This window comes from Toxotes jaculatrix, chromosome 20 (genome assembly GCF_017976425.1).
Source record: "Toxotes jaculatrix isolate fToxJac2 chromosome 20, fToxJac2.pri, whole genome shotgun sequence".
In the NCBI taxonomy this organism is placed as follows: Eukaryota; Metazoa; Chordata; class Actinopteri; family Toxotidae; genus Toxotes; species Toxotes jaculatrix.
The window spans coordinates 14,811,497-14,916,147 of record NC_054413.1 but is presented as its reverse complement, the minus strand read 5'-3'; the positions used below and the strand labels follow the sequence as shown (position 1 = coordinate 14,916,147).

General features: G+C 39.1%; 1 protein-coding gene across 1 annotated transcript; it reads right to left on the bottom strand.

The window, feature by feature from the left end:
• Nucleotides 1-27,450: 27,450 nt before the first annotated feature.
• Nucleotides 27,451-94,612, bottom strand: LOC121200313 (phospholipid phosphatase-related protein type 5-like). Its single transcript, XM_041065533.1, has 6 exons — nt 94,409-94,612; nt 70,276-70,408; nt 55,762-56,012; nt 44,687-44,863; nt 35,806-35,940; nt 27,451-27,480 (listed from the first exon to the last, which is right to left on the bottom strand). The coding sequence occupies exons 1-6, from the start codon at nt 94,610-94,612 to the stop codon at nt 27,451-27,453; spliced, it is 930 nt and encodes a 309-aa protein (XP_040921467.1).
• Nucleotides 94,613-104,651: the final 10,039 nt, after the last annotated feature.

The following is a 104,651-nucleotide window of genomic DNA, read 5'->3' as shown; positions in this document are numbered from 1 at the left end:
GAGCATACAACAGAGATCATAATGTTCCTGCTGTGTTTTAAACATGACATGACATGGAGATTGAAGTTTTCTGGTGGGCCCACCCATTCATTCATTCATTCAAATACGGGATATGCATTCAAATGTAGGCGGTGAACCTGGAGGTTTAATTTTTGTGAACTGTTAAAATGTCTGGTTTGGCCAGTATATTGAGAGAGCTGACAGAGGGGAAAAAACTTCCAAAAACACCACAAAGGCTGCAAAAGAAAAATATACTACAAAGGAAGGTTAAATGCAATTCATGTCGGCATAAAAGCAAGCTGACGCTACAGAGAGATTGTGTGGACCGATTTGATTAAGATTTAATGAATACTTGACAAATCATCTGTTAAACATGAATAAACAAATGGTGGCACATTAACAGATGTGTAAATAATGAATAGTCTTCACTTTAGATTAAGGGACATAACATCTGCAAATCATTTATATATTTTTTATGAATGCCTAACAAATCATCTGTTAAACATAAATAAACAAATAGTACAGTGGGTTTTTTAACACACTATACACTATTTCACCAATAATTTACTAATAAGGTTGATCATATTGAAAATTAGTTGATGATGAATAAATTATGTACAAACAATGTCGACACAGCATTTTTAATAATGTCTAAATCATATATATATTTTGTACAACTTTAGTTATAAATGGTTTTATAATAATTTACAAATGTATAAAAGTGTTTTGTTCATGATTAGTTAACTATCTACAGTTTCTCTATCCTACAGTTTCTCCCACGGGTGGTGGGCCCATGGGAGGTGGTGCTGCCCAGAGCGGGGCTCAAACCCACGACCTCGAGAGATTCGTGTCTCCTACTCTACCAACTGCGCTAACCGGGTGGCTCTAATAATACATGTGAAAGTTAAATCCTTTCAGAGAAAGTCATATTCTGTCTTTTGAGCCAGTGTGCATTTTAAGGAGTGCATTTAAAGGCTAAACATTTTGGAAAATAGGAGAGCAATATCATCCACATCTGTGTGTTAACTTTGCAGAAAGACTGGTAGCAGGGGAAAACAGCTAGCCTGGTTCTATTTCAGGTGAACACACCTATGACAGTTTAAGATTTTAGGAGGTGTCATGTGCTGGAATGTTTCTTGTTGAACTTGTGCAGTGAGTTGAGATCCCTAGAGACCCACTGTCACAGTGAGGAAACAGATGTACTGTAGTTCCATCGTATATGTTCAGAGACCAAAACCAAACCCTGTGCTCCCAACAATATTCTTGGAACTCACACCGTTGACATCACAGCAGCTGACATCACAGCCTCTAACAGTCACCTCCACCAACCCCTAAGTTAATTTTATCATATTCCTTTCATTAAACATCAACCAGTGGGAGACAAAATCAGAGAAGAAGAGAGTGTTGCTGCAGAGTTTTGCAGTTATTATGATGACCTCCATCATTCTAAAAGTTAACTTTAGACATTGTTTGAAAAAATGCATTTGAATTTGTTAAAAAAAAAAAAAAAAAAACATACCATCATCACTGTAGCTCATGGATTAAATAAATGGAACGTGTTAAGGCAAAACAGAGCTCAAGATGTGGAATGAACCTGAAATCATATGTTGAGGAAAAAAGACATTAAATCAGCTTCCCCATATGTTTATGATTTATTTTTTGCGTATTTGCTTCAAAACCTCAGGAGTGGAAGGGGGCGATTCACCTGCTGTCATCACAGTTGAGCTGAGGTTTCATGTGGATAGAAGCTACTATTTTTAGGCATGGAAACACCTGAGCAGGGGCAATATGGTGTCACATGTGTTTTGCTTATTTCAACCCATGTGTGTAAGTCAGGTGTTTAAAGGACTGAAACTGTCCCTATGTGATAAGCAAGTCACATAAAATCAATGAATTAGCTGTTGTGGTCATGGCCCCTGTGTGATCTCAAACAGGAAACAGAGGCGCCCAGGAACAGCGCTGGACTGTAAGGTGATTTTGGCATAGAAACAGCTACAAAATAAAGAACAAAATTTTCCAAGTGTCACTGTTACACTACCTTCGTATGTTTTTCTGCCTCACTTCAGTTGCTCCTGATCTTAGTGGATGGCCCCTCCATATTTAAGGGAGGCTGGAGGAGATGAAGGTCTCCCTCCAGATGAAGCAGTCCTCTAATTTCTTTAGGGAGTTGGAGTTTTTTTACTCCTTATTTTTGGTGTATTTATTTCTTTTGAGAATGGAGGTCTAGCAGTCCAGTTTGGCTTTGTTTGCTAATTTACTGTAGGCCTATTCAGTGTTTTGGTTAGCTTAGGGTGGTAACCTCATGCCATCCGTGACATGGCTGGCTCAGACTCCCTCCATCCTTTTGTTCTATTTGGCCAGGCCTCCAGACTCCCATAGTTTTGGTTAGATTTTGATTAGATTTTAAGCTAAAAGTTTCTTTTGTTGTGGCCATAACAGTCACAAACATCCTGAAATGACTTTCATCTCTCTCTCTCATTATCACAGTTTGATCCATTCTGTCCAGTAAAATGTGGAGATTGTAGGAGAGCTGATTCAGTAAATTATTTAATGCCACTGATGTATGCAGGGAGTAGGGATGTATCTGAATATGAATACATTACATTGAGATATGCCGGGAAAATGTGCTTTGATCAAATACTCCTCCAACTCGTCTCCTGATTGACACAATTACTACAAACATATCCCTGCTTGTTCACAGAGTCATAATTCAGACAATTACAGTCAGCGGCAATTGCTCCTTACTGGTGGTGTCAAGGACAGACGTCACATAAAAAGGTTACTGGAGCTTTGAAGCAGTTTTCTCTTGCTACCACCTGATAGTAAGCTAGGCTAACTGACCCCATCTTGGTACATAACAAACAAACATGAAAATGACTAATGTCTATCTGGACATCTCTCTCTCTCTGAAAAACAGCAAATAATTGTATTTCTCAAAATGCTGATGCTGATCCTTTGTTCATTTCTTGGGTTTAGATGAGGGCTAAACCATAATCATACAGTAACAAAGCTGGGTGCATCATTCTTTAAATAAAAAGGGCACCATATTGTCAAGACTTGAACTATCATAACCCATGTTTGACAATCGGATCCTCACAGAGAAAATCCTATTTTTTACTACATTCCCCTTGCACATGACTGTGTACTAGAATGGTGTTCATTGAAGTCACCACTAGACAATGAACGATTTAAAAAGGATTTAGTGGGCTGTGTAAGTGTCTTCAGATAACAACTGAGTGTATTGTCAACAAATGTCTGTGTCCTCTGAGAACAGGGGCTTTTGATAAGAATACTTGATTCTTTATGTATCACAATACAATTTTCACTGTCCTCTGACAAGAGCAACACAACATTTGCCTCATTAAAAGTGATTCCATAGAGCTGATTGTCAGTCATCTCCACCTGTTACGTTCAGCCTAACCCCCAGCAGATGCTGCTTTCAGTGTAATTGACAGTGCAGGGGATTTAGCTTATGGTAATGGGAATACACACTTCTAAACCCTAATTCCCTATCTCCATGCCTACCTGCCAATCCACCCACATCTCTGTGTTTCTCTGTCTCATACACCCTCTCTCTCTGCATTCTCTGGAAAGAAAAAAGGGATGAAAGCGGCAAACCTGGTAGGAGCCTGGAAGTCTCAGGAGGTATATTACTGACACAGCAGTAAGTAATCAACCTCCCATTCAGCCTGGCAGCCTTTCATTCATGCACACTGTACCAGGAATGTGAGAAAGCTCTGTAGAAGAGAAAGAACACCGGGCTGCTGGATGGAAGGATGGTGAAAAAAAGATACATAAGGAAAGAATGTAAATATGATTACACCCCTTACCTTGATGTGGGACACAACATTTCACCGTCTGGATTCTTTTGTCATAACCAGACATCTAAAATATGCTGTAGAATAGAAGTTAGTGGAACAGAGCTAACAAGTAGTTCTTAATTCTGTTTCCTTCATTAGAATTACCAAAATCTAAATAGGTTGTTTCCTGATGATAGATTGTCAGCCTCTTGAGTTACAAGACAGAGTGCAGTCTGGCCAGAAAATAACAATTGAATATATCTACCCTGGCCACAACTACAACAAAAATTAAACATAAACATCTTGAACTAATATGAGGCCACGATCATTTTCAATTTAGTGCCTTAGCTCATCCATCTCTAACTGAATACTCTAACATGACAATTTCAATCAGAAATTTTATTTTGAATTTTCAAAGATTTTTGGCATTAGCCAAATTTATTGAATTCATTTTACTGGCTTAAAATCTATACACTACATTTGCATGTTCTCTTTCCTCCTACGGTAGCTCTCAGTCTGGTGTATGATGAGAGCAAACATGGTGTAGAGTGAGACTCAGAGTTAGGTCAGTGGTGAAAGGCAGGACAGGTGGTGTTTGTGTAAGACAGGTAGGACAGGTGAAACAAGTAATGAGGTGTTTCCCACTTTTCCATTCTACAAAAGTGGTCTCAGACTATTTGCGGCAAACAGGTTGAAATGGCGGAGGAGGAGGCAGCATGGAAACCTACTCCATTTAAATAAGAGTGAAGCTAAAAATGTGTGTAGAGAGACAAAAACAAGCAGAGTTAGTGCAGACAGACAGGTAAGAAACAGGTGCAATCAGACAGCAGTGATAGTGAAGAGTGTGTGTCTTACAGCAGTGATGTATCCCTTGCTAAACTGACTAGTAGCCAGGAAAGAAAGGGCTTATATCTGTTTTGTTTCTTTTTTTCCAAGAAACAAAACAGATCAAAGCTAAACTGATAGAAGTTTTTGATTTTTTTTTTTCACTCCTCAGCCAGATTCCCCATGAGAGATAAAGTGGAATCAGCCACTACACTCAGTGGTAGACTGGGCTTCCTTTTCTTCAGAACTTTCCCCCCAGTGTCTCTGGAGGTGAAGTATGTCATAAGTAGCAGGTTTCTTTTAGCCTAAGCTTGTTTTGATCATTTCACTTTTCTTTCTTTTCCCCATTTTTGTATTTATTTATATTTTAAATCAATATCTATGCTCCAACCAACAAAGCAGAGGGAAGTTGGTCTTAGAAAAAAATTGTGACAAATTTAACTGTGGCTCAGAGGATTTTTTATTCTTGGATATGGATTTGATCTGTACTAAGAACAAGTTTTTACATCATGTCCTAAAGAGCCTCATCCGGCTTCAGACTGTACCCTGGGCCCCATCTAAGAGAAGACTTAGACTTAGATTTTCCTCCCAGCTTGCCCGCTGACTGATACCTGGGGTTTGCATGAGCCCTGTGTCTGGGGAGCTGAGCAGACCTCTGCTGACCATATGTTACCCCCCTGTCATGGTCTGTAAATAATGACTTATGTTTTGTCTCGTGTCTATGTTGTCTTGTGGTTTCCTGTTTTATTTTGAAATTTTTGCCTTTGTGTGTCTTGTCTCATTTTACTTCCTGCCTTTGTCTGGTTTCCCGCCATTGTGATTGTCTTCCCCGCCCTAATTGTTTCCACCTGTTTCCCCTTACCTGTTGTGTATATATAGTCTGCGTCTCCCCTTGTTCTGGGCCAGTTCGTCTTGTCCTCTGTCAAGAGAACCAGTGTCATACCTTGTCCACGTATCCCTCGTCAGGTTTTGTTGTTCCTTTGCCTTTCGATATTCCTTGTTTTGACTAGTTGCCTTGCCTTTGCTTTTGTTCCTCGTAAGAGTGATTTTCTGTTTGTTTTGACTTTAGTTTTTTGTACCTTTTTCCCCAATCGGGTGATCATTATTTTGTCACTTTGTTTAATAAAAGACTTTGCTTTTCTGAAGTTTTGCCTTGGAGTCATGCATTTGGGTTCAGTCCACATTCAGTCCTGACACCCCCAACAAACAAAACAAAAAAACAATTCTTCTCAAAAAAAGAACAATTGACATCCAGTGGAGGGGTTCCATCACCCAGTTCTACTTGTGGCTTCTGTCAGGAAGGGAGTAGTGGAGTGGACACAGGCGCAGAGTCAGAGTTAGAGGTGATAATAAACGGGAAGTCAGTCCAATAAGGCAGAAGTACCACAGGGAGAAGGCAAGCTCACAATCCAAGATACCAGGCAGAGATCATATACGATAACTTGGAGAAACTCGCTATTATAAACCACAAGGGAAACGCTGGAAAGCTTGGTATGATCGCAATGAAACACACAAGACAATCTGGCGACAAGTGCAGGGAGGACGAGGACTAAATACATCAGGAGGAGGGGAGACAATTACACACAGGTGAACCACATGAAGGGAGGAAGGGTAATCAGGAGGTGGAAGGGCACCCGAAGAGGGGAAGGTCAAGACATCTGGAATGAGAGGAAAAGCAGTGAACAACATAACCAAAATAAAACAGGAAATGCCATATTTTCAAAATAAAACCACCCTGGCTCACAGGGCAGAACCTGACAGTTTCTTCCACTTTTTGAGGAGTTTTGCCACTGTCACCAAGTGCATGCTCATCTAAACCTGCTCTAAATGAAAAATCCACTGAAATAACTCTGTAATGATTTGGCTCTATATAAATAAAACTCATCACATCTCAAGGATAGTTAAACAAAAGAGGATGTACCTGACCACAATTTGGAGTGTCATGGCAAAGGGTCTGAAGGGTTGGACATTTGGGGAAAATTAGGACATTTTGGCTGGTCCTCACTTTTTGACACACTCTCAAGGGCTGTGCAAAGGCTATGACTAGGTTTTAGGGTTCCGGTTAAAATTGAGGTTAGGCATTTAGTTGTGAATTTTAAGTTTAAGGGAAGGAGCAAGTGTCCTCACAAAGATAGAAGTACAAGTGCGTGTGCGCTTTAAAACATTGTCACACAATCCTTGTAAAGCTTTCACTGTGAATTATTCATATTTGTACAACTGATATTTAATAGACTTTAAGCAGATAAAAGAAAATCCATAAAGAGTCCATGTTGTGTGAATGTTTGTGTGTGTCCACGCGTGTTGGTCCATGTCCAGCCCCAGCAGGACAGGGTGTAATTGTACAGCAAGTGTGAGCGCTGCCACAGGGTGAAATGATGATAATGGATCCAGAGACCTGCCATTATGTGAGCTGGGAGGACAGACGAGACACTGGAGCCCTTTACTGGCTGAGAAGCATACTGTTCAACACAGTTGCTGCTACATCTAGACTTATATTGTTAATGAGGAAAGAATCCAAAGTACAACAGTTTTTAAATAAATTCTATGAATGTATGAGGTCACTTCATGGCCTTATTACCTCTTACAACTAGTAGCCAGATTGCCATAATATTCATGGTGAATATTCATTGTCCCCAGAGCATGGTTGCTAATGGATGTGCTGACCTAACCTCTGGCTTTTTGCTTAACTTTAGGTCCAAATTCACATGATCTATGACAAGTTTCCTTACAAAACTCTTGGGCAGACTTCTATTAAATTTTATGTGGCCCCAGAGATTACTCCCCATGTGTTGATGGCCACTTTCCTCCAATAGCATTTTCAATTTCTGCTCAAGAAGTATTTAATAAGCACAATTTTTTATATAATTTTCTGAGTGTTCCCCTCTGGTCCAGGAACAGGGTATGTTGTGTTCAAGATATCCACTCAATATCTTGTAAGCAAATAGATATCAAAGTAAATATCCAAGTAGATATGTCATGCACAAGATATCTGCACAAGATATCTACTGGCTGGACTGATGTCCATTTCTTGTACATTACTGTACATCTTGTATATACTGAATTTACAATATAAGCTATTAGAATACAGGTAATTCCACACCTTTAATGTTTTTCACCTGACCTTTATTAGCAACCAGCTGTTCTGTGTCTTTGCTTGCCACAGCTGTTATTTCAATACTAATGTTATTTGGTAACTGATTTTTGGCATAAAATCCAAGAAGACAAAGATGAGTGAATTGTTAAACAGAATTGAGTTCTACAACTGACTGGCATTTTTTAAATTAAATTAGCAATTCTGCAGTCATGGTTATTGTAATGCCAATTTATCATATAGCCATATATTCTCTTATCATAAACTCGTATATTCAATTCTGTGTGAAGTACATATAACTTGACCTGAAGTGACCTAATCTGCTGAGTATGCTGTTCATTGTGCCTTGTGAGGACACCTGCTTATGTCTTGGACAAAGACTGTCTATTCTTTATCTTTAAGAATAGATTGTTGTTGTCCGGTGTCTCTGAGCATAACTTACACTTTATCTCAGTTGCTCATTAATTTTATCACTTGACCTCGAGCTTGTATTCTTTCCCTGCCATCCCTGCAATCCTGGTATGTGAGAAAGAGACATTAAAAGCCCTGGGAACATGGAGCTCGGGGTCAGACCTCTGTAGCATGGTGTTGCTGCGTGAGCTCTGTCCTTTCTGCAGAAATTGATTACTCTGTAAACTTTATTTTGTAATAAAACCTCAAAAGACAAAGATTGTCTAAGGAATTTTATTTAACTTCTCATCAGGTGGAAAGTGTTTTTCCACCACAGTTATTATACTCTGTTGTGGTTTTTACATATTCACCTTTTTAGTTGTAAGGGGATGGTCAGTTTCAGTACAGTCTGTAATATTTACTATCATGAGTCAAGATGTTCATTGTGATAGATTACAGAGGTCAACAGCTAGTCTTCATGGGCTGTATTAAAATACTGTAATTGTGAGCACAGACAGTAGGAGAGAAGAAAACATAAAAATAAAAAAAAATTCTAAACACAAAATAAATACTCAAATACTGTACAGTGCGACCAAATTAATGACCTACAATTGATAGCTGGATTATTTTGTAATTAATATGTGACTTTAAGAAACAAAAATGATAGTTCTTATTGTTGGCAGTGAACATATTTTCCCTAGTATCACACCTCAGCCAGCAAGTCTGAGCAGCCCACAGTTTGAGACAGGAGGCAGAGTACAGTCATCCATCAGGTTCTGGGTCAAGGTAGACTTTGTGCTGATGTTTATAGACCCGGCTCAGATGGAGAGCTCTGGCTCTCAGCAGCCCTTCCTCATAGACAAGCATATCTAACTGAGAAATATGGTGAGACAGATCACTGCTCTGAGTGCAGGGGAGAAAGGTGAGAGCTGGATGGAAAACCCAGAAAGACCACCTCCTACGGATGGGAACAGTTAACTGAACAGTCATTTTAATTTGACTGACCTGATCCCTATCGATTCCCCCATTATATAGTTTGAATTAATTTCATCCTTTGGCAAAGATCATTTAAACTGAAGATGTTATGTCATCCTGAAATACTATATAATAATATTCATTTTCTGAATATGTTGCTTGAACTCTGAAAACGGAATGCTGGGATGGAACAGAACAAACATTATGAATTTTTTAACCAACAGGAAATATTTAAAGCTGGAATCAAAATGTTTTTCTTTTGTTGTCTTTTAAATCATGTGTAGTGTGAAAGGTGTTGTTTGTAGCCATGTGGCTTTAAAATGGCTGAAAGTTCATAACTGGGAACAGCAGCCCAGAAAATGGAAATTTTAACATGTACAAATTTGGGACAATTAATAAAGATCCTGTGACATAACTGAAAGCTTGGTAGAGAAGGAAAGCTAGTAATGGACCTTGTGGTGAGGTTGTTTCACAATCTGAAAGTTGACACTTTGTTTTTTTCAGTTGAGCAGACAAATCAAACATATTTCAGTAGAAAATCCAGTGATGTCCTTTTATTTACATAAATAATTGTTGCAGTTGGTGATTACTGATGATTATTTAATGAACTTAAAGCTACAATATGCAAGTTCTGGAAATCAAGCAAGTGGTAGCGCGAGATTCGGCTCCTCCCACAGCTGCCTCTGCCTGCTCTGATATGCTCCGCCCAGCCTTTCACCTACACTCTCAATGTGTACCATGTCTCAGCTAATGCAACAGCTTGCAAGCCTGTGAATCAGCTATGGTGATGTGTTCCAGCAGCCAATATTAGCATGAAGCCTCAGTGCGAGAGGAGTAGAAGACCAGAAATGCATTCATGTAGGCTACTGATTGGCAGCTGTGAGCGCCCGCCTGTGACTTTGGCCTTCTCTGATTGGTTAGAAGGTCGAGCCTCACTCAAAAATTTTAAAAGCGACAGGCACACAGAGGCACACAGGCTCATTCTTCACCTTATGAGTAAGTCATTTACTATTCATTTACATTATGAAAGGCAACCACCCACAGGTGATTAAGGGCTAGACTGATTTACACTGGTACACTGCACTACTTGAAATATGGGCCAGTGTGTGCAGATACACTTGCGGAGCTTATACTGTGACTGATTACACAGAGGAACAGTGCATCCCCGTACTATAGTTATGGGTTTCACAGGGTACTCGCCAAATAATTAACTTGATAATGACAGCATTTTCTCTGGGTAAATGATCCACTTCATCTTCTGTACTGTTGGCTATGCAATGAAGCGATTCCATCTGCAGTGATCCAGCTCTCACACCCACAGATAAGTAGCAAGGCCAGATTAAAGTCATTCATTTCACACTGCATTCTTGCATTATTTCTCTTTCTCCCTGGCTCTCTTGCTCTCCTCTGAATTCCTCACACATGGTGATAATGAATTTCACACACCACTGGCTGAGACAGGATCTCAAATCTAAAATGTGAATATTTCAAATCAAGGATTTTGGTGGTGGGGTGGCCACACTACAGCTGCTAAACTGGAAAGGTGTGGGAGTTGCATTTCAGTTTCATCTGTACTGCCTGTCAGTCCACTCCTGAAGACACAGCCTGCCAGGCCTCCATCAGCCCCTGCTGAGAGCGATTTAACATGTCCACCCCCCAGCTGAGGCGAGGTACATCCTCAAGCACACCCCTCCTTTTCTTTGCTTCAGAGACTTTACAGAGCTGAAGTCCACAGTCTCTGCCAGCAAGCAGCATCCAACATCAACCCCTGCCAGCCAGTCACTCTGTAAAGTCTCCTGATATCAGTGTGCATGCAGATGAGGATGATAATGAAGAGGTGGCCTAGTGGCACTTTACAGCACTCCAAGGATCAACTCCAAAACCATGGCACTCAGCGGCAGGAAAAAAAAGACTTTGTCACCACTTGACCACAATAGATCTCTCTATCTCTCATTCTTTCATTCCCTGCTCATACCTGTACCTGCTTCTGGTTCTCAGCAGGCTATGAACATCCTTCTCCAGTGAATAGAGATGGCTCAGTTGGTTCAGTTATCAACATGTGACATGACAACAGGTGGTTGTAAATGGGTGGAGATGGTAACCTGGAGTCAGATGTGAATATCCTCCTTGATCTTTCACTTTCTCTGTCTCTGTTATCCACTGACTCCAGGTGGATGATGTTTGACCTCTATGGGGCCATTACTGTATCAAAACTGCACATCAGTGTGAGCAGAGAGTTCTCAATGCGCTTGTAAATCTGAATACAGAATTGGAAATTTTTTAAATACATTTTCAAATCTGATTACGCACACACATTCAATTGTCTCATGCTTACAGAATAGGACTTCCTGGAAGTGTTTTAAGCATGGTAGGTAGGTAGGTAGACTTTGAACTGGATGATGGACAAATTTAAATCAGGTTTTTTTTGCTTGTTACAGGCACAGTTGCAGAACGTTTTGATCGCATCTTGTACTGCTTGCACTGCTAATTCCAGGAACATCTCAGTAGGACTCCTTTATGTCAGACTATTGTGTAATATACTGGATTGTCAGAACATCTAACTAGAGTCTTCACATGAAGGAATCAGCACTTACCACAATCCATATAACACCTTAGGATCTCTGCAGGTAGTGTACACCATAAAGACAGAACCCCATCTAAAAGGAAGACTGGAATGGTGAATGACATCAAGGACCCATCTCAAGAGAATGATTGAATACTTATTATTGTGCAGTCTCTGAACTTTTTGATCACACTTCCTATGAGTCCTGGTTGTTGTTGGGATGACATTCTTATCATCAACTCTTTTCACCCATTGGCCCTAAATGCCTCCGGATTTGATGGTGTGTTGTCAGCGTTAATGTGGAGATATTTGTCTGTGTGAATGGGTTACCTCTACACTGTAGTCTTTATGCTCCCATTAGTCTTCACATGAACACAGGTGACAGCCTGCCACCTTCTTCCTCTTCACTAAAGAACTTGATGTGACATCTATACTAAAGCTGTGCAGATTAGTAAATGTGGCCATGTACTGCTGCCCAACGTCAGGGCGGGTAACCCTGCTGTCACAGTAATCGGTTCAAAATATTCAATGTACAAGGGAGATGGCTAGTTTAGAAATTCCCTTCCCTATATGAAATTGTTTTGTCCTGGCACAACTCTTGACACTGTTGCTTTGTCATCATGTTTGTCACTGTGTTTTAGAATGCTACATTCAAAGAATTCATTTTTTACGAATTTAAGCTTCAATACTTTAAAAAAAAAGGAAAGAAAAGTTTGCTTGCATATGGTGTGGATTTTAGGGCAAAACGCTTCACTTTGAACATTTTTATCGTTAACTACTAGCTTTTATTTTATTTTCAATTATATTTTATTATTACATATATTTTATTTTATATAGTGTATCTTTTTAGGTCAGTCTATCTCCTTTAATGTGTTTTTGAACTTCTCGTATTGACTTCATTTTTGACTTCGTATTCACCACATTCAGATTTTTTCTTGAGTAGGCTCTACTCAGGCAATCTCATATAGTTTCAGGGCAGAGATGAATAGTAGCCTCTCTCTTAAAATAAATAAATAAATATATATATACATATACATATATACATATATGCTACATAAAAGAAAAAGAAAAACCGAGCTCCTATAGTAGAATAACAGTAACATAAACAAATCAATTATCCCCGCCATGACAGTGAATTTCTGTAGCTGTAAAAATTAGACAAAGGTAAAAACATGCCATTTTTTTTATTTTTTTTATATTCATACAAATGGATCTCTCTTGTCAGGAAAATGTCAATGCATGTTTTTTGAAATATTTCACCATATGTGACTATTGCTGTTGTGTTTTTCTGGAAAGGAGAAAGTCTGGATTACCATCCTGGCAAAGCAGGCAGCGGACCCCTCAAGGGAAGTTACCTGGGTTTCCCTGGGTAGTCTTTGTGCCGATTACTTTTAACTCAAATTAGTGTTGGTGGAAATACTGTTCACATATTAATGACACTAAAAGAGAATGAATAAAATGTCAAAGGTAAGCTATACTACCATGCTCCTGTGGACAGGTTAGGGTTAGGGTTAGGGTTAGGGGTTAGGGTTAGTATACAAGTATTCTGCCCTCGCAGTACGTTTCCAACTTTGTATAGCTAGACAGATAGCTAACATTTAAGAAGAAAAAAGGAGCTGAAGAAAGTTGTTTTGAGGATCTCTCTGTTCTTTTCCTCAGTTTATTCTTCTGTATTTCCTTCATCAACTTAGCTTTTGTAAGACTGCAAAAATAATAAACACAACAATAAATGTTACCAACACATTAACCTTATGCTGCACATGTTTACAAATGAAATAAACAGATACATATAAAGAAAACCGACTCAACAGCCTGAGACATATAATGACGCCCTCTGGCGTACAGTCTAAACATCGCATCCCCTGTACAAACATTAACTACGTCAATGCAACAAACTAACGGGCATAACTCGGCCCAAAAACAAGATATAAAGGTGATAAAATATATCGACTAAGTTGCCCCGATGTAGAAGAAGATACGCAATTTCTCAAACTTACAGACAAAGATTTAATCGGGGTCCGTAGTGGAGTCAGTTCGCAGCCGTACCTACGCTACTTCCTGAAACTGGTGCGTCGCCGTAACAGGTCCGACAATAAACAACGACCGAACCCCACAGGGCGGAACACTCCTCGCCTGGTATATTATTATACCACTAGCATTACTGAACTATTCAAACATTATTACAACAAATAACACATCAATACCATCACTTTAAGAGTTCTTAGACAGAAGAAAAACAAGTTCTGAGATGGGTCTTAAGTAAGTTTTTGGTGTTCCTTGTCTCACAACTTTTACTTCAACCTTGCGAACTTTGTTATCGTCGCTAGGCAAAGTCTTCACCACAAGTCCAATAGGCCACTCATTGCGTTTAGCTTGACCGTCTTTCATGAGAACTATATCATCCACTTGAATGCTCGGCTTGTCATCCATCCACTTGTGACGTTTCTGGAGAGTCACTAAATACTCCTGTTGATCGAATGGCTCCCTCTGTAAAGTGACGTCCCTGATGAACGACTTCCTTATGATAATGTCTCACTATGAGAGTTGCAATGTTATGTGTCCTTGACAATATCACAGGATGTCTCTCGTCTCTAGGTAAGTCAGCATTGGTAAGGCGACCTCCGACTCTGAGAAGTCCGTCTTCATCAATGAAAGGATTCAGCTTTCTCAAGGGACTCTGTTTTGGGAGCGACATTCCTCTTTTCAAACAAGTGAACTCTTCACCATAAGATTCTTGCTGGACACAACGAATGACAGCAGTTTTAGCTTGCCATCGAGCATCGATGCCATCATTTTTGTGTGTTTTGGAGAATGTTCTTGCAACTTGAATAAGTCTTGCTATCGCTCGCAATAGTCTCTTCCAGCTAGAAAACCGTTCAAAACGTGTTGAGCTGAACTGACCTTCTTTAGCTTTGGTGTAGTTGACAGCAACTTGAGGCCGAACTTCAACATCAAGGTCTGGATCAGTGAGATCAAAGCTGTCGCTTTGAGGAAGCTCGGTGGTGAGTTTCAAAAACCCAGGACCTGAGAACCAGTTAGTGGTCCTAAGGATGCCTACAGGTACAGGTCTTGTGGCATGGTCTGCTGGATTTTGTCCGGTAGTGACATAATTCCATTGTTGCGGATGGCTTGATTTCCTGATGCAATTGACACGGTTGGCGACATACACATGGAATCTTCTGGAGGTGTTGTGGATGTACCCTAGTACGATCTTGCTATCTGTGAAAAAACTTACTCCATGTATGACGATGTCCATCTCACCGAGGATCGTATCTGCCAACTCGACTGCCAAAACTGCAGCACATAATTCCAAACGTGGAACTGTATGGGCAGGGTAGGGTGCCAACTTTGCTTTGCTCATGACAAATCCCACATGGCGTTGGTTGTCATCATCAGTGACACACAGGTAGGCTACTGCAGCAATAGCTTGAGTGGAGGCGTCGGAGAAGATGCAGAGTTCTCGTCTATGTGATGAGGTGAGAGAGACAGGCACATACTTTCTTTCGATGTATAGCTTCTCTAATTCCAGGAGAGATTCCTTCCACAATTTCCATGAGGTTTCTTTAACTGATGGGAGAGGATCATCCCAGTCATATTCTTTTGAAGACAGCTCTCTGACTAGAGCTTTTCCTTGAACTGTGATGGGAGCCACGAAGCCAAGTGGATCATAGAGGCTCTGAACTGTCGATAAGATGCCCCTTTTTGTGAAAGGTTTCTCTTCGCGGGATACTTGGAAACCGAAACTATCATTCTCCAGATTCCACATCAGCCCAAGGCTCCTTTGAAGTGGGAGGGGTTCTGCCCCAAGGTTGAGATCTTTTAGTTCTTTGGCAAGGTCATCTGAGGAAAACGCTTCCATGACTTTACTGCTATTGGAAGCAATCTTGTGGAGTTTTATGTTGGATGCTGCCAGCATTTTTTGAGTCCTGTCCAGAAGGTCAATGGCTTCCTTTTCTGTTGGAACTGACATCAGTCCATCATCCACGTAGAAGTTTCGCATGATGAGCTTCTTGCTGTCTGTGCCGTATTCATCCTGATGTTCTTGAGCAGCTCTTCTCAAACCATAAATGGCAACTGAGGGTGAGGGGCTGTTGCCAAATATGTGCACCTTCATTCTGAATTCTGTGATCTCATTGTTTAAGTTGTTATCCTTGTACCAAAGGAACCGCAAATAATCACGATGATCTTCACGGACAACGAATGCATAGAACATCTGCTGAATATCTGCGGTGACTGCAATTCTCTCTTTCCTAAAACGCAATAGGACACCCAATAGAGTATTGTTCAAGTCTGGCCCGCTGAGCAGAACGTCATTCAAAGAGACACCGTCATGTTTAGCGCTTGAGTCAAAAACCACTCTAATCTGGTTTGGTTTTTGGGGATGGTAAACTCCAAATAGAGGTAGGTACCACCTCTCCGCACGTTCCTACAATTCTGGTGCTAGTTCTGCTTGGTCATTCTCAAATACCTTTCCCATGAACTCCAAGAAATGTTCTTTCATGCCTGGGTGTCTGTCCAGTGTTCGTCGGAGAGATAGGAGTCGTCGCAGGGCCAGCTCTCGGTTATTAGGGAGACAGCGGCGGGGTTTGCGGAACGGTAGCGGCGCTACCCAGCTATTTTCATCATTCATGAAAACCTCTCAGTCCATAATGTCCAGGAAGGTTCGATCATCGACTGACAGGGCTGTTTTATCATCATCGGGCGTCCTGTCGAATACTGTAGCTCCCAGTCTTTCAGTCTCCTCGTCTTGGAACTTACTCTCCATGATACTTGGTTGGTGAGTGCTCTTTGTATTAAGTGTCTCTTTCACTTGAATTTTGTTAGGACAGGGACTTAACATGGATGTCCGTCCATTCTGCAGTGTGTGTGTCTTGTACACTCTGACACTAGATGGTTTATGAGCTCTGTCTAGACATACATCACCCACAATGACCCACCCGAGGTCAAGCTGTTGAGCATAGGGGTCGTCGTGGTCACCGTTATACTGTTGCCTTACTTTGTGTACTCGTAAAATGTCTCTACCCAGCAGGATGAGAATTTGAGCATCTTCATTGAGTGGTGGTATCTTATCTGCTACAGCTTTCAGATGAGGGAAATAGTGAGTTATTTCAGGTGTGGGAATTTCGGCTCTATCGTCCGGAATCATTTCACACTCAATAAGAGTCGGCAGTTTGAGCTTAGTCTTCCCATCATAGGATTCAACAACAAAATTTGTTGCTCTCCTTCCTGAAGTTTCCATGACACCAGAACATGTCTTTAATGTATAAGGAGGTGCATTTTCATAGATGTTGAACTGGTTGAAGAATTCAGAGCGTGCTAGTGAACGATTGCTCTGGTCATCTAACACTGCATATGTCTGAATTGCCTTTTCTGGCTGATCTGCCGGATAAACTTTAACCAAACATATTTTACAGCAGGATTTGGCCTTGGCGTTCCCCCCACAAACCTCTGTACACTTTGATGTTATTGCAGGAGGAGTCTCAGGAGGAGTCTCATGTAGCTCTTCCTCCTCGCTGTGGTTTGCTGACATTCCTGTGGCCCAAGGTGCTGGACCAGGATGTAGAGCCGATGTGTGAGTTTTGCTGCCACATTCTTGACAAACAATTTCCTTGTCACAGTCTTTAGCTCTATGTTTAGTTGATCCACAACACCTGAAACAGATGTTCTTTTCTTTAAGTTATGTTTTGCGTTCTTCCATAGGCTTACTGCGGAAGGTGCGACATTTTCTCAGTGCATGAGGTTTGTTATGCAGGGGGCACTGTCGGTCTGGATTAATAACCCCTTTTCCGACAGAGCCTGTAGGAGCTACCATCGTTTCAGACACTCCAGTCTTTTTCACAGACACTGGTGCTCTGTTGCTGTATTTTGTGGGTCTTCCTGATTTGGCTGGGTCCAAGTAGTTTGCTTGGGATATCATGAAGCTAGGATCATTCCTGGCTTTGGCTTGGCAACGAACAAACTGTGAGAAGAAAGCAAAAGGTGGGAAAGACACATGGTTTTGTTCTTTGTACTTTGACCCTTGTGTAATCCACTTTTCCTGAAGACTGAATGGGAGTTTTTCTACAATAGGATTTACTCCGCGTGATGTATCAAGGTACGCTAATCCAGGCAGGTATCCTCCTGATTTTGCATATTCTAGTTCAAGTAAGAGATCGCCAAGCTCTCTTAATTTCACATTGTCTCTATTTGAGATTTTGGGGAATTCTTCAATCTTCTTCAGAAGTGAATGTTCTACCGCCTCTGGGGATCCATAAGTCTCTTCTAGCCTTTGCCAGATCATGTTTAGCCCTACATGTGAGTTGTGGCTGTGTATGGCTCTGATTCTTTTAGCCTGTTCTCTTGACTCTGGTCCGAGCCATTTAATCAGGAGGTCTAACTCCTCTCTTGGAGCTAAAGCGAGTTCATCTGTGACGCCTCTTAAGGAAGATTTCCATGCCCAGTAATTCTCTGGATGATCGTCGAACTCCATCAAACCAGATGTGACCACCTCTCGCCGCATCAAGTATTTTGCAACATCTGGCATGGTTGTTGTCTGTTTTGGAGAGTTGTCAGGTTCCCACCTTTGGAACTGTGTAGGCTGACTCAGATAACTTGACTTTACATGTGAATCTAAATGTCTTTTTTTTTGTGTTTCTCCAGGAGTGTATTCCAGAGTATGTTGCATAGTACTCACTGTTGGGCGGACGTTCACATCCTTGGGAGTTGTTTGTAGGTAAGTATCTTCTTATCAACTCTGGGATTACCTACTTCTTGTTTGCATTTTTCTGCTGCAGGCTGTGCACATGTGAACACAGACATCCGCTCTGATACATCATGACTGTGTCGCAATACATACTCATTCGTTCGTTGTGCAGCGTCGAGTGGCGTGAGTGGTAGATCGATGTCATGACGAGAGTCCATTTCTAGATTTTCCACAGCAGACACAAACACAGCTTCTTCTGCTGCGGCCGTAGCTGCATCTTTTTCCTTCTTTAGAATGTGCATTTTTGCTTTCAGCGTTGCTTCTTCAACCATCATTTCAGCTTCTTTCTTAGCAAATGAAGCCTGTGTGCGAGCAGCTTCAGCCCTTGCTCGAGCTTTGAGTGCCGCGGAGCTTGTTGATGATTTGTTACTTGCGTGTCCTGATGTTTTAGAAGTTAAAACTTTAGATCTAGTCTCTAGAGACTGATGTGTTTCTTCTGTGTTATGACGTTCGTCCATCGTGGTTGTTGAGAAGTCGATGGATAGGCAGCGAGGAGTTCAGTGTGCAAATTGAACTGCTCCGTATTGGACTTGATGTAAATCTTTGTCTTCTTACTATTCTGCCCTCGCAGTACGTTTCCAACTTTGTATAGCTAGACAGATAGTTAACATTTAAGAAGAAAAAAGGAGCTGAAGAAAGTTGTTTTGAGGATCTCTCTGTTCTTTTCCTCAGTTTATTCTTCTGTATTTCCTTCATCAACTTAGCTTTTGTAAGACTGCAAAAATAATAAACACAACAATAAACGTTACCAACACATTAACCTTATGCTGCACATGTTTACAAATGAAATAAACAGATACATATAAAGAAAACCGACTCAACAGCCTGAGACATATAATGACGCCCTCTGGCGTACAGTCTAAACATCGCATCCCCTGTACAAACATTAACTACGTCAATGCAACAAACTAACGGGCATAACTCGGCCCAAAAACAAGATATAAAGGTGATAAAATATATCGACTAAGTTGCCCCGATGTAGAAGAAGATACGCAATTTCTCATAACTTACAAAGATTTAATCAGGGTCCGCAGTGGAGTCAGTTCGCAGCCGTACCTACGCTACTTCCTGAAACTGGTGCGTCGCTGTAACAGGTCCGACAATAAACAACGACCGAACCCCGCAGGGCGGAACAACAAGTGCATTTTTACATTTTCTTCCCAGTGTTATTATCACTGCCTTATTTTGTTACAGTTTTCATCATCATTGTGTTTTTCTTCCATTATCAGTGTAGCTTTGCTTTGATTTTATTAACACTGCTGCAAGATGGAGCTCTGGTGATATTTGAGATCATGGCTTTGTTGATCAGGGTGTGGGAAGCCAGCCTCTGAGTTCATGTGGAGAGTGTAGTCCTTATATCCCTAGCTGTTTTATGTTCTATATTTAATGTCAGTGTCTCTGCCTTTCCATTGACATTTTGACAAGAATACTGAAGTCAGACTGTGCTCTCCCTTGGAAACAGTCAAGTACAGTATAGGAAAGATGAAGTTTAGCGACTAAAAGGCTTCAAGTAGTCTTTGATGTCAAAGATACATGAAAGGCATAAAGCAAACACTGAGCCTGAAAACATTTCAAGCATGTTGTTAGGAGAAATGCTATGAAATCATTGCTTTTTACTGCTATAAAGAAAAATACTGAGTGCCTTCAACACGTTACTTGACATTTGTTTGATCCAAAAAGCAAACTATGTCTTCATTTTGACAGGCACCTGTTTGACATTCACACTACAGAGACTTCTGTACCACTCATCAGCGTTTCAAGACAATGTGTCATTTTTCCCAATGTTGTCAGTACAATGTCACACTAACACGGGCACAACACTTGGATGTGAAAGTACCATAATTATGTTTCATTTCAGGACCTCAATTACATCATGAATCACCTCTACTTTTCTGATGCAGGAAAATATGAACAAAAAACAATTCATCCCCTCCCTCTTGAGGGAGTAGCCCTACTACTAGCTAATCTGCAAGCACGTCCAGTGCACAGACTGTCACTGATTAAGTGATTATTAGTGTTTTATAAATCATGTTGGTTGTAGGTTTGACAGTTACACTTGTTACAGTGCGTGTGCAGTGTGAGTGTGAACTCTGAGTTAAGATGTTTTTTTTTTTGGTCAAATTTAATAATTTTTTGATTACTACTTTTAAATGCAAATTGCTCTTTTAAAATCACTATTGTATTAACTGATAAACACTACAAAAGTATATAGAGTTGTTAGCCTCATGGTCTTTTGCTTGATGCAACATTCTGGCCCACTGCATAAAACGTTACGTTACATCATGGTATGGAAATGTATTCAAAATTTCCTACACAACTCAAATGTTTTCTTCTGGGGAATAAATAACTCAACCCCAGTATTGCACCAGAAACATGGAAATTATGTGTACTTGATAGGGCTGTTGTTTTTACCTCCCTGCAGATGTGCTCCATCATCTGCAGAGGTGGATGCCTATAATGCTGTTGATCTAGACTGTAGCTTTGAACAGGAGTTGTCTATGTGCTGTCTCCAAGCTCATTTAAAAGTTCTCACGACACCTGAACTCCGCCTAGAGGTCTGAAGGTTTATCAGGACAGAGTTTCTGTCATCTGGAGTCAGTCTTGCTAGCCATGAGACCCTGCTTCATTTCACTTCCACTGATTCATTAGAAAAGGTCACTTACTAATGTGTCTTCATCCTCTGGTTGAGTCATCGCTCTCTCCCTGGGAGCATCTATGAGATTAAGGGCCCTACACTCCTGCAGTGTGCCCACAAAGGTGTTTTTTTGCTTATTTTGTCTGATTATGTTGCTTCCCAGGACTGTGTGCACTGCTGATTGACATTTTCCACTGTGTCCATGAAGTAAGGTCACTCATAATTATAGCACATACAACATTCTAACCAGTGCTAACCATGCTAATCAGTAGTTGCTGGTGTATACGTTATGCTGACATCATTTACATTTGACATATAAGCTGCAGTTTGCTCAGAGCAGCAAATGTTTCTCATGTCAGTCAAAGAAATTTGTTGATTTTTTTAGGAGTTCTTGTCTACTTACAAAATCTTGAACAGATGAATCCATTTCATATTTCTGGCACAGAAGATGATGGCCTACAAAGCTTATATTGGTTTGACTGTTCTTCCAACTGAAGAAACAGCTGTCAGTGAGCAGAAATCCAGGAGTATCCCTGATATCTCTACAACAATAGCCATGTCCCTGAGGTTGTAAAATGAACAGTAAATGCACAATCATGGGATTTTCTTTAAATGGTTTTAACCTCACAGTTTTATGCCAAGTCCTTGGTTGGGGTCTTAGATATTGCAGCCCATTCCACAACCCACCACCAACTGACCAACTGCACAGTTTTAAGTTTACAGTATTCTCTTTTGTTCAAAAGAATGAAACGTATCATACTCAGTAGCACTGGCATGTACTACAACTGCACAAAAGAGTTATCCCCACACAGCACTCAAAAGCACTCAACCTTATGGAGTCTTTAGTGCATACAAGACAAACCACCTTTTGTGAAACTACTACACTTCGAGTATATATTTGCTCTCACTGTAAAATGGGGCACCACCTTCTATTGTCAGGACTTTAAGCTCCCTATTCAGGGATCTCAATCTCTGCTTTGAAGGAATACACAGCACATTCCCACATCAACTCTTATAACAGAAAGCAGAAGTTAAGTTTAGCCTGTTTTTGCAGTGTCATCTTGGAGCTGGTCCCCCTTCAGCTGAATCCAAAGTAGTTTCGAACTAATTCCACTTTCAGCTCCCTAGTGAGGCGGTGCTCCCTGGGACACCATGGTTGACAAGCAAGGAGAGTCTAGTAAAGGGACTAATCAGTTGATGAGGATCTGTTGGATGATGCAGTCTCTGCTGGTTTCGTGGTTCATTGTGGCTGTTGTCAGATTGGTTCTGCTACACTCACTTCCTTAACTAAACTTGCTGAAAGTAATCTCATTGGATGACAAAACTTCCAAAATACTATTGAAGCAAGACTAACCTGAAGTAAACCAAACCAGGTTATTTCTTTCCCTAAACCTAACCAAATCTTAACCATCATGCTGTCACATCATAAAACTGATTAACTGTTAAACAGTGATTTGCAACATTTTTCAAAGATAATTTTATTGAACAAGGACAATAAAGGTCTGGGGGACTTGACCTCATCACACCCACAAGTACAGAAGGTGATCTTGGTGGTGCAGATTAAATTTTCTTACCTTTTTGCATTTTTTACTGTTTAGAATTATCACTGACTTGCACAGGAAACAATTTCTTTGGGTTTGAAGGACTTGTTGGATGATCCACGGTGACTCTTTTTTAGTTCAGTGTTTTATATCACCATTCTCAAGATTTGGGACTCATACATTGTAAGAAACAAAACATTGAAGAAGTAGTTTTTCAATACTGAACCTGTGGATGTGGATCAAACATCTTGTAATGTTTAAAATTAGCATAAAACTTAAAGGTATAGAAAAGTACTTTGCTTTCAAAGCAAAAGGAGACAGTTTTTAGAGACAAATGTTTGAGATCTTTCAGTGTTTTTTATTCAAAGGTTGTAAATTTATTTTTTCTACTGTGTAAAAGGTCACGCAAGTTGAAGAGAAATTTTGAAAAGAAATATGTATAATATAAAAAGAAAACTGGGATAGAATAAGAGCAAAAACATCTGTACAAAATGATCCACTAGAGGAAACAAAAATCACATGACAGAATGGGAAAAAATGATGAAAACCACCAGTTTAGAAAAGTCTGTGGCTCACTTCAGGAAAGATGTGGAATACATAGCAGGGTTAGGAACATAATATTAACACATAATATCAACATAACAAATGTAAATGTCACTATTCACAAAACACAGTATAAAAATGTAATTGTAACTTTTAACAATAACATGAAATATACCTCATTTCAGTAAAATAACGAAGATAAGAAGCAATAACAGTTATCTGAGGGATAAAAGACATTGTGAACACTCACACAGGGCATACAGTGCACAGTCATATGAAAATAGACAGAATGTAGAATATGATCAAATATATACACACACATATATGTGTATTTTTACAGTTCTCTTTTTTATATACTAGGATAGTATTGTTGCAATGCACATTAGAGCAGACTATTTTTTTTATTAGAGTCCTGAATATTGTGTGATGTCTGTTTTCAAGCAGCAGAGACATTGGTGGCCATTTCGTTAGCGATGTGAGGAGTTACAGCTCGATTTAAAGTGCTGCTTTTTGCATGTTCCTGCCTAGAGTCCTTATTCATAAGTGCTTTAGTGATTATTATAAAAATAGAGATTTGAAGGGGCAACAGAACCAGACCTTCACTGTATTCTTCTCCTCTCTCCTGATGGGAAAGAAAGCCTGAGAAGTTATTGCTACAAAGGAGAATGACTTAATACAAATGAGGGATGGCACTTTGACTTACGGGTACAATGCAAATATACAATATATGTTATGTGTCTAATTTTAACTTTTATTACTGACTTGATCAAGGGACAGTAAATTAAGAAAATAAAAATAAAAATGATGAACCAGTTAAAGAGCATTTATCAATTTTTGGCCATTTGGGGGCAGAAAAAAAAAACCCATCAAAACAATCTAAAAGAGAAACAACAAAGAAATTACACGAAAAATTACATTTCACTGGTTGTGGATGGCTAACCTTTTGGTGGTTAAACTACTTTCATATTTTGAACACATATCAGTGTCAGTGTGGGAAACTTTCAAAGGAAAGTAAATAAAGTCTGCTTGAAAATTTCTAAAATACTGCTAGATGGTGCAGAAATTAGCCTATTCATCATGTCATTGAGTCGTAGTTGCTGGTTTCAGACCCTTCTCTCCTACTCTTTGTGTACCTTTCTATACAGTAAATTCCCCACAAGACTACTTGTTCATCAGCATGCACTTCTAAGCTTGCGTCTGACTGACTGATTCCTTCAAGTCTGACTCTCATTAGAGAGACAAAGTGAAGCAATTACTGGAATCGAGGAGAGAGAGTGATTGGAAATGTTGTGTAATAAGGGTCCCCGGGCGTATTTCGAGAATCTTCAGTTTGAATACTCTGTTAAACTGTCAAAAATCCACTCTGAGTTTCAGAAGAGTAACTTTTTTGGTTCTAACTTTAACGTATTGAAGAACCCTGTTGAGATATTTTGTCTGATTACAAACTTGAGCTCACAAGTAACAGGCTGAGTGTCCTCTTTGTGTTATCTCTTTGGAAGAATATTTCCTTCAATAATGGAGCTGAAATTACCCTAACTAAACTGGACGAAGCTTGACTTATATTAAAGGGTCTATCCAATGAATGATCTGTCTTCATTTTCTTTGCGCACTGTGTTGAAGGCAGCAGCCCTGGAGCCCATACTGAGTCTTCAAGAATTGTGAAAATACGTTCAGAGCAGTGGTAAGTTTTAAGTACCTTACTGGATTTTTCAAAAACAGATGGTTAGCTCTGTGATGATAATGTAATGGTAGTACACAACAGTCACAAACTGATGCTACTAGCCAAGTAGCCTCCTAAAGTTTAGAAACAGCTTTCCACAGGTGTTGATGACAGAGACTCTAAAACTATACAGTAAAAGAAAAAAGAAAAAAAATGAGCTGAAAGAGGCTAATAGGCTGAACAAAGCCTGTTAGTTTGGTGATAACTCTCTAAGGAAACCTTTCACTTTATATAGACTTAATATACATTAATTATTTGCAGGTTTAAGTTATTTATCAAATTGAAAAGCCAAAAATTTCACATATTTGTAATGTGCTATTTGTAATGTGTCCTTTTGGGAAATAGGTGTGTTTGCTGTGTTACCAAGAGTAACATGGGAATATGGGTATCACTGATGTATTCACTAATGAGATGGTCTAGCTATATCAAGAGAGAAAAATCTTTATATCTTGTACTGAACAAAATCTTCTTATGTGACTCTGAGGAAGCACACAAGATTTTCTAAAATGATGGAATGTCCCATTAAATGTGGCCATTTCATGCCCAGCAAACTGTTTTGTGTGAAAATGAAATGTTGGTTCAAGCCAAGCCTTCAAAGGAACAACTAGTATAATAATAATAATAATAATAATAATAATAATAATAATAATAATAATAATAAAATATGACTGACTTTTCAATTATGCAAAACATTCACACATTAAAAGAAACACTATTATGTTCATTATGAGTGATAGTAATTCATGTGTAAATCCAACCAGATTCCAGTAAACACTTATAGTTACACTTACAGTTACACTGAGCTACATGAAAGAAATTTTAGAGAAAAAATTGTGCAACAAAAACACTTGCAGCCTTGCCGATGATCAAAGGTGTTCATATCCTGATTGGCTGTGAGATGGAACTATAGTGGCTGTCTTATCCCAGTGAGAAGGCAGCCTAGCATGTCTCCATGTCTTTTGTTTGACACAGCCCATGAATAATCAACTATTAGAAAAGAGGAAAAATCTCAACTGTAGATTTTCTGAGAGAGAAAGACAAAGACAAAAGACAAAGAGAAGAATAGATAAAAAGAAAGAGTGCAGGAGGTGGTGATTGTCTGGTGTGACTAAAAAACCCTAGACAGTTTTGCCTGAATAGAGTGTATAGTGTTTTCAGTGGTTGGAGATGACTGCATATATACTATACACAGACACATATATACTCTTGGATACAAACCCATCGTAGAGATGTCAGGTGAACAATTAGGAGTTTTCCTAATTTGCTACCTTGATTTGAGCCCATATTTATCAAAGTTTCAAGAATTATTCTTTGAGGAGAGCACAGATGATAAAGTACTGCACTTCCAAAAAGTCGGGAGACTTGTAAGACACACTGTTAGAGACCTTCCCTGCTTGGTAAACTCATGGCAACATGCTAACATTGGCCAGCCACAATAACCCACCAAGCTGTCAGTTAGCAGGCCACCTTGCTCAGTCACCAAAAAATAAAAATGGTAATATATTCAAGATACATTAGGGTCATACATTTTTAGACAACTGACTGCATGCCATGCTTCTTTTGTGGAACAGTTTAAATGGATGAGGTTTATATAAAATTAGATGGTGAGACAGTTAACATGACAACTGCATGTTCCTTCAAAGCTCAGCATAGTCACACACTTTGGTCAACAATGTGATTTTTTTAAATCACAAAACTTCTTTACATGAAAACCCTGCTCAGATTTATTTTATTTAAACATAAATTATGTCTTAACCAGGCCCTTATCAAACTCCTCAAAAACACAAAAAAGTACACCTGGTCTTAACTCACATTGCTTGAATTAAGAATTTTTTTTCCCCCTTATGGCAAATGATAACTTGAACAGTTCTCTCCATTTCTGTACAACAATATAGGACCTTAAGATGCTACTCCTATACGACTTAAGAGACCTCTTGAGCTCCCTTAAATTTAGGAGCACTTCAAGTAAAAAGAAATGAAGTTTGTAAATTTTAGTTTGATCTTTTATTTCTATTAGACTAGTCTGATAAATATGGGCCCAGCAGTCAGTGTCACATTCTGATATTCACAGCGGTCCTCTGAACATTATAAAGTGACGTGACAACAACAGTAACAAAAATGAAGAAATCCAATCGTATCAAATATCACAAGACAGGCTTTTTCATCTTTCTCTCTGTTCAGACACTCTCAGTCAACTTACTGACAGTTTTGTTTTCAATGCTGTTTCACACAAAAAAATAAATACACCATGAGAAAATATTTGACCTAGGCAGAGTTGAGATGGTGAATTTAGCTCTTCACTTGTTCTTCTAGTGTCCCACAGTGTACAACAAGTCCACTCCGGGCTTAGCCTCACAACAAGCTGGATTCTGTCAAGGGTTCAGAGTAAGTGCATAGATGAAGAACGCAGAAGCAACCTGTCCTGCTGAGTTACTGACTCTTCTTTTTTTTCCTTAAATACAAGAAGCTGCAAATGACAACAGGGGCCTGATAAAGACAACATAGAACAACATACCGCAGACCAGACACACATAAAAAATGGGTTTAGCGCTGCGCTCCAGTTAATTGGATTGGACGGTGAAGAGCGTGGACGTCCAGTGGGTCTGCCACACGGCCGACTCCACGTCATGTGACCTCAGCGAAGGCGATGTGATTCTAAATGGGGAGAACATGAAAGCAAAATCAGAATAATGGAAGAAATTCAGTTTGGTCTATCAGGACACTTTTATTGGGAAAAATCCCTCAAAAATTCCAGCCATTATCAGCCACAAGAGATCTTGAAAGCCGAAAAAATCTTCTGGAGTCTACAAATGTATCATGAGGGAAGAGTCCAAATAAAAGAATCACTTAAGCTGGTATTCACAGCAGAAAAAAGTAAGCCATTAAGAGGTTTCGAATCAGGGAATGTTTCAATGAAAATTCTAATATATTTCATACTGGTCTATGTCCCATAAATGTGGCCATTATGACTCTGTGGTTCATACTAACTTTGAACAGCACTTCTGTTGTAAAACAACTTACACAAGTAGACTTGGATATAGTCATCATTTCCCGAAATCTTTATAATAGGAGCGGTGAGTGCAAAATTAGCTTGGGTCACAGGGGCACCATTTATGGAAAACACACCAGGCTAAAAAATATAGCATTTTCCTTAAAGCTATGCACATCCATAACTCCAAAACACACCATCTTAGCAATCATTCTCATGAAGTCACATGCTTTGAACATATATCAAAGCATTTAAAACATAAAAATAGACTCAGGTCTGATTAGCAACCACCACTGCATTTAAAACAATGCCAGTAAGAAACAGAAGCAGGGGATGGTTGTTAATGGAGACTAGAAGCTTTGATTTTCAAATCCAACCTCAAAGTGTGTGTGGCTGTGATGCAAGAGAAGTGGGGGGAGGGTGAAGATGGAAGCCTAGAGAGTGCTTTCCTCTTTGACTCCTCAAGTAGCTACACTGCTGAGAAGAGGATGTCCTGTTCAGGCTGTCCTTGTCAGAAAAATGACAGCACTGGTTATTTATTCAAATGCTAAAATAACAACTATTTATGTTTTAATGACAAGTTTTTAGTGACAAGTCATGGATGGCTGGGTCAACAGCACATATGCTTCAACTCTAAAGACCATGGTTTACACTCTTTTGGTTTTTTGTCATTTAAGTATGAAGACTTGATTGTCCTATAGGGAGAATTGTATTTCAGTTTTTTACACAGTATATGAAATAAACAAATATACCAGGGGGTTTACAAAGTCAGTGACAGCATGTCCTTTGGTGTGTCAGTCATGTCAGTCAGTGTTATCCTTATTCTTTAGTTGCTGATGAAGCTTCATGTCATACCAGTATCACCCCTTTAACATTTTGCCTTGTGCACACCATATAGGGGCCATATAATTGAAAAGAGAAGCCATACTGTGTGACCTTTGCATGGGTGTGTCCCTGGATGACGGGGAGATAATTCTGTTAGTTTTTCAGTCTAATTTCCTCATTTAAGGCTGCATGAAATGAGCCACTGCCATTCCCAGCTAGTGTGCCAAATTCCAGTGGATGTGCAAGCAGAACGTTTCACACTCTGGCTCACACATGGCTGTTTTTTTTTTTTTTTTTGCTGCTCTACTATTTGTAAGCAGTAGGTCTATTTTTGGAGTGATACAGAGATCAAAGAGTGGCTGATTGTGTGGCTCATTCTTAACGGCATATGCCAGTTCAGAGTGGGGGTGTCACATTGACCATTGGTATGATGCTGCCACTCCATAAACGGATACCACTTCCCACCAGCATACACTGTGCCATTTGTGTTTTAGTGTCAAATGCTAATTCTTAATGATTCCCTATGATGACTATATTTCTATGTTCACTGGAATATGACAGATCAAAATATGTCACTGGTGTTTACAATACTCGTGGGAATTGGTAAAATAATCATATGCAGCAGTCTGCTGAGGTTGCTAGGTCAAGCCAATGATTCGTCTCTCTGGGTGTTTGAATAGCCTTCTACTTGATATTGTCCCCTGTAATGAGGATTAATGAACTGACAACATGCTAATAGCATATCCAATATCAGGCTGCTACCACACTACAGCTGGTTATGGAGACTGAAAGATGACCCAGTTTTATAATACCATATCATAAGTCCAATGTTACTGTACAGAACATGTCAACATTTTATGTAAACTAATTCTGTATTTCACTTTCGCTCTGTACTTGTTATCAGCAAGGACATCTTCACTTCTCTGGGTTAAATACATGTTTTTTATGAACTATGAATTATGACATTCTAACCCAGTCATACATACAAATGCACTGATATGGATTTCTTCATCTTTTAGACTTTTCATTTGACTAAGGAGAGATATTAGCATTTATATTGGAGGCAATATCTCCCACGTGCTAGTTTTCTCATGTTGTGTTTCTAATAAAGCAAGCAATAATTCACCCTTCTAAACAAGAGACTGTGATTTTCTCCTGGTGTTTCATTAAAGCCAATGAGTAATCTGTTATATTCTCTACAAAGCAGAATTTGTGTGACAATCGTATCAAATCATTTCAAATTTGCTTGTTTCACGCATTTATATTTCAGGGAAATTATACTTAGTCAGTGATAAATATATCTAGTATGGTGTTTTCCAGCTGGGTTCAGTATGTGGTAGAGACATAATATGTTATCATTCTCCTCCGCTAAAGAAGAAAAAAACAACAAAATAAGAGCATGGGATTCATTTTTTGCTGCTCAAAGGTTCCTTCCTGCCATGGCATTTTGCTCACTGTGGCTTGTTTAGCTTCCAGGCATCTTTAGGCTGAGCTATTTTTAGAGCGGGCAATTTTCCACCGAGCCCATCGTTGCAGAGGTGAGCGTGTGAGATTTTCTGCTCTTTGTCAGACAGCCAAGTGTAGGCTCTTTCAGCAGGAGGCTGTGAATTGAATCATCATATAGGAACTGTGTATTTTCTACATTTCACTGCTGAATGTGTATCTTATTAGAGGATGAGACAAGAGAACACAGCAGGCTAGAGTAAACAGAAACACACTGCTCTGGTATTATAAAATTGGAAGCAGAGAGATTTCAATCAGATGCAAAGAGAAACTAGAAAGAGCACTTCAACCAAACATGCCAAAATACTCTGGACAGTGTTGATTTTTGGCTGACTCTGACTCTCATCTTCTTTTTCTGCTTCACAGGATACAAACCGATTTGGTGAATGTAGAACAAGAGGGATACCAGCCCAACAGATGGACAACTAGTGGGCCAAGGGATCAGGGTTTGACCAATATACACAGATATGTAGATACTCTCAAACTGTTTAGAAATTATTAGTTCAGTCTACATTCTTGTCTGTCCTAGACTACAGTGATTTATTTATATGCATACTCTGCTGTCTACACTTACAGCGTATGAACCTTAGATCGCTTCTGCAGTATTGCAAGGTCAGTGACTAAGATCTTAAGACTGTTCTGTTCTGGAGGTTCCCAAACTCAAAGCTGAATGACTTGATTTCTGCCACCACTGGCTATTTTTCTACCAGCAGTGCTTAGATCTGAATATAGATCTCAAACCAGGGTTTTTTTCCCCCCACATTGATATTTAAGTATATTTTGGGGAATTCTTACACCTTTAGTAGAGATGTAGACAGTAAAAAAATGATAGAAAATGAAGTCTTTTCACCTTTTTACATTCTTATTCTTATCTTTCTTATCTTTAATTTATATGTCAGTGCGTCTGTCTGAAACCCCATTTGGACTGGATGTATATCTCTAAGGAAGATGGTGTGATTTCAACATTACCTGGTCTGGTGACCTCAGTAATAATTACAGCTGAACTAGCCTACTGTTTCATTGTGAACATGTTGGTCATCCTGTAATTTAAAACCCGTCTGAAGTGACTCTTTTTTTCAGCTTGGTGTAAAGTTTGTCCTTGTGTGAAAATTGACAGAAAAACTTTCCATCCGGAGAGCAAAACCCTGAAAAAGCTTGTCAAATGTGCGGTTTTAATGTATGCTACAGGTAGGTACTGGTGCTCTCTTTTGAGCCCTTTTTTTAAGCTTACATTCTTTACATTTTGGCAAATTGTCGCCATTAAAAGTAAAGTACTTTAAAGTTAGCAATTAGCAGTTCCTGTTTAGTTGTCTGCACCCACTGGATTGCTTTGATACTGAATAAAACTTCAAAACCCCTGATGTTTCTAAGGCAAGTTCAGAAGTGTCTTTTCTAAAAGGATTTAAGGATGTTTACTTGCGATGGACATCACAGATAATATCCTTGGGAGGTGTACGTCACACTGAATTATATCAATATCTGTTTCATGTCTGTGTGTTGATATCTGACTGAATCATGAAAAAAAAAAAAAAAAAAAAAGTATGATTTGCCTCCCCTTCAAGTCTCCGGCAGCTCTCCTGGGAAGGCCTTAGGCTTTCTTTCTCGGCTCTGTTCTGCTGAATGTCAGTGTCTATTACAGACCATATCCTGTAATTTCCCGATGGTTAAAAGGCTGTCTGGAACAATGAGTTAAATTACAGGGGAGCACAGTGAATATTTCATTCCCCACCTTCCCCTGTAACGTTAATCCTGTCCAAATGGGGCTTTAATATTCATACTCTGTTCAAAAAAAAAAAAAAAAGGTTGAAAGAAAACTAGTGAATGAGAACTTTGTGAGCACAACTACAGAAGGTCAAAATGAAAGCAGACAGGGGGTCTGTAAATTGTGATGGATGTTTATAACATGGCATGTTTATGATATGTAATATAGGTAAATGCTCAAGTTTGTTTTCGCTTCCAAATAAGTATGTCTAACCTCGAGGTTTGTTTTCAACCTGTCTGATCATCTACCTCTTTGTGCGGTCAACTTTTCACCTTAGCTGATAAAGAGATGAATCATATAGGTATGAGACCCATGTTGTAATAAACCAGAATTATCATTAAATGCCAAGAATAATATTTTTAGATAAAACCGCTGACTGATATTGTGTGCTGTTATTAGTATTAAATGTCGGTATCTGTCACTAAAAGCCAGTATGCAATATTAATGACAGTATATTCATACACACATGTGGAACCTGACCAAAATGACTGATGATGATCTTTACAGACAGCTATTGGGTTTGTGAGTATTGTATTAAAAAAACAAAACAAAACAAAAAAACAAAACAACTATGCTTTATGCGTTGCCAGCCTGGGTACTGTTCCAATTGTATCTTAGACCCAAAACACAGCAGACACTCGTGGAATGTGTCCAGCTTTAGTTTGGCATTAACCAACACAAGTTAACATGGCAGGTCACAGAGGTTCGGTGCAAAATACATGAGGAAGACACACATGGCTGTTTTTGAATCATATCACTTCAGAGTCACTTACATATTCAACAGTAGAACTGCCGATGTTCTTAGCACTTTGTGTGGTATGCTAAGTTGTTGTTCATTAATTCATGTTAATTGCTGTGAATTTTGAAATTTTAAACAGTTTCTGTGGGATGATGATTTCAGTCGGCTTTGGGAAGTTTGAACACTGGTGTAAGCCTGATATTATTTCTTGCAGAATAAATCTGCACAGAGCGAACACTTCCTGTATGTGTATTATCTTCTGCCATGTGGGACTTAATCGTGTGTTTGTGTCCCCACATGGTTCTAGTGCTGTAAGACAATAACACCATCCCCTCTAATGACAGCAAGTGTCTCAGAAGGATGGAGTCAAGAAGAAGAATGGATATATACATGGCATTTCTGTACTGAACTGTTTAGTATGTAAGTAAGTAAGTAAGTAAGTAAGTAAACAGCTAGTTTCACAATATTCTAAAACACAAGTGTTCCCACTGTGGGTCCCTGATGTAGACATCAAACATAAACTAAGTCAGATGAATGGGAATGGCTATAATTAAAAACAGATATGCAACAAAAAGAAGCACAAAAATGACATCAGGCATTTTTTCAAATGCCTACATATGATCTTTGTTAACATTCAGCTCCTTAAACACTTCTAGTGACCATTCTGACTGTTGGTCAGAATCAAAAGTGGAAGTAGTGTGGCATTATTGTAGGATTGTAAAATCAGAGGTCAGGGAGGGCGGGTGTGTTACAAATTTTATCCTGTCCACAGAGGCACAAAATCAGAAGATGTGAAAATGGGTTGTAAGGCAATGGAAAATATCAGGAGAACTTTTTGGTCTAGCTTAGTAGTTCCACAATTGGGGCACAGGGCCTTCATTTGGGAAAACATTGGTCTAATCAAATACATCAAGAAGCCTATCTTGCTCTTGCTCAGTGTCTGTAAAAGAAGAGGGCTGTGTGTCCTTGTGTCTAAAATCTGCTGTGGATCATGGTGCATTTGATTTCATTCATCAGTCTTGGCAGAGGCATGGCAGAACACAAGCCTTATAAAGGTTATTCTAACTGCATTCTCTAGTTCCCTCAAAGGAGTATCTGGCAGAGCTAACATAAGACAGAGGCTGGACCAGACCTACAGAACAATATCAGCCAGTTGTACCAGTCAGAGAGTTTGAGTAGAATTGTGTCCAGAGGTATTTGGAAGAAAACAGGAGTCAAACCACTTCACAGTTCCTTGCCCTTTTTTTCTGAGACACTGGAACCAATCAAGACCACGCAGCCAGCGCAAGAAGGCTAAGAGACGCTCCTTAATGTAGCAAGACTCTTCATCTTCATCATCCGTCTCCTACAGCAGCGTGTGTGCGTATGCATCGTGCACAAATTAGTAACATCCAACATTAACATTTTGGCACTGCTACCTGTACCCATAATTGTGACTAACGAGTTTATATTTACTGAATGATTGCTGAAGAATGAGAATATAAATAAAAGCTCTAAATCAGGGTTAGACCAATGTAAACATATCTCTGGGTGAGAATACAGCTGCAAATAACAGCTGTTTCTGATTTTGATAAATTATAAATGATAAATTAAGTAAATAGCATTTATAACTTGAAGATATTTCATTTTCAGTTAGTATATGAAACTGAGTAGCATTAAAGTCTCACATTGGCAGAACTGAAAGAATTCGTTTCAGTTTATTTACTTGATTCAAGACTTGAAATGATCAAACAAGGAATCAAATTTTTCACCTGTCAATCAGCTGAATGATTAATCAAACTAATTATTTTAACATGAGGTAGAAGTACATGTATAATTTTACTCAACAAGTGAAACCACCTGCCTTATTCTAGAGTACTGTGCTGAGACTGACACCAGCATCATGTGTCATACTCTGAGTGATTGCAGGTGACACCTGTCAGGTCACATTTAACTTGACTTAACCTCTGATGCCACAATAAATGTCAGTAGTTTGGGTTTCAGTGAAGATCATAATGTCCTATGTAACCCTGTTGTCATATAAAATGCATTTATTTACTACTTATTTGACTTGCCGAGTACATTTTGGAGGAAATGTAATTACTGCCTGGACATTTCTTTCTGTCAGATAAGTGTGACGTCTTATTTATGACTCTGTAATAATCATCAGAATATGTCAAGGCAGATGATAAGTTTATAAAGTTAAAATGTTTTTTAAAAAAAATCTTCATCGTGTAACAGAATTATCTTAACATGGTTGACTTACAGGCTGTTTGGCTGTCAACCACATGTTGTGGTTCTCATCAGTGAATGGATAGTCCAGGTGTCATCAACTGACCCAAGAGACCCATGCTATCTGCTATCTGCCACCTGCTATCACCTAATGTGAGTCACCCTTCTGCTAATGAAGTACGCAGCATGTGGTCGAAAGCTCCACAGCAAGCAGAAAAAGCTTGAAAGATGACCTCTGATTTGAGATTGTTCTGCCACGCAACATTAACCATGCTTTAGTTGCCTCAAGTATAGACAGGATGACAAAACATGGTGATGTATATACTGAGTAGTTTGCAGGTACGTTCAGTATGAACGTTCAAAATTAACATTTTGTTTTGGCAGTGAACAGACTGCATATACATAATCTGGGCACAATTACATTTTTATGAAACTTATTTGCTAGTGGATATAATGGTGTATTTGTTTACATCATTTTCAGTCTGCACAGCAGTTGACATTTTGGATGAGAAGAATTGTATCAAAAGTTGCGTCAATCTCATATAAACTTGTTGCCATTTTTGTTTCAAATTGATTTTTTTCTCTGACAGAAGAAGAGGATTCTCTCCTTCTCCATCTACAAAACTCCAATTATGTCTTTTCAATAGGTGGCTTCTACAGGGCAAACAGATGTGCACAAAAAGGCAACAATGAATTTAAAGGTTTTGAACCAGGTTAATAAAATTTAGAAGAAATCAGTGAATATTTATAAGTTTTTCATGTTTATCAGCTACCATCATTTTCAAACCATTAATAGCTTTGTGGGAGTTAACATTAGTCTAACACTGATGTACAGTATGCTATTACTTCATACAGACATACATTACTTCAACATGGAAAAGTGACTAATTAACCAGGGCATAAAAAATATATATATTCCGAGTGTGTTGTATTGTGTTATGCTGTACCGACCTGTGAGGCGATGTACTTCTCCAGAGGACTCTCCACTCGGCCCATGTTCAGCATTGCTGTATTGGGCCGCTGTTCCATCGGTGACTCCTCGCTCAGCAGTAACTTGCCTTTGAAGTTATGGACCACACAAACCACCTTCAACACATTCAGAAAATATGATACACAAATGAAAATGGACCTATTTTAGATAAAACCACTGACAGGCCATGCACACACACACACACACACCTATGTCTTACTATCTTTGTGAGGACACTCCTTGAAATAATGCATTCCCCAGCCACGTACCTTTACACTATCCTGAACCATCACAACCGAATGCTAAACCACAGCACTTACTCTAACCCTAAACTAAACCCAGTTCTAACCCTAAAACTAAAACCTTAACCCTCAAAAGGCCCTTTAAAATTGTGAGGACCAGCCAAAATGTCCTCACAATGATGGTTTTAAATTTGTGCACACAACCATAGAAAGACATACACATACACATACACACACACACGTGACACCAACATAGCAGAGGAAAGAAATGTGCGTATGTAACTGAATCTTACGGACTGACAGAGATTCCTGAGAGGTTCAGCTGGATTAACAGAGTAACCCAAGTATGTAGGTCACATATATGTGTATTGACTTTTTCCTGGGGGAACTACTGTAGCTATGATGGATGTGGGTGTTGCATGGGCTCCTCTAATAAGAACCAAAACCTAGCTTTGAGGTTTACAATGAAATAAGCAATTTCAAGTTGGGTGAGCAGAGAAGAGATATAGAGAAACTCCGAGGGCTGGAACGCTGTGGAGTCTTCTGCGGTCCATTATTTGCTACAGAGCTGTGCGACCTGGGAACTTTGTTTGTGTGTGTGTGTGTGTGTGTGTGTGTGTGTGTGTGCGTGGGGGGGGGGGGGGGGGGGGGGGGTATAAAGCTCACTGGCAAACTTGAGAAAAGTTGTTAAACAGAAACAGCCAAACTGGGAGTCATACACCAACTCAGTGGAGGCTTATTTCTTTATTTTTATTCCTTTCAGTGCAGTATTTGCAACAAATTGTATGCATTTTACTTAAGAGTACTTGTATATATATATATTTAAACAAGCAGGAAGTGAATACAAAATATACATCTGGTAACTTAGGATCATTTAGGATCTCTCTCCCCAGTCATACATAATGCTGTCCGGATGTACCCACCCAACCCTATCTTCTACAAAATAGGTTTACATCTCACTAATTAGCTTTTCCAAAGATGTTTTGGACGAGATGTAATTACTACCTAGATTATGTTTTAGGTACTGGAAACTTTTTTTTCTAGGATGTGTGACATCCTTATACGGCACAGAATTATTAAGGGAGAACTGTTTTCAATGTCAGAATTGGGGACCTGCATTTGACAACTTTTGTTGTAATCTAACACATACATGTCCATTTTAGGGACAAACTCCTTACTGCCAGAACTAAAAGTACTTCACAGCAGCTCTGCTACATTCAACCCAACCAGAAACCAAATGCAAAGTTTGTTTTGACTCAGCACTGACAAAATTATCAACAGCTTATGCTCTGTAACATTGCAGCAATAAGAGACAGTGGGAAAGGGGAAGGAGTTATACAGTGGTGGAAAAAAGTTTTCGGACACCTCATGCATTTGTGATATATTGCATTAACAATCACTCTTAAGTTTCCAAGTGCAATTTGTTTTTGTACAGTCACAGCTACAATACTAAACCAATCCTAAAATCAACCATTAAAAACTTAAAATTGATTAACTCCATAAAAACACTTAAGAAATCTTGACTGTTGTGGTACCACTGACTCACTAATGAAGATCATCCTTTTTATTGAAGACAATTTTTGTTAGGGTGCTTTGTGTCTACATAAAGCCTGCACATTTGAAAGTTCTTCAGATCAAAAATGGCTAAAACAAGGAACTTAACTCAAGAAACATGCCTAAAGATAAACATTCTCAGCCAGGAAGGGTACAGCTGCCGCCAGATAGCCAGAAAGTGCAGATGCAGTCCTTCAGCAGTTGGATACACACTGCAGAAATATAGACAAACAAACAGCTTGGAAGACAAACCAAGATCTGGACGTCCAAGAGTGTATTCAGCGAGAAATGACTGCATCCTGATCCGCATGTGCAGGGAAAACCGCCGAATGACATCACATGAGCTTCAGCAACAGTGGTCAAACTAAACAGGTGTGCAGTGTTCCACCCGCACTGTGCGTGGTCGACTCCTACATCATGGCTTAAGGTCCTGCAAGGCTGTTAAGAAGCTCCTCATCAACAAGAGGCAGAGGTTAGCTCGGCGCCGCTGGGCCCAAGCATACAAGGACTGGACAGCCAGGAACTGGAAGAAGATTATGTGGTCGGATGAGTCCAGTTTCCAGCTTAATGCTCCTCGTGCTAATATGAGGGTACGCAAAAGGCCAGGTGAGGCATTATCTCCAGCATGTACAGTACCTACTGTCAAGCATGGTGGAGGCAGTATCATGGTTTGGGGATGTATGAGTGCTGCTGGCGTCACCTCACTGTCTGTGATGGCACATTGAACTCTGCTAAGTATTGTGCCATTCTCAAAACCCACATGCTCCCTTCTGCACATGCACTGTTCCATTGAGGTTGAAACCGGATGTTTCAACAAGATAATGTGCCTTGCCACACATCCAGATCAAATAGAAGTAGGAGTACAGGAGTACTGCAGGAGTACAATATCCAGGTCTTAAAGTGGCCAGCTCAATCCCTGGTCATGAGCCCCATTGAAAATCTTCGGTGGATTATCAAAACGTCTGTTTCAGTGCAGAAACCAAAGAATTTGGAAGAATTAAAAACAGTAATTCAAGAAGAACGGGAGAAGATTACCCCTCAACAGTGTGAAAGGCTCGTGGAGAACATGCCAGCCAGGATTAAAGCGCTACTGTGTGCTAATGGCAGGAGTACTAAATATTAATTTTGTTATGTGATGGTTTAGTTATTTTTGTTCAGTTTTGTACACATTCTTTGCTATTTGTTAACTTTGATACCGACAATGTTGAGAACTGACATGTTGACACCATCAAGAATTTAGTTTAGCTATTTTCTTTCTTGATAACAATAAACAAAAGCAAAAACAAGTCATTTGTTTTGTTTGTGTCTGTCTGATGCAGCCACACCTTGTGAAAAACAAAATAGATTTTTCTTCAACTATTTCATGATAATATTTGAGATTGTGTAAAACTGCTCCAGTGTGAGCTATTTACACCAGCTAATGATGTTTCAAAGAGGTGATGGCAAGACATATGTAATTACATACATATATTTAACTATCAATTTACCATTTTCATTGTCCTGTACTGTACCTTTAAAGGCTCATAATGGTTAAAACAAGCATGTTTTTATTGTGTCATTTGACCACATCTGACGGTAAAAGTTTTTGTAACTATGATGAAAAGCCTGCAGTCACAGAAAGGGGAAAAAATGCAATAAATAACGGTGCACTCTTTCAGACTCTCTCCTTGAAGACATTTATAAAACTGCACTCAGGTGTTCACCTGAAAAATGACAGAAGTACTTATGTGAGGATTGAAAGGGAGCTCAAGAAAAAAGCTCAAATCCTGTTAATTTTCATACCTCCACTCAGCTGACCCACCAGCCACATGAATTGTGTGAAATGGACAACACTGTCATATTGTGCTTTTTAAAACTCTACAAAAATTGCTGGAAGCAGCCTCCCCCATTTCCTAATGTTGGACAAATTTGAGGAGATGGCATTTCAGATGCTGTTATACACATATGACTTTAGTAATGTTTTAAGATCATCTTGAAAAAAAAAGCCAAGACTATCCTTCAAAATAAAAGTGGGTTCTGAAGATATTTTTTTTCTTTTCTTTTCTTTTCTAAAAACCTCACTTTCTCAAAAGTCCATTTTGCACATGCTCACTATAAGAACTTAAATTTCAATTCAAAACAGCAAAAACTTACTGCAAATTACACCTAATATTGCTACATTCTGCTACATCTACATCTCTAAAAAACAAGGGAGCAGATTGTGTTTTTTCGTGCCATGTATATATTGTAAAAAGGCATTTCTTTGGACTGAATTTTGCTCAGTAAACATGTACCCAGCCAGATACTGAAAAACTCCATAAACAATCCTCAACCTCAAACAGGAAGTCCTTTCCTCATGAAGGAGGAAAACCTATGATGACCATCCACATGAACATGGATGGTCATGGACGCTATGAACGCTGGATGCTTGGCCATATCTTCAGAAAACTGTCAGGGAGGGATTAGACTTCAACTGGTCCACCATCCACCATTATTCTGGTGAACCCAAATGCAAAACACAGACTCAATGCAAAGAAGATTCAAATAATGATTTACTGAAGAGTGCTTTGGTAATGGATGAGGAATGGTGAAGCGAGGGTTCCAACAGGTGAAGTTGAGGGCAAAGGGGAAATGGTGGGTGACAGGGATGAGCACAACAGGAAATGAAGGCAGAGGAGCAGGCAAGAGAGGCAGGGGATTGAAAGAAGCTGGTAACCAGCGGGGATGAGAAGGGTTTGGGAATATGAGCTGGGCAGGCAAAGACAAAGCAGACAAACATGTAAGCAGTGGATGATCCTGAGGCACAGGGAAACACACAAGGAGAAAAACACAGAGTACACAGTTCTAAGTGGTTGAGGGCACTTGGTACCAAAATGGCAGAAGCAACAATCTGATGAAGAATGAACGTAAATCCAAGGTATATATGCTGTGGGGATGGTGATCTGATGGATGGCATGTGTGCAGACAGATTGGCAATCAGGAGAGAGTGGGGAGTGCCATGTCCACAGCACAGACACACATATACAGAGAGGGAGAGAGACTGCTTCTGAAGCGTAATACAGCACTGCCGATTCACCTCTGTAACACTATAAGACAGCACATTCCATGCCATAAAGAGAGGTGTCATTCTTTTATTTTAGTTGTAATGGAATCTTGGTTTATGCAAAGATCAAAGCATATCAAATCAAATCTACTTCAAAGACATCAGTGATACATATCGGAGACAAATGTCAGTCTTCCACCACGAGAGTTGATCCTGAGATGTGTACGAAGTGTTGCAGTTGTATTAATGCATTTCTGATGTTAGATTAACTTGAGGTGAGCTGCACTTAAGTAAAGAGGGTACACAGTTCTGAAAAAGTGAACTACAATAGAGTTGTGTGTTACCAATTGTTTTATACAATTGTATATATATATGGGATGTCACGAGCGCCCAGAAGGGGGCTGACTGTATTCGTGATAACACAACGCTAACTCTCAGAACAGGAAAAGCAGAAGAAGAGACGATCTGCTGTACACAGCATGCACACACCAATCTCAAATAAAAATGGCAAGTTCCGACAGCACACAAGAGCTTGAACGGGTGTTTGCTTGCTATATATATATATATATATATATATATATATATATATATATATATATATATATATATATATACACATACATACAGACATACATACATACACATATACATATATATATATGAGTGCAGGGAACGTCCCCGGTCAGGCTGTTCCCGTCCCTTCAACCTCACAGGTACCCCCCACAGCTCCTATCTACAATCTGCGCCCGTCCAGGACACAGGAGGTAATAACAGAGCAGAATTCATTTCAATTTAAAGAGTAATATCCCTTCCAGCAGTAGCCATAATCTTACTCTCTTCAAAGCCACCAGACTCCATTAACAAAAACGGCAATTTTAACGTTACCGCGCTAGGCTATTATGCGACTTTGATGTCTTAAAGATTGTTGCGTGACTTTTGTCTGAACTAATCTAAATTTCTAGCTGATTCGCTCATGGTGTGTCACCTTCATCCGTAGCCTGCAATCCCATCGAAAACACAACATGGCAGTAGTGACGTCAAACTTTCATTCCATATATATATATATATATATAATTTCCTAAATGGAAAGCCATACTATGTATATATATATATATGTGTGTGTGTATGTGTGTGTGTGTGTGTGTGTGTGAGTGTGTATGTATGTATGTAGATAATAATGCTTATAAGCCAGATTGTACTGATAAAGATAACAGACTAATGACTTAAGTAAATAAAGACTCAGGTAGCTCCAAAATGTATAGTGACGTGAGGTGTGTTTATAATTTTAGGATCCTATGAGAGACTGAATGTTGGTGTGTTTCTTCATATTAATCTGAACATCATAGTCTGAACATCTATCTCCTAGTTTTTAGAATCTGAAGGCCCCATTTATGAGTTTAATTCTCAAAACCTGAAACCAGATTGTTATGCACCACATCCCATCTGCAGGCCCTGTAAAGGCTTTAATGTTCACAGTATATCAGCTGTCTCTTGTAGAGATAATTTGTACATATATAAAAGCATCCCTGCAAAGCCAAGACTGGGCCAATCTGCTCTTTGATTCACTGTTTTCTGTGATAATTAGAGTGTTCTTTTTCTGTGATGAAGAGAATTTGTGTCAGGCAGCCATGTTAAAATGAGGGCAGAGATAGAGTTTCTCTGTTACTAAAAGAAGTGTGTTGTCTTTGTATTTTCCTGTCTCTGTCCATCACTAATGGCACTGTAGTGTTTTTAACCAGAGCCAACATTAAGAGGTCTGTGGAGAGAGGTTCTGCAAGGTGTTATCACAGACCCCCTCTCTTTCTAAACCCTCTAATCACTGCAAAGAAAGAAGTGGCCTTTCTCTATCAAACGCAAAAGGAAGAAAGAGGGCGAGAAAGGAAAAAAAAGAGGGAGAGATTATCTTCTTCTGCTGCCGCTTTCAGCTGCTGCTAGGAAACATGCTGTATCTGGGGCCCACTCATCATCACTGTGTGTATTTCATGATAGCGTGCAGCACAGCTGTGAGGGGAAGACAAGCCTTGATATATAGTTTTTTCATGAAGGAACACAGGCTATATAAAAAGCATGTGCAGCCATACAAACCAAGGTAGACCCACAGCAATTAGGTGTAAATCTAACTCCATCATATTGCTGTGTAGAGTGCAGCTGAACTCTGTGACCCTGCTGGATGCTGTACAGTTAAAACTTTCTGATTTCACTGGAACTTCATCTTTGGTCAAAACAATAAAACAATATATAAAGTTGTGTAAAAAGTGAAAAAGTCCACATTTACCATGTGGTATAAGTGTTCAGTATATTACTGAACTAATTGGTGTCCATCAGTACAAAAACAGAGCCACATCATGCAAACCACTGTACTGAGAAACGTTACTCTTCTCTTAGTTTAAGTTAGTTAAGTAGTAGTTAGTAGTTAAGCAGTAAATAGAAAAGGTGTTATTTTATTTCACTATTATCATCAAACATAACTAGCAATTAAACTATAAAGCCTTGATGAAGGTCACCGACCAAACAGGTAAAGCTGAGAAAAGATGGAATATGCCATTTTTTAGCCATACTAATGGCCAATGGATGTATGGATATATCTTATGCCATCAGCAAGTCTTCCTCATCTTATCTCATCTTTGCTCCTCCCGTTAGGGATTGCCACAGTGGAACACCATCTGCATGTTTGACTCGGTATAGGTGTTTACACCAGATGCCCTTCCTAACACAGCCTGGGTTTGGGGAAGCCAGGGATCAGCAGCCATACTGCTCTACCACCTGAGAACCCAATTGTGTTTCTGCTGGTTTATTTTTTTATTAGGGTTCTTGCCCTGAAGGATGAGGAAGAAAATAATATTTTATTCATCCTAACTTGTGACTGATGCATATCTGAACAAGGGTAAAGAACCACTATCTTCAAAATGCTCTCCAGTCCCCTGCTAAGTAGACCTTTGTTCTCAACCTATGCCATTCAGAGGTCACACTTTACATGTTGGTGTCACACCTCATTTCCTGGGGTCACACCTCACCTCTGTAAAGCAGGCCCCCCTTCATTCCCGTACTCTCCTTTATATTATATCTCTATATCTCTATATTATATTATATCTCCCTTTATATTCATTTGGTATTACACCCTATCTGGTCACTGTATTTTGTTACTTCCTTTAACTTTCTGTGTTGGTCAGTTCACCAACTTGCCGGCATGGTTGAATAAACTCACATCACCACAGCAAACCTTTGAGTTGGACTTAATGAATTTCTTCAACAAGGGGTAGAAATTTTGGAAAAGCCATTCCCCTTATATCATAAGTCTGGTTGACAATTTGACACAAGTCCAGCTCAAGCTTTAAAAAGCCTCCTGGGCCATAAAAGTCCACCTTGAAGGATTTTTTGATCGTTTTGATAATGTGAAAAACAGTAAAGTGACATTTACCTTTTGGAATTTGACTGAACTTGAATGAGCTATACAATTCTTAAATCTTAAATGAATATAAATGGCCAAGATGGGTCTGAAAACATGGCTGCCATCAATCAATTGCTTCCCAATATTAAATGCAAAGAACTGTTAGTAGTGTTTATGCAGAGGTCCCAGACAGCTTTTTCTTTACTGAGATGAAAACATCATTTGTGAAAAAATGAAGAATAATCAGCTGTTCAGTCACAACTTGGGGGCACAAGCGTTGGCAGAGATTGTGACTGATAAGGTGTGCACATAAAAAGGAACTGTGTTTTAATTTTGGCATTTCAAGTCTTTCGTAGCAGATTCAGTTCGACCAACAACATGTTATTAACAACTCGTTCACTCCTATCAAAAGTCTACCAGGAAAGGGAGGAATACTGAGTAAAGTAAGTCCCCAGCTACCACATGAGAATTTGCACTAAGTGTATTTGTATGTATGCATAGAACATGTACTGCATACAACTGAAATACCATCATCCTAACACCTGAACATGTTTGACTGTCTCATATCACGCACTCCACACCCCTCAATCCTTCAGTTCTACCCATATAACATACAGAACAGAAACATATAAAACCAATGTGAATGTAAGTCTCACCAAAAAAGTGGCAATGGCGGTGCCGATGATAAAGCCAGCAATGACGTCTGACCAGTGGTTGCGGTATTCAGCCACGCGGTTCAGACCAGTGAGGAAGGCCAGACACATGAGCCCAAGAGATAGCACCGGTTTGGCCAGACGAGTTCCCTTTGCCTGCACAGTGCAGGTCACATACATCTGCAGGGAAGAGAGAAGCAAGGATTAGAATTTTTAACATCTTGTAAAATCGCTGGTTCTATGCTGTTCTGCCTTCATTGGCCCCATTTTCACTTGACTGGTAGCAATTAAATACATGCAGAGGTCAAATCATTTAACCAAAATTTTATGTATATTTTTTCCACTATTAGAACACATTTTACCCATGAATCCAAAAACCAAACCCGTAACATATGCTGACAATCAATCATGATCGAGATGGATGGATGGGTCAACAAAGCATGCAACTTTGACACTGGAAAACAGTTTTCAATTTTCTATGGACAGTTAGCGTTACTTTCTTCTAGTTTTTGAACCTAAATATAACCAAACCTTAACCAGTGGCAGATTAGCAAATAGTGATATGAATCATTTTTGTAACAGTCATTGGAAGGTGCTGACAAATAATGTTTAATAGAGAACTCTGCAGAGCTTTTCAGCCTCTTTAAACTCACTGTTTTGTTTTTTTATGGCCTGCAAACTCAGTACTGTATTCATTCATCAGGTGGACAGAAACACAATCCAAAATAATAAAAGCAATATAATGTGCAATATATATATTACTATATAATATGTGAAATGGCAACTGTTCGCTAACATTAACTTTAATGTAATATGTTGTGTTTTCAGCTTGTTCTGCTGGACCCAAATTGCCAGAAAGTCTAATAAAGCAGCTCGAAGTCATTCCTGCAGTAAAAGTCACATCCTATAACTCATCATAAAAGCAACTTTGAAGATTGTGTTAATTCACTTCAGGTGTAATTTCTAATGTTTTTCATATCAAATATTACCTACTTCATACAGTGTCTGAGACATAATGTTCCCTGTGCTGTATGAGGAGACTGGTGTATAAGATTTTGCGCATGAAGGTAAAATGCAGAAAGTAAATAGTGTCATGTGGTGTCAGGAAGGTTGATTCAACTCATACTGCATCTCTCAAAGCTGTTTTTAAAGATAAAAACTTTTTCGACACTCAAAATGTTCTCCCGACAGGAGAATGCTGAAAATCTACATTATTTTAGTTTGACTTTTAGAAATATTCTGAATTTCCTGCCTCTGCTCCTAATGTTTTATTAAAAACTTTGCGGCGAAATGCCACCAGACAGCTGTGACTGCGTGTAAATATGAGCTGATATGTTAAGTCTCTCCTTAGGGCATCTTTCTATTTTCTCCCCTGTATTTGCAGAAGTGCTGGCAGATCTGCCACTGAAAGTACAGAATGAAAAAAAAATATATGAGGGTGAGAAAAAAAATAACAAGAAAGAAGCAGATGGAGAGTAATAGATAGAATACAGACGAAGAACGGCAGTAAAGAAAGAAACAAAATAGAGGCAGAAGATGGTACCCAGAGGGAGAGAGACACAGCAAATAAGTGCAGTGAGGTAAAGAGAGGAGGAGAGAAGGTGACAAGCACAGAGAAGGGAGGAAGGAGAGAGGAGAGGAGGTAAAAGTGGGGAGAAGATAAGAGAGGGGGAGGAAAACTAGAGAGTGGAAGAGGAAGAAAAATAAGAAGAGAGGAGATAATAGGACATGATAGCAAAGGAGAGGAGAAGAAGAAAAAGATGAAGAGAGATGGATACATAAAAGAAATACACAGATTCACCAGCTATAATGACCAACTTTGTGTTCACAAAGTCACATTGGTTGTCAATAGTTAACACTGATTCAGTAAGTAACTTAATGACAGAACAAAATGGTTTGTGTGTCTGTACATAGTCAAAGAGCATTTGTGAGGGAACAAGCTCCACTCTTTAACACCACTGTCTTATCATAGTGGAGCGAGTGTTTCTGTAGATCCAACAAATCCAACAGAGTGAGGAGGCTTCGGGACCTTCAGGTATTTGGATCAAGTAACTTGTTAGTGTCAGATTTAGCAGGTTGCACCTATAACACCATGAAGCTTCATTAGGATAATCCCTAGACCACATCAAACCACACTCATCAGTGATGCTGGTGGTGGTCACAGGTCTGACTTGAAACACTACAGCCTGTTAAGTCAGGTTTTAGAGTCGAGCTATTCTGTTAAACATATTCAAACTCCTATAGACATTTTAATGCACATTGTCGTAGTTTGAGTCTGCACTGTGCAGCTTTCTCATCTAGGAAAAAAAAACAAATATAAGTTTGTTAAATCAAATCCATCAGGGTATCCATCAGGCATATACTTAATAGTGAAGGATCAAAGTAGAAGCAAAAATGTTATTAGGACATCCCTGTTCACCGACTTTCAAAAGAGAAATGATAATAACAGTTTTTAAATTCTTGGTCTTTACAATTTCTTTCCCTGGTAACCATGGTTAATATTAGAAACACTGTGGTCATAACAAATAAACTGCTCATAGTATGAAATTAGCGTTGCCTTTGGAACGCTGAATGTTGCCACTGGATGTAACATGGGGGTGATTTCTAGGGATACTGGGCTGAAATAGAAGAGAAAAGATGGCAGAGTCAACACTGGATAGAGGAAAAGAAAAAAAATGAACACATGAGAGAAGACAGAGAGGAAGGGGTGATGATTGTAGGATAAAGAAAGAACAACAAGAGATTGATTAAGAAAGTCCACATCTGGCTTTATCTAGTTACTGTTGAAGAGCGAGAGAGAGAGAGAGAGAGAGAGAGAGAGAGAGAGAGAGAGAGAGAGAGAGAGAGAGAGAGAGAGAGAGAGAGGGAGAGAGTAAGAGAGAGAGAGTAAGAGTAAGAGTAAGAGAGCAGAGAGAGAGTGTGTCAAGTGCGGAGATAGGGCCTGCAGCATACTCCTCCTCCTCTTATTTCCTCCTCCTTTCCTGACCATCTGGGCCTCAGATGAGATGCTGTAAATAATACATCACTATCATAAGGACTGCACACTAATCTCTAGAGATACAGCACAACCAGAGAGAGACAATTTTCAAGTCATCAGCTTAAGATTAATCACAGTTGAAACCATTTCACAAATGAATGATCAGGACATACCTAACAACATGCCTTGTGTTTGGTTTAGTTTCATGTTGAGACCTGTGATGTGTCTTTTCATGCAAAGTTCTTTGATATGTTCTTTGATAAATACTGAAAACATTGATCACAATGATTAAAATCAGTATTTTTTCAACCCTCACCCTCATTAGTTAGTCAACAGACATAAAACAAAAAAGCAATGTCTCAAGACTAATGCTGATCTGAACACAGCTCTTAACATGGCAGCTAATGTTCTAATGATTAGATTGAACATGAACAATTAGACCTGAACCTCTGTCGCTACTGAAAACAATAAATCTATTTTGGCCGATCTAACATCTGATGATATTATGTATTTTTCTTATTAACAAATCCCCTATGCAGAGCCAAACAAAAAACAAACTAATCCTACTAACAGCTGTTGTGTGTGTTTCTAAAGCCTGATGTATCTTATTCCTCTGTGTCATAGAGCTCTAAGGTTGTCCAAAAACTATTAAAACACATGCCAGAAATACATGTGAAACACTATGTGGATGAATCCTCCACTGAAAATAGTCTCCAACAGATGTACTGTATTCTCCTTTTTGAGTAAGATTTGGTAAAAACTATGGCAACCAGGGCTTACATCTTCAGTAGGACCGAGTAGGCTTTGGTGCGATAGTAAGGGTACAGAAGTCAGAAAGTTTTTAGAGATTAACAAACATATTTTTGGTTTTGGTCTTTTCATGGTCTTTGATGACAATAAGAAAAAAATATAGAATAACAGTAGAGCTATTTGATAACTGTATCTGACTTATTTTTTCATGCTCACAGTAACTCAGTGAATCTCAGATTTGAACAATTAATGAGCAGACTTCTATCATGCAGCACAATATTTATCATGAGGAAACGGCTCAGCATCCGTATGTGTTAATAATGAGATAATGTGATGAAGCAAGGGAGTGTTAAAATCACTCATGTAACAACCTTTAAAGACCTTTGGCCAATTATGTGACATTTGTGGAGGATGGAGAAGAGGAGCCTTTGGTACTCTCTCTGGCTGCTGAAATGCCATGAAACAACCTACAGAGCTGCAGGTGGAACCACATCACATCATACCACATCATAATATATAGATTTTTTTTCTTTACAGTGCAAGTAATTTTCATTTGAATAAGTGTATTTTGTCAGCATGACTGGGCTGATTTATCAGTTACAAAGTGCAGTCAGTGTAATATTTCTCACACTTCAAAAATCTGAACGCCTTCTAGTTAAAAGGTCTTATAAACGTGAATTCAACACAAGTTGACGTGTTTTACAGAGCATTTACCCTCCACAGTGGAGCTGTTTCTTGAACTACAACCATTTGAAACATGCATGTTAATATCCAATCTGGCCTTGTTTTGGTGCCATCAAATCAACCTTGGAAAGATGGAGGAGGATGGAGGCAGGGCAGAGGGAGAAAAAGAGACAAATATAGAGAGAAAATGTCTATGTTCAGCTCTAATCATTAATCTGTTGTGTTGAGGCAGCAGACAGCCTCTAAAAGCCTTATTGTATTTTTCATTAGTGCACAATCTCCTCCAAGGCCATATCAAATGTTTCCATTTCTCTCTCTGCTCTTAATTTATTCTTCATTTCTTTTGATTATTCAGGACTTAAAAATATCATGTTGCTCCACTTGCACTGCAAAATGGCTGCAGAGCAGAATGACTTTAGAGAGCATTCTGCAAGGTTCTCTTTATATCTCTTCTCCATTAACAAGAGTATGAATGTGCTGTGAGACCCACAGAGCCTCACATATGAATATATACTCAGTTGGTGGTTTATTAGGTATATTCTTTTATTATACACCCAGCTAAAACACATGTAGTCTAATACAACAGTCCTGCAATAAATTCTACCTCCATGAAGGTTATAATCTTCAAGTTTTATTGAAATTGTTTAAGAGAGGTATTGATTCAACTGCATGATAATTTTGGAGGATGTGGTGTGTGGTACTGTTGAAGTGCACTGCATTATACAAAGTGATATTTCTGCTATTTGGCCTATAAATAGGGTGCAAAAAAACAAGAAAAACACCTGTCCACTTAATGCAGTACAGTTCAACAGCACCACAAACTGCAGCCTCCAAAATTATCATAAAGTTGAACACCTCTTGGACAGTTTCAATATAAACTCAACATTATAACTGTCAGGAAGGAGGATTTATTATAAGAATACTTTGTTAGACTGCATTAGCTTTCGCTGGGTGTATAATAAACTGCCATCTGAGTGTATGTGACTATACAGTAGCTCAAATATACTGCCAAGAGCAGATGCTGATCCTTTGTTTTTTTAATCATTTATAAATAGTACTTGTAGTACCATAAATATAATAAAAGCAAAATAAGAGATGCACCTTATTTACTTTGCTTGTTGTATTTCATTTTATTTATTTCTGAGATTATTTTTAATTTAGTTACAGTTTGACTGTTTTACATTCAAGAACTTCAGGAATGTTTTTTTTTTTATTTCTGTTTTATTTTTATTTCTAGGAATACTACAAAAATTGATCCTGAACAATTTCTGTCACATCACTGGTTCTCACCACAGCCACACGCCTGTCTTCAATAAAACTGAAAAAGCAGATAGTAGGTAGTACTTTGGCCAGACTTCATAAAAATAAGATGATGCACACTGTCATTGCCCTGGTTACTGTGTTTTGGAAAGGATTGGTGGGAATGAATGGTCTTGAGGGAGTTATAAGCAAGACCTATGCCTTTTCAAGGAACTGTGAGAATTCTTTTCTGTATACCAGTCTCCAACATGGTTGTTGATTTGAAGGAGAAGCTGTGCAGAATAATTAATTATAATGAACTACATTTGATGTGCACATAAACATGGGTGCTTTCTGTGGCTATTTTGCAGTAGTTTAATTATGGTCACACAAAATTTGAAATTTGTGTGTGATTGTGGCTTCACATTGACGTCATTACTCCATTTAGAGACTGCAGATGGAAGAGATACCTGCTGCCTTCAGGTGGCTGAGACTCACCAGAGTAAAGGAAAAGCCATCAGCATAGGCTGCTAACTGCTGTGGATTAAAGATGTTGTCTTGCCATACCATATTGGCAATTAAACTTTAGATTTTCTATGTGATGACATATCAGCTAGAAGAAGAATTTATGATGAAAAAGAAAATTAATAACATTAATAAAGGTTTGTGTGATTTCATGAGTATTTTTTCATGTATGGCTTCATCAAATAATGTGATCAACATACTATGGGAAAAAAGTTTGCTGAATAATTGCAGGTAACAGACTGCGCCAGACGCAACTCATTCTTGGCACCAAGATTCCACTGCACCACTGGATAGGTATCGCCACACCCCCTACTGTGCCACTCCTCCCACGGGGGTGCATGGTGAATCATGAAGACACCAAACCGACAGTCAAGCAAAAAGACTGATGAAGACATCAGTTCACACTTGCCTGCACATAACAGAGCTAAATACTTTATTCTAAATATATTAATAATATGGCCCCCCAAAAACCCCAATTATCCCTGCACCATTAGTGGAATTATCATTGCTGATGCAACTGCTATAATTGATATTCTGATAAAATTATTATGAAAAAGTCTGCACGGCTCTAGTTCAGGAAGAGGTGATGTCATCAGTGACAGTATTTTTTTTCAGTGAGTGAGCTGAGGGAGAGCTCTGCACTAGGCTGCTCTTGATGTCTCTGAACTTGTGTGTATGCACACATATGCACACGTTTTACGTTAACCTTGGTGACTCTGTAGGTGATTTTCTCAGTAGCAACTGGTTTGCATGTATGGCTATCCTGCACAGTGCATGGTTTGTGAGTACCCTAATGGAGTTTCTATTTGTATTTGGTAATGTGGTCAGTGTGTATCTGTGGCCTTTGGACCCAAGTTTGAACAGCCACTGTCCCTTAACATATCTGTGCATGTCCCTGTTCTGCAGTCATGATTCACGTTACTCACACAACTGTCAGGTCGGACTGGTGACACTGTGGTGTTTGTGTGTAAGTGTGTGTGTGTGTGTGTGTGTGTGTATGACTGTCCTTCATTGGGTCAAGGTAATTTCTCCCTGTGAGGCTGGCGGCTCGTATGAGCTGTCACATACTATCAATGTTATACTTAGAACAACCTGCTAGTTGACCTCTGTAAGAACACCCAGGACCCACACACATGCACACACATACACACACAACAAATGTAAAGTATATTTTTAATGTTTCTTGTTTGAACCTCAATTGACCCGAGACTCCTCTGGTCAACTTGATTTGTCTTAACAGCCTCTGAGAGCATTTCATATGGTACACGCTCTAACCTATATTTCCCATTTAATGTCAGACATTAGCAGCTGTTGGCATGCTCACTATATCAGAGGCTTGTCAGCTAAATGGAGAGTGTGACATGAAAAATTCAATCTGTGGAGATGAGGGTGAGCAGCTCGTCCTCCACTCAGTGACGTGTCAGACATCAATCTCTCTGTCTTGCCAAGTTCAAATGGTGTCCTGTGGTATTACTGAGGGGGACCTGCTCAGACAGATACACCCAACCACTGTGCTGTGGAACAAGCGCTGGCTGCTGTGTTAATATATTTATGCTAATTTAAAGCGAAATTCCAAAGAGATATTTTACTGTAGGCTTTGCTCAGTTTCTCAGCCAGATATTAACCTTTTATTTCAGACTGCATCACATCCAATCAAAATGATCCAAATCTGACATGATGGGTGCAATGTATTTTTTATGATAACATATCAGTAACGTCAGTAACTTATTTTTATACCATTTTTTTGTGTGCAGGGAGTCAACAGGAGTCAACAGGAAGGTATGTGTATTATTGTGTGTGAGGTGCGTCATTATGAACATGGTGTTATTAATTCTTAAAAAATCCTATGTGAAGGTATTGTCAAGGGTACAGGATAACATTTCTGGACTTATATATTGTACTTTTCCAATGTTCTTTAAAGTGTTACAAATATACTTTTGTGTAAGTAAATATATTTCCAAGCAAAATTTGCATGCCTTCCAACAAAAGGAGTTTTAACAAGACCTACATTTAGTTGTTTTATTTTTACAAACTGCAAGTGCTTTTTTTCTGGGAGCATTACCTCCTCTTTTTGCCCTGGACTTCAGGGGATGTTAAGTTACTTCAGAGTAAATTGAATGTAATAACATTTGTACTTTTTGGCATTAAAGTTTAATATGTTTTTATGCAAAGTTTGCAAATTAGGTGAGAACACTGAGCAAGGCAGGACTGCTGCTTAGCTTGTGATGCAGAAGTGTACTGTAGAGATCATGATGGCTAACTTTGCCTACAATATTACACAGGCACAGAGAGCATTTACTGTATGCACGACGGACCCTGTGAATGTTTGTTTTTTCTATAACTGCAAATGTTTATAAATGGCATGGTGTTACATGCATTCACGACTGTCTCATCTTTCCTAAGGTGCACAGGAGGGCATGTTTCTGGAATCTTTCATTTGAATAAGCAGAGGAAGAGCTGAGAAGTGATAGCCAACATAGCTGAACAGACAAGCCTTAAAAAAAATTAAACTTAAAAGGAAAATGTAAAGAAATTATGTCACAGTACAGCACAGCACCACCCACACTAAGTAGAAATACCATGGCAACGAACAAACAGAAGCTGGGGGACTACAAAACAAGCTGAGACTCACACAGCTGGATAGAATGCCTAAATATAAACACAGTCCCATCATGCAGTCATCACACAGTCTGCCTCTGTCAGTCTATAGAAGCCACACTGTATAATCAATACCCGACAACAAGAATTGACATGCACACCCTCTCTCCATGGTTGTACCACTAGTATCCACACTCACAACATACAACTGTTTAAAAGAGGTTTTGGTGGAAGCCAACATGCTTCCACACCTATGCTTCACGTGGTAAATCCAACAGTGTTTAAAGGAGCAGAGCAACATTTTGGGAAATACATTTATTCATTGTCTTTTTGAGAATGAGAAACAAAATATATATATATATATATATATATATATATATATATATATATATATCAGTCTCATATCAGTGTGTTTCAAACGTGTAGTAACATATGATGTGATCTCATGCTTGCTTCAGGACAGTAAAATATTTTTATAACCAGTGGGAATGATTCACAAAGATAAAATAACAAGAGTTAGGTTGTTCATAAAATATGACTGTTGTACAGGGACATTTTTGGGGCCAAATCCTTCATAATTGCTTTTGGTTGCAGCTAAAAAGTGACACAGTCTACATTCAGGCCAAAACATTACGATAGGTAGTTGTAGTCTCTTACTGTTACATTACCATTTGAATAATGTAACAGTAATAAGTAATTACAGCCTCATTTTGATAAATCCTTGGGTTCAGCAGATGTTGCATGGCTGTGTTTGGCCCTGTCATTGGTGTAATGACCGAGACAATGAGAGTATGAAGAGGGGTAATCACCATCTCCTCAAAGCTGTAGGGTTGTGTGTGTGTGTGTGGGTATGTGCCCTTGCTCTGTGTGTACAGACTGCATGTATGCCCTAAACGCAGAGCTGTACACACACAATGGTCTTTGCTAAATGACCTAGATAAAAGAGGCAATCTGCTCTTCCCATCGTGCAGGGAGTCACTGATGGTCCAACTCTATGCATCTATCGCTCATGGGCACGCAGGCAGACGGTGACTCTCTGACACAGAAAATCAAAGCAATCAGACCATCAGCTAGAATCAGAACCCTTCTGGAAATGTTTGATTTGTGTGCTGTGTTTAAAGGATAAATCCACAGTAAATGACAGGGCCGGAATCGTCTGCTGCTCTGGTCTCTGTGGGTTAAACATATTGGACTTCTGGCCACTAAAGAGGATGATTTGTTTATTTATTTATTTTTAGCTTTTCAATAATTTGCAACTCACTGTGCAAAAAGAACGAAAGAATGCAACGACACTGAAAGTCAGATACTTAAATTAAAGAGCTGAGATATAATGTTGGATTGACAAAATAAGCTTTGCTCCTTGATGGAGCTCTTATAGAATCTGAGAAGGAACAAGGATTCTGCTGGGAAAACTGGAAATGAGACTGGTTTCTTTCTATTTTTTATATGTATACATTCATTTGCTCTAGTTGGTGCTGCAAAGCAGCGATCTGTCTTGTTGTTTTCTCCATATCATGGTATTTTATGTTATATAGCCACAAAGCTTAAAAAACAGAAGTTTTCTAGCACAGTGGGATTATTTGGATTGATGAGTAATTCTATATGCAAGGTAAAGCCCTGCTCCGTCAGCCTCCAGCTTCTCTCAACACCCTGCCCCTCTCTGCCTGCTTCCCAGCTTGCCACCTTGCCCACCAGTCTGCCATTCAGCCACCATCTTCTCCCAGCTCCCTGCCTCCTTCTGCCAGGACAGTCAACGCTCATCCTTTCCCTTCTAACCATCCATAAATCTTCTCACTGCTTTTGGGTTTGCTTGTGTAATTGTAACAGTATATTTATATTTTAATGGAAATACTGTCCTCCCAATTTACCGATACATACAAGTGGGTATAAGCAAAAATGATAGGAATAGGAAAAGAAAATAGAATTAGAAATGGGTAATAATCCGTGGGTATTTTTCAACTAACAGGTACATATTCTAATAATAAGCAGTATGACCTGCTGAGTAACAAGCTGCCATTTGGGAGGAATTCAAAGGACTTATATTTTATGTATTTATTTATTTTTTCCTGGTACATTTGATGAGAACAGGTACTCCTTAGCAGTAGACAGTAGATTTTTACCCCCTTATTCCCTAATTACTTGTTCCCTTATACCTATAAGTACAGCATATATAAGAGATATTCAAACTTTAAAAATGTGAACTCATAATGTTTTAGTTTTCAATAAACCATAATGAATATGAATTCTATTAGTCTGACCCACAGTATCGATAAAAAGAGCAGTAAATGTAGGAAAAGTAACTCACAGCCAGGTAGAGAGCAGCGTAGACACTGAGTGCAGCCTCCTTGGATGGGAAGGTTTTACGGGCCCGCATGATGTCATCCTGGTTTCCTGTGCAGGCCTCCTGGTGGCTGATGTAGCGCAGAGCCTGCTGGCACCCCAGTGCCGTGTAGTTTGGCTTACAGACTGTCAGGAAGTAGGGAGCAAGGTTTCCTGTCACTACCTGGCCTGCGTTGACAAAGATGTCAACGGTGAAGAGGCCAAAGGTGTAGACTCCTGGGAACAAAGGAGAAGACAATGAAGATGATGGGAAGAAGTGGAGAAGTGGACATATGGTAGGCAGAGCCATCAACAGCAAAGTTGGTGGTATTAAGACTGAAAAGATGGAGATAATTAAAAATAGTGATGACAACAACAACATGCTAATAACCTGAGCACAACATTATGAATGCCTTCAAGGACAGACTGTCTGAAAATGTGCACTGTTACCCCAATATTAAAAAAAAAAAAAAAAACATTACATGGTCTGTGGCTATTCAGAACAACTGCACCGACGTCAGTGCTTGTGCATTGTGCTTTGCTGGCACGGAGGAAATAAATTCAAAACTAAAAACAACCCAAAGGCAAGTACTTTACAAAGAAAGCAAATAATAAAAGCAAGAATAAAAATAAGAACCAGAACTTAAGATATAAACAAGATAAAATGATTTAAATAATTGCAACAATGACATAAGTTAAGGAAAACCCATACAATGTCTTAGTGTCTTATTTTAGCAAGTGGTTTATGCAATCAAATCCAATTCTATGTGAATAAAAACAACAAATGTCTCAAATTCTCATTGATTATGCCACACAAATTTCAAAAAGGCAGCAAGAGATGTGTTTTATTTTTCTATTTTATAATTTATATTATAATGTAAGCCAATCCAGAAATGCAAATTTTCCAATAATATCTCTGGTGTGTTGTGTACTTTGAATGAATGGCAGCAGGGAGCAACTTACAGTTGCAACAGTTAGTAAAGTAATGAATTAGTTGATTACATACAAATGAGAAAACAATCAACAGGTAAATCAATACTGAAAATAATTGTTAGATGCAGCCTGCATACAACTCGACTGCCCTGGTTACTTGCTGCATTCAACTTGTATTATTCATTCATTCAGTGGTTTCTGTAGTTGCCTTTGTCAAACGGCAAGTCATTATAAACAGACAAAGGTGTGAAATAGCTGTGCGAGTCTATGAGAGTCATCCTTGTTCTCCTTGCTTGCTGCCACTGACCTCAACACCTCACCTGCTGTCATGTTTACATTGGGAACATGGAAGGCGAATGCAGCAAACTCTCACTGCTTGACATAACTCTATATAGATTACATGTCTGTGCATCCCAAAGCCTCGACATACTACAGAGAAGAGAATACTCACAACACACCCACATCAGGATTATCACACCCAGCACAGTGGTGAACACATATCACAGTGGTGTTATCGGCCATTACCACCAGTTAACTCCCATGCTATTTTGTTTTATTCAGCCTCATTTTCTTTTTCTTATTAACTTTTCTAAAGTTCTACATGCATATTAACAATAATGCAGATGAGGCACTTATTTTCTTATCCCACAAAATGATGGATTGGGTTTTACATGATCCATTTTGTGCAGAAACAAAGATTCAGTGTAACCCCTCTCTGCAGCTCTGCTGCCTCCCCTCTCCTTAATCTCCTAAAAAAGACACATTGTGCTGAGATATTGGCAAAGTGCTTCATAAAGCAACAAGGGTGGGACATAATTCATTCAACCTACTTGTATCTTCAGTGTGAATAATTCCCTCTAACTCTAGAAGAAGCCTATCTATCCCACAGCAGAGACCCGTTGTTCCTCACACTGTGTGACGCTGCTTAAGACAGGCCCGCTGTCTACATGGACACTTCAGTACCATGAAAACAATCCCTTGCTGCTCACTAATACCAAACACACACACACACATTGTTTAACAGTCACCTGGGTGTCACCATCCATGAATTCATACTGCTCTTAACCAAACCAGCCAGGCTTTACGTCTCAGTGATTGAAGGGCTTTAATAGAAATAATTGCTTCCCTCCTACGAGAGCCCGGCCCTCTGTCACACTAAATTACCAAACAGGTGCTTAGTCAGACAACTCTCTCTCTCTCTCACACACACACACACACACACACACACACACACACACACACACACACACACACACACATACACACACACACACACACACACACACACACACACACACACACACAGAGAGGAGTTCACCATGCCACAAAAACACACACACTTCCAAGATGCATTATTTGCTTGGGCAACAATAGTAGCTTTTCCAGGTACTGTCAAGTGTTTGTGCTGCTGCAAACTAATTCAGCCCAGGCTTTGAAGCTGGAAGCTCATGAAAGCAGGCAGCAAGGCGTCACGGCCATTGAGCAAGGCATGTCTTTCTTCTTCTTTCACACAAGTTCTTGTTTTAAATGTCACTGTCTAAGCCTTTGCTTTTCCTTTCTCATTCCTCATCAGCCAGACAGAGGAGCAGTACGTGGCTCCAGATGCTGACAGGTCCATTTCTTAACAAGCATCAAATAGATTTTGTCAAGCGTCGTGTGACTCACTCGCCGAGCATAGCTCAGCGTTCCGACACTGTCCCACTTTCACCGATACGAACATGTAAGTGTGGGCACTCCGTGTTTTCTGGATGACTTACACTCACTAGTTAACCCCCTAACACCCATCCCATTCAGCTTTGGGAACACAGAACAGGACAACCAAAAATTGCTTATTAGGGCATAAATCTAATTCAGTTTGCCTGCTTCAAACAATGCCATAATCTGCTGCAGAGCTACTGTTTTGCCATGCATGTGTATGTGCTCTGTAGTCTACACATGCTTATAGGGTGTGTGTGATCCTTCTGTTCCTCCTGTCTTATAAAGTATATCTTTGCAGGTCTGTGTGCGTGTGTGTGTGTGTGTTGGAGGATGAGCAGGGTTGAAGCACTGCACCTCTTCTTTGATCTGTTGCCAGTCTCTCTACAGTGCTGCAGCATGATGCACAACCTAGTCAGTCTCAAAGTTATCACAGTTTTCCAGGCTCCCCCTCTGCTCACAAACACTTTAACATGCACAAGTCACAGGAAGAGACCTCTGAACACTGGTCAGTGTCGAATATGAAGATGATACTAAGCTCAATGTCACAGGACAAGACAGTGTTTAAGCATGGATTTCTATGGCAGTTAAATGTATTCATCTGAAAAAGACTGAATTTGGATTGTTTTCCTTGTGACCACGAAGATAGATCAGTTAGTATTCACTACACAAAACCGGCAGTGAAATCGGTTAATATTTGCAAAGTAGGATTTTAATCAAGATAGAGAGAACTGATCAGGTGTGTTGATTTAATAATTGATTTTCAGTCTGTAATAGGGCTGAATACCAACAACAGAGATCCTCGTATTTCCTCTGACTTCTTGCCAAAGCCTTCCCTTTTTCTTCCCTTTGTTTTGGGAAGAATTCCAGGATTGTTTGTGTGTCTGTTCACCTGTGTGTTGGTTTCCACTGCTCATTAACAGAAGTGAAAGCCCTGGATGTTTTGGTGCCCTAGACAAACTGTTCTCTCTCTTTGATCTCCAAATCATAGAGCAGAGCATCGTTCAATAGATGTGGAGAAGATTCCACAGAGAGATGTTGCTCTTAAGAGTTATGGGAAATAGCTGATGGTTCTTTAGCTTCCCCCACCCCCGGGTGGCTGAGGTGTGTCACAGGTAGGCTGATTTTTTTTTTGTGTGTGTGTGTTATTCCCCATTGTTCTCTGCCACCTCTCACCAATTACATATTTTGTTTGAAGTATCACAAGTTAGAATGTTTCCTATAATATTTTCTATAGTGATTAAAATAAAATTAATGCTGAGTGGGTATATTTGTCATTTGAACTGTTGAGGCAGGAATGAGGAAGGTTTGGATTGGATTCAGACAGCCTCTCTAGCATGAACAAAATACATGATCATCATCATGCTCTTTTATCAACATTGACTACAGACAAATCCAGGTTGTAGACTGGCATATAATATTGTATTGTATGAAGTAAAAATGTGAATTGCAGGACACATTGAACACACCTTCTCTATTGTTGGCATTCAACCCTACTCCAGACTGAAGCACCTTTACCAGGAAACGGGCCCAGGAGTTCCTGTACAATTGCTCATTTATCGAAAATACAGTCATCAAATTATCATTAAAATCATTAAAATAAAGGTTACAAAGAACAAACAGACAAGCTGGGAAAAAACAGAAGGTACAAGTGTCTCTTCCATGAAATCTGTCTTACCTATTTTTTTTCCTTATGCTTATATTTAAACTCTGAGCAACTTGTCAACAAAGGATGGACCAGCCATTGATACAGACTGAGTGATACGGTTACATGAGGCAGATGGTGAGCTGTCACCCCACATATCTTTTGCTAGCTTGGTCCTTTGTTTTACTTTTTATTTACTTTTACTTTTTTTTATTTCATACTTTAACAGTATCATGTGTCCTGTATCATTTGGTAAGTGACAAAAGTGATCCAAGACAAACCAGACCCCAATGGATCATTTTTGTTCCTGGCCTAGACCAACTAAACCAAACGTGTGAGAGATATAAGTATACTTTCAGTGCTTGGATTGTGTTTGTTTTGTGCTTGCATGTGCCATATTACAAACACAATGCACAATGAGTGGAAAGATCTGCCATAATGTTCATGAAATATAAATTAACAGTCCTAACAGTGTTTTTTCTAATTTATGTTCATTTTACTGTCTTCACTGCTCTCTTTTGTAGTGTGCCAGTATGTGTTCTTACAGCTGCACCATTGTGAGAACAGCCCTTTTCCTGTTTACAGTATAAACTGCTGATAAGCTTCGCCAATGGGCATCATTATAGCACTTCGCCTTGCAGTACTGATATGAACGAATCAGCGCACAATTCTTTTGCACTGGCAACAGTTAGGAAAGTGCAGAGAGGAACACCACCCACTAAATGTGCAAAACAGCTGTTCTGCTTCAGTGGGAGGAAATGCCTCAGTCACCAGGTAAATATAAAGTGGTCAGTGTAGAAATGAATAATACCACTTCAGTTTTGGAAAGCAAGCTAGTACTAGCATGAGCCTGCCCCTGGTTCCCTGCAAGGGTTATCTCAGAGGGTAAGGAGTAGTGACCTATGAGGTTGTTTAAGTTTGGAGGACTTGTTTTGTACATCATGCCCACTGCTAATGACGCAACACTTTATCAAGACCGGAAAATGTAATCTATTAGTCAACAATTCTTTAAGGATCTACTGAATGTGATTCTAAAGAAAGAGAAGGAAAGTGACTAACTGCTTAATGTACCTGGGGGTGTGTTTGTTCATGATCATGATTGATTCCTGATACATGTGAAAAGAACAGGTCCCAGATTAGACTTTAGATGCCTAATCATTTGACAAGAATATTTTTCTATTAACTGATTAATTCCTGCTAAAGTTCAAATTTAATGTGAAGTTCTTGCTCAGGAAGAGATGTGATTAAAGTTTTGTTTGTGTGGAATTAACTGAAGCACGATATGGATTAACACATAATGGGGAAAAATGACCACAATCACAAATTCAAACTATTAATAGCAGCAGGAATGAGAGTGCAATATGGAGGATGGAGAAAAACACTGTGGAGGCTGAGGATTATGATTTTGAAAGACACAGAACATTTTCAAAAAGTGCTTATGATGCAGAGCAACCTTGGGAGGGAGGTCGAACCCAACCAGAGGAACAGGGAGGGATGTCTCTGTGCTGAGTGGAATCAGACGGTCAAAGAAGAGCTGCACTGCATTCAGCAGCTGCAAACATTTGAACATCAGCAAAACTGCAGTCTCTGGAGATGCTGTTCTTGACAGAGGAGTTTGACATAGATTATAAAACGCTAATGCTGAGAGGTGGGAACAAGAGAGGAAGGCTGGGCAGCTCCCTGGGACTGTTGAGGGTTGATTATAGAGGACAGCTCTTGGTGAAATGAGATCCTGTGAGTTGTCCTGCGGGTCCAGTGGTTGCACAAACTGTGGTGTGTGTGCAACATGGGCCTCCGGTGAATCATGTAAACATTAAGAATTCAAATGGCTGTGACATGCTTTGGCGTAAAACCCAAAAATCCATGGACAGCCTCCAAACTTTTAGGTGCCCTGCAATGGTTCACCACAGCTGCACTTTAAAATCCACTTATACATTAACTCCAGTGGCCTTAACTCACAGTGAACAAAATTTATGCCAGATTTACATTACATAATGACAAGGGCCAAACCAGACAGATGTGAGGTGTCAGGAACAAAGCTGAGCATTAGGCATGACCATTGCTATTTAAATACCATGTTGAATGTCATGGTGACAGTCAACGATGCTGTGTGGGTATGTGTGATTTTTCTTTTTTCTTTTTTCTTTTTGCCTTCTCTCACCTTGACATCACCGGTGCACCAACTGAAGTTTCATGTCCAAGAGTAATGTTTTTATAATTCTCACTTTCTACAAAATCTCCTCATGGGAGTAATGGCATGGTTAAGGTCAGGGAAAGATTGTGGAATATTAATTTCAGGTTTGTAACAAGAAGCAAACTTCATCCAAAACCCAACCTCCACACTTTTACTTTACATCTCTCTGCATAAAGGACATATTACTTCTTGCACTTGTTGCCACTGGGTGTAAATTGTGAGGTAGAGACGTAATTTCTAGGGATACTGGCTTGGAGTGTGAAATCACCCTCCGCACACATATATCTCCGGTTCACATCCACACTCAACCTCTTTCTACTGACTAGGAAAGAAACACAAAGAGCCCCTGACACCTCCCTAACACCAACTTCATGCAAAATGTGAAAAACAGCAACCTGTGATTGGTTGGGGTCCAAAGTGTAGCCTAGCATATCTTTTGGCAAAGTCATAGAAAGAATTTAGGATCCTATGATCACCTAATCCATCTATCTCAACAGAGAAAAACATCCAGTGGTGTGAATATTAATATTATACAAATTCTTTCCTCAGTCATGTTATTATCCAAATGTCTAGTTTCTAAATGCCTGAGAATGTTTTTCGTGAGGACATATACAGAGGAACTGCTGCTGAAAAGAAAAGGTCTTTACCAATAGTGTTGGTGCACTTTAAAACTGTAAACTAGCAGCGCTGTGTGTGCCTCAGGGGCTAGCCTCACAGCTTTTAAAACATTTATATTACATAAACTCTTTTACATAATGTCACTGACGAAGGGGCTGTGCATGAACTTCCTAAATCTAAAGTTCAACAAGCAAAGCCTTAAAATGCATGAAGGTAAAAACACACTGCCGAAGTTGAGTGTGTGAGAGCACCACGACCCTCGACTGTGCTCTAAATTTATTCTTTCACACACAGCATGACCCTGTGAATCATTATTCAAAGCAACAGCAGGCCTGAGCGAAAGGGGACTACATCTGCGATACGTCCAAGCCCACATGATCCTGAGCTGCTCTCCAGATGTAAATGCTGACAACAAGCATGTGCAAGCACACATTATGCATGAGTACACACACTCACAAACACACAAAGAAATACATACGCATGGACAATGTGTCACATGTGGACAATAGTACACTTGACATTACCAAAGATAGGGAGAGAGGCCAGAAAAAAGCAAAAAAACAAAAGCAAAACACAAAGGGAGGATCTGGGAGCAACTGTGTTTGAAACAGTTCAGCTTGTGCATGACAGCTGTAGAACACAGCAGGACATTCTGGGTGAAAGAGTGGCAGCTTCTCCCTGACGCAAGGCAACATTCTATACGCTGAGACATGCAGTCAGAATTGCCAAGCGGACTCCATTATTATCAAATAATAAAATATCAAAATAGAGTAGAAATAAATTAGTATAAATAGTACTAGTAGTATAAATAAACAATCAAATCCTCTTGTGTGTGCCGCCCATGCATTTCATTGCATATATTGATAAATATGATCATGTGACAAATAAATCCTTGAATCTTGAATCAAGAAAAATAATTTGTCCACATGAGCTCTAAGGATAAGTATCACATCTGTAGTTCATGGGTAGGATAGGTCTCATGAGAAAAATGAATGAACATCTCATGGAAGCAAACGCAGAAATGGCTTGAGATGGGCGGCGATGTCACGTACAACACACAGCTGTTCATTTTCCCATCTGCTCCCCCATCTGTATGGATGTGATGTGTCATCCTCACTATGATTTTGTCACTCAGCTCACCATATAATGCATCCTTGGCAAGTACAGATCTCTATCCATTCTACATCACTGTGTTCCTTTGTGTGGGAAACACCCACTGGCTATCAGATATCATGTCAAATGTGTACTTGAGGACAGAAGGATCCAAGCTGAAAAAGACTTGGGACCTAGTCCCATTTGGGACTGTCTCATTCTCTGCATGGAAGTCCCAGGTGCATCCCATTGAGAAGTGTAATGAAGTGATTGTGTGCTGTTCTTTTTGTGAATTGGGGAAGTTAGTGGTTTATTAATTTGTGTGCAGATATATAGACATAAGTATTGGCTAAATCAAAATTTTGACCTGAAGATGGCGCTAGAGGAAAAGTCAGGAGATAAACAAAATTCATACATTTCATTTTGCAAGGGAACACGATTGGCTATACCCACTTTCATGGCAATCAATCCAATAGTTATTGAAACATTTCTCTCTGAACACAAAATGTTAATATGCTGGTGACATGAGCGGAAAAATCAGGGGATCACAGAAGTAGTTTTGATTTATCTTTTGGACACCATGTAAATCTGTACAAAATTTAATGTTGCTATACGTTAGTCCAAACTAAAGTGGTGGACTGACCAACCATGGATCAATATAGTGACAATGCCAGACTGTGGCTAAAAACAAAGCTAGTGAGCTGTGAATACAATTCTTGAGTAGTTTTGGCTGAGTCAGTAAAATTAATCAACTGCCCCATATAACTTGAAAACTATAGACAGTAGAGTTGGGCGTTAGCGAAATTTTCATACCATCAAACCTCCTCCACATTTTACCCCGGTCAGGTGATGTCAGGCGAAAATATTCCCTACAAGTACAATTTGAATTTTGAATCAAAGACATTACACGTGAGGACAAGTCGGCTGCAGCTACAGCCCCGCTCATAGATGCCACAAGTGCGCAACAAGATGCCATTGCTTCTCCATGATTATGGAGGCTTGAACTTCTCATTAGAGATTTCAGCAAAATCTACCCTGAGTGGGCTAAACTGGCCAAGATAGCTTGCGTGATCCCTGTCTCCAGTGTGCCAGCAGAGAGAGATTTCTCTATGCAGAACCGCATCAAGACGGCGTCTATGGGATAATGCGCATTGCAAGTTGCGGAGAGATACTGCACACTTTTGATTTCAGCTGCTGTAGCCTATAATTCACTGCAGCAAAATGCATTTTAAAAAAGCCTGAAACATGTCAAGGGATCTTTTTCAATTTGTTAATATATATATCATATATAATTTTTATTGCATATATAGGCTATTTGAAAACGCATATAGTGAACTGACTTTTCTTTATTTCAAGTTGCCAGCACGCCGCATTATTAAAATGGTACGAGCCAGTGCAGATGTGTTTTTTGTTTGCAAATTGTTTTATTTGAGAATACTTTCTTTATATTCATGTTAAAAGAGCGCACCTTTGTGCAATGTCTATTTTAGAAGTTACGCATGGGAGTCAATTGACGGCACGTATTTTATTTGATACAGCCTATACTTTTCAATAAAAAGATTCTAAATTGACATGCTTTGATATCATTCTTATATATCCTGCATATCATTTATAATTTTAAGCTCAGTAAATTCAGATAATACAAACATTTAATAAAAACATTTGTCCGGTAAATTGAAAACCTGCCGGTCACGTTGTATGGTGCCAAGTTTTTCTAGTGGAAACCCTGAATTAAAAATTATGAATGCAAGGTTTAGACGGTGTCACCAAACTGTTGGCTTGTGCCTACACCATTCAGAAATTGAATACCAAACACTAATACTGAAACAATAACAACACGTCACGTTCATAAACTTTATCAAACGTCTCCAAAAGTAAAACATATTAAACTACTGAAGTAAAACTGAAAATTCAACCACACAAGGCACTAAGTAAATTATGTTTAATACTTAATCCTTATCTCCTCTATAAGTGCTTTGCACTTTTTTTTTTACTGACAGTATTGAAACTGATACCGTTGCTATTTTTAAGACCCCGCGGTATACCTTATTACCTTATTACCGCCCAACCCTAATAGACAGGTGACAAATTTAAGTAAAAACCTGATAAAATGAATAATTTAATGTAACATCAGATGCATCCATACAGGGCACAGGGCTTTTTTCAATTTAATATAAAATGATGTGAAATATATGCTTTTGACTTCACTGTCACGAGATCTCAACCCATCTGAGAACCTATGGGAGATTTTGGAACAACATGTTAGCTAACACTTTCCACCACCATTATCAAATAACAAATCGTATGTGGTTGTCTGTCTTTGTGTGTCAGCCCTGGGATTGACTGGCGACCAGTCCAGGGTGTACCCCGCCTCTCGCCAATAGTCAGCTGGGATAGGCTCCAGCTCCCCCGTGACCCTGACGGATTAAGCGGTAGAAAATGAATAAATGAAAGAATGCTGTTCATCCCTCCAGTTGAGTTCCACACAGTTTATTACAAGGAGCACTGAAGCTGGTGAGGTATAGTGAGCAAAACAACTTACTAATGTAAAAATCTTTAGACTGCCCAATATTTTTTTGATGGTCACCGTCACATTAGGTGATTGTACATGAAAATCTAGCTGTGACTTGGCCTGGCGGAGCAGACAGATCATGACCGATCATTACTTGGTGTGGTACCAACAATTCTTTCACGTCAGTGTGTTTACTACTCTGTGGCCGTACTGGTCAGCAACGTAGAACAGCTTGAAGAAGTTGTCAAACTAGGTGACAGAACAGTTCTGATACACAAATGATTTCGGTTCAACATCATGTGGCATTGTCGCCTCACTGATGCTGTATTACTTATCTTCAACTCACTATACAAGATGAAACCAGCAAATGGTTCAACTTTTGCTCATTTATATTGCTTATACCCCACCTCTGTAATGTTAGGCATCAGTTTGATATTGTGCAAAATACCCCAGTATACAACATTTTGAGTTAAACTTCCTTTCATTTGTCATCCATCCATATTCAGTGTTGTGATCATTTTGTTCTATATGTACCATATGTTTTTAAAATCCTTACTCACTGTACCTTGTTTCATCTACTTTCTCTGCTTTATCAGTCATGAAGAAACAAACATCATATTCCCCATGAATTACTGAGACTGCCAGCCTCAATTTAACAGTCCTCTGCTGTACTGGGGAAGCAGGCAGCTCCAGTGTTGCTTTATCAGCAGATGCAGTTGGAGCCCTGCAAAGCAGGCCCATTACTACATTTTGTACCATCCTCTTGCCCTGAAACTTTTGAAATTATGCCCTCTGATCCCACACAAACAAAAATCCCTCCATATATAAGTCAAATCAACTCAGGACTCCTGGCTCCAAAGCTCAGAGAGAGGCAGGCAAGCAACAACCCACAGCCTCACAGGAGAGCTCTGCAGCGCAAGGAGTCGCCCAACAGTGCACAGCAGAGTCTCCACTGGATTCATTCATCTGCTGTTCACTGTGCCAGCAAGCCTGCCAGAAGTATTTATCAATAGCCATGGATCAAATGCACCATAAAACACACAGGCGGACACACTGTATGTAATTGGATTTCCAGATTGTGTATGTTAAATAGTGTTTTGTAATTTGGGATAACTGCTGTTGCTAATGCTGCTGTAAAGAGGCACTGACAGCTCACCACAGACCCATTAGCTGATGTTGGTAAAGAGAAGCAAATGCTGCACCTCTTATGCAGTTTGCTTCAGTGAGCCGTAAGCATTTAGTTAAAGGGCAAAGGCACTTTTCTCCATTCCCCCTGCTAAAATTAAAAAGACAACTGCCTGCATTTCTCAAACACTGCATGCAGAACAAACAGAGTTGAAATAAGTGCCCCAGATGGGAATGGTATTGTACAATGGCGCCTTTTCTAAAAATACTTTCAGAATACTAAAATACTTTTGTCCGGGGGTATACTTCTAAACAGATTCACTTGGAAAATTTTTTGGATTGAGGCATTCAGGAGACAAATCCAAATCAGCTGCCCTAACCAGATGGGTATTCTATTCCAAGCTTCTGATACTGTCTCTAAAAGTCAGATTCAAGTGTGATTCAACCAAAGTGTTTGTCAGAGGATCTGAAGTTCCCGCCTCCTTATCCCTTCCTGATGTCACAACAAGGGCCATCCAAGGCTTATGCTGTGAATTCCCTGGCAATTTTCTCTTTCTGTGAAGACATGATTTGTGCCCTGCCTTGAAATGTGGCCATTCTGAACAGACAAGAACATTTTAGCTTTTAGACGTGGTCAGAACACCGGCTTGAAGGATGAACCCAGCCACCCTTTAAAATAAACAAATTTTCGTTGGTTATGTCTTAAATTTTTCAGTCAAGAACAAACAAACAGTCCTGTTTCTTTTGATGTAGCAAGACTAGATTACCACATATTTCTTCAATGAATGTTTCATCTAGCAGGGAACACAGGATTCTTACTGTGATGCTCTATCACTACTGAAGAAACACAAAGATACAAAGGAAACTCTGCAGTTGAAGCTGTCTATTCTCCTTCCTCTGCTTTGCAGGGTAAATATGACTTTAACTAAAAGTCACGCTCTTTAAAACTGACATCAATTAACACTAAGACATAAGCCTAATTCAGATATAACACTGTACCCATGTATAATACATGATAACCAATTCCAGTCTCTTATGGATGAAAGGAGCTTTAGCCTGGAATGAGAGGCCTGTTAACATTAATGAGCAGCATGAATGGCATGTGGGATGTATAAATGTGAGGGTAAACCCAGGCCACCAAGTAGATTCCCCCTCAGGGATCTAGGTAATAATCTTCTTCTGCAGCTTTTTCTGTTGCTTCCACTTAAGGACAAGAGAGGATGAGAAGAAGCCAGTGTTGTGCTTCAGTGTGTGTGTTTGACAGACTGACACTCTGCGTGTGTGTCTTTTGCTGTTTTACCTGCTCCAATGTTTGCATGTTTGCATATTTGTATGCACCTATACTGTCCGTGCTACTGCATAGACTTACAGGAAGGTGTGTATACAGGTGCATATGAGAAAATGTGTGTTTTTGGAAAGTGTCATGGTTTATCGACATCTTCTGACATTCATGGCTGTATCCACAGGCATCTTCACGTAGGATTTGTGTGGAATGGGTAGATCTGTGTGTAGCTAGCATGCTTGCCAAGTCAGATAACACACAAACTCACAGGACTGTATGTGTTTGACATTAACATTACTGCCATGAATGAGAATATACAGTATATGAGAAAATAAAATTTAAAAGACAGGCAGGAAAATTCAGGTATGAAACTGGCAAACATACCATTGTGAGCCTGATATATATTCTTATTTTATTTCAAGTTTTATTCAGTAGAGCCTCTTAACTCCATACACGTCATTAATTGATGATTTAATCACTGGCACTGTCGCTTGATGCCACTGAATTGCTTTATATGGTTATCTGTTTCGCTCCATTTGTGGGCAGGCTTCATTCACAAAAATGTAACCCTAAAGTAAAAAAACAGAGCTTAAAGTCCTGCTGTTAGAAATCATCAGATGTCATCAGATGACCACATCACAAAATTAATCAGTGTCAGAGACCCAAAAAAAAGCTGTGACAGCTGTGACAGCACTGAGTTGAACTGTGACAGAGATGAAGAGGGAATAGTCTGATATGAAATTATATGACAAAAATGCAAAAAAAATCAAAACAGTCCATGACTGAAATGGGAGGCGATCAAGAAAATGTGGCAGAAAATTCTAAATACGGGACAACTGATGGATTTGACAAGCTGTCTGAAATCCCACACATGTACCACTTAAGAACAGATATAAATAAGAATTGAAGCCAATTGTGTTGCAAGTGCCAGTGAAGCAATAAATTAATAAAATAAATAAAGTAAATGATCTTCCACTTGGGGGAAATCTTTGTTTATCACTGAATACAGGTTTGTGCTGCTGCAAAATATTCATTCCTGAGCTAATCAGAAACAGGGTTCATAGTCTCCATGATATCTAAGCCACCTATATTCAGTGAGATCATGAAATGCAGTTAAAAGATCCAGAAAAGGCAAGTAAGATCACGAGTAAACCCGAACGTAGCCTGCATGTCTTAGGACTGTGAGAGGAAACCAGTCTGAAAAACACTGAAAAATATTCCACATATCTGCATATAGTTTTTAAGAGGTGAATGGGTGGTTGTGTCTGCGAGAGCAGCCATCCACAAAAATACAGCAATTGTGTGTCTAAAAGCACAGAGCAGTAAAAAAAGCACCAATCTAGAGTAACTACTAGACATAACAACTTAGACATAGTAACAACTAGACATAAGCCTCAGACTTACCAAGGAAGCGGAAGGTCCTGCGGACCAGTGGGTTGAGGTAACAGCAGTCCCCAGTGGCCACTGTCTTCTCTGACCGGTCGAACTCTTTGGATGTGTACTGGACCAGGAACAGTACAGTCTCTGTTATGGTAATCTAGACCAGAAAAACAGAGAGAGGAAAAAGTATTTTCATGGGCTAATCAATGGTTTATTTGTGAGTATGAGTTGTCACTGTTGGCAACACACAAACACACGCGCATGCACACACACACACACACACCCCACACACACACACATCAAGTTTAATAGAAGCCAGCTACTGACTGTTGGTAGAAAGGAACACTGATCTCCTGCTTTGCTGACCCATCCAGCTCATGGAAAGACAGTGTCACATGCCTGTAAATCTGAGCTCAAATGTAGTCAGGATTTGTACTGTTGCAGGGCATGTCTGCATTTTTCAACCTACACAGCAAGTTAAATTTTATGAATTTTAAAATTGAATTTGATTTTATGTAATAAATACATAAAATTAAAATAAATGTGCAAAATAAATGTCCACTGGACACTTCAGTTGTGAAGAATTTGCATCCATATGAGCTTTTAAACCTTCTGGCATGTATTTGTCTGTAACCAAAATCAGTGCAATGTCAATATGTGACAGCTGCTGCACTTTGCTGCCAAGAGCTCCACAGCTTGCCAGCCACATTACACCAGCTACTGTTCTCCATCAGACTGCAGCCACCAGTGACCTCACACATAATGACATCCACCGGTACAACATTTACTGTAACACCAGCAGCTCAAAGATCAAAATTGCTCAGTATTACCAGAGCCAGTGTCTTGACAGCAATCCAACTATGGTAGACCAGAGACAGCTACTGCTGCTGGGAGTCCAGACCAGCTACCAACATTCACACATCTTAACCTGATCAAAGAAAGTACTTCTTATATTTATGTCCAGCAGCCCCGGGATTCCCCAATCAGTCAGTTAGCTGAGTAGAAAGTGGGTCCCACTCGTGCGAAACAGTGCTGCTTTGTCAAAAGAGAGATCTCTTTATAGAATTCAATCAAGGGAGAAGGGCTTTGTTAAGAGAGGTGACCAAAAAATGAGTGGTCACTCTGGCTGAGCTCCAGAGATTCTGTGTGGAGATGGGAGAAGCTTCTAGAAGGACAGCCATCACTGCATTACTCCACTGATCTGGGCTTCATGGCAGAGTGGCCAGATGGAAGCTTCTCCTCAGTGAAAGACAGACTGGACTGAAGGTTTACCTCCAACTGGACAATGACCCCAAACACACAGCCAAGACAATGCAGGGGTGGCTTAGAGATAACTCTGTGAATGTACTTCAGTGGCCCAGCCAAAACCTAAACTTGAACCCAACTGAACATTTCTGGAAAGATGTGAAAATGGCTGTTCACAGACAGTCCCCATCCAGTCTGACAGAGCTTGAGAGGATCTGCAGAGAAGAATGGCAGAAAATCTGCAAATCCAGGTGTCAGCACCTTTCTAGGTTTACTGAGTAAAGGGTGTGAATACTTATGTCAATGTAATATTTCAGTTTTTCCTTTTTAATAAATTTGCTTTTCATGTATTTATTGTATATGCAAAGTGATCTGTTTAGATTACCTGATATTCACTGACCTCTAGAAAGACAGTATCAAACTGTGTAACTATACCTAGATAGAACACAACTCCATCCAGGAATCCCACAATCTCAGGGAACCCTGATCAGAGGGAAAGGAAAAATGCATTAGCTGTAGAAAAAAACAAAAACTTAAACAGACGCTGAGAGAGCACCATACTGTTTAAAAAAAACAAAAAAACAAAACCCTATAAACTGACAGGTAACTGTGAGAGTGAAAGTCTGTTTATTTTTCTATCTTTATTCTCCATCGAGCCAAGACAGGACAGGACAGAGTTAGTGGGGCAAAAAAGCAATGCAGCTCTGAATCAACAAATAATAATGAAAAAGGAGCTGATCTCATTCTGTGGACAGGCATAGCACAGCCTGAGGAGACTGCATCCACTGCCTGTCTGCTGAGCTTCTGCTGCTCCAAAACTGCCAAAATTACATAACTTAATAACATCTTCATTTTATGTAACACTTTGCTGTGTCTAAGATAAATTAGAACACCGTTACATAAGAGGAAAACAAAATAAAGGCCAAATAACAGGTATAAAAGGGGGGAAAAACATATTACACTAGACACTTAAACATTTCAAGCTGTTTTAGTATCTTAAAAAGTCTTTGGAGATTTTGAAACAATGCAAAAAAGTTAAAATATTTTCACATGTACTTTTTTTGCACTCAAGCACCCATAAAAGATAAAAACTCACCAAGTGTGTTCTTATAATTGCAAGCTTCAGCAGGTAGGTACTGGTATTATCCTTTGAGTCCTGTATTTTACCCTACTTTTTCACAAAGCACTGTTTGTCTGTTTGCAGTGTATCCATGGATGTACAGACAACTATTAATGGATTACTCTGATACTGAAGAAATCTAAGAAAGATCTAAGTTAATAATATCCTCTGGAAGTGTTAAGTCTCACTAAATTATATCAATGTGTTTCTGTATTCCAGGATTTGACTTAGCTATGGTTCAGAAAAGCACAATTTTTGACTCAAATTTGCCTCAGTTAGTATTGTGCCCTCACATATATCCCTCTGCACCTCCCCTTCAACTCTCCAGCACCCCACCGGGGAGGTGTTTGTCTTTCTCTTTTGTCTTTGCCCTAATGAATGCCCATCTCTACAACAGGTAGTCTGTAACTTACTTGATAGTTAGGGTTATTGTGGACTAATGACTCAAATTACAGAAGTGCACAGTGAATATTATATTGCCCACCTCACTGCCCACCTCCCTCTATAATGTTAATACTGTTGAAATGGTGCTTAAATTTCAGTTGGCATGGCAGATGAACTGTTGAGTAAAAGAAAAAAGTCACTGACATCTAAGAGGTGGAAGACATGGCTGCAGTTGAAATGTCAGTTGAAATGAAGGCACCATCAATTTCTTCACTTTATCAGTTAAAAATTTTGTACAAATGTCAGTTGACATATAATAGGTGGAAGCAACTGAAGCGTCAGTTAAAGTGTACATGAGGAAAACAATGGTTAATGACACAGCTGAAAGGCTCTCATTGCTTTGAAGAAGAAAACTTTAAGTCCTAACACTTCAGATCAGACGTTCTGTGAGGGAGGATGTGCTTGTCAACATTTTGATGAATAATAAATTAATTGTGCATAAAGTGTGGAAACTGTGAAAAAAAACAAAAAACAAAACAAAGAACAACAACAAAAAAAACAAAACAAAAAAAAACGCCCCAAAGCATAGAACAACCCTGATCACCGATCAACCACAACATTTTATATAAACATACACACTGTATATACACACACCACCCAGCTCTTGTAGGCATGAAAATTGAGTCATTTTACCTTATGGAGTTCAGCAGTATTCAAGAAAGCACACAACCCTGACCAATAAAAGAATACAGAAAAAAGCTTACCAAGAATAAATAATATGATATTTCATTCACAATTACAACATCCTGAAAAAAAGCACTCTGATATGGTAATACAATAGCACCCATTGCACTCTCCAGAAAATGTGTCCAAAAACAAGCCATCTCATTCCTAAAATCTAAAGTCCTATGTTATTGTTATTAGTATAATTATTATTGGCATAATGTAATTATTTGAATATATACTTCATAAATATGTCTTAGCGACCAGGTGTGCTCCCAATCCCCAAGATCATTCCAAGAATAGATAATGATATAGTAATCTTTAATACAGTAGTACTACATCAATCTACTGATAATTTCAGTGTTTCAATACAGATTGATTTCTGAAGGAAACAGTGAATTTTGAGTTTGAGTTTCAGTTTAAATTGAGAACTTGGGCCTGTTTGAAAGCTAAAGTATGTTGTACAAAGGCATATTCATTCAACAGCACTATAGAAATAGAACCATCACAGTTTACTCAGTAAGATGTGACGTGCTAATTGGCTGAGTCTAAAAAGGAAAGGCTTGTTAAATGCCATAACTAGAATCTAATTTCAAGTTGCCAGCGGAAATCTGCATGTAGTATATGCATGAGCGTGATGAGTTCAGAGGTGCAGCAACAACAGTGCTTTTACTCATCGTATTGTAGGTGTGGTAGATTATAGATTGATAATAACCCCGGTGCAGTTTTGTCAGCAGGCCATTTCCAAAAACTTGCAACAGGAACAGAGCCACATGGGCCATTTTTCAACAGCAATCCAGGCTGCAGGCCTGGATTGGCACTGCTGGCTAAAGCTTATTGTGTTCTCAGTAGGACATGATAAACACTATTGTGGCTGCTTGTCTCCAGGATATGCCCCATGCCCTGGTGTCTTCTAAGCCCAGAGTTGGGCTTCCAGCACTTGGCTGATTTCATACTCAGTGTACTGAGGGATTAATCTTTAATTTACAGGTTGCCCTCACTGGGAGTTGTACCAACAACCTCCTGACCTTGCCTGGTCTGAATGTTTCCACCTGGGTGAACACCCAGATGCATCAAGTCTTGTAGGAGAATACAGCTCGATGCGTCGAAGCATGTATATGACTGTGCTCATGCGCCCTTCGGTGCGTATGGTCACAATGGGTACTGAGGCCCAGAGCTGAAACCCACAGAGCTGCCACACATTCAAATAGTGCCACAGTGATTTATTCAGGTTGACTGGTGAAGAGGGCAGATGAGGTAGAGGAGGAGAGGAGAAATTAAATCAAAATACTTCAACTCAACTTACAAAGATACATATCTATATATACCCACACATATAAACATTCAAATAGTGCCACAGTGATTTATTCAGGTTGACTGGTGAAGAGGGCAGATGAGGTAGAGGAGGAGAGGAGAAATTAAATCAAAATACTTCAACTCAACTTACAAAGATACATATCTATATATACCCACACATATAAAAACATTTTCATGTCAAGGAAATGTTTTGACTTGGGAGGTTCATTCAGAAAGGGTTTTTTTTTTTCAGAAAGTGAAAGTCTCTGCATAGCATTGTTACCATCATGTGACACTGAAATTGTCTACTGAAACATTAAAGCCCTAATTAAGATTGTCTTCTTTGTTTTTGGCTTGCATTCAGCCTTTATAAATCCTGGGATCCCTGGCCAGATTAACCCACTAGGTGAAATGAGGTGGGACCCTACCAAAATTACTGTTTCTAACACGCACTGTTAGTAATCAGTAATTAGCTTGTTATAACTTGATAAAGCACTTCTACAAGATGGGTCCTCAAAATTAGGTGATAAACAATATAATAAAGGTATATCATGTTTCTGTGGTGCATACAATATTAACAAACAAATTTGGTCAACATTAAATTATCCTAGCCTCTAGTCTTGTCCAAGTACAGACGCATGACAAAGAAGAAACCTGAAAAACAAGCATCCTGAGAAATGAACATCCATAGGATATGAGTGGTCACTGAATGATTTTATGTCCTATGGCTTTCACAATTATCAGATCTCAACGCAATTGTACATTGTACACTATGGGAGATTTTGGACCGGTAGATTAGACAGCGCTCTCCACCACAGTCAAAATAACAAATCAGGGAATTTTTTTTTTTAGAATGCTGTCCGTCCCTCCAGCTGAGTTCCACACACAGTTTATGACAAGGAGCACTGAAATTGGTGAAGCAGGTACCCCTTAAAGACAGGATCTGCCCCCAGGAGTGGTGTATGACATCATCAAGACATCACATGTGACAGCTGTGGGGAACTCTACATCAGTGAAACAGCAAGGACCCTGGACAAGTGATTGAATGAACAGAAGGAGCAGAAGATGGGCTGTCTGTGAACACCCAGGGGTTAAAGGTGGCTGGAATGATTTTGAACAGCGTTCTGGCACTTAGTAAATAAATCTGATCGGCAGCTTCACACACAGTGATGTCAAGAGAGCTCATTTTTCGTGTGCTGCAGCCTGGTATACCTTCAAGCTGATGCCATCGAGATACTCAACAAATGAGAAGGTAATGTTACCCCAGTCTGACACCCTTACACTTAAAACACATCCTTTTTCTGTTCTCATCCTGGCTTGATGCCATTACACTCATACAAGGACAAACCCAGCCCCAGCCCAGCATGTGGGAGATTTCAGGTTCCTCCACAGGTCAAATCCCACCTTGTGAACACCAGACCAAAACCACACCACTCTGCCACTGGGAAATGGTCAATGACCAGGAGTCAGGGGACACATCTTTGAAAAGGGGCACTGGTTACTTGATGTGCCTAATTTTCATACTATGTGATGACAAATTAGCTATCTCCATGACAGCTGAGCAACTCCATCCACTGAGGAAGAAATTTATTTGAAAGCTCTGGAAAAAGTGAGTAAGTGGCTAGTAAGTGGACAGTGATGTGGGTTATTTTGGAAGAGACTGACAAATGACCTACACCTTGTAAACACAATGCAGACCATTTCAGGAAACCAAAGTGTTCAGTATTACTATGCATTTCACATCAGAACCAATAGCAGCTTATCTGTGACAGTCAAAATTTCCTCTTGACTAGTATTGCATTCTATTGAGGCCACAGAGGCACAGTTTCCTCTACCTTCCAAGGCAGGGGTCAATAAAAGCCCCTAGGCTGCTATGGAACAGCCACAGTCCTCAGAATCTAGGTTACAGTCACTCTAGATCAGGGGTCGGCAACCTTAAATACTCAAAGAGCCATTTGGACCGCCTCCCACAGAAAAGAAAACACCCGGAGCCACAAAACCCTTTTGACATGAGGACAAAAAATTAAAAACGTTTTATTTTGATGTTACAAGATCACCGTAATCCTCAAATTTAGAATTACATTTTAAAAAATGAACAAACTAAAATAAAAATACACTTAAATTAAATACTCATTATTTAAGTCCTAGGGAGCCAGAGCAGGGGGATGAAAGAGCCACATGCGGCTCTGGAGCTGCGGGTTGCCGACCCCTGCTCTAGATAGATGGTCAAGCCACGTAAGCCTCATCAGTCATGCTTCTGAAGAACTCCCTGGCTAAAAGAAAGACTATGACTGATAAATATACACAAGAGACAGATAAAACTGAGTGTGCTGAAGTTGTTCCTGCTAAAATATGATGTAAATGGCTGAATCTCAGATAATTTCCTTGTGTTCTTGTTTGAACTTTTCCAGGAATGGTAAGTTACAATAATGATGCTTAACCCTCTTCTGCAACTGTTTCAAATTAAAAGCCAGACCAGAGCAAAGGCAGCAAGCATCTAGTTTAATTGCTTAAAAACAATAATAATTTCTATCGTCTGAATAAAAGCCAGTGTGATTCCACTTTGGTTTATACTTAGCCAAATACATGCATGTTTGTTATTCGGATCACAAATCTGACTGCTGTCCATCTTAGACCCCATTTACACCGAGTCAGTTCTTGCATCTTGGGTGATGTGATTGCTCCATCCCATCTACCTTGTTTAAGACACAAATGTTGAAAAGATGTAAATGCATTTGACTCTGCAATGTGCATATGTAATCTTTAGTCCTTTCATAGTATAACAAATCCATTTTTATGCAGGTGACACAATCTTGTATGCATTTAGTTTGTCTTCTATTGTCAGTCACATCATAGTATTTTAAAGTTATATAAGAAAGCAGCTGGACTTGCTTGACGTTCTTGAAGATGTTTCATCTCTCATCTGAAACACTTCTTCAGGTCTCACTGACTGGTAGGGAGTCCCAGGCATTCAGCCTCCTGAGGGTCTATTAACTCCTATTCAACTCAAGCAATACATTTTTTACAATCTGCCATAAATGTCCTTAGACGATATTGCTGCATAATTGCAAGCATGTACTGAATGCTGACAAGACAAAATGTGTTTTATTCTCGGACAGAATCCAACAAATGAACAAATTTTGCCTGCTGAAGTTCATTTTTAAAGTAAGTCCAAGTGATGGGTGGTGTGCAAGATTTTCTGTAGCTAGGATTTTTTGATCTACAGCACCATAATTCCAGTTTGCATCCCCCTGTCATCCATACACTTAACTCTACTGAAACTGAAATTCTCCAGTCTTATATATACCTGGGAATTTGGTAGGACCAAAGTCTCACTTTTAAACAGGAAGTGGAGCAACTGGTACAGAAAGATAAAAGATAAAAATGGATTTTCTTATATCAGAATAAAACATATTTCTTTCCTGAAGACAGGAAAATGATTATACAGTACATTTTGTGTGCTTGACACCAGAAATATCCTTAAGTCCTTCTTATGCTGTTTGCTCTAACTTCAAATGACTTGATATTTGAGATAAGTATCTCATCACTGTGTACTATATGAAAAAAACAGGAAAAGAGGAGAACCCCAATCTATCAAGTTTATTATTTTTGAGGGTCTCCTGCAGGATATTATTTCTCTTCTCAAATTCAAAAACACTGGTCACCGAGCAGATCTCAGACCTTAACTTGAGTTAGCCCTTGGGTAAATAATAAACTTTGACAGACTGCGTTCCACTATTTTGTACTTTATTAATTACTAATATTAAGTAATATTTGTACTGTAATCCAAAGATTATACCAAGATATCATTCATAAATTGTACTCTGGTTAAAGATAAACCAGTTCATTTATTAGGAAATGAAAGCCAGAGCAGCCCTCCTCCACACCCTAACCACCCTACACCCCTGAATGTGTTCTCCCTCCTTTAATGACATCACTGTGTAGGATATATCTCATATAAATCCAAGATGGAGTCTCTGGAGGCTAGAGTGGCTAGCGTCATTAACCCTGTGAGACCTGAACTATGAAAGAATGGTCAGAAAATTCTAATTTTTCAAATATGAACTCTTTATTTGTCCCTTTGACAAAATGTAAAAAAAAAAAATAAAAAAAAAAAAATTCTAAGTATATTTTTTGTTTGTATCACACATGTCAAAACATTTAGAAAAGTGAGGAGTGTCTACCAGGAGTCAGTATACGAGCATAAGAGTTCATCTAAAAGGGTTAAATGCAAAGTTTATGCTTGATGGTGATGCAATGAGTCCCAGAAATGTGGGTATCATATATGATACGTACGGGCTCACAGGGTTAAACTTGAGTTGCAGCTGAATGCAGCAAAGCTCTCCTGTGACACAGTCTGATTGCAGCCAGCAGTGATTTGAGGCAGTGATAAAGGTGGAAGTTGTGTGCCCACAAATTCAACAGCCCAATCAATTTTTCAACCCAAAGCCAGATGTATGCACCTCTATCAGCTGTCATCAAGTCTCACATTAAGATTCAAACTGATCAGCAAAGCACTGATCATAAGACCTGATCTGTTTGTGCTGTTAATTAAGCAGTCACAAACATGTTAAACAGGTGTCCTTTTATCTCTTCCTGGGAGCAAAGTAATGTGAAAAGGTGACTAAAGGCACTAACATTAGCATTCTGAAGATCAAAGGATGTCAGTGTAAGATAACAGCAGTGAACTGATGACCAGCTGTTTCACAGTTGCCAAGGGGAAGTCTGATGTAACAAACACACTGACATGGCAGAAATAAAAAAGCAGAGGGAAAAAAAAATTGGACTAAAACCTCAAAACAATTGCAGTTCACCTTTGCAATTTAAAGAAACAAAAAGGTTAAAAATTTTCAAGGATTAATGACATTTATTTGTGCAATTTTAAGGTCCTTTGAGCAACAGTTTATTTGTTTTCAGTGAATGTCCATTTCTGTATTCTGTATTTTCAATATTTCAGTTAGCTGCAGTGTCATGCTTCTGTTTTATGCATGACATTCTGCTTGATTTGTATGTGGCTTGCGGTTTGTTTTATATTGTCTCCATTGTACTTTTAATGCAAATGTTTCATGTTCTTTGTGTCTCTCTTTTTGTCTTTTATGGGGGTTGTCTTATGACAAAACCAAACCAAACCAAGACTAATTTAAATAGACAGAATTACATTGCACTGTGCATGCCATAATCAGCACAACCACTATGCCGTTCATCTGAATGATTGGGCTGTGTTTTTTTAATCCAGGGCTGATGTTGATCTGAACATTGCCTTAAAGGTTGGGTTGGGTATTAAAAGGTGTCATGGAGGTCAGACCCTGTTAAAACACATGGGTTGGATAGAAGTTCTTGGTGTTTAAGAGGCGATACAAAGTCAAGTGATAAAATGAAATGTCTGTTGGCAGTACAGCCTAACAAACCTGTCAGTACTGAGAGCAACTTTGTTTAACTGCCTTCTCCTCAGCTGCTGACTATAACCACTTGTGTGTTTTGAAAAGTAATAGCACAGACTATGAGGATCCCCCCAACAATGGGCATATTTATGACAGTAGTAAATATTTGGAGTGAAAGTGATGTGTGTAATGCAAGACAGAGCAGTTACATTTTAATGCAGACACCAGAGAGCTTGTTACTGGCAGATGACACTGTGATTCAGCTGAGCCGTTAACAGACACAGTCTGGACATGAGATGCACATGGATGTTAAGTATTAACTGGGCTATAGCTCTAAAGCTACACATGAGTCTCTGAGTCTCTTCAGTGTCTAATCAGTGTGGTGAAGTGATGTTGCCATGACAAGGTGCTGTAACACCCATCACCAAGCAACAATGTTGGCTTTCTAGAAGCTGCTGTATTCAGTAGCTTATTGCCTCTTTGCACTGTGTGAATACGTCTGTCAGTCACACATAAAGCAAGACAGAGTTTTGAGAGATGAAATAATACAATTTACCTCTTTTAAATTGAATGAAATCTAACTACTAACCAGTAGTTTATGGTGGGTAATGTTGGAGAACATTAAATAAACCCTGTAGAGACAAGGAATCCACAACCCTGCTGTCTTCATCTATCTTTTAAAGCACTTTCTTTTTTCTATGTGAAGGGAGAAGAGTGACCTCAGGTCTTTTATTGCTGATAGTTTAAAAAGAAAATATTTATAAATAACTGTTTCTTTGTGATTTAACCATTAGTCTGCTGGTTGCTGATGCCATGGGTGATTTCATGCATTATAGTTTATTTGAAGTGAAAATAAATAGATACATTGTTGGCTTTTACTTCTGGTCCATTTTGTCTCATGTTCACACTGGCTCACTAGAAACAAATGAAGAGATTCAGACAAAACCAAGAGATGCTGACAAAACACATGATGTCCTAAATCACTGAACATCAGCCCTATGTGGACCTGCATAAGAAAATCTAATTCTGGGACAGACAACAGGTCATGCTGCACTTTACTGAAACTGATGTGTTAATTTATCCTCTGGTACCACAAGAAGCTTGGGATGGCATAATGATGATGATCATTACTATTATTAGTCGAGACTACAACTACACCTTGTATAAAGTATCACAGTATCACTTAGTAAAGACTTTAAGTAATGTGATTACATTTTTCAGTATCAAGTAATGATATTTAGTAATACTTTGGGGGCTGGCTTGTTCCCTTTCTTTCCCTTGATCAAGGGCTGATATCTGTGATGAGTGTTCGGACTGGTTTGGGATATGGCTGAAGTGTGGAGTAGGTGGTAAAGTTGGATGGTGTGTAACTGTCCTTCTAAGGTCAGGACTTCTGGAAAACTGCGTGAAGTCACCGAGGCTGAGCTAGCTGCTGGATAATTGTCAGCCTGCCAGCTTGTTAAACTGCAATATCTTGTCTTCTGTCTCTGTATGTGTTCAATTCAAAAAGATGCAATGTGTGGGTGTGGAGAATTTGGAGTTGTTTGAAGGAAGCTTTGATGGAGATGGCAACATAGTTACAAAAGCAGTCAGGAGTAATGCAACACATTACCCTTACAGCTAAATAAATAGTAATTTAATTACTTTTTCTATGAATATAATGAACTGATAAAACACAAGTTCAACACATCTCATTTTTAATGCTTTTCACTTTCAGGTGCTTGATGTGCACCTGTTGTCATGGTTACCAAATGATCTTGCATTGTATCATTTATAAAGGTTTAGAAGATTTGTTAACAATTCAGATCTGCAGATGGATTTAATAAGTTTTAATTAATGCACTGACAGCACTGTTTTATGGTTGTTTCACTTTGCTTTCATACCACAAAAAAAGTGTTTTCAAGCAGCCTCCATCTGAAGCAAACAAACTGAACCAAATGGGCATATACATGAAAGCATCCTTTGATTCCTCTGGTGCTACTGATGCTACTGTCACATGGCATAGACATTTCAGAAGAAAACAGAAACAAGAAGAAAATAGTCCCATTTCATTCACTTTAAATGAGGTTGTCTAATAATGAAGTCTTTAAAGCCTTAGTTCAGTACACGCAACTTGCACTTTGATCATCATGTATTTACCATACTATTTTTGTAAAGTTCTATTATTATTATTATTATTGTTGTTGTTGTTATTATTGGTTTTGTATACTAGTGTTGGTCATGCACTTTAGAAGTCACAACTTATTGCATGTGATATCATTGAGAATGGCAAGAAGTGGCTGAAGGGCCTCCTGATTTCCAAAAATCCTGAGCAGCACTGTGACAGCCGCAGGCCATTTGTCCCACTTTCTCTTCAGCTATAACACAAGCTGACAGGGCCACAGTGACAATGTGCTGCTTGTTTAGTCCCTTAACTACCTCCATGCCCTCGCTCTCCGTCTATAGCTCTCTCACTGTAGAGCTACTCCCCACCAGCTAAGTCAAGATGACAGGGCCAGAGTGACCCATGCTGATTATTTACTCGACTGTTTCACTGGTCAGGGCTGAACTTGTTCACTCCTCCCATTCTCTTTCTCCATCCCTCTCCCTTAAACTCTCATTTATTTAATTTTTCACCAGTCTGTCAGGATACTAATCTATCTTCATCAGCATGGCGAAGCAGAGTGTAGCCAACAGGAAAAGACAATGACATTGAACCAATATTTATTTGGCCAAGGGTTTTCTGGTCAGTGTGCCTGCCTCTAGATACAGTTTTCACAATAAAGCTCAATGTCTCAATATGTCTCCATTTACAAGTTAATTGGGCTTGAAGTGGCAAGTTTTAACAGAAGTGAGTGAGAGTGAGATAGTGCCTGATATGTTAACAATAAAAGAGGCCTCTGAGTACACTGATACAAAGAGACTTTGGGGACTGAGGGGAAGCAAAGTATTTCATTTTCAGCCACTGAGGCATGAATGAAGCCTCTAGCCTCTGTAGTTCACGGTGATACATGGATGTTATTTTGGAAATAGCTATGAGTAAGTACCCAAATCAACCACCACAGCTGAGGAATGAAGAATTAAGATGGCATGGGAGCAAAAGGGGACGTCAGGCGACATAGATGAGGTCAGATGGAGGCCCTCTATCCAGATGGAGATCCTTTATGCAAAACTTGGAAAAAAAAAGGAATCACACATTCACTGACTTGTCTCTGATGTTCATTGATGATAATTGTCAATAACTCTGCTCAAATTCAAAAAAAGCTATACTGTCACTTCAGATCTTGCCTCATAATCATCATGTTTAGATGTTCTCTAAAATGTCATAATCACATAATTAGAAAGGTTATACAGATCTGGTGGTCTCAGGCCATTTTTTTGGTCCAGACCAGAGTCGGATTTACAGCTTTGCCACACCAATGGAAACCACTCTAAACGAACCAACAATTCCACTGACCTAAACAACCATATACACCTTAATACGACCCATAAGAGCATACCAGCAGCAGCCACATTGAAGCCTTCATCATCATGGTACATTAATGGTAGAGTAATAAATACGCAGTTAAGGTTGTGGAACAGTCACAAAATCTTCTGTGTGAAAGTCCTGTATTTTGTTAACCCGTCACATGACTTCCTTCTTTTCTCCCATGATAATTGGGTCTAATAATACAACATAGCTAAGGGTCGTAATAAGCTGCCTGCACAGAAAACATATGGGGTTGTTTTTTTTTTACTGGAAAGTCTCAAACGAACTGAACCAAACAGGAAAACAGAGTTTGCCAAATAGGGGTTTGATTCAAAAGCTCTCTGAATCACTTCTTGAATCACCCGTTGCTCAGGTTGGAGAAAGTATCAGCAAATTAGAGTTTTGTAGGCAGGATTAGGCAGGAAATCATCCTCCTGGGACACAGCCCAAAAAATACGTTTATGAAAATTTGTGACAAAAAAAGTGTGGACACAGCTGTACAGAAATAACAAACCAGCATCGCCTACTTCTTCTTCTTACTTTGACTTCTAATGAAGGCATTTCTGAGTAACATGAGATCCTGAAAATAACAGTATATGTTGAGCTTATAAGACATGAGGTGACTAATGTGGAATAAACAAAGTCGATAGAATAGAACAGGAAGGACGGATTTATAGTCTGGTTTACTTCAATTATAATCATCATTTAGTTTCTATTAGATTTGACTTTGTCCTTCTATAACTGTTAGTGATAAGACACCATTAAACTCTGATGCATATCTCATCCACTGTTTCAACTTTCAACTTTGACCATTCTGACCTATCCAAACCTAAAGAAGTTGTTTTTGTGCCTAAACCTAACCAAACCTTAACCACAGAGTTTTCACATCATAACTTTACTTTTCAACAGTGATTTGTAATGGTTTAGGAAGGCATAGACTAATGTCCTGATAATAGGGGCATAAGATTAGGGCACACACAAAAAGACCACTTCCCAAAATCAACATAATTTCATCACAAAAGTGCAGAGACATAACTTGTTCTGAAAGACATGCAAAGTCATGCAACTCTGAGAAACAACTGATAAAATAACAAAATGCATTGATGTTTGACATTATTATGAAAAAAGTAAGGCCTACGTCGCAGACAGGAACAATGGGTGTTCTGAGGACATGGTCTCAATTCTTTTACATTCTTTCTTAACCTTCACAAAGCCAACTGTGTCCCCAGATCCACAGGAAGCAGACAAAACAACATGATATTTCAGACCACCTTCCCCTTAATCAAGTGAGTGATATCACAATCAGGCCTCACAGTGTTGTTTCAGGAGAGGGGATATTATCTGCTGTGAGAATTGCTTGTTTATTAAGGAAATACTCTTTTGTAAACATTTTCAAATCAGTTCAGCAAACTCACTATGGAGAGCATAGTTCCAAATCAATTAAGTCTGTTTCTTTAATAGCACTATAGAGCATACAGTTAATCCATTAGATGATAGCTATTATATCTCATGGTTAGAACAAATCCACTTTGATTTTTGTTAGATTTTATTAGATATTCAGTGCATTCCAATGCTGTGTGAGTCAGCCTTGTGTTTACTCTGGTTTGTGGCTTCTATCACAATGGCTGTCTATTTTTACTGCACCTGGTGATTTCCCTCATGTTCCTCCATGACCTTAAACACTTAATCACAACATAACCTGTAATGACAGGACTGCAGATTCTCATCTGCATTCACTTCTTGTCTATTGCAGTATCTGTGGGTGGAGAAGTGAGTATCTCTGCCTCTACTAAAGATTTTTTCCTGTCTGGTTGTTTCATGTCAGCCTCTTTTATTCTGAAGGACTGACAACAAATCTGAGGCTTTTTACAGATGGTTTAGAAAGCTGAAATATTTTCTGTACACTGGACATGTTGTACTGACTGCTTGTTTGTTTGTTTGTTTTTGCCACGTTTCCAGATTTCAGCTATTAACGTGACAAGTAAGCAACTTCCCAGTACACAATGTGGTACTTCCTCTTATTTAATGCCTGGTAGTGAATATGTGATGTTGGTGTACTGCCAATTTACCCTCATAATGTGTTGATGTACCCACTGAATTTTAAAAATCAGCACACAGAATATCGACAGATAAAACAGATCAACTTATGAGAAGCACCATAAATGACATATTAGGAGGAAAGAAGCAATGAAATGCCATGATTCCTCCGAGTTTTAGGTTTACACTTGCTTCATATTTATAAGCCAGTGTTTCAACTATCTGTGACACTCAGTGGGCCACCAACTCTGCTCACAATAACTCATTAATTCCTGCACATGCTTCACAATAAATGCATTTTAATGTGAAGTCAGCAGTAAATCTTTACTGCACTTACTATTTATGACATATATGATCAATTTTGTTTCTTTGTCAACTCATATAAGAAAGACCTCAACAAATATGAGGTAGCATATACAGATTTTAAAGGGAAAAAAATATCACTGGTATTGGATCAGTACTGAACATTGAAATAACTGAAATAATGTCACTGTTTAAAGAGTGTCTTTGTAGTTTCTTCTTCCTCTGTGAGGTTTGCTCATAGTTTGCTGTGCTGAAATATGCAGTAAAAAAAATCATACAATCTAAAAACTTCTCAATAAATAGACATGGCATGATGGTTTATTTTAGCTTGCCAAGACATATAAAAGAAAATTGATGAAATGACAAAAATTGTTTGAAATCACTTGTATGTTCCACTTGAACATGAATCTGTTCATTCAAATGATTCTTATATGAGGCCCATTGTCTTTGACTGGTAAAGTATTCATGGAAAAGAAACATCATGAAACAAATAAATAAATAAAAGAAAAAGAAAGAAACAATTAGGGCAAAGAATGAAATGTATATTGTGATAAGTGGCATATTGAAGTTGGATTTTCCTCTCAGTGGCTAGATGCTGCAGGCTGAGGCTCTGTGCCAAACCCTGTGCTCTGCAAACGCACATCCATCTTTATGGCACTTTTATTCTTGGAAAGAAAACAGTTTACTGAGAACAGTGGGAGCCAATGTACTGTAACACACTTCAATGTTTGCTTTTTTGTCTTCACAGAGTGGAGCTGAAAAACTATATGGACACCCTGTTGTCTTCTGCACCACGCAAATGCTGGATAATGTGGGTGATTAGGAATTTGCAGATCTGTTTGTTTGTTCCTACATTGTTTAGTTACTCAGTTTGTCCTGGAAGCTGCTGAAGCAGTTATTATGAACACTAGGGGAAAATGTGCCTTCCAGTTTGCAAGAATAAAGTACACTGGAAGTGAGCTCTATTAACTTATAATTGTAAGTAGTACTGTAGTTTGACCATTCCAATGCAGGTTATATGTGGGCAGAGGCATAAAATTAGCAACACTCACTCCTCCTTAATACCCATTATTTGAAAAACCCTGTCACCTAAAATTTATGGTCACATAAAACTAATTTGAATTACCAAATGTGTTTAGGAAGGAATGTAATGCCTCTTGTATGGCATCTTTTACTAATATGAAGAAAAACATTTATACTGAAAGAAACTGTTAAATATTAATATCATTTTACAACTGCTCCCTTAAAGTATCAGCTACTGCAAAGGTTTACTAATTCATTCACTAAAGGCCAGGTGGAACTCTTTGACTAAAGCCACTGACACACCCAACTTAGTAATAAAAGAAAATAATATAAAAATAATATGTTTAACAGATTTAGTTGACTGAGTAATAACCTACATATATAACTAACATGAAGGAGGAGCATGAAGGACTGACAGAGCTGAAAATCAATGAGAGACTTTCTTCTGCAGCAGTCTGACAAACATCTGCTAATAGCCATGTTAATAAGATCAGTTCACCCACACAGGTCTGGGATTAGCTGATCATATTGTTGTAATCAGAATGTGTTGGTATTTGTATTTTTTTAAAATGCGTTTAGAATAATATGATGTCACAATAGAAATCGCCTTAGTGTGGCCATTCAAAATGTGATATTACAATATTTCTTCATGCAAGACGCATTGGAGACTCGTCTGGTTAGTTAAACTATTATACACATCCCAGTTTTCAGTGAAATTGGCTTATTATGTAACAAGGAAATTATCCAAAATTATACAACCAGTTAATATATTCCATAATTGGGTGAAAATATTTGTTTTAATTCGTGTTGATAAATTGGCTTTAAGATGAACATGAATTCACATTTACATGTCACTAAAACCTCAATGAAACAAGACATTCATTAATTTATGGATTTACAAAGAGTAGGAGCAACTCAGTCCTGGCAACTTAAGCTTAAGATTTATTTTTCCATGGTTATTACATGTGCAAGAACTAAAAGCTTGTGGTTACAGTAAAAGAAAATGTCAAAATGTGAAAACTGACCTAAAGCACCAGACAGGATCCACTGCCACTGATTGTAATGTGTAATATATTAATATATTTTATAGAAAACATGCTTGATTTGGATGCTTTAAAGCAGAGGTGTTCAACTCTGAGGTGTCTCCCCAGGAGAGAGCGCTTTCTTCACTATCAAAGTAATCCAGTAATAGTTGTCTGTGCATCTATGGATACATAGTAAACAGGAAATGCTAATAGCTAATTCAGCATACTGCGAACAGTGCCCATTTGCCAAAGTGTAAGCAATTATGGCCTAAAAAACAGGGATCTAGCTGCAGGTCACAGTTAACTTACTGACTCCATGGCAACATTATGCTTCCTGTTTATATCCTCCAATGCAGTTTGGGAGCAGTAGTCTCAATTTTGTCTGATGGAGGGCCCACAGTGTCAGACTTTGAAAACCACTACCAAGGAGTAAGACACTTAACCCCCGGCTGTTCCAGTGGAGATTGAAGTTGTGCTGAACAGCAATAAGGTCTGAAATGTGACTATGGAGACTAGTATTTTTGAAAAAGCTCACCTAAAATGACCAGGGCCACATTGCCAATTTTTCAAATTGTTGCTTTCTGATTTTGAAAAAAATCAACTTGATTATTCCTGCTGAACACATATTCCACCATGTAACTGGCTGAGTTTGTTCAGTTATCAGAACAAATCTGTCTAAAAGCTGTGTATGTGTAACACTGTACACAGCAGTGTTAACCAAATCTTAGATAAACATCAAAGTGTCCTATTCTCTCTTGGAGAAAACATCCTCTGAATTCCCTCCATGCAAACTGACTGGCGTGGCTTCAAAACGCACACATATAGTCCATCAGCTGACAAATTACTTTTAACAAATCAACTGGGTTTCACACCCAATCCACACGATGTGTCTCTTCACGTCTGCCTCTGAAACAGACTGTCAGCTGGGAGTGCTACTGTTGAGTGTTACACAGAATATTTCATGATTTTCAAGCTGCCAGCCATATGTATCACTCATCTACATGTGGATTCTGAAAAAGCAATTACTCAGACTGCTGAGGGCCTCTCTGAGCCAAGGGTAATGTACAGGAACAAGGACGTGAAGTGTCAAAAGAAAGTTTCTTACACTGGGGGAAAATGGTGAGATTCATGTTGGGTGTAAAGTTGAAATGAAACTTTGTAAAATCTTCAAATGCATATGAGTAATTACTTTGCTTCACTGACTGGCTGAATTGAGTTTTTGCATAAGTGGATGGGAAATCTTGACAAGGTGACAGGCAGCGTGTGATGTGTAGACGCACAGAGACAAAACTGAAGTTTGAATGAGCACATGTTCATGACCTGATTATCATGGGTATCAGTTACTCCACTGTGAAAAGTGTGCTGATTTGGTAGATGGTCATGCGTGTAGAGCTGGGCAAGAGTTCAGCCATATTCAACAATTCTGCACCTCACAATTTATCTGTGGTAGAAAGTAATTTACTCTAGTATTTTTGTTACACATTTTTCTATTTACAATTCTGTATACAATTTTACAGTACGCCTATTTGAATCCTTGAAGAAAATCTGTAAAAACGGACAACTGTAGATGGCGAGCTATGTAAATGGACACACAAGAACATCAGTATTGGACGAGTCTGCCAAACCCTGGATTACACTCGGGGAGAGCATCTTTGAATTTCCTGCTTTCTATTATCTGTGTATATACAGCATGGGAGAAAAAAGTAAAAAAAAAAACAAAAAACAAAAAAACAAACAGTATTGTGGTTGCTTTGATTCCCTATAGTGGCTGGTAGGATCGCCACAGTATTCAGTTTTGCTGGTGTTACATGGTATTCAGGCACACAAAAGACATGTCTTTTCTTGTAAAATGTTTGGTGTAATCTGCAACACCAGTGTTGTTGACACATGTTGACAGCAAGTTCAATGGATTATACCAAAGAACTGCAACACTATTCATGCTTCTCCAAGGTAATACAACAATCATATAGGTTTATGTTATGATAATCAGCTGTAATTACTTCAGCTTTGTTTCTGAGAAACTATGCTCTCAATACTACAAAGCCCATGAGTCTATGAGTCATCGTTGCTATGGAGAATACACCCATCAGCCACAACATTAAAACCAGTAACTGGACTGGTGTAAGCCAGTCAGAGGTGCGAATCAGAAGGGTGGCAATTTCAACTGATCCAAAATTAACCAATAATTCAAAAGTGAACTGATTACAGCTGCAGATTATGAAGTCACTGTGATCTTTAGATTCCAACCAAGGTTAGCTGCGCACATCAGCGAGTTCAGTGATTAGATAGCACCAAAATGCACAATGCTATGAGTTCTACATTGAAGTTTTAATGTCCACAGGCTTGTACCTTTAACTTTTTATGAAAGAACCAGATATTTTCTAACATAGCTTTTCATCCTTTGCACTAATGGCTCTACTGGGAGAGTTTCATGCTTATTAAACCCGTAGAAGAGCTCCAACTGTGAGTCACATGGCACTGGAAATCAGCAAAATGAATAAAATGATTGGATGATGAATCTCAAAGGCAACCAAAAGAATGTTGCAGAATACTTTAATGGTACTAGCCAACATTTAGAGCTTTACTACAATTTGCAGCCAGTGGTAATTTATAAATATTAATTTGTAATTTATACCAAATATGGATTAAACCACAGTAGAAATTAATCCCTCACATGAGTAGATCTTCCTCATGTTTGAGTAGCCACAGGTAAAATAGGGAAGTCAGCATTGAGAAATGGTCTAAAATATTACAGGATTTAATTTTTTCATGAGATTTGTAAACAATGAGACAAAAAAGAAAAGAACACCATTCTTATTCTTCAAAAGGGAACTAATTCACTATGGCACTTCAATACTGATATGGTTTTGCAAGAGACAGATTTAAAAATTTAATGGTTAAATTCTACAACAGGGAAAGAGATATCCAGACTTTTAGCCTCTAGTATGGGTCAAACTCCCAAAAAACACTTCCAGTAGTACATCATCTTTTCATCAGATGCTCACTGCCTTTGACATGTTGTCTGGGAACATGTCAAATTTTTAAAAGATATCTTCGGGGCTTTTTCTGAAACCTGATCTACTCTAATTTTCAGCAGGTACCCAAAAGTAAACATGCGCTCTGTTCTGTACAATTACATCTTCTAATACTTGCTCCGCATCTGTGCCCATGTTGTACTGAAGATGCAAACTTGTACACTACATGTTGAAGACTGTGTCCATCTGAATGAGAACATCTCAACTTAATTACACCAAAAGGTAGTATGCAGTGTAATGAAGACTGCCATCAAAGAAAAAAAACTTCTGGGGGCAGCAGAGGAGATAGAGGCAAACTTATCAGAATCAGAATCAGAATCAGAAAACTTTATTGCCAGGTATGTTACACATACAAGGAATTTGACGTGGTGTTGTTGGTGCAAGTTTGAACAAGAAAAGAAAGTTTTAATACTAAAATAAGAGAAAGAGGAAAGTACTAAGTGGAAGAAAGTCTGTAATAATAATAATATAATGTGCAATGTTGCAAAGTGGAAGTAGTGCAGAGGTAATAATGCCTTATAGGAGCGTTAATATAACACATACAGTAAAGAGCCGAATTATGTTAATGTAACATAGTCTGTATTGGGGAAATGACGGTCTGTGCTGTTTGGGGGGGAAGGGGGTGGGGAGCTGTGTTGATGAGGGTGGCGGCAGAGGGAAAGAAACTGTTCCTGTGACGTGAGGTTATGTTGATGAATCTGTTCCTGTGACATGAGGTTATGTTGATGAATCTGGTATAAGGTAGTGTTGCTGTTTGAGACTGTACTGCAGGATGCCTGCGCGTGCATGTGTGGATGATTGTAGACAGGCAGGCAGGTGAGCGGTGGAAACAGACACAGAGGTGTACAAACAATCCTACATGTAGCCAAAGCAGAGTTACTGTGTTTAAATGCTTGGCCTGCACTGTCAGCTTCAGACCAGCTATTGCAGAAGTAATCATGGCACTTAACATTCAGGGTGCACTGCAACCCTTTTGGCTGCATTTCATAAGTTCATTGCACAATCAACTTGTAATTGGCAGAGCTAATGAAAGAACAGTGAAACATAACTTGAGCATCATTCATTCAGGGGTCATGCAGTTATTATAGTGAGAAAAGGAAGTCACTGCAGTCCACTTTAAATCGGATCCTGTTATTTTGTGATTATGATGGAAGGCAAGGATCAGACAGAAACCAGCAGGAATCTAAGCAGAGGTTGTTTTTTTTTTTTTCTTAAAGAAAAATAATCACATTAGTATTCAAGACCTAAATTGTCTCTGAGATGACAGCTTGGTGACTAATAATTCATCAGACCAATCAAATAAAAACAGACATCTGAAGAGATCAAATCAATACAGATTCACAGGCAGGTTTTCCATTTGATCTTTCTGACTGGGCTCTGAAACAGCAAGTCTCTATATATTATCTTAAATGTGATCTTACCATTTTGGCATAAGATGGAGCTAAGCTCATGCAAAGGATGCTATATTTTCTCACACACGCACACACATATATCAATCAATAACTTTATTTGTCCCCTGGGGGGGCAATTCAAGGCACGTGAACATATATGTATATGTATATGTATGTATGTGTGTGTGTGTGTGTGTGTGTGTATATAAACACACACACACATATATATATATATATGTTTATATGTATATGTATATGTATATACATATATACACACATATACATATACATATATAGTCCATATGAAATATGTATGACTGAACTAATAAGATTATGCTGATATTTAAAAGGATAATGTTGCTATGCATATGCAACCGTTCACACATTCGCCACAACTTTATCACATAATTTAACGCATGCATGTTAACCTTGTGTTTACAGCTTGTTTACTCTGCCCCAAGTGTACAAAAGAATCAACGCAGCTCGGAAAAAAACATCACAGCATGAATTGCTCAGGATCAATAATAATCACTTTGAGATAGCAGCTAATAATTCTTCAGATTGGTATACTCATCTTTCTTGGCTCCACTTTGAAGAAATCAAGTCGGTAAAAAATAAACAGGTAGGTTTTGCGTTTTATCTTGTCTACTGAGCAATGGAAACTCTTTATATGCCATTTGAAATTTCTGACATATCATGGTGCAAAAATTACGCAAAAGTCTGCAGCAATCTACTGTATATGGAAGCTGAATCATGCCAGAATTTCTCTGGACAAAATTCCTTCGGATGACAGGTAATAATTCATCAAATTGACCATGAGTCATCTCTGTTTAATGTGTTCTGAAGAGATCAAATCAATACAGATAAACAGGCAGGTTTCACATTTGATCTTGTGCATTGAGTTATGAGAGGCAGGCTGTGTATGCAATATAAAATTTGATCCTGTCTTTTTTATTATTAGTAGTAGTAGTATATATTTTTACATAATATTATGAACCGAAGATGAGGCTAAAGTCAGCAGGAATCAGTAAGAAGATGCTATCTAAATGGAAAAAAAAAATAAAATTAAAACAACCAAAAAAAAAAAAAAAAAAAGATCAAATCAGGACCAACATTCATTCTAAGATGACAGCTAACAACTGTTCAGTCTGACCAAAATCAAATCCATATGAATGAGATTTTCTGTGTTTTTTAAGGGAAATGATTTACAATATTCTCATTATCATTATATGCTGTCAGTTATATAGATAGATAGATAGATAGATAGATAGATAGATAGAGAGAGAGAGAGATAGAGAGAGAGAAAATTTTCTGACACACTGTGTAGAACTATCTATAGTTCTACACAGTGTCAGAAAATTTTGAACATTTCTCAAGCTCCTAGAGCCTGAGGTGACATGTAAGAAGACCACCAAAACCTCACACTGGAGAGGCTGCTTGATAAACGATCTAAAAGATATTAATAATCAATCATTTATTCAAAAAGCTGGCCATTTGTCGGTTGACTTTTTGATTAATAAACTAAGGTTTCTGTGCTACAGTAATTATTATATGAAAATAGTCCAAGGATGAAGCAAAATGCAGAACGAATTTGGATTCTATTTGAAAGCCACGTTTAGATTTTTTTTTCTATTCTCTCTTTTTTTTTATGTGACTGTTCAAGTGACCGTCGGTGTGTTTAAGAATGGACCATCACTGAACCTGTGGGTCTAGTGGGTGAAGTTTGCTGATGAACTGTGCACTCACCAGCAGTGTGGGCAGCCCAGCCACCACGGCGTAGAGCAGGACGGGTGGGACGGCGCTGCTGTCCTCCGGTCCCAGGTAGGGTTTGGTGTAGGTGGTGTCGTAGCAGAAGAAGCCCTGCACGTGCACGCTGAAGGTGTCGGTGTACTCGAAGTAGTAGGCCAGCATGACGGTCCCGGCCATGATCACCAGCTGGAAGTACAGCATGATGCAGACGAAGAGCGAGAGACATTTAATTATAACAAAACCTCCTCTCTCTCTCTCCTACCCAGCCTCCTCCTCCTCCCCGGCGGTTCCGACTCCCGCTGACCGACTCATGACGGCTTGGCTGCACGCGACTAGCCGCTCTCTGATCACGGTGGAGGCTCCCTCGCCTTGGTGTCCTCTGCTCGCTGCTGCTGCGACTAGAGACTGTGTGCTTGCGTGTGTGTATGTGTGTGTGAGAGAGAGAAAGAGAGAGAGAGTAGGGGAGGGAGAGAGTGGGGAAGAGGAAAAGACAGTGGGTGTGCGAGGGTGTGTAAGCGTATGAGAGATGAAGAGGCTTGGCTAAAAGCCCTTCCCACGTCTGTGTGTGTGAGCGAGAGAGACAGATTCGAGATACCCGTGAGCAAATAGGAAGATTGACAGCTCTCTCTCTCTCTCTCTCTCTCTCTCTCTCTCTGTGTGTGTGTGTGTGTGTGTGTGTGTGTGTAAACTGGACTCAGAACCAAGACATGCACTGGAGAAAATGGAGAAAAGATAAGGAATGAAAAGAGAGATGAAGCTAGTGTGTGTGCCTGTGTGTGTGTGTGTGCCTGTTGTTGTTTAGAGGTAAAATGTGTCCAGTCCACTTGCAGACGCTGAGGCTCTCTGCTCTAAATTCAGCCCACGTTTCATCAGATAAATTAGTCAATAAATAAAACTGAATGAGCAGAATCTGCATGATGTCATATCCATTGGTTTCCACTGAAAAAAAAATTAAATCAAGGTTTTCTCTCTGTAACGTGTAAGTTATTGCTTGTAAGTAGTGGTTAAAGAAGAGTTGGGGTGAGGGGTGGGGGGCACCCACAGTCCTCAAAACCAACCTGAGACTAATATCAAGTTTTGGCAGCCTGCAATAGCCAAATCAGGAGGGTATCTTTCAAAGATCCTGTACTCTTTGTATTTCATTTCATTGTGTCAAAGAAACACTGTCAAGGGAGATGCACATACTTGTGTACTATATGTACATGTGTATATATATATATATTTTTTTCTTTTTCCTTTTTTTTCCGCAGAAACTGGACTGTGTCTGTTCTCCCTTATTTCTTGCACTGAAAGTGTATTAGGACGGGATCTCTTTTAACAGCCAGTAAGGACAGGTAGAATGATTATATTTGATGTATATAGCATGTACAGTACCTACTGTCAAGCATGGTGGGGGCAGTATCATGGTTTGGGGGTATATGAGTGCTGCTGGCGTTGGTCACCTCATTGTCTGTGATGGCGCATTGAACTCTGCTAAGTATTGTGCCATTCTCGAAACCTACATGCTCCCTTCTGCACATGCACTGTTCCGTCGAGGTCGAACCTGGATGTTTCAGCAAGATAATGCCCCTTGCCAAAATCCAGGTCAAGTTGAACTTGGCTGCAGGAGCACAATATCCAGGTCTTAGAGTGGCCAGCTCAATCCCCGGACATGAGCCCCATTGAAATCTTTGGTGGATTATCAAAAGGCCTGTTTCAATGCAGAAACCAAAGAATTTGGAAGAATTAAAAACAGTAATTCAAGAAGAATGGGAGAAGATTACCCCTCAACAGAGTAAAAGGCTCGTGGAGAACATGCCAGCCAGGATTAAAGTGCTACTGCGTGCTAATGGCAGGAGTACTAAATATTAATTTTGTTATGCGATGGTTTATTTATTTTTTGTTCAGTTTTGAACACATTCTTTGCTATTTGTTAACTTTGATGTCGACAATGTTGAGAACTGACATGTTGACACCATTAAGAATTTAGTTTTGCTATTTTTTTCTTGATAACAATAAACAAAAGAAATCATTTGTTTTGTTTGTGTCTGTCTGATGCAGCCACACCTTGTGAAATAAAAAAAAAAAATTCAGATTTTTCTGCAAATATTTCACGATAATGTTTGAAATTGTGTAAAATTTTAAGGGTTTCTGAAAACTTTTTTCCACCACTGTCTATACAGCTGTAAACAACTACATTCAGTGGAAAGTAGCTAAAGCCTGTTCGAAAAGCTAGATGATGTAATATACTAATTAGCATAATCATGACACAATTGCATTGAATTTGCATTCTGCCTAGTGTTAGCCCTTTACCAAATTCCTGATAATGCTTTTCTCATTTACATGTCTATTTTTGTTTTTGTTTTTTTCTGTTGTCAGACAATGGAACAAGTATGAAATAGTGACTGAAACGCAGCCCATGAAGATGACATGTTAACCAGCAGTCACCTCCAAGCCACTTCCAAGCTGCTGCTCTGCTCTGCTAAAATCCTAATTTTATAATCATGACGTCGCCTGGCAAAATCACCACCCACATAGGTTAAAGACAATGGCTGTGCTGTGATTTCAGCTATATTGTAAAACGATCACAGAGAAAAAGTTAGAATCTGTCACTTCTATCTCATTCACATCTATGTCAGCTGCTGTAAAGTCATACTGAACAAGCTGCATAGGGAAAGCCCAACCTCACACTTGTTGGGCAGTACTGGCGATTCTCTTCCACAGAAAGTTGCTGATGATTGTGCAGGAAGTGGCTAGATTTGTCAGTAGGTGCTTTTTTTAAAAAAAAATAAGTTGCTAGAGGGATCTGAAAAGTCAGTAAGTACTCAGTACTCAGGTGATGCAATGGAAACTGTCTGCGCCAATTAATTTGAAAGAGCAACAGCCAGTGGGGAAACTCCAACACTTGGCCAGCCAACCAGTGATGTAATTTCATAAGTCAGTCAGTCAGCAACAGTCATTCACGTTTATAGGGCCATTTACCTCTGACCTGTCTCCTCATTCATGTTTATAATCTTAGCTTCCTAAATATTTTGTATTGGAGATGTCAGCTGCCATCTCCAATGTATTGATTCATTATGGATATTACAATAGTATTTTAAAAGATATTTGTGTTTGTACTTGTACTGTATCAGTAATTTTGAATGCCAGCAATAGGCAACACACTGTATGTGTTGTGTATGTTTTTTATTTTCTTATGATGTCTTCCTCACTAATTTCATGTGTTGCATATAACATTTCCTGTCAGAGAGTTTCAGAAACCATAAAACAGATCCCATTATCCCATGAACCCAAGGTTATTTATAATTCTGCCCTCATTCTGTATCATACATTCAAATTTATGTTGACTTTTTGGTGTACTTTTAACATTTACTTTTTTGTTTCACTCTGTTCTCATCCTGTTTGCTCTTCATACATTTATACTTCCTGGCATGTTGGAATGGTTGTGTTATGTTCAATACCTCCCACTGGCTCTGTAGTTATTTTTATTTTATCTATTTATTTATTTTTTTCCTGTTGCTGCAGCGACCCCATTTCCCCAAATGGATCATTGAAGCCTCATCTTATTTCATACTCCACAATCTTTCTGTCTCTTTCTCCAACACCGGAAACGCATTTATTGGCTCTACTGACACGTTAAAATCTATAAGTGAGGACTCAGAGGAGATGGAAAGACGCATGGAGATAGACAGACAGACATAGATGGAGATGCAGATGGAGATGCAGAGGGTGTGTTGAGTCAGGTGGGTACACACTGACAGCTCTGAGTAATGGCTGCCATCACTGTGTCACTCTGTTATCACTCTCCATTTTAATACTAACTAGGCCAAATCTATAGCTTCTAGCTTCATGCTCAAACATGTCAGAGAGATGTCTAATGATGCATTTTTTCTACATAATAGCATCAGAGGGTGATTAATTATAGAATGCATATATTAAGAATCTGCTGTTATTAAACTGACAGCTGTATACTTCACTATAAACCCTAGTCTTTATGACCTCAAGGACATTATTTAGGCAATTATCTGTTTCTTTATGTGGTTTTGGGGGTATTCAAGAGGCTTCATCATGGGATTGATAGGAAAAATCATATGACAATAAATATAAACATAACACTATATTTTATTTTAAAAAATATCAAGCTCTGCAAGTGCCTGGATCTAAATGCCAACATTAGCCAAATGCTAACATTAGCTAATTTTAGGCAGGAATAATGCTTACCATGGTCACCATCATAGTTTAGCATGACACTAATATTTGCTAGTTAGTACTAAACACAAAATACAGCTGAGCCTGATGGTAATGCCATTAGTTTTTAAGGTATTTGGACATAAACCAAAGTATTGGATATCTGGACCAAATTTTATGGTAATCCATTCAAAAGTTGTGGAGCTATTTCAGTCTGGACCAAAGCTAGCATGACTGAACACCTCACAAACAGAAACATTTTGATGTGTCGCAATAAAATGAAAAAGTAATATGCATTAAACTGTTGCCACACCATTAGAGTGAATAAAGCAACATAACTGGAAACCTGCATTTATCTTGGAGGAGATGTGTGGAATGGAAAATGTCCAAAGAATGACATCTGTCTGCAGACAAAGAAAGTCAGAAGATTTTCCCAGAACTATCAGTATACTGACATTAATGAAAAAGAATGACATAATCAAATTAATTTCAGTGTTACTGTGGCTGAATAGAGCTTTAAATTCAACTGCTGTCATTTAAAAAATGTCAGCCAAAAAGACAGCTTGAGACACCTGTGACACTTCATATATCAGCCTGATGGTGATCATGCTGAACATTCAACACAGTTCCAGGACAGTTCATTGTTTTTCATTTGGGGTAAATCAGATTGATTCCATTAAAGCTCGAGGTTTTCCTGGATGTATGGGAGCGCTGACCTTGGAGAATGACATTTATATTTTAATGTATTCATTCACCAAGCACTTTATTAGGATCATCAACCCAAAACAGGGTAGGGTCTCTCTTAGCAAAACAAAAAACAAAAAAAAAAACAAACAAAAAAACAAAAACTCAATTCTTCATGGCATGGATACTGCAAGATGTTGGAAACATTGCTTTGAGATCCTGGTCCATGTTGACATGATTGCTTCACATAATTTCTGTAGATTTATCAGCTGCACATTCATGCTGCAAATCTCCTGTTCTGCCACATCCTACAGGTGTTCTACCGGATGTCACTGTCATGTTGAAGAAAACAGTTTGAGACAACTTCTGCTTTGTGACATGGGGCGTTATCATGCCGGAATTAGCCATCAGAATAAGTAAATTGTGGCCATAAAGGGTTACACATGGTCAGCAACAGTACTCAGATAGGCGGTGACATTCAAACCATGATTGATTGGTACTGCAGGGTCCAAAGTGTGCCAAGAAAACATACCTCACACGATTACACCACCACTACAACTAGGCAGGCTGAATCCATAGATTCATGCTGTTTACACCAAATTCTAACCCTACCATCTGTAGCCTCAACAGAGATCAAGATTCGTCAGACCAAGCTACATTTTTCTAGTCCTCCGCTGTCCAGTTTTGGTGAGCCTGTGCCCACTGCAGCCTCTGATTTTTTTTTCTGTTCTTGGCTAACAGAGGTAGAACCTGATGTGGGCTTCTGCTGTTGTAGACGACCTGCTTCAAACTTCAATGTGCTTTGCATTATGAGATATAATACACACACACACACACAAACACGTGACTAATGAAGCAGAAAGGATGCTCCAAATCCAGCCAATCAGAGGGCAATTCATGTAAACTGGTAAGGGTGTGAACACAGTTTAGTCCTCTGTAGACCCATAGGTCCATCTGTCACTGTCCTTCCCAGCCTATGAGGAGTCCCACAGTCACTACTCCACTGCTAAGGCACTGATTGGGCCAAACACTAACAGACTCACACACACGCATTCACACACATACACACACACACAAACATGATGATATATCACAGTTCATGTTCTGCATAAAACGTATACAGTGTCAGAACGGCTTTAAGATATCCATTGATCAAAAGAACATATGTTTGTTTTCTTTTATTGAAGCAGGTGATTTTTATTTGATTTATGCTAATGTTCAGTATTTTTCAGTGTATACAGAGTAATGAGCCTTGACCTCCCAGTTAAACTATCTAATTCATCAATTATTTGAGCTGATCAACTTAATAGTTTTGAACCAGAACCTTCAGTATTCAGAACTAGTAGATCATGAAAAATAAGGTGTACCAAAGTCAGTGGGCTACACCTGTTATTTTGATGTTCCAGATACATATTTAATCAACACAGCATATCTTCATAGCCATCAGATCTGAATCAGGATCCACAGATACTCAGTTTTAAAGGGCTTGGATCAGGATTGTTGCCATAATTGGCACCTTGCTATAAAAATGATTGTACCTATAGGCCACCACTTGAGCAGGGCAGGTTTGACGAATTGGACCTTTCTGGTTGAGTATAAGTTGAAAAGCCATAATAAATCATTGTCAGACCCAAGCAGGAACCAAATTCAATTTGAGGTACTGGAACATGGAAAATGTCAAGAAGTGAAAAAAAAAGAAAAAAGAAACAAAGGCTCTAAGATGCTGCAAGCATTTCAAGAATACTGCAGGAAAGCAGCACAGTGGACGCTCAGCATCTCAGAATCTCACTAATACATAAGTTTCAGTTCAAGGGCCCAAGAATATTTAGTCTTTTGGGCACACAGTACCATTCACCTCAAATCTCAGAGATAAGATATCTCACAGCAGACCTTGATAAACCCAGAACTTTCTGCTCTGAATGAAGCAGGAAGTCAGAGAACGTGTTTGTCATTGTGGTGGACTGAAGCTTTACAAGATTCTAGAAATGTTTCTATCAGCTTTTAAGAGAGTTATAAGAGTCATAAGAGGCTATTGTACAGCATACTAGACAATCTTCACAAAAAAATATCATATTGTGTAAAATGCTATAGATAATGTCCTCACAAGTAGTAAGTAGTAGTAGTATGTGGGCTGCCACAGTAAATATGACATCACAGCAAAGTATGACAGGCATATTTTCTTTGTCCTTTCCCGCTCACAAGGAGCAGGAGACTCTTCTATCTTCTCCCTGAGGAGCGACTAATGAGCTTTGTTGTCTGGCGAATACAAGTGTTCCACTGAACCTGACAGATACGCAAACAAACTTGTTGAGACCATGAAAGCACAATCAAACACATTTTATACTTAGGAAACACATGGTTAAAGCTAGACCAAAGCACAATTCTGATTACTAATAGAACAAAAAGAAACCTGAGGATTTGCTTTAAACTTTGTCTACACTGTAAACAACAAAGGGTCGCTCATTGTCTGTGGGAAACATACTGTGAATGCCTTTCCCTTTTCAAATAAATAAGACTTCTATTATTACTGCATTTTGTGGGTGTGATAAATGTGCCAATTTTAGGCATTAACCAAGAAAAATCACTATGGTTCCCAGGTAAAGAGTGACAAAGCTGTCATCTCACAGTAACACCAGGATGTAATGATATCAGGCATTAGAGTGGTGATATCATGGCATTTCTCTAAATGCAAATAAGATCTTTACAAGTTAAAAAGTCACCTCCAAACTGTAAAAACTAACAAGGTCACAGAGGAGAAACTATGAGGAGAGAAAATGTGAAGATATTTCCAGTTTATACAACTTTGGTCTTAAATTGATTTATTTTTTTAATTTGGAAGAAACAGTTCTGGAACATTCCAGCCTACTTTAACCTCTGCTTATAACTAAAGATGGGTGACAAATTAAAGGAAAAACCTGAAAAGTGAGTGGAGAAACAGGATGACAAAATCCCCATCTATAGGGCATGAGGGATCACTGAATGGTTTCATGAAAATGATGTGAATCATATGCTGTGGCCTTCACAGTCACCAGATATGAAGCCAGTTGAACACATCTGGGAGATTTTAGACCACTGACAGGACTCCCTACCACCATCAAATGAGGGCATCTTTTGGAGCTGTCTTGTTTTTCAACAAGCAGAAGGATCCTCTAGCAAACAAAACAAAACAAAACAAACCTTGAGCCTTGTAAACAAACAAAATTAATTGAACTGATATATCAATACACCGCTTCCATCAGGAAAGCGGTACAGGAACATTAAAGCAAGCACCAACAGACTTAGGGACAGCTTCTTCCCCAGAGCTGTAAAAGCAATAGCCCCACCACAGTGAATACACCCATATCCCATCCCCCTACAGGACCCTCAAACATGCCCCCCCCCCCCCACACACACACACACACACACACACCCACACACCCCTGCTGATACTGACAACCACACAGAACACAATCAAACACTCACAGCATTCCATACACTGGTCTGGCACTAAGCTGCACTTTATTACTTACTTACCTACTTACTTACTTTACTTACTCTACCTTGTGTTTATATTTTCATAAGTGTTCCTTTCTTTTTAAGTATTTGTGTTATTTATTTATATGTGTGCCTTAAAGCCGGGAGTCTCGCAAAATTTCATTATGTTCGCATAATGACAATAAAGACTCTTGAATCTTGAATCTTGAATTTACATTCAAGTTAAAAGATATGCAAGATATTATCAAATATTGTCTTGACTTGGGTGTCATTTTCTGCTTTCTGTTTACTGTGAATTCTGCCTTCAATCACCCAACTCTGTGTGACAGATTCAGAAGACACAAAACTCAAAATGACTCAAAATGAACTGATAAGCTACCAACACAACATAACTCTGACTGACTGAGAATCTATAAATAGGAGTGTTGTGGTTGAGATATGAGAAATGCTTACATTGTGTTTTATTAGACCATTATGCCAAAGGCAGCAGTGCGACCCAGATACAGTCAATACTTCACTGAATATAGGCATACAAAAATACCTTAGCTAGCAGGCACACATATCACTTTGAAATGCATATCAATCTCTCTCTGTCCACACAAATTAACACTTAGAGATTTTTAAAACTGAATTAAGCTACAGTTGCAAGAGAAACATGACAGGAATTTGCAAAATAAGCATTGATTATCACAAATAAAGGACAAAATATATGGCTTTCTGATTTCTACGGGCGAGTCAAGTGTAGTGCACCAGATTTGATTTCATCATCACGTGTGAATAAACAGCTCTTATTAAAAGGCAAAGCGGCAGAGAAGAAAACTTCAAAGTAACATGCTTCAAGCAGCCCAGGCTTATCTGGCATGTCACACTTCATAAGAAATTCATGCAGTGTCTTTCTCGCGACCCGCTGATGTGAAGGCGGTTCCTGCAGGCCCCTGTTCATGAATGAAAATAATTGTGGCAGGCATGGGAGGAAGTGGAGATTGAAGGCTGGGGCAGCACCGCAGAGAGGCAGCCAGTGCAGCGATGTGTTTTCTACATACATTGTCGTCATTGTGAATCACCGGGTCACATCAAAGAGGATACAGGATATACTGCAATTTGTTTTTTGCTGTTACAGTAGATTTTAGGGTGGCCTGCATTTTAAATGGATGTTAATCTCTTGTGACACTAACTTAATTTTAGAAGAAATTCATAATTCACAATGCAAATTTTGAAAGCCAAATCAAGGCGACCTTCTATTTTAATGACTCAGAGTCTACAGCCAAGCGAGCAGCTCTGTGAGGCTGTGCTTGTGCACAGTGGTGCTTTGAGCAAAAATCTAGTACTAAACACCGAGTTCACCAAAGGCCGATGGCAGTGTCATTAGTTTTGCAGGTATTTGGTCAAAAATCATTTGGTCATTGATCGTAAGTAGTGAAGAAATAGAAATTTTGACCCGATGATAGTGCTACATGAAAAAATGATGTTGATGACCAAAGTTATTACAACTCATCCTAAACATAAATTTCTGAATCAAATTTCATGTCAATCCATACAATATTTATCAATACATTTCACTTAGATTCACAAATGTTGACCTCATGGTGGAGCTAGATGAAAAGTAGAAGATGTAGAAGATGTCAACTTTCCTCAGACACTTCAACCCTAAACCACAATGTCCTCCAGTTGGCGACTCGGCCATGATGGCCAGTCAATGCCCATCTTCTCCTGGCTGCCAGCTCAACTCCTCCCACCTGTTCCAGAGCCAACAAGAGCCTCTTTCCACTGCCTCCCCCAGCCAGCGAGCAGCTGTCGTCCTCTCCCTTCCTGCTAGTTCCAGAGTTGTGATCATCTTCCTCACTGACTGCCCCAAGAAACCCCTGCATCCGATCCCAACTGGAAATAACCAGGCCTGCCAGTCCTTTGTTCTTGC

Coding starts and splice junctions, on each gene's coding strand:
- LOC121200313 (XM_041065533.1), bottom strand. CDS start 94,612: ATGCTGTACTTCCAGCTGGTGATCATGGCCGGGACCGTCATGCTGGCC. Junction 56,013..70,275: donor CAGGACCTTCCGCTTCCTTG/GTAAGTCTGAGG, acceptor CTTTGTTCCCAG/GAGTCTACACCTTTGGCCTC. Junction 35,941..44,686: donor CCGCCATTGCCACTTTTTTG/GTGAGACTTACA, acceptor AATGTGTTGAAG/GTGGTTTGTGTGGTCCATAA.